The sequence below is a fragment of the Zonotrichia leucophrys genome, chromosome 3 (genome assembly GCF_028769735.1).
Source record: "Zonotrichia leucophrys gambelii isolate GWCS_2022_RI chromosome 3, RI_Zleu_2.0, whole genome shotgun sequence".
NCBI lineage: Eukaryota > Metazoa > Chordata > Aves > Passeriformes > Passerellidae > Zonotrichia > Zonotrichia leucophrys.
Genome location: NC_088172.1, coordinates 103825229 through 103947124, shown reverse-complemented (window position 1 = coordinate 103947124; position 121896 = coordinate 103825229). Strand labels below are relative to the sequence as shown.

Genomic DNA, 121896 nt, shown 5'->3' with positions numbered 1-121896 from the left:
TCCAAGCACACATTTTGCTCTCTGAAACAGAAAAATCCCGTGCCACAAAAACAGGAGCTGCTCTTTGATTGCGCCTTGTCGCGTTTTTCCACATGTGAGACACGACATGCTCTGTCAGGCCACCGTATTCAAACTTCCCCGAATATATTTCATTTTTATTAGCAGCAGAGGACAGGTGAGTGGAATCCTAATCCTGGGGGTGATATGTGTGTGAGGTGTAGCACACCTGGGCGTGTGCTGTGGTGCAGCTATTGCAGCCAGCTCACATGCTTTGCATTTCAATCTCGAGGCTTTTGCTGTGCCCAGCTCTTCTTGGGGCATTTGGTGGAAATTAAACTGTGAGGGCTGCAGGCCACTTTACACCATTACATTTCCCTTCCCTGTTGTTAAGTTTTGGATTCCTCTTCTCCCTTACTGCGTATTTCTGCTCCTGCCAAGTTCCAAGGGAGCAGAAAAGCTGCTCCTTGTATTATTATTATTAAGTGATGCTTTCGACAAGTCAGGCTTTCAGAGAGGAGAAAGCATCAGGCAGGCAGGTGAAGACAATTTCTGCATTGCCGAGTTACTGTCTTACATGTGCTCCTCCTTTGGGACGGAACTTAACAATTCGCAGCTCTCTTGTCCTCATGCTCCTTGGGAAACTCACTCCAAGGCAAGATCTTCCAGCCTGCCTCCCTTGGGTTGGAGTGGCTCAGACCTCAGGCTGGCCCTGTATCAGGGCAGAGGCATCAAACTTTTAATCCCTACATTTAAAAATGCCTTCTTAACTAACAGGGGGAAAAAAATACCTTGGGACATGTTGCAGGGAGTGAAAAGAAACAGCGTGTAACAGTGTGGACAAAGTCCTGACCTGAAGCACAATGAACTGCACCAACGCCTTCGGTGCAGCTACAAGTTTATAGTGTTCTGGAGTGTTGTTTATGTTACTATAAAAAAAGGTGAGAAAATATATTCAGTTACTTTCTGTTTCTCCCCATTGAGCAGATGGCAATTCATAGCTCAAACTGTTTTTTAAGCCATTTCACATTTTACTAATAAGTACAATATGCTTTTCAACAACAAGCCGTGCTCAGGCGCTTCTGCAGAGGTTATGTGGGTGCTCAGGTAGCTCAGAAATCAGAGACTTTAGGAATCCTGTTGCATTGTAGGGGCAAAAATTTTCCAGTCACGTCTCACGTGGTGGAAAACACAAACTGAAACCTCTCCTACTTCTTGTTTTAAATTATTTCTAATTTTGCAGGCCACAAATAATAAAAATAGCCTGCTCAACTGAACCGCCTCGGTCTGAGATTGTTTGTACCAACTATGTTCTTGGTGGAACAAACCAGACTTTTTAAGGAGCTGAATAGTCTTTGCATTTTAGGTGTATAATAATAGGTGGAGATGGCCATTGGGAAAGGTGAGAAAACACTGAGCAGTTCTGTTCCAGGAAGTTTTGGTGCTTTAGAATGAAAGCTGTTAATATTGCACACGCTGGAAAATTCTCACCATTATATCCGTGGTTTTCTCAAAGCCTGTTAAATTATATGCGTGCAGGAATAAGGAAGAGTGGGTTTTATTATTAATTGACACTCATTTTTAGCTGGCATGTGGCGGCAGGTCCTCCAAAGAAACCCGAGGCACAGATTAGAGCTGAAAGTTTTGGAAATGTTCTAAATCTTTGTAGTATTGCAGAGAGGAAGTGTAATATTAAACTGACAAATTGAATATATCTATTTTTTTTCAATGTAATTCACAGTTTCTTCCTATTATTTTTTACTACCCGTGGAGATAAAGCAAAACAAATTCCTCAAAACAGAGAGGAATACATTTCCAGATACCTTTTCCTATTAAGTAATGTATCTCCCTCATACATATGTACTGTCAAATATCCATCCATTCCTTTTCCACACCGCGTCTCCAGCCAGAAGTGTTGGCTATGCAAATATTGCAGAACCGACTCTTAACATATGTGCTGTGCGCCTGGCTACAGCTACACGGGAAACTCTAGGTAATAATTAGAGTCTGCATACATTATCCCGCAATTATAATTTTACATAATCGGTTATGTAATCTCGGGGCTGGTATGCGGTGAGAAACTGGGGTTACGTCAGAATTCTTGGGAAGAAAAATAAAATTATTGATCGTAAGTGCGGGGAAGAGGAGCAGGGGGAGGAGGGATGGAGCAGCTCGGAGCATCCCGGCGGTGTGAGAGCCTCGCTGGCTCTGCTGGGAGGGACTCGGGAGCGAGCAGGGCACCCCGGCGGCTCCGGGGGCACCGGGAAAGCGGCGAGAGAACGGAGCAGGAGTGGGAAGGTGACAAAGTGGCGGGCGCTGGTTTATCGCGGGAGCCCGTGCTCGTTCCCGGCTCCTGAGGCGCTCCCGGAGAGCAGCGGGATGCGGGGCTGGAGCCGAGCCCGTCCGCCCCTTCCTTCCCATCCGCCAGCCCGGTCCGACCCGCTGCCGCCGCCCGAAGGGGCCGGGGGAGAGCGGGCAAAGCCCCCGGAAAGAAATAAAATACCCCGGGCACGCAGGGAAAACAACGGAGTGATAATAAATAAACCACCGAGTGAATCGGATGAAATTGCCAGGCGTTCGCTCCCGATAAACAGCAAGCTTTGTAATATCCAGGTGTTGGGGAAAGCTGTTGTCTTATAGTTTATAAATCCCTGCTGGTGGGAGGGAGGGTGAGAATCTTTGGAGGTGAATGAAATATCAAATCACGAGGCTGTATGTAGATTTATGATTGCATAAGAGGCTCGATCATTTCCATATATTGAAATGTGCTGTCCTTTCCACGACTGCCCAGCCCTTGGAGGGAGAGAGAGACGCTCGATTCCGCCTTGATCAATGCTGACTGTGAAGCAAGGAGGAGGAGAAGGGGGGGACCAGGCTGGCACCAGATGGAGCAGGGTCTAGGGAAAGGTCAAGGTTAGCTCAGGCTGCTATTGAATCGGTTGCAGCCTCACAGATAGATCTCTGCCTCCGAGGCACCCACTGGGGCTTCTCAGAATCAAATCTAATAGAAAAGGCAGTCACAGAATGAAATCGCTTCATCTGAATGCTAAAATTGTTATTAGGCTACATTAGAGAGATACCGGGCACATGATTACCAAAAAAGGAAGCATGCCTAGCAGTTTGCGACTGAAATAAAAGCTGTGAATATGTTGATACCATCGTGGATGTGCAAAGATAATAGATAACAGGAGAGCAGGGCAGGGAGAGACGCGTGTGTGTAACGAACAGATTAACATATTGATGCGGATGGATGTGTCCCTATGAAATTGCCGTGCGCGCTGCCGGGCTGGGTCTGTCCATGCGCGGGCAGGAACGCGCGCATTCCCGCCTGTCCTGCCCTGGCCGTGCTCCTCACACTCCCGGGACATTTGTTCATTGCTTGGGACAGCAGCTACGAGAAGTGGGAGAGCTTTGGTGGCAGCTCCTCACAGGACCCACCCTCAGCTGGTGCTGCGGTGTTGCCGTCACTCTGATTTTTGATTTTAAGTTCTCCTGCAGGCACAGGCCTCAAACATTGTTTGAGGCCGCTCATTTTGTGGCTCATCTCAGGCAAAACTCCCAGGTAATGCCAATAGGTCCACACACATGTGCAGCTCCCCCATGCCGGACACGGGAGCACGACATGAGCACACACATTCGTGTTTGGAGCAGCAGTGCTGGCAGCTGGCTTCCAGAGATCAAAGTGGGGCTGTTCCCACTTACCAGCTCCGCCACGTTACCAATTCCTTAACCTACAGCACAGCCATGTCCTAAAGAAGGATTTGGTCTTGTAAAATAAATGCTGGCTACACTAGATTAAATATGATAGCTGCACTCTAAGGGTTAATAAATTTAGAATTAACAGATCATCCCAGCTTGATACAGCTACTATAGATGATTTAATATGCAGCCTAAGCAGGTTGACAGTCAGCTCACAGATGCAGATAAGATCAAACAGTCTCTTGATTCAATAGATTGAATGGTTGTACTGAGTGTCTGGAAGGTGAGTGACAGTACGTATATGGCAGGGGTTCTGGTAAAGAAGGGCTTCGATTCCCCACTGCTGTGCACTGCACTGGTTTTCCTTTTCTAGCAGTCAACCTTTTTCAGCAATCAAACCCGGAGTTAACATGAAAAAAAAATGTCTCAAATATAGTTCAGGAGAGTTATTTGAAGTTTTCAGTAATGAAAAGCTCCACGCTTTCATGGTAATCACCATTACTATCGCCAGTCTGCACTTCAGATTCCTTTTTCACGGACAAGGCCATTGCCACCCACTCCATCCCACGGGGAGTCTCGGCTGTCCACAGGCTCTGTCTGTCTGTCCACATCAGTCCCCTTCCCTGGCAGACCTGAATCCACAGGAAGGAGCTATTTTGGAGGCCAAACAAGGACACCTTGCCCCAGACAGCCGCTGGGACTTAGTGAGTGCAGCCTTATCCTCATTCGCCGACCAGAGGCTTTGGCTGCAGGAAACCTCGGTGGATGCAGAGTGACAAAGACAATTCCCCCGGAATGGAGCTTCTTTCTCAGCTCTTTTGCTTTTCTGGCTTAAAAGTTAATGTCTGTAGTAACTCTTCTGTGGTTTATGTTTTCCTTTTTTGCTCTCCTGTCCTATTTAAACGGGAATGTAAAACAGTCCTCACGGAGGCTGGTGAGCAATGGGATGACAGAGTGGTCTCTAACAATTTTATTATTTGATCAAGAGTAAAAGCTCCACCTGAACCATTAGATTTTACAATATGAATATGTTTCCAGGCAATTTTAAAAACGCATATTATGCATTCAATAGACAGTCACAGGTCTGAATTGTGTCTTATTGTATTATATGGGGCCACCACCATACTGATAGGGATATTTGTGCTAGAGTTACTGCACATCTGAATGCTTATAAATTAGCTGTATGGTTTACTTTGGTGGGGTTTTAAAAATACTCCCATGGTTTTGATGAATGCCCTGCAGAAGGCTGGTGTGGTGAGCAGTGCTGCTTTGAATCTGCCAGCAGAGCAAACCCAGAACCCACCTGAGATCTGTTTCTTTGTGATTTTTAAAAACGGGCTCATGTACTTTTGCAAAGTGAATTATAGTTTCATTTTAGTTTAGAAACCAGTGGCTCCCTTCCCATCCCTGAGTTGGAAAAGAGAGGGCCTGGACGTGTGCTTTGGATGCAGACCCACATGGGAGCATCCACAGATCTTCCTGAGCAGGTCTGCCATGCCACTCAGGGCCGTGGGGCTGGGGATGCCGTGGGGCTGGGGATGCCGTGGGGTTTGGGATGCCGTGGTGTTTGGGATGCTGTGGGATTTAGGATGCCGTGGGGTTTGGGATGCCGTGGGGTTTGGGATGCCGTGGGATTTAGGATGCCGTGGGGTTTGGGATGCCGTGGGGTTTGGGATGCCATGGGGTTGGGGATGCCATGGGGTTGGGGATGCCGTGGGGTTTAGGATGCCGTGGGGCTGGGGATGCCGTGGGGTTTGGGATGCCGTGGGGTTTGGGATGCCATGGGGTTGGGGATGCCGTGGGGTTTAGGATGCCGTGGGGCTGGGGATGCCATGGGGTTTGGGATGCCGTGGGGTTTGGGATGCCGTGGGGTTGGGGATGCCATGGGGTTGGGGATGCCATGGGGTTTGGGATGCCGTGGGGCCGGGGATGCCGTGGGGTTTGGGATGCCGTGGGGTTTGGGATGCCGTGGGGTTGGGGATGCCGTGGGGTTTGGGATGCCGTGGGGCTGGGGATGCCGGTGCTGCCCCCGGTGCCCCCGCGGCGGCGGCGGAGCCGCTTCCCGAGGCGGAACCAGCGGATCCCGGGATCTGGCAGCAATCTGCATATTGATGGAGCCTCCTGCCGCTCTCCCTGATTGCTTCGCAGGAAGGAAAGGTAACAGGAAAATACCGAGCCCCCTCTCCAAAGTGGCAAAGAGGCTTCTACGTGCACGGGGGCTTTGATGGAAGAGTAAAGCCTGGTAAAGCCCGTGGCGGGGAATTTGTTTGCCAAACTGATTTTTGTGTTAGGATTTGAAAGCAGTTGTGTGTTTCTTTTCTGTTATTTTAAGTTCTGAGGCTGAAAATGTGAAGTCCGTGCTAGAGAAGAGCAGTGATCACTTCAGGGAAAAGTAATTAGCCTCGTCATATTCGCTGAATGCATGAGTCTAAGGAGGAGGCAATCCTTGGAGATTGGGAAAGGCATTGAACAGACACTTTAAAAGTACAGTGCCGTGGTACAGGTATTTCTTAGTCCCTCTCATAAGCAATGTACAGTATGGCATTGAATGTAAGAGCTAATAGAGAACAGTTTCACTTTTATTGGCTGAGTGCAGTGGCTGCCTAGGACACACCTATTGTGAGGCGCTTTCTGGGGACACACACGTATGGTGAGGCATTTTTGGCCTTCCCCTTGGGAATGACCATGGCTGTGTTCTTGTATGTCCCTAAGTGTTCAGATTATTTCATTTGTGGGCAGCACCAAGCAGGGTGCCAGGAGCCCCCAGCCCATCTCAGCCCCGTGCTGAGGGGATGCTCGGCACCGTTCAGCAGGAGATGGCCGTGGCTCCCCTCTGCTCTGTGCCAATGCTCCAGCCACACCTGGACCAAGCTTCTCCCCACAGCCTGGTGCTCTGTATGGCCTGGGTTTACCCCGTGGATATCCATAGCACCCACAGGTCTGAGGGAGGTGTGTGTGTCAGCACAGACAGTGCATGCAGCTCTCCCTCCTTGTGTTTACATCTGCTTGTCTCTCTCTCTCTGCAGGCTCTCAGATGCTGTGAAACTAAATAGGATAGGGCAAATTACAGTCTAAATTGTGAATACACTAATTTCAGTATGGTAATATCAAACATTGTACTTATTTCTGATTTCTGTATTTAATTTCCCCCGCTTTTTTAAATGCTGGGGAATAGTTGCTCAGTGAACAATAGCATTAGTACAATAACTCCCCCAACCCCAGCATTCATACTTAATGCACATCAGCTTTCTATGTAATGCCATACAATATACTTGCACGTTATTTTAATTGAGTGAAATCTTATTCACACTGGTGGGAGAAGGCATTCTTTTCACTGCAGCCAGGATTCACACTGCACTGACAGAATTATGTGTACTGACAATAACAAATGGTGGCAAAACTATCCAAACTGCTCAAAGAAGTGGGCTCTTATCACAGGTTATTCACCACCACTCCTGCTCCCCCTCGGTGCTGTGTCTTTGCAGCTTTGGGCTGTATAATAATTTATTCTTCTGACTACAGAGAGTTGCATTAAAATATTATTGTAAGCATTTTAACAATTAGGCTGAAATTTTGCGTAGAATAAATATGGCAAAGGAGAAAACCCACAGCAAAATTGTCCTTATTTTTAAGCACAGAGAAAGGACTCTGCTCTCTCAACTATTAATTATTTTTCATCTAGAAAAGATCCTCACACAAACTATGTCATGTTCTCCAAAGCAGGCACATTTCTTCTTGGCTGGAGCTAAAAGCTAAACCTAAATGTCACCTGAAATAGTCATATAAAATGAATATAGAGAATGATGATTGTGTATGTTAAATTTCAGTCCAATGCATTCTATGTGACTAAAAGTTGAAGCTCTAAAAAGCAATGTGAGTTATTTACAGAAGATGTTAAGGCACCAATCTAACAGCATGCTTGAGTACATGCTTACTTTGAGCATGTAAGTGCAGCTGATGTGCCCAAAGATAAATATGTGCTTAAGAATTTTGCAGTACCCAAGGCCAAGCAGGTTCCTCTGGCAGGGGCTACATCAAGAAGAGTTAGGGGAGGAAAATCCTTTTTTATTGCACTGTCCTTTCTACTGTCCCTCACACCAAGTGTGCTTAGGAAGGAGGGACTGTGTTCAGCAGCAGGTAAGTAAACAACTAAATCTTTCTTCATCTTGTGTAGCAAAATTAATTTCTCAATAGAAATAATTTCTTTTTGATTGCTGATGTCGGGTTTCTCAGATTAGTGAATTATTTTTGTTATTCTACTTTTGAAAACTGGTTTGAGGTATAGCTGGATTTATTTTTGAAGACAAAATGTTTGCCTTTCCCTGCTGCCACATGCAGAGTAGGGCTTTCCAGATTTCCTCATCGGGAGAGTTTGATCCCCTTGGATCTAAGCTTGCACAGAAGTGCACTTGGCAGCTCAAGTCAGAACAGGAATTTAAGAAGCTGTTTGTGTCAATGACCTGCCTTCCTACTGCTCACAGGCTTGGACACAGTGACCTGGCTTGGGATCTAAAAAGGACCAAGCTGTGCCATCATGGGGTCCTGAGAGGAACACAAGTGGGAGGATTTGGATGTGTGGGACATCTACCCCAGGAGCAGCTGGCTTCTCACTGAGCTCTGACACAGCCCTGCAGTGTGAGAGCCCCAGGCTGCAGCCAGGCTTGGTCAAAACTCTTCCTGAAACAGATGGAGTTGAACATTTGAGGAGTTCAGGTGTCCCTGCTCCTTAACTCTGTGGGGAAGGGGCATGGAAACTCTGGGACCCAGCTCTGGGAGAGCAATCCACCCACAGCTCCTGGCTCTTCTTTCTGGCCCTGGGCTGGGCTTTGTTTGCCGTAGGGTCAAGGCAGATCTCGAGTCTGCATCTAAACTAAACATGCACTCTTAGTGTGATTTGAGGTGATAAAAACTGACTTTTGCAAGTTTAAAGCTAGGGAAAAGTAGGGGGCATTTATCAGCAAAATCCTTTGTAACACAAACCAATATTTAAACTCGGACACAATATTCAAAGGTTGAGTGGTTCATCCCTTTGTAAGTGATGCCAGCACACAGGCAGGACTCATTTCCACACATTTCCGGATGAAAGATAAAGCCCAGGAAGATTAAAAGATTCCAAGAAACTGTTAGCAAAGATATTTATTTATGTTCTCTTTATCTTACACATTTAGGACCCTCTTTGGAGATAACTAAGGTGTCATTTCTTGTTCCTGGCCTCTTCCCAGTGTGTAGGAACAGGGAGGTGGGTCAGGGTGGCAGGTGTGCCCTGTGAAATCCTCAGGGTAGCTGTAGATTTACCTGGGGTATCCATACATATTCCATTGAGTAGGGAGCTTCACAAGAGCTAGAAGTACCAAATTCATACCCTAGATGTCAGTAAAAGAAAAAAACATTAAAACCCATTAAAAAATCCTTTTATGAAAGTCTGTGAATCAAGCGATGGGTTAGCCAATTATTCATAAGATAATTCCCTATATGGACTGACAGTTGGAGTCCCAAGTTTCAGCTCAATCAAATTTACACAGCCCAAGCTATAACCTCTTCGAGATGGGGATTGTAGCAGGAGCACTGACAGACCAGAACTCCTGTGCCTCTCCAGTAACAAAAGCTCAGCCACCTCACCCGTGCTGCAGCTGCTGGGGCTGCAATAATTAAGACTGTATGGATTTGCATTATAGGTCAGGTTCTGGGAGGTTTTAAATGCACATAGTTTAATCACGTTGGCCTGAAATGTAGCATAGAAACGCTCAGGGCAGGTCACGTGTTTACTTATAAAAAGACATAAATATTAAACCTACAATATGACAACTAAGTAAGTAGTGCAAACTAAACCCAGTTAGGCTGAAATCAAACATTTGATTAAAAATGAGATTTTTAGTAATGCCTTCCTCTGCCTGCCCACACATGAGCAAAACTCTTTGTGTGCTTCAAGGGAGGGTTTTTGCCACTTCAAAGTCTGTTCCCGGAGCAGTTGGTGCCATTTATTTCACAGTGATCCCCAGAAAGCGCAGTCAAGGTTCAGGGCTCCATCGTGCTAGGTGCAGTGCAAGCAGAGGCAGGATGAAATCCCAGGCCTCGCTGAACAACCCATGGAAAAAAAGTCTCCCCAAGTTGAGGGTTTTATTCCAGGTCCTGCCTAGGGCGAGCCGATAACGAAATCTTTCTGTCACCTGGCGCTCAGATGTCTGTGATCCTGCACGGACTCGCTGCTCTGCGTGCTGTGCCTGCTAGTAAGAGCTTGCAAAATCAGAGTTTATTTTGAGCCTTTATTAAAAAGGGGAAAGAGAAAAAAAAAAAAAAAAGAAAAAGGAGAGGAGAAAAGGAGGCAAAGCAGCGCGCCCAAGTTTCTCCTGCGGGAACACCAATGCACGCACTATTTCTAGAACGTGCTCTGCTCATTCAGGGGAGTCGGGCTGGTGTGATAAGAGTTCCACCCACGGTGCCTCCGCCCGGTGGAGGCTATCGAGGCGGTGTGGGAAAGCGCCCGTGCGATCTGCCGCCCTTACATAACGCAGCCCCGCGCCGGGAGCTGCCACAGCTCTGCAACCGCGCTTGGTCCTAATGTTCTGTGGCGTTTGCAAGTGAGATTCCTGCTCCGAGCGAGTGAGTGACAGCTGGAGCTTCGAAGCAGGAACATTTGCCCACCAAAGTTGCTGAACTCAGGCACTGCCAAGTCTGTCACTGAGGCAGCAGACAGGCAGGGACAGCAGAACGTGGTATGAGCTGTGCCACGCTCTTTGCACCTTCAGCTCCCAGCCCTGGGAGCCTGCCGGTGACATGGAGGAAGTCCACACTTCTCAGTGTTGGTTCTATGTCCCTTCCTACAGAATTGTCCCTCCCAACCTCTAAGAATCTCAGGTGCGTGGATGTAGGGAGCATCACGCTGTTTCTCAGGCAGAGAGCTGAGGTATGAGGAAAGGGACGGATACATTTTGTCAGATTTAAATCTTAGACTGATTCTTACAGCGTGAATGTTCTCACCTGGGCACTGTCCTGCTGCTGCAGGTTCCTGCCATTGCTGTGGGACAGGGTTGGGTGCCCAGCCCTGCTCTCAGCTGCTCCAGGACATGAGCTGGTGTCTCAGGGCTCTGGTTCATGTGGGACAGCCTGGGATGGGATGGGCACTCAGCAAGTGAGACAGACCCTTCTCTAAGGATAGCTTCCCCTTGGAGGCAGCCTGAGACCCACTGTGGCTCTGATTTCAGCGTGTACCTCAGAACTTGCTGAGGTGTAAGGGCCACATTTCCCCCAGCTGACTTTGCTCTGGGGCTGGGAGCCCATAGCAAGGAGCAGCGGGTAGCATGGCCAGGGTGGCAGCAGCTCCCCACGCTGCAGCACCTGCATGGACAAAGGGTGTGCAGGGCAGGAGGTGACACAGGTTTGTGTCAGTGCACAGAACATGATCACTGGGTCATCTCCTGTGCTGGCCTGGGTTTGTTTCACCTGCCCTTCCAATCTGCCAGGTGTTAGCAGCCAGCACTTGGGCATCTCTCTCTGTGTTCACCAGCCGCTTGCAGTGGGTTTGTTAGCACAGCCCAGCCAGGGGAGAGCGAGCAGGGGGTGCAGACAGGGCTGGAGATGCTCAGCGTGTCAGGGAGGTGCTGGGGGTGGAAGCAACGATGCAGGAGGTGCAGACAGGGCTGGAGATGCTTGGCATGTCAGGGGGGTACTGGGGGTGCAAGCAGCGATGCAGGAGGCGCAGACCGTGGGATGCAGCGATGGGATGCAGCGCCCTTGCTCCACAGCTCTCCAGCCCCGTCTATGCCCCCGGGGCTGGCCCTGCTGCCATCCCAGCCCCTCCGGAGCATCCCAGCCCCCTTCCCGCGGTGTCCCAGCCCAGGGCACCGGCGGGGTGCCGTGTCCTGGGGGATGCTCAGCCCGCATCCCTCCCCGCAGCGCCCGGCGCAGGCTGTAGCAAACTCCCTGGCTAGAGCTGTTTGTTGACCACATTCACGTTCAGAGCCCTGAAGCTAAAAGCACTTTACACCATAAAATAAAAGCACTGTCTTTTTTTCTAAAAGGTTACGTCTGGAGGCCACGCTGCTCATACTTCATACAGAAAACTACTGAAAGGGCTATGAAATCCTCTATGATTTACACTCCCTCTCAGTGCATTAGGATATAGATCTACTCGACTCTAAAAATACTGTGGAGTTTCTAACCGACGTGAATATATGTGCATTATTTCAGAAAGTCTGTTAGAAAACTTGTCAACACATTATAAAGCATAAACCAGGACTTGGCCATTAAATACAGAGATCAGAGACAAAATGTATATGGCAGGAAGTACCGGGAAAAGTCCCTCCATTCAAAAAAAAGTCTATTAGCTAAAAGTTTACACACAATATACACCAAAAGGTTTAGAGCGAGACCGTGGACCGCAATTACAAGGCATAAATGGAATCAGTAGGGGCTTTACGGTCCCCAGCGCAGTTAACTGGGCTGCCAGAAAATAATTTTAATATTGTCATAATTTATTACCCACCGAAAGCCACATCAAGGATTGTAAATACAGTCACTCTGTGTCCACGGCTGCTCGTTAAACAGCCTCGTTCCCTTCCCCTAAAAATACAATGAAATAAAAACCCACCTGCATTATTAATCTGCGGTCATGCCGTGTTAAAAATGTCTTCTCACTCCTTTTCTTTCTTGAGATTTGTTATCTCCCTCCAATCACATGACAATGCGAAGCGCTGTGGGGTGGGGTGGGGGGGTACAGGAACGAGGGGGAGCCAGCACTTTTGCGATCAAATGCTAATATTAATAATTATCCAGCCAGGATGAAATATTATTTTTAAGGCAGCGAGTTTCCATTTAAATCGAGGCATTTTTACGGTGCTGGAATTAAGGGCATGCTGATGGTAAGAACATCCTCGCTGCCATTCATGAAAGCATCTGTAAAATTAGCTCCTGACTGTAGGTTTTGAGATGCGATCTGGGAAGTCACCTCTGGAATCTCAAACACGGCACGATAATGAAACAGATTTAGTTGTCACCAAGTGCTTAATTTGCTATGATTTTTAGAAAAGAAAATCAATGAACGATGCCTGTGATTGGGAATAAGCACAGGTAGGTGTTCTGATGCAGGTTGGCTTTGGAGAGCGTAATGAATTGTAATTCAGAGGAGTGTTAACTGCGAACCGCAGAACCTTTCAGGGGTAATAAAGTCATTACTTTTTACATTGCAGCCACCTTCAAAAGCTTTATACGTGCCATTAGATATAAATCAAGCCCCATATATACATCTACATCTCCGGTTCAGGCACACACGCCCGTGTGCACGCCTGGCAGGGACATGTGCACGCCTGGCACGGCCAGCCCTGCCTGCGAGCGGCGTGAGCGCGGAGCGGCCGCTGGTGCCACCTGCGCCGGGTCCCGCAGCGCTCCCGCAGCCTCCCCGGGGCGCATCCCCGCGCGGGCGGACACCGGAGGGGAGCGGGGGCCGAGCGGCGGCGGGCGGGGCCGGGGGCGGCTGGCGGGAAGCTGAAACCATCGCACGGCGGAGCGGCTCGGCCCCGGCAGCTCCGCCAACAGGTCCCGCCGAGCCCCGGCCCCGCTGCCCCAAGGCCGAGTGTCCCTAAGGGCGGCGGGCAGCTCCTAGTCCCCCCGGGCTCCGCTCGGGCCGTCCGCCGCCGTGCCGGGCACGCTGCGCCCCTCGCACTCCCTTGGCAGCCGCACTTTGCTCCGCACACCCGCTCGCCTCCAGAGCTTATTTCTACCGCAACCTGATCCCTCCCGGCGCCGGCAGCGTCCGCCCCGCTCCGGGTCCTTTCGGCGAAGTTGCAGCCGCTGTCGCCGCCGCATCCTCCCAACTCCAGCCACTTCTCGGTGCCTGCCGCCGCCTCGCCTCCCCCCTCTCCCGCCCTCCCCCGTTGCCAGCCCGCTGCCCGCGCCGCCCCGCCGCCGGCAGCCCCGCGTTTCGCTTTCGTTCGGAGCCCGCGGCTGCGGGCAGGGCTCGGAGGGGGGCTCCGGGGCTGGCAGCCCGCGGGAAAGCCGCGAGGTCCCGCCGCCCTCCGCTCCCCCCGCACCCGGCTCCTGCGGCTTCTCCTCCCCTGCCCGCCAAACTCCGCTCGCCGCTCCCCGCCCGCCCCGGGGCAAGGGCCGCCGCTCGCCGCCGAAGTTTCCCGCGGCCCGGCCCGAGCCCCCGCCGCCCCCCGGCTCCCCGCGGGGCCGCCGCCGCCGCCGTCCCCCGGGGCCGGGCCGCAGCTCCCGGGAGGAGGGGACTCGGCGGCTTCGAGGAGGATGGGGGGGGGGGCGAGCGGGGAAGCCGGGAGCCGGATGCCCCCCCCCGCTTGCTTTTTGGGTGGTCTCCGGTCCTACCTGGCTTCCCCCAGCTCCCCCACCTCCTCGGCACAGCCCGCGGCCAGCCTGCCCCGCAGCCCTCTCTGCCCGGCTCTGCCTTCATCGATGTGTTTGCTTTTCCAGCGGGGGTGTGCGTGCGAGAGCTGCCGCTGCCTGCCTGCCTGCTCGCTTTCTCCCGCTCCTTTTCCTCCCTTCCCTCTCCCCGTGTGCGTGTTCAATTTCCCCCCCTCGCCCCTCTCCGGGGTCCCCTCTCGCTCCCGCGGCTCGGCGGCCACTCGCGGCCGCGGCCGCCGCCCCCTCCGCCCCCGGCCCCCCGGCTCCATTGGGCAGCGTGCGCCGGGCGGCCGGTGCGCCCCCCCCGCCGCGCCCCCTCCCCTCTCCCCCCTGCGATCACTGTCCATTGGCTTGTCCTGCTCTCTTTTTCATGTCCAGCCCCTGATGAGTGTCCATTGGTGTTGCCTTCGCCTTCCCTCCTCCCCTCTCCCCGGCTTGCCCTGCCCATGTTTTGTATGTCTCTGTCCATCCAGGCTCCTGACGTTCAAGTTCGCAGGGACGTCACGTCCGCACTTGAACTTGCAGCTCAGGGGGGCTTTTGCCATTTTTTTCATCTCTCTCTCTCCTTCTCTCTCTCCCTCTCTCTCTCTCCCTCTCCCTCTCTCTCTTTTTTTTCCTTGCACAAAAAAAAAAAAAAAAAAAAAAAAAAAGCCATGACTGCTATCCCACAATTCATCTTCCCTGCGCCATCTTTGTATTATTTCTAATTTATTTTGGATGTCAAAAGACATTGATGAAGATATTTTCTCTGGAGTCTCCTTCCTCTCTAACCCGTCTCTCCCGATGTGAACCGAGCGACTCACAAGCCACCGAAGCCACCAACCCACCATGTCGCGCCGCAAGCAAGGCAAACCCCAGCACTTAAGCAAACGGGAATTTTCACGTAAGTAACCCGGAGAGCAATTTATTTAATTTCCTCTTCACGGATTTAATTTTTAATTCGAGCGAGAGCAGGGGAAAAAAAAAATTAAAAGTGAGAGGGAGTGAGCGAGTCGGGGAAAAAATGAACTCAGCGCCGGCTCGGGATTCTCGGCATTCCGGGTAATTTCTCCCTCTCTAATTTAATCACCTTGATGACTTTTCTTCTCTTTCTGCCCGTGCCCCTCGCCCTCCGGCGCGCACTCCGCTGCCCCGCTCCGCGCTCGCCTCTCGCCTCCCGCTCTCCGCGCTCTTTGGCGGCAAGAGCGGCAGCTCTCGCCCGGCACCGGGAGAGGCGCGGGCGAGGTGCAGGGCTGCCGGGGGCACAGCCGGCCGAAAGTGGGAAGAAATTCCTGCGGGAACGGCGGGCTGCACGCCGGACACGGCGGCGGCGGGGCGGGCGGGATGCGCGGGCGAGCGGAGCGCGGAGAAAGTCCGGCGGCCGGAGCCCCCCGCGCTGCCGGCGGGCTCGCCCCCTCGCCCCGCGGCGCCCTCCCGGGGGGGCCGCAGCCGAGCCCGGCCGGGCCGCCTCCCTTTTGTTTCCGCCGCGGGGCGCGGGGTGGCCGTCCCGCCGCTCCCCGCCGCCCCGGGCCGGCGCCGTGCGGGGCTCCGCCGCCCCGACCTCGCCCCGCGCCCGCCCCGCCGCCGCTCCGGCTGGGGCTGGGGCGGGGGACGGCACCGGGCGGCCAGGGAGCCGAGCTGAGCCGCGCCGCGCCGGCTGGGATTCCCTCCTCGCCCTCGCCTCGCGTTCTCCCGCTCGCTTACTATTTTTTGGAAGATTTTCAAAAAAAAAAAAAAAAGTGGAAGTGGATTTTGATTGGGAAAAATCTCGTGTCTGAATGTTTACAAGCACCGCGTGTGCGGGGAGCCTCCTGCCAACAAACACAGGCGAGAGCGAGCCCGGGCTGAGCACACACGCGCGCTCACACACACGCACACACACACACACAACACACACACAGACACACACACTCGCACCCTCACACCCGCGAACGGCCCTTCCTCGCCGCCGCATTTCAACCCCAAACCAAAGCCGCTCTCCCCGGGAGAGAAAAAACAAACCCCGAGCCCCACCACACCGTTCGCAACAAAAACTCTCCGGCTCCCTCCGTCCCTCCCTCCAGCCGCCACCACACACACCAGGGCTAGATGCAAGATAAGCGGGAGCGCTCTTTGCACAACAAAAGGCAACTCGAGCTGGAAAGGTTTGGGGCGAGGGGGGTGGGAAGGAAGGGAGGAAAAAAAAAATCCTCTTTTCCTCGGGGTGAGCCTGGGGGAAGGGGAAATGCTGCATGCTTTTCCTCACTCCTTTCCCCCCCTTTTCTTTATTTCTTCCTTTCTCTCTCTCCCATTACTCCCGGCGGGTTTTGTTCCCTCCCAGGGATGGCAGAAAACCCAGGGCCGTTTCTTCCTGCCAGCCATCCCCGGCTCCCTCGGCCCTTCGCAAAGCCCCCCAAACTTTGCGCTGCGATTTCTCTTCCCCCAGGGCCGCCCAGACACTGCGGTCAGGTTCGCACATGGAGCGAGGGAAGCGGCGCTGCCTCTTTGCAGGCGGCCGCGGGCAGGGCCGGCCGGGGGCTCTGCCTGCCCAAAGTTTGCCCTGAAACCCGGGCTGTGTCGGGGGCTCAGCCCCTCCCCCGCCGTCTCTTTCCCCTGATCCTTTTCGGGGAGCCTTTTATTTTTAAATTTTTTTTGTTTTTCATTTCCTGGCTAGGGATGGGGTGCAGCATCTCTGGCATATGGGGATGAACCCCCCCCGGAAATGGGGGGTGCACGGGGGTGCTATTCCCGGGCGGCCATGGAAGTGGGTGCAGGGAACGGGGATGGCGGCGGGAGCGGAGCAGGGCTGGGGGCTCCGGCCGGGCCCCGGGGCAGCGGCAGCGGGCGGGATCCCGCGGCGGCTCCCGGCCGAGCAGCGCGGAGCGCGCCCACGTGCGGGGCGGCAGCGGAGCCGGGCCGGGCCCGGGGTCCCCGCGGGCAGAGCCGGCCCGGCCATGGGGAGGGGGCGTGGGTGGGCAGGGGGCCGGCGGGGAAAGGGAGGCCGGGCCGGGGGAGCGGCGCGCCGGGGATGCGGCGGCGGGGCCGGGGCCGGGGCGGCGGAGGCGGCGGGCGGGATCCGTGCCCGCTTCGGTCGCTAGGAGGCACAGCGAGATCAAACAACCGGGCAGCCCCGCGAACTTGAACCTGGCCGGCTCCTCCGCTGCCGCCCGGCCGGCGGGAGGGGGAGGGCGCCCAGCTCCCTCCCCTCCACCCCCCCACGCCCCCCTCCCTCTTCTTCTTTGTTCTTAATTTTGCGCGGAGTTTGCTTGCTCCGGGAGGCGGCGGGGGATGCTCGCCTTCCCCCTGCCCGGGTTTCCCCTCCCTCCCCGTAACGTGTTGGCGGCTCCCATTGTACCCCCAAGTCCCCCTTTCCTCGCACCGCACGATCCGAGGACGCAAACTTGGGATTAAAGAACCCTTCTCCATCCTTCCCACGGTGCGGTGCGGGAAAATGCCCCGGCAGCGCATCCCGCATTGCCCCGCGGGCATTTCCCCTCACCGCACTGTGGCACCCCCCTGCCCGCCCCATCGCCCCCAGTACCTCCTTTCTCCCGGCACTCCAAAATCCATCCCTCCTTTGCCGGTGCGCTTGTTTTGGTGGCTGGGAACAGGGGGAAAAAGGGGGGAGTAGGAGGGCGAAGGGGGAAAGCTGAAAAGACATGTTGGTGGAAGGGCAATTTGCATGAAAAATAGAGACGGATGATTAGGGACCCAGGCAGGGAATTTTGATTGCCCCAGAATTAAAAGATGCATCCTGCAAATCGGAGGCAAGACCAGGTGAAATGTATTCTGGTGTTTTCTTTGTAATCCCGGTATTTTATATTATGTTCTAAAAGTAGCAGTAATAATAAAAAACATATTTTTTTTTGCTGGCTCTGCCTCCATCAGGAGCCAAATGTTTTGCAGCTAACACAGTGCCAGCCGTATTTCATACATTAGTATATAATTCTTGTTAATTAGCAATAATTTACGTTAAGAGCATAGAAAATGTTGAGGTTACAGGTTTTATATCTGTACATTTGATCATCTTGTTATTTTCAAGAACTTTGCCTCCTATAAAATTAATTAGGTGAAATGTGGAGGTGTAATCAGCAACCTCTGAATTACCACTTCATTTCCTGGTTTTGATTGTAAATCAGCCCAGTCCGTACAGACTTTTAGCAAAGTCTATTTTTGTTCCGTGCCACTTTTAACTGTCTGGTGTCGAAGCAGCGGGTTACCTTCCCCTGCTAAATAATAGTGACAGCGTCAGAAAGGAATCAGGCCGCGGGAAAACATTATAATTGAGTGATGATTATGCAGAGCTCCTCGCTCAGCCAGTTGCGAGGGGAGCACGGGTGGTTTTGTGTCTCTTTGCTGCGGAGGGTCGGTGAGCTCGAAGTTGGGTTCGCAAAAATACCTTTGTCTGCCGAGCTGCCGGCGGGATTAGTCTCCTGCAATAATTTACTCCCTGGGTCCGAACGCCGAGGAGCGGCTCGGGGAGGAAAAGCGCCGTGCCCGGCAATCCCGCAGAAACAGAGCCCGCTCCTCCTCACGGCTTCCCAAGAGGAGCAGCGTGAGGCGCACGCTGTGTGTGCCTCCTCTCCTGCCGCTCTGCAAGTTTAGCAGAAAGCCCCAGCGATTAAGACATTGTTTTTATTAATACGAATGTAACCTTCATATTCCTGTGGTTGACCTTACGTTAAATTAGAAGTAGTACTAGAGGCAAGAAATGATGGGCTGGATCCCCGTGTCCTAGTTGGAGCTGAGGTACGGCGAGGTAGTGTGCTCTTTCAATATTATTTTACGCAGCACAACTGGGAGCTACTCCAGATCTTCCTCCTCAATATTCAGCCTAGGTAGGGTTGAAATAAATTTAACCTGAGTTCACTGGATTTTTGCACTTTATCAAAATCAGTTCCAATATTGTGCAGTCAAATTAAAATCTATTTTTTGATTCTCTGTGGCTTTAAGTTCATTAAATGTGAAATTGGCAGCCAGCTAAAGAAGGTCAGGCTGATTAACTGTTTAGGAGTTGTATTCTGTGTCTCCTGCGTTACCTGGCAGTGTTTTGGGGTGGGCTGTGTTTGTAGTACCCTCTCCTCCTGCTCGCTGCTCTTAGCGTGTGTGTTGTGTTGCGCAGACAGACGAACACCAACACGCTGCTGCTCGTATTTATTTTTTTCCCCCCTCGTGAACGGCGATGGCGGTGGAGGCTGCACAGAGATTGCCAAGGTATTTTTCTGCAAATGTAACGTAAAAAAAAAAAAAAGCCAACAGAAAAGAGAGCCGAGTCTGCCTCGTTAAAGCATCCACTGACGATTCTGTGAGCAGAAATAGCCTCATAATGAAGCTTTTTGGAGCTCATTCAGAAAATTTGTCAACTTTGACAACATTAGGCAAGGTATTTTGAGTTTAAAGAAGGCGCTTCTCACTGTTGCGAGGAAATGTGGCAGTTGCTTGGCCAGGCTGATTTTTAGATGCTGAAGGCCATGGGTGCTAACATGTTTGAGATAATTTAGGTATTCCCTTATTTCAGGATTAAAAAACGCTAAATGACTGATCTCCTTATTTCCCTAAGTACTAAAAAATACCCCATCCAGCTAATATCTCTGAGTGGGCTGGGTGGTGAATTTGCTGTTTATTTGGATCCTGAGGAGTAGCTCAGAAGTGAGCGGTGCCTCCCCCCACCCCGCAGGCATTTCTGCTGCACTTGCTTTTTATCATTTAGGTTTTCTGCCACAGATACTTATTTATTTATTTGCCTCATACCCTCCCCCTTCCCCCATTGCCCCCCCACTTGGTGTATAACCACTGCCTGTAGGATTTTTTCAAACTGGAAGCCGCAGACGGGCCGACGGGGACAGTGACACAAATCCATGCGTTTACGTGTGCACGTGTATGTGCCCTGCGTGTCGGTGCCTGGCAGTGTGTGCCCGTGCAGGCTGGCTCTCCCCCTTCTCTTTCACACACATGCACACGTTACCTGCACGGCCTGTACAGGGAGTCTGCCGTGTCTGTGTGTGTGTTGAAACACCTTCTGTCTGCGCTGTATTTCTGAATTTTAGAAACTGGGTCTTGTCTGGCTGGTGGAAGATACACACCCATGTGTGTGAGAGTGTGTGCAGTGCTTTTAGCCTTGAATTCATGTACATAAATAATACATCCAGCAATAAAACACCACATTCCCTTCTTGTCGTAGTACCACAGGAGTTTCCCAGTGTGTTCTCTCAGCCTGTCCATTCAATTTTAGCACTGAATCGTTCAAGGAGTCAGAAATGTGCCCCCGTGTAGGAGCACGGAGACAGTTGCGGTGCTCTCCCTCTGAGTTGTGCGTGCTAGGGCTGCTCCTGCAGAATCTCTTCCCTGTAACTGTTGAATCCCTGTCCCCGGTGCCGTGCTGTGGTGCCTGGTTTGGCTGGGGGAGCGGGCGGGCTCCATCCAGAGCGGGGTGTAATATTCATGAAGAGGGGGCTCGGTGCGTTCCTCCCCCCGCGCCCGCTGCCTTTCCCGACAGCTCTAACCATTCTCCTTTTGTTTCTCAAACTGCAGCCGAACCTCTTGAAGCCATTCTCACTGATGACGAACCTGAACATGGCACATTGGGAGCTCCGGAAGGGGACCACGACCTCCTCACTTGTGGCCAGTGTCAGATGAACTTTCCGTTGGGGGACATTCTTATTTTTATTGAGCACAAACGGAAACAATGCAATGGCAGTCTCTGCCTAGAGAAGGCTGTGGATAAGCCACCTTCACCCTCACCAAGTGAGCTGAAAAAAGCATCCAATCCCGTGGAGGTTGGCATCCAGGTTACGCCAGAGGATGACGATTGTTTATCAACGTCATCTAGAGGAATTTGCCCTAAACAGGAACATATAGCAGGTAAATTAAAGCAAGGGGAAGTGTTTGCGAGTGTATTTCCGTGTCAGTCGCACCGTAGCGCGTTGGCAGTGTGTGCTGTGAGGGCCGGGTGCCCGTGCCCTCCCTGCTGGGTTAGTGGCGTGTCCCGGTGCCCGCGCGGTGGCGGGAGCAACAGGCACGTGCCGTGCCAGCCGGTGTTCCTGCCGCATTGTTCCAGCCACTCCGGTGATTTGCCTGCATTGTAGTCACCGTCTCCTGCTGTCTGCCCGCGGGAGGAGGGTTGCGAGGCTGCTTTTTGAGTCTTGGGCAAAGTCAGGGGTGAAAGAGTTAACCGAGCATCCGCCAGCCTTGGTTCCATATTGGCTGTCAGCGTATGGACTGTAATTAAACACAGCCCCATGGCAAAGTGACACCACCGACCTTGACTTTAAGATGCCATTTTCGACTGGCCAGGCCAGAGTAGAGAGGGCAGTTGCTGAAGCGCACAGACATGCTTATTCGAAAAGTTTAAGGGCATGTTGGAAATTTCAAAAGGTTGGTTTGACAGGAAAGGCTGCTCTCTGCAGCCTGCCTCCTCAGCCAAATGATAAATGCTTCACTGTGCTCTCCCTTGTCTCTGATGTGGTTTTGACAGATGTATCTTGATTTTGTTTGCGGTTTACACAACCACATGTCAGCCGTACAAATGTCCAAGGCAGAGTTCTGTTTTGTGCAACAAACAATATGAAATGTAATTTAAAAAAAGAAAAAAGGGTAAATAATTCTATTTCATAGCATAATTTTTTTTTCCTTTTTATAAAATCAGAAAGCCATTGGCCATGCAGATACTTTCATAAATGAGGTTAAAAAAATAAAAGTGTAGCATGTGAAAGAAAATCCCAGAGACCTGGGAGTGTAACAAGGCACGCTCTGCTTTTAAAACCCTACTAGTAAACAAAAGTACTGCCCATTTGCAGCGAGCATTTCAGATCCCTTCAAATCACGCCAATGCTGCCAGTCGAAAAGGGCAAGACCGCAGCCTATCAACCCCAAAGAGTGCCTGGACCAGCTGCAAACTCCCCCTCCAGTGATGTTGGGGATGTGGCACTGCCTGTGCCTCTCCTTGGGGAGCCCACAGGAGCGCTTGGGGTTGTCGGAGGCGCAGTACATCATCACATGATGTGCTGGAGCTTGTCTGGGGCTCGCTTTGGCCACAAAGTTAAACCATAATAGGGCAGTAGGCGCTGGGAGGTTCAGCAGGATCCTCCCGCAGCCTTCCCTGGCCTCCAAGACGGCCGCCAAACTGTGCTGGGGAGCTGCAGCTCTGGAGGTTTTGTGGTGGCAGCAGATCCTGCCGGTGCATGGATGTCTGTCTGCGCACGTGTCTGTGTGCAGAGACATGTGCGTGCACACGCAGACGTCATGTGAACAAGTGTGTGCTGTTTCTGCAGAGTAATCGGTCTTCCCCTGAAACGTGAATATCTCTACATGTAAGGGGAAAGAAACACAGCTACTGCTAAGCTGTATTTTGAGTGAGACTTGAAACCCCCTCCCAGTAATTCCCCATATTGCACTTCCCAGACACTTCCCAGATACTAAAGGTGAGGTTTCTTTCCCAGAGTGGTGGAGGGCAGTGCCCATTTCCATGTGCTGCCTGCCATCTGACGGAAGGCGAGCAGAAGTGTAGGGTGTGATTAATGAAGCAGGAGCCTGGCGGAAGGGATTTGTAGTCTTCCAAGCTCTGGAGCAATACTAAATCACCAAATATGGAGGAGCGGTGGTATGATGTAACGCTGTATTTACGTACGGCGCCGCTCCGCTCAAAAGACAAAACACAGTATCTGTCAAGCAAGAATTAAACATGCTGTCGTCCCCGTGGTCCCAGCTCGGTCCCTGGGCTGGAGGGATGGCCTTGCTGAGGAGTTGTGCAGAGGGGAACCTCCTGTGCTGAGGGTTTGCTCTGGCGCTCGCTGGGTGCGGGAGGCTCAGCGAGCCAAGCGTGGCTTTGGTGTGGCGCAGGTGACGCCAAGCGAGGAGGATTTGGGCCGGCGCGCCGTCACAGGGCTGTTCAGTCAGAAAGGGCTGTGGTTTCACCTGGCTGTAAACGCTACTCTGAGAACAGGCAGTGGCTGAGGAGGGGGCACAGTGGCAGGGCCTGATCCTGCTCGCTGTACACGTAGGTGGACTTGGCTGGGAGCAGGCTTGGTGCCGTGCGGGAGGGTCCACGGAGCGAGCCGTGAGTGTGTCCTGGGTAGGGATGGAGTTGTGGCTGTCAGGACTCTTCTGCCCCAAGGTTTCTGGCTCTGGTGCTCAGCCATAGCCATATGGATGGGAGGTCCAAGATTGCAGGTTCTCTGCGCCTCCCTGGCTGGGTTGGAACTGAGCAACGCTGAGGTTCCTTGGTTCTTCCTGTTGGTTGGAAATGCAGCCTGGCTTTGGGAAGGGGAAAAGGTGCACCAGGAGTTATGGGGTCTTGTGCTGTTCCTCCCCTTCTTGTTTTCATCTCCCTTTTCAGGTGGAGTTCAGCTCCCTTGTGTCACAAAGAAGTGTGGTGATAGCTGGAGTGACCCATTGCTCGTAGCCAATAGTTTGAGGACTGCAGCAGTACAATTTCCAGTGAAGGTCTTGGAGCCTGAACCATTAAGTTCAGGCTTCAGGAAGGCCCCTGCAAAGAACCTCAAACTCTTCCAATTCAGCTATTTATATCTGATTTCTGTGCAAGAATGCAAAATGCAAGATTTGAGTGTGTAATTAAGGGGAAAAAAAAAGATAGAGCCTGCCTTTGGAAAAATACACAGAAGTTGGGGAAGTGATTCTTTCTGCTAAGAGACCATAAAATACATATTTTGTAGCAATATAAAAATTCTCCCAATTAGTTTTGAGGATGGAAGAAGTGTTCCAGGTTAGGCCTGGATGCAGAGGTGCTGTGGGTGAGCTCTGGGTGCAGTTTTTTCCCTGCCTGCAGTTTTCTGGTCAGTAAGTTGGGGTGTTACAGTAAAAGAGAATCGTAAGTAACGGTTAAAGATCTACGGAGCGGCAAGGAGGCAGCAACTCATTCAGATGCAGGGAGAAATGTCTGTTTTAACTGTCCTTAAGCTGCTCTTTATCTTGCCATTTTCCAGCGACAGGGATGAGGACAGGAGCTTGTATGTGTGTGTGTGCAACCTGTGCAGCAGCTGTGGGATCCATTCAGGTGCAGGCATGTGTCCATACCTGGCTCCTCCATGTGGGTGTCTGCCTGTGCACGGCTCTGCCTTGCTATAAAAATTTGAGTGATGCTGATCCAGCGCCGGAGCTGAAATGCCATAAATTTAACTGAAAATTAATAGGATATGTTGTGTGGGTCCAACGAGGCAGCTTTCATCAATATGTATGTCAAAGCCTCACCACCAGATACCGGCAGCCCGTGATTTGCAGTGAGGGCGACGGCAGGGCTTTAGTTATCCGCTCTCGTATTTTACAATAGAGGGAAATATTAACTGAAGTATCTGGAGATCAGTGAATGTAAAATCGCTGCTCACTTATTGAAAAGGCTGAGGAAATATTTATCGCCCGCCCGTGTCAGGTTTTGGCGGTTTGTTTGTTGGATGTGTGAATCCGAGGGAATTAATGAAAGGTTGGGGCTGGGGTGAAGGAGGATCTCAAATGTTACTTGGATGCAGTTGGGGGAGCACTTTGGAGTCGGTATGATGCCGAGCGTGGATCCGTGGATGCTCTATTTACTGTACAAAGAAGGGGGGAGGAGGGGAGGTCATTTTTACCGCTCGAATCCGATATTCTCAAGCTGCTTGTGACATTCAAATTAAACACGTGGGAAAATAATGTAAGAAATCCCTCTGTCTGCTGCAGTTGGGGGAAGGTGAACGTCATTTGGTACTAAATTTGAGACTGAGTATTATTTGATTATTACAGTTCTTGGGAAGTAATGTCTTTAAGCAGAATTTTTTTGGGGCTGTTGTTAGTAGTTGCCATTGTAACTCTGTAGGTTGTGATTGTCGATTCCTTGTTTTGTTTTGTTCTGGAGACAAAAAAATACTGCTGTCTGCACGGAATAGTTGGCATTGTAACTGGACAATAAGATGAAAGCTTAAAAATAGAGAGGGGGGGAACAGGGAATATGGGAAGATTTTGAAGTCAAATTCTATCTGCTTTCCCCATACAAAGAAAGAGAGAGAGCAGGCTGGGTGAAATATTGCAGACAGGAAAAAATAGTGAGGGTGCTACCCAAAGGCTCCCGCTCCCGAGGTTTGGAGCGCTGCGTACAAGCTGTATTTGTAAATAAGGCAGAGAAAGGTTGTGAACCGGCAGCTTGGCTGTTTTGTCAAAGTACAATGTCAGAGAAACTCTTTCTAAGACAAATTGTAAATAGAAGTGTCACGATGATTGCATGATTGAGCTCTAGAAGTGTCTTGCAATTGTTGGCATTGTCAGAAGACTTTTGAAAGCTTAATTAAAGGCGGTGGCCTGTGCGGCTGTGAAATTTACTTCTCGGGGGGGGGAAAAAATGTAAAAAATGTAGGGGATCAAAAAGTTGCTGTAATGCTGCTCGAGCAGGGATAGAGAGAAGAGTCAATAGTTTCCCTGCTTTCCCCGTTGCCTTTTATAAATAACGTTTTTTGAAGAAGCAAGCACGTGACACCAGTATCATCCTTTGTACGAGGTAAAGATTGTGTTAGTTTTCCTATTCCCTGCTGTTCCAGACAGTTAATGTAAAAATGGCTCTTTATTGGAAACACAAATATGAGTTCACTCGAAGCACAGAAGCAGGGTAGAAAGTTTTCCTCTGCCTTCCAGGGGAGCATCACAGTGTTGTGGTGCCCTGAATATTTCTGCTGGGCTTTTTTGTTTCCTGCAAACCAGATCTTCTGAGGGGATGAGAAACATATTTTGTGATCATTCTCCTATTGCGTGAGACACTGAATTGTGGAGCTGTCCATGAGCAGAGGCATCACCGTATCCAAAATGCTGGTGGTTCAAGAGGCAGCCTGGCACATGTTAAGCTCCATATAGATCTTGAAAGGTGCACGTTGGCACCACGTGCTGAAAGCTTTGGAAATCATGCGCGTAATGAACACAAGGCTCTGCGCCGACAGTCCCGGCAACGAATGCTGGGCCATGGAAACTGAGGCAGGGAGTGAATTAAACAATTTCTAATTAGCCCAATGGGAGAAGGGAAGTCTTCCCTAAACATTCCCATAATTTGGTAATGCCTCTTTTAAAGAGGAGGAGGCCTATTAGCATCACCCCGTTTTGTATATGCAACCCTCAGCCCACGAGCTCGCTCCTGTTTCATTCAAATAATAAAAACAATTAAAGAGGCTTGTGAGGCACTGTCAGGCAACGGGATCCTCCAGTTGTTTGCCTGCGTGCATCCTCATTTGGACTAAATTTTTTTTGGACAAAATTCCCTTCAGGCTTCAGTCTGTTTTTATACCCACTAGTACCACCTTTGTGCAGTAAAAGGCATTTAGCATCAAGCTGGACATGGCCTGGCACAGTGCCACTTGTATTTTGTTGTGGTTTTTTTTTGGAGCTAATCGCTGCGGATCTCTCGTTACCTTTCTGCTTGTTGTGATTTTGTTCGGGTCACGGTGCTGCCAGGGTTGTTGTGAGTCCAAGGAAGTTGTCTTGTCCCAGTGGCAGGCATTTGAACGCAGCTTCCATCCGGGAGCGCTTGGTTTTTGTGTCAGCTACTGGGGTACTGCACCAGTCCATAAAACACATCAGGTCTGTGTATTTCAGTGTGTTAAGTCTTACATATTTGTGTGTTCATACTGGTAGCATGGCCCTAAAATAAACCATTGGGTGGATTTTTTCTTTGTTTTTCCCTTGGGCTAATGAACATAACTTTGTCTCTCTGTGTACATAGACAGCAGCTCCAGCCTGACGCCTGGTGACGTCGGGCATAGCAGGTTTGGGCCCATGTAGGTAGACACCAGTACATGGATTGCTGTGATTTATGGCATGCTTTTAAGAACAACAGGCACATTAATGGACCCACAAACCACCCAAGCGGTTGGGATGATCTGATAATGAAGTTCCATGAAACACAGTTGGCTCTGGAGGGGCCCCCATCTTGGGTGTGCTTTGCTCCGCCAGATGTGGCTCAAACTCTTGCAGGAGCTGGACTGGTGGCTGTGGACCCCTATGGATGAGCAGACCAAGTGCTCACATTATTCAAACCTTCCCGTGTTGGTGCCAAACGCATTTTAAAGCCCATAAACATCCTTCCCGTCTCTCTAATCGGGTTTAGTATGCAACGCATCCCACACGGGGTTCAGCCAGTTTGTTTTCCAACCTTTATTGGCCAGCTGCACTCGCTGTGCATCTTTAAAATATTTCAGCGAGGCTTTTTTTTCTGCTCTTCCATCGCCGAGGCTGGTAACTTGGTGTCTCATTCTTCATTCGGAGGTGGCATTGCCTGGGGTTGGCGAGGGAAAGGTTTGCGGTGTGGGGTGTGGCGAGGTCAGCCCCGATCCCAGCAGGGAATTTGTGTTCTTCATTTGCCTTTACAATCGGAGCACAGCTACTGTACCTTGGAGCAGCTCTCAGGTGTGAGCTCAGATGGGCGCATGTAAATGTCCTGTCAGATGCAACACAGGAATATTAATGTTTCCTCAGCACCACGCTATAATAAAGCTGTACACAGCCAGCTTAATATGCAGCCGGGCTGGGGAATTGTATAAAACTTCGATAGCCCAGTGTGAATGACAGCGGTGGAAAAAAAAATTCAATATGCCACAGTTTGCATTCTTGTTTGCCTTTGATCTAAAGCAAAATGAAAACATCCTCTCCTCTCCCTCCTCGTTCTGAATAGGTGTCCTTCCTCTGCAAAATTGGATAGTAAGTAAGAAAAGAAGACAAAGTCCGGGGCACGGTGCTGAATTATTTGAAGCACATTAACTTCAGCCTGCTGGGGGATGTAATTTTTTCAAGTATTAGCAAACATTTATTTTTTATACTTGGGATTGTTGGCATTGCTTTTCATGCTTTTTTTAGCATCTGGGTCTAGTTGAAACAAAGAAAACAGAGCCACCACAAACAGGGGCTGGAGCCCCTTTTGCCCTCTGGCTTGGGCACGGCTCAGGCTGTGCACCCTCCTTGCAGAGGTTTCATTTGCATCTTTTTGTGTGTTTGAATCTTCAGCTCCATCCGAAGGTGTCTGCTTTTCAGTGCGGTTGTGTTCGAGAATTTTTAATAATGTGCTCATTTAACTGAATCAACAGCTGTCAGGAGCGGTTGTAGTAAATCCACAAAATGCACAAAGAAAAATACATACGTTCCCTGAAACAAAACACTTGAAACAAATTGGCTGCCAAAAAAAGCTGCTGAATTCTGGGTTTGCAGACAGTGCACCAAAGTGTTTCTTCTCTCTGCTTTCCCCGGAGACCTCTCCCCGCTTGTCTGCTGCAATTCTACTGGAACTTTTTACCTGAACAGGTTGCTTTTAAAGAAAAAATCCTATCACTTCCCCATCTGGCGGGTACAGAACTCAGCTACAGCTCGGATTTTTTGTTTTTTCACACAAAATAGCTGAGACACCAAGAGTGGGGCAAGAGCAAAAGCCAAATAACTGCATTGCCGGCAAGGCAGGAGTATCCCTGGGAAATAGCTGCCAGGAGAAGCTGTTCCTCCCTCCCTGCCCTTCCAGGTAGGCGTTGTCAGGGTGCTGCAGAGGGTGCAGGGTTCCCCCTGGCGTGGGTGTGCTGCTGGAGGGAAACGTGGGGAGCTTTGGTCAGTCAGAACCAAGGGCTTTCTGCTACCACCCTCCCCTGCTTTGCCTAAATGCTGCACAATTACACCTACAATTTGATCTTAGCTGCAGATAGAGAAACCTCTGCCTAAATAAACAATGGAATTACTGCTGAGCAACAAAGGCTCAAAGAACAGCCCTGCCTTTAGTGGTGTTATTATTGTTGTTGTGGATAATAATATTATTATTACTATTGTTATTATTACTGCTATTACTACAGCTATTACCTCTTTAAAATTATGCATCACAGTTCCTTGTTCCTTTAGGAAGTGAGGAGTTTAATTTTGCATTAATTGCTTGCTTAATTGATTTATCAGGTAGGGAAATAGAAAACGCAAAAATACAAATGTGTTGTGTTGTTCTGTACACCCCCCCCCAATATTCGCAACAATTAATTTGTCACCCAGCATTACTTTGCTTCAGCGTCACAGCTGGGGATTTTTTTCAGATATTGAATGAATCATCTGGGTTTTGTTGCATTTTAGCTACTGAGTTTGTTCTTTGTGGAGTAAGAGAATAGATGAGCAGAACTGTGGTTCTTCGGGCAGGGCATGGCGGGCGCACGGGGCATTTACTGAGTGAGGGTGGCCGGGGGCTTCTCCCCGTGTTTCTCTGTTACTGGTGCTGATTTTCATGTTTAGGGAAGAGTTGTTGTGCACTGAGAAACAGCAGTCCAGAAGCCTTGTTCTCTTTGAGGAGCTGGAACACAGTGGGATGTATTTGGAAAAAGAGATAGAGGCTGTATTATTTTGTAATAAACTATAAACTGTCCTATGTTAAATTTGTGTTACGTTAGAAAAAATCAATAAGGAAAAATTAAATTCTGATAAAGATACTCTTGGATCTTAGAAAATAACTGCTGTCCTTTTAACTAAAACATTTGAGGAGCTTCAAAGAGTATGTATTTCTTCTGATCTTAGAGCTGTGTGACTGGTAGCAGGGAAAAAAAAATCTTATTCTACATACAAGTGGATTGCTTAACAAGTCAGCACAGACACATACTTGTTTGTACCATAGAGATAAAAATTCCTGTATAAAAATAATTCAGTTGCTGACAGCAGGCATTGTGCTGGGGCTGCCTCTTTTGTGTTGGCCGGGGGTCAGGGACCACGGCTCCCACTTTCTGCCGGGGGGGAGGCTGTCACCATCGCTTGCTGGAGCCTGGAAATAAGTTAATTGCTTTATTTTAGGGAATGCTCAGAGCCCAGCAGTGTGGTTTTTATGTCTCTGGAAATACAGAAAAAAGTGAGGGGGAAAAAATCTCCTAATGGGGGGACATGGCTTGAAGGCAGTTTGGGAGACCGTGGCCTTCAACAGCTCAGCGGCCCGGCAGTAGTTTCTAAACTTTTGTTTTGAATCTAATTCTGATTTATGCTGTCACATCCCATACTGGCCTTCCCTGGACTCTTTTTGTGTGAAGTAATGTTGGTGTTGGGGGGGAATTGCTGAAAACTGGGGACTCGTGGCCCATCCAGATGTTTGCTGTTGCACGGCGCCGGGTCCTGTTGTGCCCAATAAATGTAAAAAAAGCGGGGCATTATTAGCACAGCTCCGGGCATCATCTGGTTTGCTCTGCAGGGCTGCAGGTAGCGAGGTCGGGGAAGGCTGGTGAGGTGGGAATAGGAATTATTTGACCATTCACCCACCCTTCCAATGGGAATTGTTTGACCATTCACCCGCCCTTCCAAGCCGGGGTGCCGGGGAGGCAGCCAGCGCTTCCCCCCCTGCCCAGCTGCTGGCGGGCTGGCTGGCAGCGGTGCGTGCCCTGCTCTGTGCCCTGCTGTGTGCCCTGTGGCACGGCTGGATCAGGCTGCAAGCGGAGCCAGGCTGGGAGCGGCGAGCGCTGCCCCCGCAGGCTCCGCGGGCTCGGCGGCCGCAGCCCCGCTCCGGAGCTCCGCGACTTCGCTGTGCCACGCTCCGGTGCGAGCTCTCTGCAGCCCTCCCTGTAAACGCAGCCCGTCCCTAAAATTAATGCTGCTGCACTTTGATGAAAATAACGTTTTTATAATACGTTTGCTGTTTACATGGAAGATGTGACTTGAGGGGAAAAAGGCTTTTTTGGAGGGTGGTGGAAATCTTGTTAATCTGCTCTCGGAGAGCGGCACACAATACTGCCTATGAGCAAGTCTGTGCTGCTTTTGATAAATTACCATGTTTAGAGATAGGTTTGGCTCTTAAGGGCTTAGTTTTCTGAACAAAGTCCATAACAATGTTTTCTGCCTCTGTTTGTCTCCAGCCCCTTTGGCTTGACTCGGAGCCCTGTGTTTAGCTGAAGCTCCGTCTGGAAGATATAACAATTTTGCATTAAAAAAATAAGGAAATCACAGGAAGAAAAACCCTTTTGCTTTTTGGATGAATCTTACTGATAATTTGCTAAAGCTCATTTGAATTTTAAGCACTTCTTTAATCTTCAAAGGCTAAATTGCTTTATGAATATGCATGGTGTGGGCAGACTTTAGTTCATTACCTAGTTGTAAATTCTAATGACCATTAGGTCCTTGCAGTAATTGCGAATTGTTTTGCATTTTTGATTGGCCTATTAACATGTGCATTCGGCACACATCAGGCCAGCCTGTCAGGCTGCTGAAGGAGAAAAAAAAAAGGTGAAAATTGTTTTATAGCACCAAGATTCTTAGATTTTCAATCTTGGAAAATTGATGATGTAAAAAAATTAAAGCGGTGTTTTTTCTTCTCAAGATTGAAAGTTCACCAAGAGATTTGACATATTTAATTTACATGATGACTTTGCACTCCTTCATTAATGCAATTTGCATATGAAGCTGTTGTTAATCACTTTTGATCATGTTTTGTGTATTAGCTGCCTCAGTGGCTCTTCTCCCTCAGATGCTCCAGTAGAAAGCAGCAAAATGATGCATCTTCTTGCCAAGTTTCCTTTAGTGAATTGAGGAATTAGGAGTCTAACCTTGAGTAATTAAATATGTTCTATCAGTTCTCTTTTAATGTTAAGTACACTTGGTTGGAAGTGTAGAAGGAAATTGTTCCCATTTGGGGGAGACATTCCTTTAAAAAATAATCCTACATGTGTAGATAGAAAAGAATTATTTTCTGTGCACTGGAGATGCCAGGGCCGGAGGCAGAGGTGACAGCAGGGCAGGATGTGGTGGTGCCTGGTCCCCTCTCTGCTGTGACCAGTGGTGGAAGCAGGGCCCCAGGGCCCATCCTGGGGCTGCAGAGCTGCTGCTGGCACTGGGGTGGTGGCCCTGCCTTTGGGGACACGGGGCTGCAGAGCTGCTGCCATTGGGGTGGTGGCCCTGCCTTTGGGGACACGGGGCTGCAGAGCTGCTGCTGGCACCGGGGTGGTGGCCCTGCCTTTGGGGACGCTGCACAAAGGGCAGGGAGCGCCCTGTTTGTGGCACAAGTTGTGCTGCTGGCGCTGCTCCTCTGCCACTGCAGCCTCCCAGTTGCCTCATCACAAGGAAGGGTCTTTTTCTGCTGCCTGTCCGGGCAAGGTGTTAATCATGCAGCCCTGGCAGGGGAAACTGGGAGCAGCCTGGCTGGGAGCCTGCTCAGCTCTCATAACCTGCCCGGGCATCCGTGCCCAGGCAGTGCCAGAGGCCGTCTGCCATCCCTCCTGCCTGGCTGGGGCTTGGCCTGGCCCCTGTCCCGGTCCCTGTCCCTGTCCCTGTCCCTGTCCCTCACGCAGGCAGCCCCTCAATTCCTGGCTGTGGGATCGGGCCCTTGCCGGTGCTTCATCCCTTTTGCTGTCCAGCCTTGGTAATTGATGCTCAGCTTTGGTTGGAGAGTTTATCACTGGTAAGGAGATGAATCAGAGGGGTGAAACAGATACCCTGATTAAAGGAACTGCCTAATGAAAGAAAATAAACGGAGAGGGAAAAGGACCATTCTGGAAGGAACAGAAGTATAATTTTAACCTCAGAGGAGACCTGCTGCTGCCCTCCATGACTTCCACCCATACCACGCTAAAAGCGTGGTGCAGTTCAAAGTTGTTAATATTCAGCTGGGAAACAGTATCCAGAACACAAATAAATTATTAAGTGCATGAACTTTTTCGGCAGTAAGATGAACTGATGGGGTCCATCTGCGAGATCCAGGGGCTTTTTATTTGTGTGTGTTGAACGATTCTGCCCTCTCCGACTTCATAGCCTTTGGTCCCTGGCCAAGTGCATGCATAATTGATTCCACACGCGCTATCATTTTCTGGATGTAATTGCTTTAGTAAGATATGTTGAAATCTAATGGATAATTTACTATATGAAAATGACAAAAAAGTAAACGTTCGTGTTTTGCGCGGAGAGGAGAGCGCCCAGGTGACCTGCGTGGTCACCCACATGAAACCCACGTGGACCATCTGCCACGGGCAAAGATGGAGGTAAATTGCTGCAGGAGTTCAGAGCAAACTCTGGAATTAATTGGAGTTTTACAACACAGGTGAAAGCAAAACAGTGGCGTTGTTTGGAAACTTTTATTTTTTCTGGAGCGATGACTTATTTGTTTTTCTGATTGCCAGAATGAGAACTCAGGAAAAAGTTCTCTGCAGAAGGTAAGGGGGTAGTATTTTAAAAATCAGTGTGTCCTGAACTTGCGGTCCAGTGCTGCAGAAGGTCCTGGCGCTGGTGTCTTGCCTGGCAAAAAGATCTACTCTTCTGGCTGCTTAAATAGTACACCAAATTAAAATCAATGTATCAGTTGGGCTGGGTTTAATTTTAGAGATTTCGGAAGTGTAAAAATATCAAACCCACCAATAATTCCATCCCCATCCAAAGGAAAATATTCCACTTGAAAATCTGACATCACATTGGTCTTTAAGAAATTATTTGTTAATCTTACTTCCTTTCCCCCTTGCTTCCCAGTCCTGAAATACTTTGTATTCCTTTCCACAGTTTTTTAAAATACACTTTTGAGGTGGTGTAGACACAAAAACATTTTCTCATTTGCTTTTCCCCCCCTGCCATGATGTTTTCAATGTACTGAAAGAGGAAAAAAATATCCAAGGCAAACCCACATAACTGTAGCAAAACTGTTTCTGAGCAAGTCATAATAATGAACAACACATGATCTGAAATGTGATCAGCAAACATATACTTATGCCAAGGAATTTTTGCCATTCACATAGCAAGGTTCTGTAAATCAGTAAACCGCGGCAGAGGAGCCCCCTGCGCGGCGAGGGGAGGAGCAGGAACAGGAGCAGGAGCAGGAGCAGGAGCAGGAGCAGGATGGGCTGCCCTGCAGAGCTGTCTTGGTGCAGAGCAGGGAATGGGAACAAGTTTTCTCTCTTCCACCTCGTCTCCCTCTCAATCCACGCACCAGTTTAAAGAGGGAAAGTGCAGTCTGAGCTGTCCTCAAAAGCAAAAGCAGACAAATAAGTAGCAGAGGAATGAAATTTCATCACAACGTGTTTTATGGGATTTTTTTTTTCCTTCCCCCACCTCCCCATCTTACACAGAACCAAAATGTAAATTACTTTCTGGTCCTAATTGGATTTAATTATTTCTTTAGGAGAGGATGGGTGGGAGGGGGTGGGAATGGCACACAGCTGTCCTACCAAAACAAAGGAGGCAGAAAGCCCTCACTTTCCCCCATGTTGGCTAATGAGCGGTGCCGAGGATCCTAGTGCTGGCGAGCAAATGGAGCGCTCTGTAACCTGGGCAAGGAAGGGGTAAGCGCTGTTGGAGCCGGGAGCATTCGGAGCAGGCCAGCCTAGCTGTTGGGAAGTGCACTTCAGTGGTGATTTGTGGTTTCCTATTAATTTCTGTAAGTGCCCTGTGTTTTAGAGCACCCAGCCCGGGTGCTCCCGGCCCTTCCCTTCACGCAGGCCTCAGCCCTGTGGTGAGAGCCGCCCTCAGTGTTGGGCTGTGAATCCCTCGGGCCCGCTCACCTGGGAAGCTGCAGCTCCCTGTGGCACTGCAGGCAGGGACTGGGAGGGATTTGGGTGCCCTGCACTTGGTGGGGTGCTCTCTGTGCCCCCCAGCTGGGCTCTGGGCGAGCCCATGCTGCCACACTGCGCCCGTGGATCTCCAAGAGCTTTGCAAGCTTTAATGAATGTGACCACTAACGTGATTTATAGTGCGATTCATTATTGGTATTGGAGGGACTGTATTCTTATTTTGTCATTTGCTGTTAAAATTAATACACTCCATGCTGGCTATAAAAGTGTATTTGCATTTAATTGCAAGTCAGAATGAATTAGTGGATATGATTTAAACCTGAACTCACTCCCTAAAAAGAAGTCTTTGGTGAGGAAGGAAAAATCAAGCTCTGTGCTGGATTTCTTTGGTGGACACAGGGATGGAGACAGGAGTCGGGGAGAGGAGGGGGCAGGCGGGGGCTTGCTTCTTTTTTGTTTTTTAATTCTTGAGGTTGCTTTCAGCAAAAAATGCCTTTGCCAGGAGGGGCTTAGGCAAAGTGGTCAAGCACATCTGCTCCTGGGAAGGTAGGGAAGAAAAGAGGTTACTAGTAATAGGGCAGCAGCACAAAGGGAAAATTGTACACTGGAAGCATTAGTCTCCTCGGCGGTGGTGTGGCCAGACTGGTTTAGCAGACAGGATGATAGATTGCTTTGTCAAGGGTCCCAGGGTGTGCCCTGAACTTGAAGCACTTTGTTTATCTTGAATAGAAAGGGAAAAGCACAGACATAATCGATGTCTAGTTTTTTAGGAGGGAGGAAGAGGTAGAGGAGGGAGCGAGGGGGTGGTGGCGGGGGGAGGCCCTGGCTGTGGCTCTCCATTAACAGATGAACTTGGCTGAAGTCCAGAGTTTGATGAGAGAGTGTCACAGCTCCGGGGCCGGCCAGCCTTTTCAATAATTTTCTTTTTTTTTAATACCTGCTGACTGCACATCAAATGCTCCCAGGTCTTTTGGCTAAAGGCAAGAAGAGGGAGAGGGGAGGGGGGGAAAGACACAGCTCCATTTTTTCCCTCTGAACCAGTTGAGACCAGTCCCTTGGCCACGCACGCAGGTTCTATCATCTTTCCTGGCTCGCTGTTGGGAAAAAAAAAGAGTTGTCGCCGTGCCAGTAACCTGAGGGCCCAGGACAGGAAAAAAAAAAATAGGGGGTTGCTGTTCTGAGAGGCAAACTAAGCTAAAGGAGTGTGAGAGCAGGAGGGGCGTGTGTGTGTCTGGGAGATTTCAGAGATAGCAGGAGTTAAATTGGGGGGTGAGAAGCATCTGCCTGGCTGGGGACAGCACACCCTGGGAGCAGACCCCAGTGCAGGTCCACAGCTTGTGCATGACAGCAACCTTTTCATGGTGGCTCCCACCCATTCAAATTACTATGGGAAACACAATCAAAGTGATCCCCTAGTGCAGAGCTGCGCTGGGTGTGAGGGTGGCTGCACTTCCAGCCTTTATGCAGCCCTCACAGAACATTGCTGGGCCGTGCCCGACGTCGAGGTGCTTAGTCAGGAGGTGAGAATATAGACAAAATGCCTTGGTGGTGAGAATAAAGACAAAATCCGAGATCTTTACTGGGTTCCCGTTGTTTTTACTTAAAGTTCCTTGCTTTGCAAGAGGTGAATGTGGAAAGTTCCTTGCTTTGCAAGAGGTGGATGTGGTGGGCATGTAGTACATGAGGCTGCAGAGATGCTCAGGTTGGAGCTTCTTCCCAAGGATTCCTGGCTGGGCGTCTGGTTGGCCCCAGAGTGCCTGTGACTTGGAAACACAATGTGAATTTGTGGCTGTTTTGGGTGTTTTTATTTTTTTGTTGTTTCCGATTATGCCGTTTCTGACAGTTGTTCAGCTACTTACCAGTCTTGGCAGGAGGCTGAGCCTGTAACATCCTGACATTTTTGCTTTTTAACAGGCCAGTCTCATCGTGCTGGAACAAACAGCAGCTTAACTGCGTTTCACTCTGGCTGATTTGAATAACGTGTACTCTGGTCAAACAAGAAACTCCTCAAAGGAAGAGCTCGACGCCTTGTTTCCCGTCATGCTGATGGACGGTGGATTTCAAAGTGCTCGGGAAGGGCATAGCTGGGAAACTCCCCCCGCTGCAAAGGGCAGCGTTTTCAGAGGTGTGAAGGGTAGGTCGGAGTGGGTTGGGTCACCTCCTGTCCTCTGTCCCTTCGATGTGCTCCCAGCACTATGCCTTGCTGGAATGATGAGGTTTGCTTGGCACTAGAGGCTTTATGTCACGTAGCTGTCCCTCTTGGAAAGTGGGCACGTGTAGGGATGGTTTTTGTTAGTCAAAGCTTTGCCTGTCCACTTTCTTCCATGCGGGCATCCAGGTCTGTGAGCCATAGTTTTCAAGGAGGCTGGCAATGTCAAAGACTGCCATGGTTCCAGCCTTGTCTCCTCTCGTTCCCCTTCAGTTCTTAGCTAGCAGCTGGTGATGTGCAGTGCACTGAGCTCTGCTTGTGGGAGGAAAGTACAAAGGCTGGGAAGAGGCTGTAGGATACGGCTCCAGTGCCACAGCTCTGGGTCTGCAACTCTTCCTTACACTGGTTCTTCCCTTGCTCCTCGTGTTTTGTGTCAGACTGTAACTGGTTTGATGGTGAGCTTCCCAGCGACTTGGCACCCCTGTGTTTTTTCCCAGGAGTTTGCCTGTGCACATGCCCAGCTCTTGTGTGTGTAATGCCTGCACAGGACTCCCTGTTATCTGCTGATCGAGGTGTTTACCTCTGCAGCAGCATCCATTACTGGGGACCTGATGTTAATGAGCACACCCTGGCGCTGCCAGGGTGAGAGGGGCAAGTGGTGAGGCACAGGGCGGGTGGCTCGCTCAGGGTAAGGCCCGAGAGCTGCAGCACAGCGGGTATGAGAGCCCAGCCTCACTGCTCTTCCTCTCTGCCCGTGCTGAGCAAAGCTGGGAAGAGAAAAAGGATGTGGTTGCATCTCCAAACCGCCCTGCTCTTTACCAAGACCTTGGTAAGGAGTCCCCACCTGGCTTTATCTCTGTCCCCGGACAGATGCAGCCGTGTGGTCTGGGGGGCGCGTGCTTGCCTGTGGCCGTGCAGTGCCACATCCCCTGGGTGACATTCACCTGTACATCTGTGGGGAGGCAGCAGGACCTGCAGGGGCTCCCTGTGTTTGGAGCAAAGGTGGGCTGTATGTCCAGGAGATGTGGTGGTGACCTCTGGGTCAAGTATCCATGTGTGGAGAGCCCGGCATAGATATTGTACAGTGGGGGGAACAATGGGGCTGTAACAGAGCTGCATGGAAGAGGCTCCGGCTGAGCAGCCGCTGCCTGAGGAGCGGTGTAGTGTTTCTACTTCAAACTGATTGAAGCACTGACTCCAAATCAATGCTGTGGGTTGGGGTAATTCACATTTCCTCGGTGCGGGATGAGCGCGAGCGGGCCGGGCGCGGTGCGGAATCAGATGCATCAGGGGTCAGCTCTTTATTTGTTCCATCACGACTTTTGCTCAGTTGTCGTGTAATTTATGGCTGCTTTCACGTTGTCAAACATTTTCATTGCGGCTGCTTCCTAACGCGCTCCTGACACAAACACGGCTGCCTAAAAGACACTGTATTGTTTCATAATCTGAGAGGAGGACTATAAAACATCAAATTACACTATCTTCAGGCTAATCTAAATGCACTACAGATTGAAATCAGAGCTCATTTGTCCCTGATGCAAATTATTAAGTTCTAATTATAAATATCCATTTAATTACCCCATACATTTTTATTCTGCAGACCTTCTCAGCAATTCTGTCTGAGATACAGTAGATGTATAGGAGAAAATCTGCAGTAATTAATGTGCATTTCCTAAATAATAAAGAACAAACATGAGCCACTTTGTTCATGGATGACATATCCGCACACACATTTTTAGCTATCCGTGTCACGGCGGCAGACGCTGAATGCTAATTCAAAAATAAATGGAAAAGACAAAAATTAAAAGTTTGGGGGTTTATTTCCCTTCTTTTCCTTCCTGTTGTGGAAAGAGCTGGGTCTTTCAGTGCCTTGTGCCCTCCTGGGGGAGGGATGAAGATGGCTCTGGAAGCACAGCATCGTGTCCCTGGCCTCTGTCTCATGGAGGTGCTGATCCTGAAGCTGCCTTGTACTGGAAGCCCCAGAAATCCAGAAGCATCTTACAGAACAAACTGAGGGAGCCTCTCTCTGCTGCTCCAGCCTCTCCAAATTCTCATTTTTGTGCCCAACAGCAGCTGGGCAGGTTACAGAAGCTCTTCTTGGGCAGCAGTAGGGATGTTTGTGATCCCCTCCCTGCTTCTGTGCACTTGCAAAAGCCAAGGGCAGAACCAGACCCAGAGAAAGTGTTTGTGGGGCAGATCCTGCTCAGAGCTACCCCAGGGGTAAATCCTTTGTGACTTCCCTGCAGCCAGGAGAGTCACTGGGTAGGCACAGCAGTGTGAAGGAGCCTGGGCTCAACCCCTTATGGTTATTTATGCTCACATTAACAGAGGGCTTTGTCTACCAGCCACTGGAGTCCAGGATAAAAACTTGGAGAAGGTGGCAGAGTCGAGCCTGAATACAAGTGGTGCCTGTCAGAAGTCACCAAAGGAGCACATGTGTGAGTGTGTGTGCCCAAAAACATATCTGGGGTGGCAGTCTGACTGCATGGCAGCTAATGTGAGCAGTGCCACAGGCTGCATTCCATTGCACTCCCTGTTTATACCCATATTTGCATCTGCTCTCTGGGTGATAGAGGAGGCTTTCTGGAAAGGATACTCGTGTGCTGTCAGTAATTACAAACAGAAATTAGCTTTGTATTTTCTCAGACATATATTCCACTAAAGCTCCATTCATCTAATCAGTTAAGATGATGAGGCGCTGCAGCACTGTCCTTAATTCCCAAATAACTTTGTCCTTATTTATTACAATAGTTTTATCTCAAACTTTGTCCTAGAGTCACAGGGCTCTAAGAAGAAAATCGTAAAAGTGTTGGTAGGAGCCTAAGGACCTTTATATAAAGAAACCAAACAGAACCCAAGCCTGATTTCTTAAATAGAAAAATAATTACCTTGGCTTTTCTAGCAGCAGTATGTTTTTTGGAAAGATCAGCTTGTCTTTTTTTGTTGTTGTTTTCTTTTTTTTCCAGAATCACAGTTACTGTACTGCTTTGAAACATGTTTTTTATTATGATTCCTCTGCAGCACAGTCACTGTACAGATAATACTGCTTGAGATTTTACATCTTGCCATCTCTATTATGCAGAAACTTAAACTGCAGCCTAACCTGGCAGTGGGATGGAGAGTGAGCCACGCTGCAGACTTGTGCGTGCTTTAATTCCCACATGATCTGCTTTTACCTGAGCAGCTGAATGTGTATCTCTGCTCATGGTGTTATTGTCTGGAGCAGAAAGTAAACTACTTGTCCCACACTAGCTTTTCACAGATTGGTAGTATTTACCTGTAGTTATTATTTTTATTTTTATTATTATTATATCCTGCAAATGCATCAGGGGTTATATGGCTGATGTCTGGTGGGGTGCTCTGTCTGGGGCTCACTGATGGGGTCACCCATGTCAGGGTGTGATGAATGGATTATGTTTACTGTGGCATATTTGCTTTGTGAGTGAGGCTGTGGCAGTGGGGCAGGTGGTGAATGAAGATACTCCACGGTTTCATGGTCGTCCCTGTGGTTCCAAGCCTCCAATACAATAAAGAACCTTTTGTGATACAGAGGGATTTATGTGCCCGTAGTGGACTTGGAGCTGAACTTGAGGGTGTGATAGTCCAGTGCTTTGTGGTATTTTTGGTTAAGTTTTGGTTTATCTGTGACCTGGATAAACACTGGGAATTTGTTGTGAAAACCTTGGAGATGGGTGAATCATCCAGTTAAATAATTTGCCTGGCTGAAATACTGGTCTGTTTTTCATCTTTGGGCCTCCACGAGTCAGCGGAGTGAAATTCATTGCCAAAACACAAATGGCCAGAGAGAATCACAGAATGGTTTGGGTTGGAAAGGACTTCAAAACTCATCTGGTTCCACACCCCTGCCACTGGCAGGGTCACCTTCGACTAGACCAGGTTGCTCAGAGCCTGATTCAACCTGGCCTTGAAAACTTCCAGGGGATGGTGAATGTGCATGTGCTGTCAGGGACCCCAGTGATTTATGCCTTCAGAGGCTTCCTTACCTTCCAAGATGCAAGTAAAGCATTAATTCTCTTACAAGTCAGGTTTGCCTTTACACCTGGGCTGTAAGATTGGAGTCAGGGCACAGGAAGGAGGGCCTTCACCCTTGGGGCAGCTGGCTTGTCACTATGGCAGAAGGATGCTCGGAGCTTCCCGCTGTTCTCTCCCATAGGTCTCACTTTCCCCTTTTCCCCCCACTGTGCATCCACTTAAATGGACAACTGTGGTCTGTACGCCGGTTCTTCTTAGTTATTTTATCTCCTGAAAGACTCCAACAAGCTTTTACCCACCGAGTCTATAGAGAAAACGGGCAGGCAATTTTTGTTTCAATTTAGGCGTCTCTCCGGAGCGCTAGTTCCAGAGACTGATCAATAGGTTTTATTGTAGACCTCACTGTCTCTAAAAGCACCGTGACCTTATCCTGTCTAAAAATAGCATTTGCTCTTGCTGCCTGCAGAACCTTGACCTGTGACAACCCATTTGGAGCATAACTGACACGTGCAGTCAGCTGTGCATCCAAGACCCTTGCATACCCCAGGAGAAAGCTCCCCGTGCTCCTTGTAGCCCTTGTTGAGAAGAAGGAGAGAGGGAGGGGTGTGGGGGCGGATGAGGTGTCCTACTCCCTCAGGAATCCCAAAGTGGATGAGGGTTGGTCTTTTCCAGGTCCTGAGCGAGCCCTGCTCCAGCCTGTGGGCAGTGGGAAGTGAGCATCTCTGAGTATGCACTCTCTTCTTTTGGGAAGAGCCTTGCATGCAAACCCAAATACACAATCACACCAGCACCTTGTGCCACATCCCTGGGAGAGTTCCTGAGTGCTGCTCTGGAAAATATGCTCTGCTTTGTTTCTAAGCTGCTCTTCTTAAATTTGGACAAAAGAAGGTCACCTGAGTTACACAGTTTCCTGGTCAATGGGTGTGTTCAAGGCAGTTCTCAAGGGCAGAGTGAGGACGGAGAGCTCAGCATGGATTTTGGTGACCTCTTGGTGCAGCTCAGAGGCTTGAAGTGGCCTGCAGGTACTTCCTGCCAATGGCAGTTGTCAGGCCGAGAGGAGCCCTGTTGCACACCTGCATCCTTCACCAGAAAGGGCTTTTGTTTGGTGTTTTCCTTGCAAATGGAGGGATGTGAGAGAAGAGGAGCCTGCAGGGACCCTGGCACCCGTCTGCTGCCCAGCAAGGGTTAACCATCCTCCCCGGTGAGCAGGTCTGGTGCAGAGCCCCTGGGAGATGAAAAGGGAAGAGCTATGCTTATAAAAGGTGCCATTCTGTTCTCCCCTGTGACTGTTGTTGCCTCGGAGCTGGAAAGAGAGGTCAGGGTGGTGTTAGTGCAGCTGATCATAGGAGAGCAGGGTGGGCCCGGACCAGCCAGCCCGGGCCGTTCCCAGGCGCGGGTTCCTCTTTGCTCACACAAAATGGCTGCTCCCGCTCCCCTCATGGCAGCCTATTATTAGCCCGTGTCGCCCGCTTATCTGAGAGTGCTGCTTTTAGCTGCCATCTAAGTGCTTGACACTTGGGTTTACAGCAGATTAAATTAATTTTTAGGCTGGTTTGGCTTTACTGGGTGTAGACAAAGGGAGCAGCTGCTGTGGAAATGTAATCTGGCAGTGGTGAGGGTGGACAGGCCTAGCTGGTCCTCCTCTCTGCCTGCGCTTGGAGGGTCTCAATGTGCAGGGGACAATTTTGGTACCTAAAACACCATCCCTTGGAGCATGGGCACCTGAATTCCCAGCTCAGTGCTGGGCCATGTCCCTATTAGTCAAAGCATGTTGAGATGGAGAGTGTTTGGATGTGACCAGCTGGCAAGCACAGGCACCAAACTGGTGCTCATCTTGTGTCTGTCCAAATGCTGTAGTGCAGAGCTCATGATAAATATTATTTACTTATTGATGAGTCTGTTGGTGCAATCCATTCCTTTTGCTCCTGGGCATGTTTTTGTGTTACTCATTTCTGGCTAAAAAGCAGCAGGCCTTCGAGAAGATTCTGCACAAGTTTTTTCTGCCCTAAAAGCAGATCAGGTCAAGAAATCAGTCAGAGATGGAACTGACTTAATCACCTTAATCATTAGTTGTTGCTGTGGGTGAGTGGCACAAGGGACGGTCATTTCAAGTGGAGGTGGTGGGGGGAAAGGAGTTTAAAACAGGGTCAGTGTCAGAGACTGAGTTTTCTGAACCAGCTCTGAATGGAAAAGTCTGGTCGAAGCCCTCTCCCCGAGGTCTTCATCTGCTGCTTGAAGGGCATTCTTAGACATTGGATCTAATACCACTCTGTCTTTAAAGTTAGATTGAGAGGGATCAAAGACACCTCTCAAGATCAAGACACAGCTGGCCCCGCTCCAGAACTGCTTCCTCAATAACTTTCCTCAAGAAGAGAAGGGTAGCGGCAGGCCAGGAGTCACCAAGGTTGTTTGTGTCAGGAGGCATTTTTCTCTTTAGCTGGCTGATGAGGTTCCGGGGCAGCTGGTGCCTTGTTCTCCTGATGTGAGGCATCACACCAGCCATCACCCCAAAAACCTGAGGGGGTAGGATTTGTGGGGCAGGGCAGCAAGGTTAGCCCGGAGCTGGGGTGAGCAGCCGCTCCACAAAGAAATAGCAGATGTTAAAAAAAGTAATGGCTGGTTTAAAACTCAGCCTCTGTCCTCGATTCATTGGTGCCTTTTCTTGTGGCTCTGGGGTCAATGACTGGCCTAAGCAAGTTCCATTTTCCCTGTGGTAGCTCAGCGTTGCCTGGTGTGCAGCTCTGGCAGGCTGGCCTGCTTTCCCTTGAGTCCTCATCACCCTCCTTCCCATTTATTTGCCTCCTGGCGTGGGAGAGTCTCTGTGGCTGTGGTTTGTGTGCAGGGTGCATTTCAGGGGAGCATGCACAGGTGCTCTATGGGCGTCACTATGCAAGGAGGTGTGGGCTCAGAGGCTCCAGAGGTTTTCACGGGTAAAGGGCAAAGCACAAACACCTCTGGGGTTTCTCTGCCCAGCCTGGCTTTTGGCTTTGATCCATACCAGACTGATAATCACATTACATTGGCCACCTTCCAGAATGAGCTTGGGAACAGGAGAAGGTGCAGAGCCGTGGTGAGGGTGCTGTGCAAGCCTTGGTGTGGGAGGCTGCTTGCCCCTTGCAGCCCTTGGCATGTTAAAACCTCCTTGAGCAGCCTGGAGCCACATACAGCGAGTCCAGCCAAGTTTTGGTCCTGCTGCTTTCCCTCATTCCCTGGGGGCTTTGGGAGAGTCACAAATAATTCAACTTAGGGTGGTGCATGGTGAGGATTCTGTCTTGATTTCAGCACGTAGTGGTGTGTTCACCTGAAAAATGACAGCCTTTTTTGGGCAGGTAAAATATTTGCTGGAAAGTGTGACTGGGTGAATTTAGGTACAGCTTTGGCTGGCAAAAAGAAAAAAAAAAGGAAACTTTTGGTCATTTAACCAAATCTAAAACTTTTTTTTTCTTTTATTTAATTTCCATTCTGTTTTCCCCTCTGAATTTTCTCTTTGGAAATCAAATGGAAAATCTTGTTTACATCTTGCACTTATTAGGAAAATGAAGCTCCTGTGAAGGGGATTAAGTTTAATTTACCAATGACTGCACAACGATTTTACAGCCTCCACTGAAAGAGAGTTGCCTGCTTATCTTGTCTTATTTAGAGTTTTTTTCAGTGTTATGGCAAGGTGGAGGTTTCATATGGATTTCTGGGCACATCTAGAGGTACACTTCACCTAAATGCCTCGCCAGTAAAAGTTTTGCAACAAGTAGATAATGTGTTTTAATCATCCCAGCAGAGCAGCCAGCAGGTAGCATTGCTTTGAAATGTGTGTTGTTGGGATGGAAATTCCTCCTTGTCCGTGGTATTTCGGGAGTTAGGAGGTGGATTTTATGGAGTGCTGACTGTGCTGCTTTCCATCTTGATGGGGATGTCCATCCTGATGGGTGTTGGCCTTGGCCCTAGGGAAGGTGGTGGCTGCTGCTTTTGCTAAGAAGCTCCTGGAAACCTGGCTTTCCATTCCACAACTCTCAAATTTAAATTTGTTGTTGGGGCTGCAGTATGTCAACCCAGTCAAATTCAAATCATGCTTGCATAATTCACACCTCACGTCTGATGGGAGAAAAAGTGTTTCCTTAAATTAACAAAAGCCTGTAATTATTTTCTTCTACATGTTGAAAATCGGAGAGAGAGGCATCTCCTTGAATTTTATTCTTTCTCTAATTTGTTTTTGCTGTTGTTTCAGAATAATTTAGTCATATATTTATTAGGAACCGGCAGCATCTGCTAATTTTCAGAGCCATCACAATGATGGCAACATAAAAACTTGAGGCCAGAAGTGGGGCCAACACCTTATTTGCAAGCAGTCACATTTATTTTGGTGCTAAGGCTGCTCTGTTAGCAGAGGAATATGGTGTTCAGCATAATAAAGAGTATGAAAATTTGGCCCTGAGCAATCGCTTCTGCTGCGCTGGGGTCAGATTGCGGAGCCTTTACTCATCATGGTAAGTATTTATTAACCTTTGGAGAACAATGGCTGTAATGAGATTACCTGGGTAAGTGCTTATCCAGCGGGGAAGGAAGTTCTGGAGCCTGGGCCCAGTGGTATTTTAAGAGAGATAAGGATAAGGAGGGCTCTTTGCTCTGCAGGTCGCTTTCCTACCTGTGCCTGGCAGGGCTGGAGGGCAGCCCGGACTGGCCAGGAGTTAATGCCTTTTGAAGTGCTGGTTTCACTCTGGCTTGTCTTTCCCGGATTAGCCGTGCTGAGAGGGAGAAAAAGCAGAAAAAAGTCGGTGTTTGAGTGACGTGGACAAAGTAATTGACTATCAGTATCAGGAATTACTGCACAACCATGCAGGGGACAAGTCAGAACATACCTTGACAAAACCCTTGCAACAAAGGGCTGCTCAAACACACCCTTCAGTCTCGGGAGCTGTAAATTGAGCTTCAATTCCAGGAAAATACTTTTGGGCTTTATGTACGTTTTTGTATCTGCTTGCAGTGCTTCAGTGCCACTCAGGAGGTGACTGAAGTCCCCCCAAAGAAGCAGCAAGCGCCGCGCTCAGCCGAGCACCAACATCAGTTGTTCATGTTGGTTCGTGGCAAAGAGGCTTTATTCTTCACAAATCACACGGGATTTCTCTGATTCCCACCTCATTTTTCCATCTGGCTCTGTGCACTTCTGAAAAAAATTTGGGGAGGTGAGACAGCTCCTCAGTCATGTTTCAGTTGCTGTTTCTCTACAAGGGAGAAACAAGAGGGGGACCTTGTGCCCTGCTGGAGAGCGCGATGATCGCTCCCTGAGCGGCTCCACACCCATTTCTTCCTACAGGTTACAGACACATTTTTGGCACTGGACATGGTAAGCGTTCCAACATGTTTTAATCTGCGGCTCTCCCATCTTTAAAGGTCTGCTGTTGTGGCTCTGGGTGCGTGCACGTATTTCAAGGTATCTGAGTAGTGCAAAATGTGGGTAAAATACCGTGACATGAATTTAATCTGTTGGTAGGAGTTTGCTCTGTGTTTTTTCTGCCTGTCCTGTGGTGACACTTGATGTCCTCAGCGTTTTGCCTGTGACTTTAGATGATTCTTCTGGATTTCCTGGTGTCTGGCAAAAGGCTAGTGACAACACACTGTTGAGACTTTCTGCGTTTATGCCTAAATGCTGAAACCTGTCGACTGCTTTTGCTGGGCATGCAAAGTGAAAAGGCTTGGATTGTTCATTTTCTACCCAGCCTGCACCTAGGTGTTGAAACACAGTGCCAAAATCGTGGAATTTTGTTGAATTGGGTTTTTGATCAGACTCCAGATTCTGATTTAATTCTTTCCCCATTTGCCCGAAATGCAGACTGTGCCAGTTGATTTTCCCCCTTCTTTTCTGAATGGCATTGCTGCTGTCTGAACACAACCAGCCTTGTGATTTCTCAGATGTTTTTTCTTAGAGGCAGAGCCGCAGGAGCAAATGTCTGGGGAGGACCTTCCAGGTCACTGGGTACAGTCTGTGGCCTTCGACATCCAGAGGTGCTGAAATGGCCTCGTTTTTTGTTCTACTCCAACACGCTGAGATGAGAACAGTGCCGGGGTGGAGGGAAGAGGAGATGGATGATCCCTCTCTTGTTGTGGGAAGATTCAGCAGTTGCCCTTGGTCCTTTCACCTCGGCGGGGCCGTGCGAGGGTTACAGCATTTGAGACGTTTCCCAAAGTGTCAGCGTTCAGAGCACCATTAGGAAAAGATGAGATGAATGACCAAAATGTAGGGGCAAAACAAATTAGGCAGTTCAAAAGCTGCAAACAAGTCATTTGTGGGGAATAACGAAGGCTTGCGGTTGGGAGGCCGTCCCTTCTCCAGCCCATTGCCACTGTGTTTATAAATCAGGGCAACAGAACAGGAGCCCTGTTAGGCCTGGGTGACATTAAGGGTGCATTTAGCTACAGAGTGCTGTAAAATCAGATGGATGCTCGAGCTGTGCTGCAGCTTGTCTGGAGATGACAGCAAGGCTGTGCCTTTGGGACTGGGTCAGGCCTTGCTCGTGTATCGCATTTCCCATTCCTCAGAGAGGGACTCTTCGGCTCCATAGGTCCAAACCAGGTTTTCCCCATTTGTGGCTCTCCAGTTCTGCCTCTTGAGACACATCTCCAGCAATTCCTAATATCCACCGACCTCTGCTCCCTCAGGGATAGACCCGACACGTTCCCTTTAGGCAGTGGTGCCTCCTGTGCCCTGTAACTCCATCTGTAGGGTCCCTGGACATGCTGAAACCCTCCTGGTTATCCTTGCACACACCAGGAAACAACTGGCTGGTGTAGGTGCTCCTAAGTGAGCAGTATTATATTACCCCACATAAATGTCACATTAATGGAGCATTATAACCAAAAGGTGCTCGTAGATCACTCAAACCATTTTAGGCATCTGTTCTGCTTCTGTCATCTGCTCCTCACCATTTATTTGTGTTTGGGATGGGAAGGACGCTGCCAGGAGAGCCTGGAGGGGACCTGGGGGGAAGTGAGGGTGGGCTGGAATGATGAGCAAGCCCACCTTGTGTCTGGAAGCTGCTCTGGGGCGAATCCCAGTTCCACCAGACTGTTGGCCATGCTGGAAGAGGCATCACGAACTGGGGCTTGGCTTTGCAGGGGTGTTGATAGAAAGTGCTGACTTATCTGAGCTGGCTCAACACCTCCTGAAAGTCCGGTGCAGGCACGGGGAGCCCACGGTGCCTCGTCTGTGACGGCTTTCTAGATCACACCATGCAACACAGCCCAACAAAGGGCTTTTAAATCCTAGTCAAGAAGACAGACAATAGAAGGTCAGAGTTTAAAAGAGAAAGTGTGCCTCAGACTGATGTAATTCCCCTTCTCCCCCCTTTTCTTAGTGTGAATCCTTTGATATTTGAGCAGGGAAATCCTCTTTATCGGGAAACTCCACCTCCTCTTATCTCATACTCCCTCGAAAATACTATCTGCTCTCCTGCCTTTCAGCCTCCCAGCCCAGTTTGTCCTGGAAGCCTCCCTGTGTGGGCAGCACTGCCCTCCCATCCCTCTTGCCAGGTGTGCACAGCAAGGCTTGGGGCTCCACACTGGGATTTGCTGTAAGTGAACACCCTCTAGCTAATGATTCCTGTGGGCATCCATGCTTGCCTGTCCTCGTCAGGATCCTGGGAGCATACGGGGTCTGCAGATGAGGCAACCTCAACCTGTTGTGACACTGCCCTCGCAGCAATCAGCTGGCAAGGCTTAGGTGGGGAAGCCTGCCCATGTTTACCCTTCAGCCCAGCAAATAAAGGTCTCCCTCACCTCCTTGTACTGTGGAGTAGTTTTTCTCAAAAAAGATAGAAATCTGGCCATCTCGAGTCAGGCCGGAGATCTGGTGTGCTTTTCCTGGCCTGTGCAGAGTGGGAGCCCTTGGAAGCAGCAGAAAACACAAAGCAGGCAAGGAATTTCCTATTCCCTGCTGTGCTGTCTTGTCTTCCCTCTCCAGCATTGTGGGTTGGGCTGGAGCATCCCCAGCTCTTCCCTCAAGGTTGTGCCCATCCCTTCTGGTTACTTGCATGTATTTTGCCTGAACTGGGACTTGGGAGGTTGCATTATATTGCTGATTGCATCAAATAAATTGTGTTTCTTCACCTCCTTGCAGTGGCTTCCAGTAAGTCTTGTTAGGACTCTTAATTTGCTCTAACAAACAATTGCAAAGCTGGGGAAAGGAAACGTCCCTGTGTGTGCACTCAAAAACCACTGGGGATCTCAGCAGGGCTGCCACAGCTCTGGGGACCACAGAGCTTCTGTCCCTCTCCAGCCCCGTGGAAAATCAGATTGTGGCTCTGCCCTGAGCTGTTGGTAATCAGAGGACCAGGCTCTTCTTTCACTCCAGCAGATTTTCACCTGCTGTGGGTGTCAGTGGGTGTATTCTCAATGTGTGCTCACCTGAGGCAGACAAAGGTGCCCAGCACGTCTTTGTGTGTGGAGGACACCAGGTACCTGTGCTTATGTCCAGTGGTGTCAGTGACTGCTGGGGTGATGATAACTGAGGAGTTTTGTTCTTTCCACATGCAGAAGAGTCAGTGGATCACCTGTAGTCACACTTGAGGTGTAAATCAGGTGGGACCTGCCAGGCCAATTTACACCAGCAACTGTTCTAATCCCAAAGATTCATCCCTAAAATCAGACAGGATTGTCCACTTAATTTTTTCTCTGCTAGACATTTAATGTGACTTTTCCAGTACATTGGATTTTGGTATTCACACTGCTCCCTCCCATTGGCCCTAAACCACACCAGGGGTGGGAGGAGAATTCACAGGACTTCTCAGCAACATTTTACAATCTTCCCAGTCAACTGTGCTCCTGCATTTCCAACTTCTTACAGTCTGGAAAAGAGCTTGGCTGCAAGAAAACTGTGTCCATGAAATGGTGCAGACTGGAGGGAAATGATGTCAGTAACTGTGCAGTTGATGTAGATTGTAATTCTTGCAGCCTTCAGTTCCAGCCCAGATTAGCACTCCCTTAGCTTAAAATAACAAAAAGGGAACTGTCAAAATCAGAGCAAAAATGTTGGCGTGATGAAACATGTTAACAGGTAGCCATTAGCACTTTATGTCTGCATGAATAGTGGCTGTAAGTGTTTTTTATTGGTAACAAAGCAGGGAGGATGGGCAGAAAATGGCATTTTTTTAAACTGGTTTGTTGCTTTAATTGCAGTTTTTTATTGTCGTTACTTTGTGCTCATGGTATGCTCTGGGCTGGGGAGGTGACCTTGGGACACAGCTGGGTTTCAGTTTTTTTGCCAGAGAAAGAGGAAAGGACCAGACAGTCTGGAGAGGACCTGTTGTTATTCTGATTTTGCTCTTACAATGTGTTTGAGATACCCAGCTCTGGAAGAAGAGTGAGGGGATAGCTGTGGTATGGACTGAAACAGGAGTGTAGCATTGAGGGCTGGTCAGTCCAGGTGTGTGGGACGTTCCTGCTGCTGGATCGTGGAAAAGTCACAACACTAAGAGCAGCTCTGGGCTGTGCTGGTGCTTTGGCTGGGTGACATTTGACTGATCCTTCATGGTCATTCCTGGGTGCCAGCATCTGGATGTTGCTTAAGGGAATGGTGGACATTTATGGGAAGAACTAAACAACAACAACAACAACAACAACAACAACAAAAAAAAAAAAAAAAAAAAAAAAGGAAGAAAACAGGGGAAAAAAAAAAGGAGGGTCACCAGAAATATTTGCCCCAGAAATCCTTTTGGGTTTTTTCATAGTGTTGAGGACTGTGCAGGAGAGGTCATTGGCTCCATCCCACCAAGCAGCAGCATGTGCCAAGTGTGATGGCTGGAAGTGATTTAAGCTGTTTGGTCTTCCTGACTCGCCCTTTAGACCCATCACAGCCATTCTTGTCTCCCTCTTTGACCATCCCAGTTGGTGTTGTCTTGACAAACATGAGTTGCCTCCTCTCGTTTATCTGTACAGGATTTTTTGGGGAGACAGCCTGACGGCAGTCGATGTCTTAGGTTGGTTCTCCATGGATGAGCTCAGTAGTTGCTCAGCTACTTCTGCTGTTGATTTTGGATTTGTTGGAGGTTTTGCCCATGTGGGCTTGGGTTCTGCTATGGGGAGAGTCATTGGTGCCCTCTGTGTAGCCTGAAAGCCTTGAAAATCTCGGCCCTGGGTGCGAAATGTGCCTTTTGAGTATCAGCACTTCCTTCCTCCTTCCTTCCAGGAGAAAACAGAGTAGTGCTGGAAGTTGCAGCACAGTGCCTTGTTCTTTTCTTACGGGAGCTCTGGATTAATGGCAAAAACATGGTCTGGACGCTGCTGTGCAGCCTTCAGAAAATGTTTGTTTGTTTTTCCCCCTCGGCTGCGGTGCGGCAGACGCGAGGGCGCTCCCACCTTTCTGCCACATGTTCTTGGGTTCTTGCAAGGCAGTAGCAGGGTTTGCACCTGCACAGCTGAAGGCCATGGGTGGCTCTGTGGGACCCACACTGCCCTCCCTCCCACGCAGGCTAAAACGGTGTTTCCCTCCCACTGAACCTTACAAGGCTCTCCTCCATATGCACTGCAGTAGGTTTGAACTTTTTTGTCTTGAGTCCAAGCAGCTTTAATCAACATAAACGCTTGCGGTGGGTATAGGTTGCTGCATTTAATAAAGGGTGAGCTCCCCGCCTCCCAGCTTTTTCTTTCTTCTCTTCTTTCTTTTCATCCCTTATTTTGCATTCTGCCGCGTGCGATGAGCATTTAATCCCTGCCCTTCTGTCTGTTGAGATATTATGTTTTTTTAATAGTGCTTGTTTATGACTAAGGTCAAAGACAGTATTTCAGAACAAAAATTAGAGTTAGTTCATAATTGAGTACATATGTATGTTACTGTTTATTTTTATAGTTTGCTAATTTATTTTTAAACAGCTCGGTTGAGCCAACATGTTTATAGGTCTGTTTATCACATGTCTTGCCAGTCGGAGTGCTAAAAGACACATGCTTTTCAATAGCACAGATCCGAAGTGAAATTAGATAATACCACCAGGTAGCAATTTAATTACATTAATTGAATGTTTAGGTTGAAATGTAGTTTTGTAAAGGCTATAATGGAATACATTTATAAGTGTCTGCATATAAATCTTGGCATTTAAAATGTTATTCAAGCCTGCTGGCAGGGAAATGAAACTCCATTGAGTGTTTTTGAGGGAGAAGTGGGGTACTTCAGTATGAGTACTGTGCTTGCCATTGCTTGGGATTTGGGCCCCATCCTGGCTGCTGGGAACCTCTGTGGGGAGTTACCTGGTTAGGAGGATGCCTGGCCTGATCCAGGGTGATGGGATCAGGATACACCATCCCCTCTGAGTCCTGATGGGGAGATGAAGGAGTGAGTGCCAATGGAGAGATGAGGGGTGAGCCCTGTGTTGGCCACCGTGGCTGGAGAAGGTGTTTGTCCAGTGAAACCCTGTGGTCGTGCACGGAGCAATTTCCCAAGCTTGCCAGCTGCTGTGCTGGATTGTGCCTGTGGGTTCTGGCCCTGGGCTGCCTTCCCTGTGCAGGGAGCTGCCGAGGAGCCCTGGAAAGGCAGCTCAGGGGAGGCTCCATTGAAGAGCAGAAGCTGTGAATGAGCCACGCTCTCCAGCCCGGATGAGGATTTAATCCTCAGCGTAAACATGTACAAATAACGCATTGTCAGGAGAGGGAAAGGGAAGATTCCTTTGGTTTGACGGTGAACAAGAATAGCAGTGGTTGGGAGGTGATGGGAGGAACTGCTCTGGCACTCTTTGGTTTTCCTTACACCATTGCTTTTTGCACCCATTTCCAAGCAAAATGCTGAAATCATGGCATTTCTAGTGGGAGTGGGGCTGGGCTTTTTGCACATCTCTTCTAGAGTCTTGAGAGCTGAGCGAGGTTTCAAAAGCAAAAAGTAATCTAAATAAGAAGGAGCAGGAGGTCATAGGTGGATTTTTATCAGGGTTCAGGAATAGATAAGGGGTAACCAGAGGAGAGTCACAGCTGGTGCAGCATTCATGGTGGGTGATCTCCTTTTGGGTGCCTGCATGCCAGGAGAGATGGAGGAGGAAGAGAGGGGATATGCAAGGCCTAAACACCCAGGCAGTGGGAAGTGTTTGGAATTATGCTGGTGGCAAGCAGGCCCCTGGCATTTCTCAGGCTCTTGTGTCCCATACAAGCCAGGAAAAATGCTTCAGCCTCAGCACAGGGATCTTTCCACACTTGTGTGTGGGAGCTTGAAGCCTCTCTTTCCCGGTGTTTATCTGGGTTGGGGTGGTCAACTGAGGTGTGGGTTTTTCCCCCTGGTCTTCAAGGGTTGACATGTGTTTTCAGCCCCTTGCCAAAGCATGAGTAATATTGAAATGTGGGTTCCTCAAGCTGAGGTGCCTCCAGTGAATCTGGCAATTCTCACAGTCATGGCTGGTGTTTTGGCAAAAGCTCCAGTTTCTTCTCCATTTTTTTTTCTTCTCCATCTCCCTGCATGTCTTGATGGACCCTCGTGGGTCAGGTTCTGCTGAAAAAGCACAGCACAAAGCTATTGCTGGACAGGCTTTGATGCATGTACTAAAATATTTAACTGTGTTAATAGCATTTGCTTTCTTTCCTCCTTTCTTTCCCCATCAGGCTATAAAGTGATAATTCTTTAAGGGACTGATCTGCGCTTGAATATGGGGTGGCTGTTTGTCCCCTTCTTTGGTAACTTGTGACTGTCTAAAAGCTCTTACCAGTGGGGTTTTCTCATCTCCTCTCCTTTTAGCTGAAAATAAGTGACTGATTTCTATATTTTCATCTTACAAAGGCTCATCTCTGGCTTAAGACCAACTAGGTCTGTTTGTTCTGCAAAAAAAGTGTATATACTCCAAATCAGAGGACTTTAAATGAAAGTCACAACATAAAACTGAAGTTAGAGGAGGCTCCACCAGGTGATTACTGTAATTCTGAGTGCTTATTGCTGGGCTCAAGGTTTCTGAATGCTTGGGAATGATTCCAGCTTGTTTGGGCTTGGGAACAAAACCTCTCCGTGATGCTGCAGCCAGGGTGGAAGGGATCCAGGGAAGCAGCACAGCACCATCCCCGTGCTGAAGGCTTGTTTTAATGACTAAAGCTAACAGAGCATCCCATGGCATTGCAGTGGGAGTGTTTGCAGGCTCAGTTCAAAATGCTTATTTAAAAATAATCAGTCACGGCCTAAAAGCTGCCTTGTTTTAGGAAGGAGACCAAGATGTCAGACTGCTGTATTAAGGATGCTGAAGTGGTACCTGCTTTAGGATCAGATTGCAGTCTTTTTGGGTTGGAGGGCATCTTTCTCAGCCCTGATTCTGCTGCTGTCCTTGCAAACAAAACCAGAGTTGGTTTTGTCTGAGCTTTTGTCTCAGGTGTCAGAGTTGGTGTGCTAGGGAACAGCTGCAAACACTCTTTTGGGGTTTTATGTAGCCCAGGCTTTGAGACTTGAGCACAGGAGTCGATAAAGTAGCTCTGTTGATGATCTTCTGTTACATTTGCAGTGGGATCTGTGTTTTTAAGATCTTTTTTCCCCGAGTCTTTGAGGGTAGGCCACTTAAAGGACTCACAGAGCTGTATTTTCTTTACAGTAATGAGGCATCATGACATACCAGTTGTGGGAAATCTGATAGACTTGGGAGACCCTAGGAGGGTGGAAAATTACTTAATTTACTTCGTGTGCAATAGTCTTAATTTTCAACTATTTGAACAACTGATTGCTGGGGCAATCATCAGATCTTCAGAGTTAAGATGTTTCCTGCTGGAGCCGAGCATTAGCTAAATCAGCAATGGCAAAACGGAGCGATTGCACGCGTCCATCGAGGGTGAAGAGGAGAAATTAAATCCCTGAACCCGAGCTCCAGTGCTTTCTTCTTTTGAGGGCAGGGTGAGGCAGGTGAGGCTCACCTGCTCTGGTGGCTGGCTCCCAGGTGGGGAGCTGGGGCTGCCTGCCTGTGGCCGTGGCTCTGGTTGGCTCCGGCAGGAAGGAGCTGGGTCTGGTTTCCTTCTGAGCTCTCTGCTCAGTGATTCCCCTGCTATTTGCTCATTGTGAGTAAGAGCGATAAAATCTGCTGGTGGAATTACATTATGTCTTGGGTGCTTTCTTTCCAAATTAGTAGTAATCCTACGTGTCTTTGACCCATTTCACCGAGACAGAGGGCTGGATTCTGCTGCCTGTTTTCCCTGAGCAGCTGGCTGGAGCAAACAGACCTTGAGTAAAGGGATTAGAAACCAGCCTTTCACTTACTTGGGTGAGGTGTTGCAGTCCTTGTGCTGTGGAGAGTCCTTTCTTGAATGAGTTTTCCTCACAAGCCTTGCATAGGTACCTGCTCATAAAGAGAGTGATGGTTTAGCTCACAGGGATGGGAAGAGCAGCAGCAGAAGTGCAGAGCGAGGCACCCACAGTGATGGGCCCCATTTTATTCACCAAGATTGAGCTTGTCCTGGAGCAAAAAGGACAGAGGACTTTTCATTTTGAAAACTCTGTGCCACTGAAAAAAAGTATTTGAAATTGTTCAGAAAGGCAAATGGGCATGGATGTTCAGAGACCTTCTTCTGCCTTCCCGTGCCAGCAGAAAATGAAAAATTCAGTGTGAAAGTATTTTCTTATTAAAAGAACCCCGAACTGGACTATAAAATGCAATACTAATTTCTGAAGGCTGAGAGCTGCATGAGTGAGAATATTTAATTACGGTGGCAAAGTACAAACATTTCCTAGCGAGCACTCATTGTATTAATAATAATGAATTAATTCCTTGGCTAAAACATACATCCTGCTCCTGTTCTTTTTTAGTGGGCTGGGAATCCGATCCCACTTTTTATTTTGCTGAAAACCGCCCAGCAAGTAGGGAGGGTAGGGGCTGGAGACTATTTATATAAACAGAGGCTTTATGTTCCGCTGTGGGGATGGCGATGCCGGGTTTTGGTTCAGCAGAGGCGGCAAGGACTTTAAGCCGATCAGCTGATGCAGGGGGCCCGAGTATCTGACTGCTCCAGCGATAAGTGTCTGTACAAATATTTATACAATCCCGATAGTCTTTTGGATTGCATTATTACAGCGCAAAAAGCTGTCAGGTTTCCAGGCTTTCCGAGGCGCGCTTCTTACGAGGCTGCCGTTGGTTTTGCCAGCGGACACGGGCGAGCTGCGCTGCCTCGCGGAGCCGCTGGAGCCGCGCCACGGCCCCGACGGGAGCAGGGAAGGTGCTGAGCCCCTGAGCGCCAGCTGAGAGCCTGCTCTGGCCGTTCAGGCTTAGCACTGGATTCATGCAGTTCTGTGGCACAGGGCTGATTGAGGCTGTGGGCTGAAGGAGCTCAGAGCAAAGGGTGATGGAGACCGACCCCTCTGTTTGAGAGAGGTATTTCCGTGCCAGTCTGCAAACTCCCACCTTGTCCTGGAATGCTGCTCCTCCCCAGGGTTGCTCAAAGAGGGTCTGCTCCCAAGTCTGCAGCTGATGGTTGGAGGCTTCCTGTTGATGCAAATGTCACGTCAGGCCCCATATAGGAAAATGACAGTTGTCACCCAAAAGGAGAGGTTAAGAGGCTTTAGTAGCTAATGTGCAGATGTAGATGGATTTGGATAGGTGTGGAGGAAAACTCACCTTGTGCCTTTTCTGCTGGAAATTAGTCCAAACATCCACACAGGTAGATATCCAGGCATTGCTGATGTTTTGATCGAGTTTTGCACTGGATTTGTGTTTTTTTCTTACAGCTTTCTTGGAGCCACAGGATTTCAGGATCCTACTGGCGCTCTGGAATAGAATTTGACAACGAGATTCAATTCCACTTCAGATCGGATATATGCAGGCAGGGTTCACACTGCTTGCTGCCATGAGGCCAAAAGGATTATTCCAGATCTACAAAACCAGCAAGAGTTTGAGTCAGTGGTAGGGAAAGCTGGAGGCTTCGCCAAAGTGACGGGAATAAATTGAACGCTGTCAGTGGAGAGCAGTGGCTGTCCTGGAGCAGGGTTCAAATACATCAGTAGCTGCCCCAGCCCTGGCAGAGAAAGCCCTGTGTTTTCACATGCTGATAGTGATTGCCTGTCCTGTTCCACTTAATGGTAAGATTAGGAGTTAGGAAAATATTTGCAAGGTTGTGAAACCACAGTCTGGGGTTGCCGAGGGCCTCCTGGTGTCCTTCAGCATCACAGTTTGGGATAGCCTTGGTTTTTGGGGATGAGTGTGTGTCTTCTAACAGCTCTAAGTGTCTCTCCAGAGGTTTCAAAGGAGTGGGCTCTTTGCTTCCAGTGCAGCATTTGTTTGTTTTTAGGGCATGTTTTTCCCCAAGGAAAGAAGAGTAGCAATCCCATGATCAAAGGCACAAAGCAAATTGCTGCGGAATTTCTGCTCGACAGTATTTGAATACAAAAAGAAGTAGTATATAATTTTAGTATATAATTTATAAATGAGTCATGTGTGCCTCAGCTCTGGCCTCCTGGAGCAGTGTCAGAGCAGTGTCAGGCTCAGCAGCCTGTGTCAGCCCATCACCTGGGATGTGGTGCTGTGCGGGGAGAGCAGAGCCATGGGGCTGCTCCCTGCACATCCCTCTGCTGCTGCAGTGCTCTGGCTTGGATAGGTGAGCTGCATGCAGGAAAAGGATCAAGTGACTTGGGGAGGAAAAATTCACCTCCTGATGCTTGTGGTAAGGAGTAAAGCCAGGTTTTTCCATGGTGGCTGGTTAATTCACTGGGACTGCTGTGTGCCCCAGTGCTGCAGCATCCCTTGGCCAGTATCACTGGGCAGGCCATGCCCAGCACAGCAATGTGCTTAGCCAGATAACAGGGGCATTAACCCCGGTTTTCTGCCCATGTTCTAAAAGGAGTAGCCCCATTCCTGAGCTTGTACCTGCAAACCTTGTGTCTGAGTGCTCTCACTTGGCTGCTGCATTGCTGCTGAGCCCGGCTGCAGCAGGTGCAATGGGGCATACCCCTCCCACGCTGTTATTTGAGCTCTTGTGGGGCAGTGCTGTGCTCAGAGAGGCTTCATCAGGATAAGAACAATTAGGGCTGGTTTTCTGAAAGTAGTAGGCATTAAAAATGCCTGTTGGGCTTGGAAGGGCTGCATGTGCTTCCCTGGCAGCCTCTCCTTTAGTTTCCAGCAGGGATGTGCTCTGCCACTGCAGCATCCCAGCTTCAGAGGAGGCAGGTGGAAACAGTAAGTGCTCAGGGCAACTTTAAGGCAGCATTATTAATGTCACAACCCCAAAAAGGAGTCTGTGTAGTGTATTGCTCAGTGTATAGCTGGAGAGTCTGTTTGGTGTCTCAGGCAGCATAGCTGGATCAGGCAGGTTCTGTAGTGGTCACCTGTCCCCCTTGCTGTTTCCTCCAGTGCCAGTAGCTCTCTGGATGGACACAATGGCATGGGACATCCTCACCATGAGTCCAGAAGTGCCTGTAGGGACACACCACTTTGGAGGGCTTTTAAAAGCTCAGCTTTAGAGGAGATGGGAAAATAAGTGCAGAGTTGCTTCAAACAGCTTAAAAATGTGGGATGTGTGGTAGAAGGGGCCCATGCGCTGCAGCTGTTTGTGGCCTGATCTGATCCTGATCACCCATGAGTCCTACTGAAGGGGGTAAGGAGCTGCATCAAGGGGATGGATGGCTTCCATGTGTCCCTTTTTGGTGTCATCCAAGGCTGTGGAAGCTCAGTGGTGGCAGGATCTCTGTGAAGCTGAGAGCTTAAGCAGCAGCAAAGCTGGAAGGTAGGCAGGGTCCTGATGTGCGCACCCCACTCCGAAAATGAGGGCCCAGCAGTTTGTCTCAGGGTTGGGGCTGTAAATTTGGCACTCTCTAAAGAGTACCAGGGTCAGCCCTCAGCTCTGTGGCTGGTCCCTGCAGACTGTCCCACAGATGGCATCTTACAGCACCCGCACTTTTGAGGGGCAGAAATCAAAGCTGTGTGCACCTGCCTGCAAACATCCAGGAGCCGACCGAACGCTGAGAGCGGCCTCAGCGCTGAATGGCAAACCTGCTTTAGAAGATGGCCTTCAATCACAGCAAAAGCTTTCCTTCTGCATGGGTGCTGACTGGAGTGCAGGTGCAGGGGAAGGGCTGGAGCTGCATCCATTGGTTTCTCAATCTCAGGGGGTGCTGAGGTGTTCTCTGGGGACAGCTGGGTGACCAGCAGTCTGGAACGTGCCATTCAAGGGCTGATGATTACAACTTGGTGAAGATTTTTAACGTATCTCTCTTCACTCTGAGCATCTTGTAGCAGTGACACGTGCCCGAGTGGACAGACAGACAGACAGACAGACAGGTGGTGGGATGCTGCCCCACAAAAGCCCACGGGGAGCCCGCAGCAAAGCCCGCAGAGCCAGCTGCTGCCCCAGGCGTTGCCTCAGCGGGCAGATGTCGGCATTGCTCAACGCCAGCAGGACCCCAGTGTCTGTTTATTAACGGATAAGATGGTCGGGCCGGCACGCGGCTCCTGCGCCGGCCTGTGCAACTCCTGTGGTTTCCAACCGTACTTATCAAGGGAGGGGGCAGCCTGCCCAGCCAGGGTGTTTCCTCTAATCAGCATTTTCACATGCCAGTGGCAGGCAGATGTGCAGGGGGCAAAGGCTCGGCCATCTCTCAACAGCTGCTCAGGGGAAGGAGTCACCTAAGGCAAGGCTGGGCAGATGAGAAGAAACAAGAGCAAGCCAATATTCCCCAATGCAGGGTAACACAGGGGGAATTCAGACACACCCTTGGCCATGAACTTTCACCGTCCCATCTAGAAGCAACCAACTCCTTGCAGCATTGCCTAGCAATGAGTTCAGTTCCAGAAACGCTTCTCCAAGTCCCCTTGGAGGCTTGTGCTATTGTGTGCCCCGTGTCCCCAAGCCGCTGCGGGCAGCGCGAGAGTGTCGTGGGCTCAATTTAACGGCATCTCCCCTGCTTATCAGACTATATAATAAACATGGCTTTTAGGGGGGACTTCTTGGGGAGGGGTGCGAGGCAGGCGGTGAATGGAGAGGCCAGACACCATTGTCTGGCAAGAATGTGAGTCGCCCTGGGCTCGCCTTCCAAATTGTCCCAGCATCAATCCCCCCTCCTTTGCGGGATTTCCTTCTCCAGCCGGGGTTTTGTTTCGGAACAAGCGTTGGTCAAACAAGCTTTTGTTTGCGGTCAGTTGCTTGGCACACATACACCACTTCTGGTGGGGGACAATGAGGAAGCTGTTTCGGGGGCAGCTGCGGTGGGACTGAAAGGGAATACTGATGGAAAAAAGGGCGCGGGGAGGAAATGGCTGGGTGGAAATTAATTGGGAGGATCCTATGAAGTCTGGGTGCTCTGCGGCAGGGTCGGCAGTGTGGAGGGGAGCCCTTCGATCTTGCTGCCTCATCCTGCTTGTGCTGCTTTGTGACTTCTTCCCCCCAGGGTGCCCCACCTTAGAGCAGAAAGTTGGACAAAATATTTGTGACTATGCATCTAAAAAGCTTTCTTTCAGGAAGAAGTAAACTTATTTACAGCAATAATAGAGTTTAAAGGAATTGTATAAGTGAGACCGACTTCTTTGTCAGCAAAAATTGCAGCAAAACTGTTCATAGATGACATTACCTAAATGACATTACGTACGTATGTCCTTTCTTTCACATTTCCTGTAATCCTGTTATGGCATTGTCCCATTACCTCAGGCACTGTCATCTTTAAATGCTGTCAGATCTTAACTGGGTGGCCAAGGACATCAGAAAGGGATCGAGGTGAAGCTGATGGCAATTTCAGACCTGTTGTGTATATGGCCATCTCCCAGCCTGCCCCCGGATGGGGTGTTTTCTGATAACATGTTCAGGTAAAGTGATGACTCAGGGACTTGCACATCTTCTGTGGAGCTGCTGCCCATCCCCACCACATCCAGCCCTCTTTTTTGGGAAGTGCAGGGTGTCAGGCACAGACAGAGGTGGCAAGTATGAGCTGTGTGCTTGTTGGAAAGTGCTCCCATCCTCAGGAAAACGAGCACCCAGAGGTCAGTGGATGGAATGAGCAACTTCTACTCCCTGTACAGCCTTCATGGCATTAATGACCATTGCAAAGCATGTGGGGTTCCTCGGACTTAAATGCAACGTCTTGCTGTTAATACTTTTAATATTATTATTGCTTACTGCTAAAAAATTACATTACGCCAATTTCTTTTACTCCAACCACGAATGGGCCTCTGTGGCTTTTCAGAAGTGCTCTGAGGTGTGGCAGCAGATGGGAGGATTGCTACTTCTGCTGCTCACCTGCTGAAATATTCAGCACTCAAGCCCGAGGAGCGGGGAGCGTTGGCGTGGGGGCAGTGCCTGTTTAAACTGGCAGCCCCCCTCACCAGGTTACAGTAGTGATGGTGATAGCTGCCAGCTCCGGGGGCAGGAACTGTCATTTTGTTATCTCTGGGTGCAGTGCTGTGCTCTCGAGGGGTTCTGGTCCCCCGTGGTGGCTGCTGGACCTGGCAAACAGCACCAGCCCTGAACTTGAAGCTCTAAATGCAGATAAGAGTCTGTGGTCAGCCATGTATGATGGATGTGGTTGTCCATCTTTGGCCCTGTGGGCTGCCCTGTGTGCTGGCAGCAAGGGAAGTGATGCCAGCATGTGGCTCCCATGTCCTGGCTGTGTGGATGTAGAGGTGCTGCTGGCAGGTCACCGTGTCCTCCTGTGCACTTGAAAGTACAGCAGCACCTGTGGGCTGCCTGTGGTGGCATCAGCAGATGGGTGATGGGGATCCCACCCTCCTTGTGAAGAGTCAGAAGAGGAAGGCTCACAGATGAGGAGCAGGAGAGTAGCTCGTTGAGCCACATTCATTTGGCCCAGTGCAAGGTTAGACAGCACCAAGGCTCTGTTTAGTCCCAGGGATGCTAAAGACCATGGCCTGGGTCCACTGAAACATTTTTCTACTGAATTTTTCTGCTGAAAAATAACAGTGGAACAGTCCCTGGAATAAGGAAGGACATTGTCATATGACCATGTAACCTGCATGGGAGGTTGTTTGCTTGATCAGGTGAGGGTATGGGGCTTTTTTAAAGGCTGTATTGGTGTCTGAGTGCTGGCAGTTAAAACATTTAATTGTATTTTCCTGTAAGAAAATGCTTTTGTTGCCGAAAACTAGGGTTCTCTACAATCTGTTTTGTATGTTTAAAACAAACATGGCTTGTGTTTAAAAACTCTGGCTTTCATTTAGTTCTTTACCATCAATGCCATCTTAATGCACGTTCCAAGGCCAGTCCCCAGGTCTCCGCTAGTCTGAGGCAAAAATGTCTATGCCAGGACTTCCCCCATGGGTGCAACAGCTCTGCCCCCTCTTCCTGCAGGATATGCTGGAGCCATCTCATCCCTCCATGCCTCCCACAGGCCCAAGAAGGCTCTCCCTGGAAAGGTCTCAATCCAGTGCTTCTTAGCTGGACATGGTCTGTGAATTGTTGCCCATCTGGCTACAAAATTGATGGCTTTTTGGATGCTGCAGGACAATTTTTCTCTCCTTTCCAAATCTCTTAATAACTGAAGATTTGGGTGTGAAAGCACTAACTGCACACAGTTCACTGGCTTTTTTCAGTCATAGCTTGGATTTTTTCCCCCTATGGGCACAGGAACCATTTATAGCCGAGGTGGGCCGAGTTTGCAACTTATTAATCTCTCCCTTGCATGTGGGTTGAAAAGAGACACCATGCCTTTATCAAATGCCAGGCTAGCACAAAAGCCTATGCAAAATCATCATCAAATCCTATTAGAGGTGGAAAATATCTCTTAGATCATCTCATTCATTTCCCTGCCAATGCTAGACAGTTCCTGAGAGTTAATTTTCTAGCGTCTGCCGCCAACTCCCCGTGTGACTGCGGGTCTGTCATCTTGCCTTTGGGTTGTCACTGTAACTTCCACGCGTTTCTATGCATTTCCAAACAAGCCTTGTTTTGTTCAGTCATTGCCTGTGTTGCTGTTTGCCCTGCATGAGGTGTTGTCAGTGGTTTCCACTCTGGAGAGCATCACCAGACCTTGCATGTGGCTGGGAAAGGCGTCCCCATGGAACAGGGCGTGCTGGGTGCCAAGGGAAGCTCGGGATGTGCCGTCCCCTGGGCAGGGGCTCCATCCTCTGCAGCCACAGGCATTGGGGAAATGAAATCTCATAAAGGAGGTTTCTCTCCTGCAGTTGTGGATGGATGCAAGCATATTGTCCCCCAAAAGCAATTCCCTTCTCCCAAACCATGCTGGTGCCACCTTTGATAAACTCCCACCCTGAAGTTCTGGACTGGCTGTGACATCCACTCGCCAGGGAGGAAAAATACTAATAATTCAACACTGGAGCTATTTATAGCATTAAGCAGATGCAGATTTCAGCAGGGCTTGTTTCAGAGAAGGAAATGACATCTAGGAGCAGGATAACCTTACTTGTAACTTCCCGGTAGCGCCGGCGGCCGTGATTGAATTCCCCGGCGTGGCAAGGGTCTGGGCAGCCCTGCCAGCCCTGGAAAGGTCAGTCCGGCAGCTGTCACCCAGAAAGCATCAAAAGCACGGGCTGTCGATAGCGACCTGCATTTGCAGAAAATCTGAGGGCTTTCTAATTAACTGAGGATCTCTAAATTAGAGCCAAGCCACTCGACAAGCCCCCTCATACGCCTTAAGTGTCAGGGCTCAGCTGATCGGCGCATCTAACAAGCGGCTGATTTTTAACAGTAGCTCTGAGACTCAATCAGCTCCTAATGGCTCCGTTTCAAAACGTTTCAGTGCATTTTTCATCTCTTACTCTGGAATTTATGCTCTTTGTTCCCTGCTCAAATATTCTGGCGCTCTTCCTTAATTTCAGGCTTCTGCCTTGCGACAGCTCCTCTAGCCTAACTAGGCAGCTCATTGCCTGCCTTTCCCCGCGTGCGAGTCTCTGCTGTGGCCACTCGCTCTGCTTTCTAATCAGTAAGTTTCAGAAATTCCCCCTCTCTCTCCCCCCTGATGTATAGGTAGTGCTGCAGGGTCTGGAATTTCCTAATTAGAAGGAAGCCCATGTTTAAGCAGGCCCGGTGTAACAGCAGCTGAAAAGTGGTTTTATTTCAGCTTTAAGATAGGCAGCCAGTTTGGAAATGCCCCTGGTTTTGACTTTCCCCGTGCTGCTGTTCCATGGTACCACAGATTTGGGTGGTGATGCTTCTGATTTACACTATGGACAATGAGATTGAGCCCTCCTTTCAGTTGCATTCACACCAGAGTTAGGTTATGCACATTTAAACTGAGGGCTTCGAGCTGCTGGGAAAACGAGTGGGGGATCTTTTCTGACACGTAACTCCTGCTGCTGGTAATGAGACCCGTTGATGCATCCTTGGCAAGGCAGCAGGATAAACTCCCACCTAAGCAGTGATTGGGAACAGATAAATTCCATTCAGGAAGGTACAGAGTTAATCAGCAACTCTTATAGACGCCTCCACGTGTGTTTATGTTCCAACGGCTTATCCATATCTTGGCAATTATTCATGTGAAATAGAATATAAATCCCACAGCCTAATTTTTCTTTGAAAAAATTTCCTCAGGTAATCAAATCCTGAAGTGCATCTTCTATTCCGGTGGTTTTATCAGTAAATCAAATTTTTATCATTTATCAGCAAAAGTTAGATTTAAGCATCTTCACTGTAATGTTTGAAAGATGAACATTTGTTTCAGCGGGTACTGTGCCAATCAATAATCTTCCAGCTTGACTCAGCTATCAATTATTGCTGCAATTATTTGTCTAGTTGGATATTTAAAATGTCATCAGAAAGAGATGATTACATATTCCAGAAAGCAAGGCACTGTATAATCAGATGAACTGAATTCAGTTAAATGTAGTGTGGTACTAACCTGTCCTTCAAAGCTGAATTCTGCAGCTACGACTGAAACAACAGCTTTCTGCATTATTGTAAGGAAACGGATCTTAACCTTGGAACGGCGCGTGTTATTGGGGTCGGGTAATACTCAGCGAGAGGAGACCTTGCAAGCCTGAAATTGAATCAGCCTTACTGACATAAAAGAGGGAGGTGGGGTTGGTTGGGGTTTTTTTGTGGTTTTTGGCTTTCTTTTTTTTTTGTTTTTTTTTGGGTTTTTTTTTTTTTTTGGAGGGGGGAGGGCTGGTTTTGTTGGATTTCATCTGCAAATCTATAAATAAGGAAATCCACTCTGTATCTGCCTTCCTGGGAGTTTCAGCTCCTGAGCTCGGAGCACCAAATTTCTGCGTGCCCTTTTTGCATTCCTTGACTTGATGTATGTGTGGTAAATACTCTCTGTGCCCCGGGAATGCAATAAAGCTGTAGCAATTCTTGCAAGTCTTACATCCTTCCAAACTCCAGATATTCGGAGTATTATATCATTTTCAACTTCAAGGATATCTCAGCGATGGAGAGGAGGCAGGATAAACCGGAGAAGACCCGACAACTTTACGACACCTTTTGGTCCTATTTGCAAAGCAGAGAGGGGAAAAAAATATATATAATTTATTGATTCTACTAATACTTGCTTGTGCAAGTTATGAAACTAAACGTTGTAGGATCTGGTTCAGCACTTGCTGTGCTTGCAACTCCATGGCGACATTGAACTTGCTCAGGGACAGAATAAACCTTTGCCTTCCTGGCAGATGATTTGCAGATGGAGGTGTCATTTGGGGGAACCTGCAGTTCCCCTGACCCACTTTGTCAGGATGGTTTGCTGCTGGCTAAATATCATTCATTTGGAAGTGAGAGGAAAGCGAGCCAAAGGAGAAGGCTGGGAAAGACAGGAGTCTGAAGAAGATCTGTTTTGGGAAGGAGTTGGTGGAATAAAGCTTCCAGGGAGGTCCTCAGCCACTGACTTGGCTTGGGGCTGGGGATTTTCAGCTCCACCGACACCCTTCCAGAGGCATGGGTGGGAGCTGGGTGCTGTGGGCTGGGGAAGGAGACATTGGTGATGTCTGGCTCATGACAAGGGCCAGGAGGGGCTGTCAGGGACCACCGTATCTCTTCAAGGTGATGGGGTAAATACACGTGGCTTTGCAGAGCCGGGTGCATCAAATAGAGACGGGAAAAAACTGCAAAAATACAGCAAGGCCATGGGTGATGAGGGGACTTGATGGCCCAGCCGTGGCAGCAGTGTCCCTGCTGGTGAGCAGCCGTGGGAGGGTGCCAGCCCCACTTTGTCCCTGGGATGGGGCTCAGCCGTTTGGAAGCACATTGCAGCTCTCCAGGAGTGCCCTGTGTGACAGAGCTGCTGCAGCCTCCAGCAAGTCCTGCAGCACTAATCAGGTCAGCAGGCATGAGCAGTGTTCCCAGGAAAGCAGTGTCCTGGTGTTGGCCTGAGAGTCTCTGTGTAAGAGATACTGAGTGCACGATGAGCATTGCAGAGCAGCATCCAGCGCTCACCCTCGCCTGTGCTGGGTGCTGGCTGCATCACTGAGCAGTGCCAAAAACCAGTGCAGACAGGGAGAAACACCCCACACCAACAGGGGTGACCCCAGATGTTGTGCTAGAGCATCTCCTTCCCCTCCTGGGCAAGAAACTTTGTGAAGTGTGCTCTGCCTTTCACTCGGATGCTGCCGGCCAGGGAGAAAGGGGAACAATTCGTTGCGTAGGTGTATGAGTGAATGAAATTATTTGGAAGCTCTTTGTAGCTGTATAATTACAACACTGCATTTAAAAAGTGAATTATTGACTTGATTGTCCCCAGCAGCCACTGGGTAAATGCATAATTATGGACTGTTGGAGCCAGGTACCGTTTGCTGGGTAATCAGGTGAGGCTGTGGAAAGGCTTTGCTGCCCTTTTTGTGGCAGGGCTTAGATGAGGCTCAGTCCTTGGTGGGTCCAGGGGGACCTTCCAGCAGGGCACACACCTGGTGCCAGCTAAGTCCAGAGGAGCTGATTTAGCACATGTCACTCCAGTGATGCCACTCCTGTTTAAATCTTTCACAATCCCTATACTGGTGCGTGGAAGAGGCAGTCAGGGACAGGCATGTGGGGAAGGTTGTGCATCACAGAAACATGGATGGTTTGGTTTGAAGGGACCCCGAGGGCCATCCAGTTCCAAGCCCTCTGCCATGGGCAGAATCACTTTCCACTGGACCAGGTTGCTCAATGCCTATCTAAGCAGGCCTTGAACGCTGCCAAGAATGGCATCTGGGATGTTGCTTACTTCACTAAGGGGTTTTTTAGAGATGTGTGGTGGTATCAGTGGAGAGTTCCTCCTGCAGGGCTGAAAACACTGTGTACTTCACCCTTTAGGTCCCAGCACTGGTGTTTGTAGTTACTGGAGCTGCTTCCCATGTGGTGCTGAGGGCTGCTTTGCCTCTCTTTCTCCACCGCACAGCATTAATGCATGGGGTGCATGTGTGTATGTGACCAGCTCCTCTTTGCTTGAGGGCTCTCTTCGAGAACTCCCTCAGAGCTGAATTTCAGGCACAGCATTGTTCTCCCGTGGCAGGTTTCTTCTGTTCCTCGCTAATCAAGGCGCGACAGATTTCCACCCCCCTTAGGTTTTAAAAAAGCACAAAATCAGTTGCAGGCTGATACCTTACTTGCCAAGTTGGAGCTGGAAGCAGGTTTTCTTGGTGTCCAAATCATCATTGCCTTGAAAACGGTGACAGACGCTGAGGTCAGGCCACGGGACCCCAGCACCCCATTGAGGCTCCGACAGACCATGTGTTTTGTTGCTTGTTGCTAATGAACAGCATTTTTTGGGGTGGGAATCTAAGTGTGTGGACTTTGGTTCTGGTAAGAAGAATGAGTAATGTTGAGGCTACAACCAAACTGGTTAGCCATGAAATACCCATTTCTTCTCCAGGCAGGAACTGGTCTCCTTGGCCCCACCCGCTCTTTCCTCAGGCCCAAAAAGCTTCTGCGTTATGGGAACTTGAGCAGTGCTGTAAAACCCAAGGAAAGTTGGGCTTTGAGAGAAAAGGGGGAATTCTTGGAGTTCCTAACTCCTGTCTAAATCTTTGACTGGCAAAGCAATGCCAGCTGCTGTTTGATTATTGCTGGGGCTTGGGTTTCTTTTTGAAGTTTGAGGAGTCATGGCATTAATGTTTGGCCTGGGTCTTAAAGAGGTTTTTTGAAGGAAGGTGTAATGACAAATGGTGTTACTCATACTTGGTTTGGAAAGTGTTTTCCCAGTTTTATTAATGTGGTTTCAGGAAGTCTGAATTTGCAGGCAGAATAAATATTTTCAGGAATATAAACAGCAATATTGATATATCAGTATTGAATATCAATTGCAGGAATACCTTTTATCAATGAGTTACAGTAAAGAAAATCCGGTAGAGATGGCAGATGGGGCATTGAGAGTCCTGCAGAGCAAAATTTCTCCTGGATTTTTCAACTTTTTCATGACCAAGCTGGTCCCAAGACTCCCCCAGGCCTTTGCATAAATGCGTGGACTCAGTTTGCAGAATTTTATTTTCAAAGGCAGAACAGCCATGGTATTGCTTGTTTTACAAGCAACACTACATCACTTCCTTCAGATTTTTGGGGATATTTTCCTCTTTCAGTGTTTCTGAATCTGGTTCCTCTCATGATAAAGCGAAAAGGTTAGAGAGGTAGTACCCTGTTGTACACAACTGCAGCTCCTGCTGTTATTTAGTGTTATCCAGGTATTATGAGAGCAGCAGTGACAGTGCTGATGCTCCCAGTGCCAGCAGCTGCTTGGGACTGGTTAATGACAGACCAGGTTAATCATGGGCCTTTTGCAATCCAGAGGATCAGGAGGAGGAATTAGTGCAAGAAGGAAAAAATACGTTTGGACAGTTGTTGCAGCTTCCCTTGTGAGCCGGTGCCACCAGGAAAAGGTGAGTCATGCCAGAGCAGCTCTTCCTCACTGAGGGAGAAGTGGCTGCTGCAGGAATGGAGCAGGACCCGCTTATCTCCCTTCCTCTGTCCCAACTGTTTCACCTCAGGAGCTTGCAGTTGAAAGGAAATTCAGCAGTGTGGATTTCCAAATGAGAGAGAGAGGAGGGAAAAAAAAAAGAAGAGATATTTGACAAGCCAGATGGAGAACTGAATCAAGTACAAGTGGTAACAATTAACTCAATTTTTTTTCCTTCCCCCCCTTTAAATACCATAACAACTCCGAATTTATCAGTCCAAAAATCAAGCAGTCAGTTGACATTAAAGCTGAATAAAGAAGTTCCTGGGTTTGACTCGGGCTGTTCCTCCCACGATTGTTTGGTGGTGAGCAGAAGAGAGGGGGATGCTTTAACTTCTGTCCTTGCTGTTGGATAGAGGAAGGTGTTTATGTGCCCTGGGGTGCAGATATCCTTGGCTTTGCAGGTGTCTTGGGAAGGTCAGGGAGAACACAGGAGCAGAGCCACCAGGGAGGGATGCTGTGGAGAACAGGGGCTGGGCCAGACAGCCAGGGCCACATCCAGGTCTGCTTGGAAATTCCTCTGGCACGGGGATTTCTCTGAGGGAGCAAATCTGCCGCTGTGAATGGAATCCTTGCACCCACCATTGGCATGGGCACAGCCCCTGCTGATGGTTTGTTTGGGAAAACACTGGGAAAACTGGGGTGCCTCTAATGCTCCGTGTTTGTGTGCAGCTCCTGCAGAACACACCTTGTGTTTAATATCCTGCCCCTGAAGCAGGGGCTCCTTCCCCACACAGCATCCTGTGCCGTGGGCCTGGTTAGGTGCACCCAGTGTGTCCAGCGAGCAGCTTTCCTGGATCCAGCCCTGACTTTTGAGAAACTAAGGAAGCTCTTCCAAAGCACATTGGCACACACATGCAGATTATTCCATTACTCACTTGGCAGTGCCTGAACTTGCATGCCTAGCTCCAGAAAGGCTTTTTTCATTTTTTTTTTTTTCCCTCCCAGCAGTGGCATCTAGCTGACAGCTTCTCCTCCCAGCTGGTCTTCTCCCCAGCATCTTGTCTGGCTTTGCTGCTGGTGGCTGTGGGGATGGCTGTGGTTCCTGCTCTGAGCCAGCTCTATTGTGCCTGGAGGTGTTGGCTTGCTCAGGCTCGGACTCTCGGAGCGTGCCGGGTGTATCTGTGAGCACAGCACAGAAGCACCAGCTTTTCCTTAATGTAAAAAAAGCCCCTTAATGCTGAAAGCAGCCATCTCTTCATATTTTACTGAGTAATTGTGCCAACTGCCCTTAAAGGCACTCAAATGCCAATATCCATCCCGCTCATTTGTTAACATTTTGCGGATCAGAAGCTAAATCTGTCACTCGTGTGTCACTGGTTAAGTCACTTCTTCTGGGGGCATGGCAGGCAAGAGCTGTTCTGCTGCCTTTTTTGGGCTTTTTTGAGCCAATAACTTGAGAAACACTGGACATTTGTACTGTAGTGAAATGCTGTGCCTCATCACTGGTCTTTTGCCATGCGGGATGTAGGGAAGGAATAAAAACGTAATGGTGGTTGATGCCTCAGTGAGTGAGGCCAGTCAGGTGTCATCTTGGCCCCAGTTCTGTATTTGGGTCATGGTATCCCGATGTAATTCTCCTACAGGGGTAATTTCCAAAGTAGGAAGAAAATGAGCAGTAAAATTGACTGGGAGGAAAATGTACACACAAAAATGCGAATGGTAATTGGAAGCTATTTGTAAAGAGTTGATGAGCTGTCCAGGAAGGAGAGGGCAACTTTGGCCCCAGTCCAAAACCCACTTCACTCGCTTCAGTGGTGAGATGAGAACAGCAATTAGATATTAGAAAAATCAATATACGACAATTAAAAAAAATGGAAAATGGATAGGAATCAATGGCAGTGAGAAACCATGGCGGGTAGAGAACGGGTCAGGAGAGCTGGAGAGGCTGAGGAAAACTTGTGCCTGGCACCAGTGGGGAGAGGAGGAGAGAGGGAGCTTCTCAGGATCCTGGAGAACAAGGAAGGGGTAAATGGAAGAAGCAGTAAAGTAGAAATTTTTGATAAATATTTCTGTTGTAGACCTGGAGAGTGGCCATGTTACGTTTCTGTATCATAAGGTGGGTGATGATATTTTTTCCTAGCTCATTGGTAGCCAGGGAGGATATGAGCAGAAATAACAAATTTCTCCTTCAAGGAGAGAAGTATTTTCAAATAAAAAGGCCCTGAAAAGTTGCACCCAAGGAACCCTGAAAAGTTAACCTGTGATGCTGGTTTTAAGAAAGCTTATGAACTGGGAAAACGCTGTCAAGAGCTGGTCAGGGTAAAGTGGGAGACTTGGCAACACTTTGCTTATCTCTTCTGGGCAAAATAACAGAAGAACCAACATAAGATTCAATTGATAAAGAATTAAAGGATAGAAATATAATTCGTGCCACTCAGTCTAGATTTATGGAATATGGATCTTGTCAAATAAACCTAATTTCATTCTTCTAGATGACAACTTTGGTTGATAAATGTGGATGAAATAGACTGCACTGTGATATTACTTATGGGAAGACAGAGCAGAGCCCTGGGTGGTTCTGCTGGCACAGGTGATGGTGATGCAGAGCTGGCCAGCACACTGGGGGACGTGGGGCTTTGGCTGGGGAGCCCAGCAGGTGCTGGTGGGGACCTCAGTGGTGCTTAGTGCTTGTTGGTGATTAGAAATGAATATGCAGCTCTGGTTGATTGGCTTTGTGGGTAAAACAAAGGCAGGTGCAGAGCAAGAAGGATGGGGTAATGGGCTGGTCTGGAAACTGTCAGGAAGGATGTGTTGAGAAGGCACCGGGCCCAGCCTCGTGTGGCCCTGGGCTGGGAGAGTGGAATCAGGGCTGTGCTTACAGAGCTGGCTGCAGTACCCTGGAAGGTATCAGCCCTGTGGAAGCTCAGAGGAAAATCAGGTCCTGCCCAGCGTGATGCCAGGTTGAGGAGGGCTAGGCTGGTTCTTGGGTAGTGGAGGGGTGGGTGGCTCAGGACAGATAAGCATCTAGATGTTGAAGTGTGCCTCAATTTCACAAAGAACACCGTGGTATGTGTGAGGAGGCCATTGTGTACCAAGAGCTTTTCAGTGTTTCAACCACAAAAGAACTCAAAATACAAAGAGAACAGGTAGAGGTTAGAGCCAGAGAAGTTCAGGTGGATCCCAGTGTCCCTCTGTGACTGTGGTGGGAAGCAGTGGGTGCTCTCCCTGTCTGCTGGGCTGGTTTGAGTAGATCTCACTGGGGTTTTGTGCTCTGCCCTGTGCTTTGCAGGGCTGGAGGGAGTTGTGCTTTACTGAAAGACCTTCTGTTGGTCACAGTGACATGCACTGCAGGGAGGGTCAGAGGGTGACAGCTGGGGGTCCCTTTCAGCCTCAAATTCCTGAATTGAGAGGTAGCCAAGGATGTGAGCTCCAGCCCCACTGTTGGTGGCCAAGGGCTGGTTCAGCAGTGACTCCTGACTGCTGGAAATCAGCTGAAAGCCCCAGTGGCATCCCAATGCATGACAAGCCCCATCACATTGTCCTGGTGGATGGTGAGGCACAAAGAGCTCTGTCCTTGGCCAGCAGCAGCTCCTGCATCTCCCTGCGGTGAGACCCGCCTCGCTTGCCCGTGGTCATGCCCAGGTGTGTTAGCTGGGAAGACTTTGTGGACTCAGGGCCTGGCCCACAGAGGAAGGAGACATCCGTGCACATGGCCTTTGGGTCTGACTCTTGAGGGGACCCAGATGGTGCCCCAAAAAGCCCATGGTGGTGGTGGGATGGCAGCGAGGGAGGGCGAGTCCCTTCCCAGCCCGGGGATTGCCGCGGCGGTCTAAGGACCCGTCTTGTTGCTGTGGATTAGTGCCATAATTTTTGCAGTTTGGCAAGGCTGCATCAGACTGGAACGTATCTCTAGGTGGTGATATGGTCAGTCAATAGCCTTCATAATTAATCAAGCACTAATAGACAAATTAGAAATCATGTCTCTTCAGAGCAGGAGGTGGAGACAAATGGCTGGTGGATTTTAACTGTTTCGCTCCGTTGTTTTTTTTGCCTCCCTTGAAAATGGTGGGTTATTTAGGGAAATTTTGTACATAAACATGATTTAAAATGTAAATTATTATCTTGATTACCAAATATGGACAGTGAATTGAAAACTTGTTTTTCAGGCAAGCACATGAAGAATAATCTTACATTTTACACTCCACTAAGTCAATGTAGCCCTAATTTTGCCACGCAGGAAATCAATTCCAGTCTTTATAACAGTCGAAGATGTTATGAACAAAGTAATTTTGCAAATTATGGCAAGTAACACATTTATTGATGACTGTAGCTTAGGAATTTAGAATTTGTGAGCACTGTAATATAATAAGGCCGCACTGGCAGGAGCTGAGTGAAATACAGATTATACGGTGAAACTGTAATGCATCATTTGCTATTAGTGGACTGGTAATAATTACCAGTTTCAAAGCAGCTTTTTCCATGTAATCTTTAGTCTCAGTCGTAACAGCCCTTCTCATTGACATTATGATTACACGAGCTGCCCTTATGATCTAGAATATCTAGTTGATGGGAATACTAAAATGTGGTAGCAAACACTCGATGTTGTATCCTCATTATAAGATAAAATGCTGTTTTCTCTGACCTGATCCATAAGGTAGAGAGGCAAGGTAGTGTTTCGTTGTTAGCTCCTACCGTGGTGTTAAAAACATCCACTTCAATACAATGAAGCAAGATAATTTTTTTTCTCCCCCCAAGCTCACAAATGAGCATGGGAATGTGAAAGTCCAATTGAATTTCACTCTAATTTCAGCAGATTTAAGTATTTATCTGTGCTCACATGCCTGGCACATACTAAACACAACAGTGCATTTTATTCCAGTGCAGGCTTCAGAATGAAACATTAAATATTATTCCAAGGGCTTTTAAAGTGATTAAAGTGTTAAATGCCTGCTGTAGATGATTGAGGCTCTTTGCTTGCCTGATTCAGCTTCTCAGGCCAAACGTGGAATAGCGGCAGAGCCGGGAGGCAGGGAGGGAAGCTGAGATGGAGCAGTACAGCCAGTGCTGGATCTCAGGATCACGGAATGGTTTGGGTTGAAAGGGACCTTAAAGATGCCTGGTTCTGTCCTGTATCCTCAGGTCACTGAGGAGGAAAATGCTCGCATATGACACTTTCCTCCCCTCCTCCCTGTGAGATGGGAAAAAAAGATGGGTGCACATAAAGTGATGTTCCCTTTCCTAATTCACCTTATTTGGTTTTTTTAAATCTTCCTTTTCTTTGCATTAGGCAAATAGGGGAAATTAAATGAGGGAAACTGTCAGTGCAGCCTGTTTACCCAAGAGAGATGCCTAAGGAGCAGATTCCTTGGGATGTATATGTTGAGTCAGGGCAGGAATATGTGATGAAGGCCAGTACCACCCCAAGTGCTGATGCCCTTGGAAGGCTTCTTGTTTATCTCTCAGCTAACCTCAACGTTATTTTTATTTGCTAAAATATCACTAAACAACAGCTCCGTGAGAAGTGCTGAACAAGGCTGGAAATGAATTTATATGCTTCTCTTAGCTCCAGCTTCGGTTTACCGGGATTTAGCAAAAAGCATCCATATGGGGGTGGAAGTGAATTATTTGCAAAATCCCAGTAATCAATAAAGGCACCCTCACCTTCACCATATCTCACGCCGCTCTTCCCTCACGGGCGGCCCTCAAAAAGTTATTCATCCCCCTTGTTTTGCCGTATATTAGAAGGGGCTGCTTTCTGCTGTCATTATTAGCCGGCTTTTTGTTTAGTTATTTATTAGTTGGTTGCTCTTTTATAATGTCCGTGTTATCTCCAAAAATAAATTATCATGAAATAGAGTTAGCTCACTACTTGCCAAAGTGGCATTTACCATCCTCAGCTTCTTTTCAGCGCGAGAGAAATAATGCGGCTCCGGCAGGGCGCTCGGCCAGGCCTCCTGGCCGGCCTCCAGCTCTTTCCCTGGCGGAGCTGCCGCTCTCTCTGTCTTCTTTCCCTGTCCTGTGCTCGATTTTTTTTTTTTCCTTCCCCCTTCCCTTTTTATTTTTATTTCTTTCCTTGCCCCAGAGGTGAGTCTCTGCTAAGGAGCAGAAGTTGATTCTAAATTTTGTACACATTGTTAGCCTCGAAATAAGGAGGAGAATAAAAACGTGCTGGATGCCCAGTTTGCTGGCAGTTGTGATGCTTTGAACTGATCTGTGTGGAGTGCTTTTCAGAAAGGAATTTCTTTATTTTGTATTTATTTATATATTTATTTACATATTTATTTATGAATACTCTAAGTGCCTATAGCCTCAGTCAACTGAGTTGGAGCTGGCGTTGATTGACTTTACCATCTCTTGCTTTTCTTGGCCTGTTTTATTCTCTGGTTGCCCAAGACGGTTCGGTTTTGAGCCCAGAGCTGGGCGTGGTGGGAGGAGGTGGATGTGCTTGCTGTGGGTGCCCCTCACCTCTTCCCATTCATGTCCCCTGCCTGTCCCTGGGCTGGGATGTCCCTTGCCCAGCTCCCAGCTGAGCGTCCCAGAGGAGGAGAGGAGGTTAGGCGGGGAGGCGAGCGCTCGCCCGCCACTGGACGGCCGGAGATTGACGCTGCTTGTTGTGTTATTTTGCAGGTAAAGATGAGCCCAGCAGCTACACGTGTACGACTTGTAAACAGCCTTTCAACAGCGCCTGGTTCCTCTTGCAGCACGCACAGAACACACACGGCTTACGGATCTACCTAGAAAGCGAGCACGGCAGCCCCCTGACGCCACGGGTTGGTATCCCAACAGGACTAGGTGCAGAGTGCCCTTCCCAGCCACCTCTCCACGGGATTCACATTGCAGACAATAACCCTTTTAACCTGCTCAGAATACCCGGCTCGGTCTCGAGGGAGGCGTCGGGGCTGGGAGAAGGGCGTTTCCCACCCACGCCGCCCCTCTTTAGCCCTCCCCCGAGGCACCATTTGGATCCGCATCGCATTGAGCGCCTGGGTGCGGAAGAAATGGCTCTGGCCACCCATCACCCTAGTGCCTTTGACAGGGTGCTGCGACTGAACCCCATGGCGATGGAGCCCCCCGCTATGGATTTCTCCCGGAGGCTGCGGGAGCTGGCCGGCAACACCTCCAGCCCACCCTTGTCCCCGAGCCGGCCCAGCCCTATGCAAAGGTTGCTGCAGCCCTTCCAGCCCGGCAGCAAGCCCCCGTTCCTGGCCACGCCGCCCCTCCCTCCTCTGCAGTCTGCTCCTCCTCCCTCCCAGCCCCCCATGAAGTCCAAGTCCTGCGAGTTCTGTGGGAAGACCTTCAAGTTTCAGAGCAACCTGGTGGTGCACCGCCGGAGCCACACGGGGGAGAAGCCCTACAAGTGCAACCTCTGCGACCACGCCTGCACGCAGGCCAGCAAGCTGAAGCGCCACATGAAGACCCACATGCACAAGTCCTCCCCCATGACGGTGAAGTCGGACGACGGGCTCTCCACCGCCAGCTCCCCTGAGCCGGGCACCAGCGACCTGGTGGGCAGCGCCAGCAGCGCCCTCAAGTCCGTGGTGGCCAAGTTCAAGAGCGAGAACGACCCCAACATGATCCCTGAGAACGGGGATGAGGAAGAGGAGGAGGAGGAGGAGGAAGAGGAGGAGGAGGAGGAGGAAGAGGAGGAGGACTTGAACGAGAGCGACAGGCCGGACTATGGCTTCGGGATGAGCCTGGAGGCGGCCCGTCACCATGAGAACAACTCGCGGGCTGGCGAGGAGGGCCGGGCGATGCCGGACGTCATGCAGGGCATGGTCTTGAGCTCCATGCAGCACTTCAGCGAGGCCTTCCACCAGGTCCTGGGGGAGAAACACAAGCGGGGCCACCTCCCCGAGCCCGAGGTGCACAGGGACACTTGCGACGAAGACTCGGTGGCCGGCGAGTCCGACCGCATCGACGAGGGGGCCGTCAACGGCCGGGGCTGCTCCCCGGGGGAGTCTGCCTCGGGAGGCCTGTCCAAAAAGCTGCTGCTGGGTAGCCCCAGCTCCCTGAGCCCCTTCTCCAAACGCATCAAGCTGGAGAAGGAGTTCGACCTGCCGGCCGCCGCCATGCCCAACACCGAGAACGTTTACTCCCAGTGGCTGGCGGGCTACGCCGCCTCCCGGCAGCTGAAGGACCCCTTCCTCAGCTTCGGCGACTCCCGACAATCGCCCTTCGCCTCCTCCTCCGAGCACTCCTCGGAGAACGGCAGCCTGCGCTTCTCCACGCCGCCGGGCGAGCTGGACGGAGGGATCTCAGGCCGCAGCGGCACGGGAAGCGGAGGGAGCACCCCCCATATTAGTGGCCCGGGCCCTGGCAGGCCCAGCTCAAAAGAGGGCAGACGCAGCGACACTTGTGAGTACTGTGGGAAGGTCTTCAAGAACTGTAGTAATCTCACCGTCCACAGACGGAGCCACACGGGCGAGAGGCCGTATAAGTGTGAGCTTTGCAACTACGCCTGCGCCCAGAGTAGCAAGCTCACCCGGCACATGAAAACACACGGGCAGGTGGGAAAGGACGTTTACAAATGCGAGATTTGTAAGATGCCTTTTAGCGTGTACAGTACCCTGGAGAAACACATGAAAAAATGGCACAGTGATCGAGTCTTGAATAACGAGATAAAAACTGAATAGAGGTATATTCGTACCCCCCCACCCCCATCCACACCGCCCCCCCCACCCCACCCCCCGCCCCGCATCCCCGTAGAGATTTTCTAGTCCCTTGTGATGGAAGTCATGGAAGCTAAGGATATTTGGAAAGTGCTTGTCACCAGCACACCCTGTTTATTTTCTTTTTGTTCTCACCGTTTGAATGCATGATCTGTATCGGGGCAATACTATTGCATTTTACGCAAACTTTGAGCCTTTCTCTTGTGCAATAATTTACATGTTGTGTATGTTGGGGTTTTTTTTTTTTGGGTTGTTTTTTATTTTGGTTGGTTTTATTTTTTTAATTTCTTTTTCTTTTTTAATTTTTGGATTAGACAGCATGTATGGTATGTTATGGCTGTTTTTAAATTGTCCCTGATTAGTTGCTGAGCAAACACGTCGCTGTTTCCAATTCCGTTCGGGAAAAAAAAAAAAAAAGGAAAAGAAAAAAAAAAAGAGGAAAAGAGGAAAAAAGAGGAGAGGAGGAGCAGGAGGAAAAAAAAAAACAAAAAAAAGAAAAGTGAAACAAAACCAAACCCGAGAGCAAACAAAACCGACCATGCTGCATACATCCTGTAATACATATCATGTACAGTTTTGTTTTGTGACGTGCAAAGGAAAGCTCGCTGTGGGTGACCCTCTGCGGACAGGACCGATAGCACCGAAGAAGCGTTGTGTTAGCCTAGATCGCTGTCTTAAACCAATAAACCCACGATTGGAGACAGAGTTCCCCTCGGGAGCACTAAAAATGGCCTTTAATTGGGAATAACCGACCGCCACCAGTCAGGAAGAGGTAGATTTCTCTCTTAGCTTTTGATTTCAAACACACCCACCCACAAAAATAATAATATTAATGATAATAATAATGATGATAATAATAATAAGTAATCCGAGTGCCTTGGGTCAGCCACGGCCGATGGCAGTGGCTCCTTTCTGCTCGTCACCAGCTGGGCCGCGCTGGAGCCGCCTCGTGCCTCTCACACCGCCGGCCACCTAGGAGCGAAGAGGGAAGAGGAAACTAAGGAAGAGAAAGACATGGCCCGCTCAGTCCTAGTTAATCATCATTCTCCTCTGCCTTTTATTGTTATTATTAATTATTATTATTATTACAGTTATTTTTTTAAAACTGATCCTACCAGTCTAAAGCCCTGCTTGGCTCGTGGAGAGAGCTTAAAACGAGATGTAGAACCTGCCCCCCACCCGCCCTGCCCCAAACTTTTGTTCCCCCTCCCCATCCATGATTAAATAGAATGTGAAACGCGCAGAGGCCCTTCAACACCATTAAACACACAATAAAGGAAATCCGTTTTATGAAGATATTTACTTTTAATAATATCTTTTATTGATTCTGGCACCAAAACAAATAAATCCGGAGCCACTTGGTTGTCAAGCTGACAATCAAATTATAAACTTTAAGACCTCGTGTATACCGTATAAAAAATAAAATAAAGACTGGCAATAATATTTTACCGAGTGTAACAGATAGAGGAGCAAAACAATAAATAAATTGTGATTTATTAGCACAATGTGGTACTGTTTGCCATTTAAAACTAGAACAGGTGTATAAGCTAATATCGACGCAGTGGTGATTAACTGTGAACTCTTATAAGACTTGCCTTTAATGTGATGCTTTGGAAGAAGTAACAGGAAATTAAAAAAAAAAAAAAAAGAAAGAAAAAAAGCAAAAGAGTAGCAGTATCTGTTTGTGCTCCCTAAAAGTTGTCCTTCATTTTTTTTTTTTCCCATCCTCTGTGTGCTATTTGTGTTGACGTGGAAGAGGATTCCTTGTTTTATTCCTAAGCTAGCGCCCGCCCCGGTTGGTGTTCAAATAGCACTTGACTCTGCCTGTGATGTCTGTATCTTTTCTTTAATCAAAGGTACAGAGGTTGAGTATAAAATAAGACTGCTCAGATAGGACAATTAAGTGCACTGTACAATTTTCCCAGTTTACAGGTCTATACTTTTAAGGGAAAAGTTGCAAGAAAGCCGAAAAGAGAAAAAAATTTAAAAAAAATGAAAATTCAACACACATTTGATGAGCATAAAAAAAACAAACAAACAAACCCACAAAACCCCACAAACTTTGCCAGCCATTTACTTGACTAATGAGCTTATCTTCTCGGACGCGACATTACAGCGCTGTGAATGGAAACAGACTCTACACTCACATAAAATGAATGATTGCTTTCACTCCTACAGTGCAAGGATTTTTTTTTTTTGTACAAAAAGAAAAGGATTTAAAAAAAAAAAAACACCACAAAACCTTTTTTTAAATATAAATGTTAAGAAAATTTTTTTAAGGAAGAAAAAGAAAAAAAAAACCACAACACTTCATTATGTTTAGGGGGAAACTGTATTTTAGGGTTCATTGTCTTGGTGGTGTACAAGACTTGTTACTCATTTTAAAATGGTAGTGGAAATTCTATGCCTTGGATATACACAGCTCTTCAGGTTGTATAAAAACATGCATTGGGGAAAGGTTTTAAGATTATATAGTACTTAAATATAGGAAAATGCACACTCATGTTGATTCCTATGCTAAAACACATTTATGGTCTCTTTTTTCTGTATTTCTAGAATGGTATTTGAATTAAATGTTCATCTAGTGTAGGCACTATAGTATTTATATTGAAGCTTGTATTTTTAACTGTTGCTTGTTCTCTCAAAAGGTATCGATGTACCTTTTTTGGTAGTGGAAAAAAAAAAAACCACAGGCTGCCACAGTATATTTTTTTAATTTGGCAGGATAATATAGTGCAAATTATTTGTATGTTTCAAAAAAAAGAAAAAAGACAAAAAAGGTGTGACATTGTACAGATCCGAGGCCATATAATGGCCCTTTGGGGGAAACCTGTTCCGATGTCACGCTGCTGGCCGTCACAGAGGGGTGTACATATCTTTTTTCGTTCTTTTTTCCTGCTGCCATACTGTATGCAGTACTGCAAGCTAATAACGTTGGTTTGTTATGTAGTGTGCTTTATGTCCCTTTCCTTCTATCACCCGACATTCCAGCATCTTAACTTCATATGCAGTAAAAGAAAGAAAAGAAAGAAAAGAAAAGAAAAGAAAGAAAAAAAAAGCTAAAAAAAAAGGAAAAAAAAAAAAGAAAAGAAAAAACCGTTTTGCAGTTTTTTTCATTGCCAAAAACTAAATGGTGCTTTATATTTAGATTGGAAAGAATTTCATATGCAAAGCATATTAAAGAGAAAGCCCGCTTGAGTCAATACTTTTTTGTAAATGGCAATGCAGAATATTTTGTTATTGGCCTTTTCTATTCCTGTAATGAAAGCTGTTTGTCGTAACTTGAAATTTTATCTTTTACTATGGGAGTCACTATTTATTATTGCTTATGTGCTCTGTTCAAAACAGAGGCACTTAATTTGATCTTTTATTTTTCTTTGGGGTTTTTTTGGGGGGGGGAGTTTTTTAAAATTTTTTTTTAATTTTTTTTTTTTTTTTTTTTTATTATTTGGATGACCAAAGGTCATTACAACCTGGCTTTTTATTGTATTTGTTTCTGGTCTTTGTTAAGTTCTATTGGAAAAACCACTGTCTGTGTTTTTTTGGCAGTTGTCTGCATTATCCTGTTCATACACCCATTTTGTCCCTTTATTGAAAAAATAAAAAAAAAACCTTAAAGTACACAGTGTCAGCTTCTGGTGTCCTCATTTGACACACGCTGTAGGTGGCTCCAGCAGCAGGCTCTAGGGGAAGGCCCCGCGCAGGCGCCTTTGGGGGCCCCGCTCCAGCGCCCACCGCCCAGCTTGGCCTTACCTAGACCAGCCCCTGTGCCCAGCAAGGGGATTTTTGGGCTAAGGAGGTCACTGCCCACCAGTGGAAGGTGTTTGCAGTCTGGACATGTAGCTTTGGGATTTCCCTCTCTAGATCAGGAGTGACTGTGAGCCCTCACCGCGATAGCCCTGCGGCATCCTGGCCTTCACCCGCTCTGCAGCAGGGACCTGCCCGTGGGGCAGATTGTGCCACAAGAGGTGAGCAAACCACAGCTCTGCAGCCCCCAGGGCTGCCCCGTCCCCTGCTGCTTTTGGGGACGGGGTGAAGTCGCCCCTGGCACCTGTGGGCTGATTTCTCTGGGGGGCCGAGGTCTCTGGGGTCGCACCGAGCCCAGCCCAAAGCTCCCAGCCCCACTCCCAAGCTGGAGCTGGGAGCTCCCTGCTTTTCTCCCCGGGCTTTGATTTTTTTCTTGGCTTTCTGGTGGGAATTGCAGGTTTCTGTGCATTGTCTCTAAAATCCAGAGCTCAGGTCCCCCCTGTCCCCCCTTAGGGGTCTGTATATGTTGTCAGTTTGACAAATACTGCATGTTGCAGCATCTCTTTACTTTATTAAAGCACATACCGCTGTGATATTGTCTCTTGCTGTTCCTAGTGTAATGGATTTAATACTATTTTTTTCTTTTCCTTTTTTTTGATTTCTGTAAAACCTTCCAGTTGTTCTGTTGTCTTCTTGTGATGGCATCATTTGTTGCCTGTATTTTGCCCAGTGCCTTCTGAAGGGGGAGGTTTGGAATTTTAAAAAAAGACAGAAATACCTATCTAAAGAAGAAAAATATATTCTTTTTCTGAGAGAGTTTTGAAAAGAACGTAGTAAAGAATGTTTTAGTCCTGGAAGAGGAGGAGGGAAGGTTTTGTTGTCTGGGCTACTGGGATGGGAGTGCGGGAGGGCTGGAAAGGTGCTGGCAGTGCCCCCCGAGCTGCTGTCCCCTTCTGCAGGGTGGTACCCCCTGGCTGGGGCTGCAGTGGTGCCAGAGGGATCCCTGGCAGAGGGGAGGCACAGCCCCACCCCTGCAGGGGAGCTCGAGGTGGCAGGCATGGACACGGGCTGTTCCCTGCAGGGGCAGTGCCCGCAGGGATGTGCTTTGCAGCTGCCTTGATGATGCTGTGCCGGGAAATACCTGTACAGAGTCCGGTCTCTCCCTCTCTGTCCCTGTTTTTATGGCTGGTTGTTGTGAGGCCACGGTGGAGGTGTTTCCTAGAGGACTGGGGTTAGCTGTGCCCGGGGTTGAGCATAGCCTGGATGTGTTGTGGAGCGGGTGCTGTACCCTGGGTTTGTCCTACGGTGGTCGTTGTCCCACTGCCTTTCCCTACACTGTGTTTTACTTATGGAGTAATCTCATATGGAAGCACATAGGCGGGCATCTGCATGTATCCATAGGCAGGCATCGCTAGGCAGACCTGTGCTGCTACAGTGGAAAGCAAACTATTGACTTCTCTGTGGAGCAGGTGATTCCCAGGTCTCCCAGAGCTGAATTTTCCAGGTTTCCCAGAGAGGAAGGAGCCCGGTGGGTGCCGTGTGGCTCTGTGCACAGGGCAGGGGCAGTGGTGTGCAGGAAGGAGCGGTGGGAGAAGCAGCTCCCGCTGTAGGAGGAGTTGTCTGAGCAGAGGCTGGCGTGAGTGGCAATGGCCTGGCACCCCACGCCAAAGCAGGAGTGCATGGATGTGGCGTTTTCCTGCCAGGGCAGTAAGTCAGGGGTGTGATGAACCCACAGGAGTTTGTTGGGTTGGGGTGTGGATGTGCCAGGCCCCACCACGAGCTCTCGAGCTGCTTTGGCATCCCGTGCACGCATGATCTGAGCTCCCCAGAACCTTCCCTGTTTCTGTGCAAAAAGGTGTCTCTAGGAATGAGTGATAGTTGGGCAACAGCATCTATCATTAAAATCTCAAGCTCTGTTTTGAGGGGGACCGTGGGTTTATGGTATGGACCCTTTAGTGTCTAATCTCCTCCAAATGGAATGATTTTTGTAATGAAGGCGCTGAAACAGTATCCAGAATTTAGGCTACAGATGTTTCATATTACTCTGTTTCCAAGGGCTGAGATAATACAGGAATAAGCGATACCATGTCTTTGCTTGACATTCAGGAGGCTGTGGCGTATCTGATGAGATACAGTTTTGGGGTTTATCTAAGCGCAGAGTTTGTACCCAACAGAAAAATGATACCAGCTGCTCTCTTAGATCCCTCCTTCTCTTTTTCCCTCCAATAAAGGTTGAAACTCACTTCTGGCGGATGCATGGACAAATTGTAGTATTGACTAGGAGAGAGTGATACTGCCCGGAGGGCTCTTTGCCAGAGCTGCTGAAGAGATGCTGCTCCTCGAGCCCAGATGCTCGGCTGCTGCTTTCCAACGAGCCCCAGGGATGCAGGAGGGCCAGGAGGCGTGGGGGAAAGAACCCCAAGGTTTTGTGCCCCTCAGCAGGACTTAAGCTTTGCATTGGTGGTGGCGTGCTAGTGGCTGGGATGGCTGTGCTGCTCTTGGCTGCCTTGGAAGTCCCAGCCAGCTTTAACATTAGCCTGGAAACTTGGGCTCAGACAGGAGCAGCAGCTATCCCTCCCTGGAGGGAAACCGTGCACGGTGCTCCTGACTTCACAGGAGACATTCCAGTTAATACCCGCTGAAGAGCTGGCCTAGGAAGGACCTGGTTACTGAGTCCTGATGGCAGCTCACGTGTAGTAGCCTTTTAACCACTCTTTTAAGTATGAACGAAGTAAATTCCACGGAAAGCAGCTCTCCATTGGGCGTCCAAGGTGGATTTTGAGGAGTGTGTTGACGATGTGCCGGCCTTACCACCGTGTAGCCCTCAGCCTGTCGTGTGGGTAGGGCAGTGCTGGGTGACCAGCCTGGAGCTGGGAATGGCTGCTGGGAATGTCTGCTTTCCGGTGCCCCTGCCATGCTTTGCTGGGTGTGGGCTGGGGCAGTGCAGCTGGAGCTTTGCTGCCGTGTGATATCCACGTGCTGGGAGCTGGGAAAAGCCCTCGGTGATCCACCCGCCGTGTGCCGTGTAACCAGTCCCAATGGCTTCATCAGGGCCTTCAGCACCTGGGGGAAGCCCACGAGGGCTTGGCAAGGACTAGGAGGAGGTTTGCAAGACAGGCTGGCTTGGTCCTGGCCCAGTAAAGCCCAGAAGTTTTTCCTCCTAAACGATCCCTGTGGTGCCGAGGATGCCGGATGCAGGAGCGTGGCCTGAGAGAGCAAGGGCTCCGTGCTGCCGTGTCCCTCTGTGGCAGCTGGGTGTCCCAGATGTTAGAGACAGAAAAGGGACAGACAGAAGTAGGGTGAGGGGATGACTCGCACCGTGGGCCATGTCACAGCTGTTCTCTCCTCTGTCCCATGCTCTCTGTAGGTTCGGCGTACCCCCCCAGCTGGCGCGGCACCCAGGGAGCCCCGGATGTCTGGCAGTTTTCGGATGGAAGTTCCAGAGCACTTAAATTCTGAGAGGAGGTGAAGCTGGGGCGAGCGGCCGGCGGCGTCTGGGCGTGCAGAGGTGCCTCTGTCCTGTGGCTCATCCATCCCTCCATCCATCCCGGGAGAGCCTGAGGAGTCACCCGCCGACAGCAGCTCCCCGGGCTCCTCCTGCCTGCAAGACTATCGTATTTATATTTTGTAATAGAGTACAACACTTCTTTGGGGCTGGGTTTCTCGGTTTTTTGGGGGTTTCTTTTTGTTCATTGTTTTTTTTTTTTCATTTTCTAAAAACAAACAAATGAAAAAAACCCCACCCACCAAGGTCAAGGGCTTAATGATGGCTCCGACTGGCTCCTTTCCCCATGGAAAAGACTGTCTTGCTCTCGTGGACAACTCAGCCTCTTGGCTATCCCCGCAACGTGCCATTCCTCGGGAGGCACATCTGATGTGATGAATTAAAAATAAAGCAAAACACAGTGTAGGTCTGTGGGTGGGTGGGAAATTGCCATAATAAATGTTGGAGCTTTAGGTTTTGTTTGCTCTGTCTTTAATTTTTAATGCTAACAAGGGCCAGACGGCTGGTGTGACTCTGTGTTCCCGTACCGGCTGCTGCAGAAGAGCGAGTGCTGGGTTTTCACTGGTGATGGTGCTGCCACTGGGGGCTGCCTGGCCCTGGTGGACAGGACAGACCTTTCCCACAGAGCTAGGCCAGGAGCTGGGCTTAGGGCTGGGCACTCTGAGTGCTGCTGAGCCACCTCTGGCTTTTGGTGATGCCGAAGGGGGGGTTTCCTTGGTGAATTCCAGCTGTGGTGTTGCATGGGCTCTGTGGTGTCTGCTCGAGGAGAAGCGAGGCCAGCACAGGTGTGGGAAGGGTGACAGCCATGCTGAGAGTCAGAGCAGGGATGCAGAGCCTGCCCTGAGCTGGGGCAGCTGCTGCTGCCAGGTTGTCCTGGTGTTTCCCAGGCTTTGTGTCCCTTGCTCGGCGCTGAGCACCACCAAGGAGTGTCCTGTTGGGGGCCCAGGCTCTGTGCTGAGCAGAAGATGGGTTATGTGAGAGCTTTGTGCTGGCTCTGATGGACTGACAGGCTGTAGCTGCTGATGCCCGTGCTGGCTGGTGGGGATGGGCCTTATTTGGTGAAAGGAGCAGCGAGTGGAGAGGCTGGCTGGGATCAGCGGGATGGAGCCGTGGGGAAAGGGCCAGAGGATTGCTTGGCTTTGGGCATTAACCCAGCCCCACTCCTGTTCTGTTCATCCCTTGCTTACATCCTGAATGAGACCCTCACCTGGGTGACTCTGCTGGTGGAACAGCCCCAGGGAAAACGGTGTTGCCTTTCCCTGGACAGTGTTGCTCTTCTGTTTGTTGTTTAAAAGCCCGGGCTGTGATTTCCTCCTGGTGCCCTGGGCACAGCACAAGCACAGACACTTGAGTACCTTAAAATCTGCCTGGGGTGGGCAGCAGGAGCATCTCTGAGGGGTGCCACTCTGGAAGCCTGCAGGGATGGACACAAAGGGAGCTATTGCTGCTTCTCCTGAGGTGATTTGGTCCTTGAGGGCAAACTACCCAAAAATCTACGCACAGCCTCAGCTCCTTTTTTACCATGAGGGGACGTTTTTAAAGTTTCTTCCTAACCCAGCTCTGTGTCTGCTCCTAGGGGGGTTTTGAGCCTTGCAAGGGTGAGTCCTGTTGGATTAAGCACCTGATTGACTGTGAGTGCAAAAGCTGGTTGTGCTTTTGCTGCTCTGCCTGGTGGAACAAGTGATGGGATCTGCTTCCTCTGGCTGTGGCTTGTGTCTCCAGCAGGCAGCGTGAGGGCAAGGGCTTCTCCCAGAAATAACAAACTGGGGGTGGCTGAGAGTCTTCTGCCAAGCACAGAAGCGATACCCGAAATGCTGAAGATGTAGTCAAACAGTCTTTAAAATGTCTATTTTTTAATACAGTTGTTAAAAACTCTCCCCCAACTCTTAGGGCTTTGAAACACCTTCAGAATTCGTGTTGCCTTAACGGGTGCCATGTCTGTGCTGAGAGCCCCCTGTGAGCCATGGGGCTCCTGCTCCTGCCCCTTCTCCTGCTCCAGACCCCGCTGTGGCTCCTGCAGAGCCCCAGCACAGCCTCAGCACCGCGGCTGGTGGAGATCCCAAAGGATTTCCACTGCCCTGGGTGACCTGGGGGGCTGTGTGTTTAATTCAGGGTGTCATCAGGGCCCTCCTTTTGTCTGAGCAGAGCTTGGCTGAGTCCCCTTGCTGTGTCTGGCTTGGGATCACCAGCAGCTTAATGAGCTTCTGCCAATTAACAGGAGTCCAAGGTTTGCTGTGAGGGGAGGGCTGGGAAGTTGTTAGAGGGGCAATATTCCCAGGGATTTTGTATTTTGGCATATTCTCCAGGTGCTGGTCTGCACATCCAAATTGGAAATAAGGTGTCGTTGGCCTTTATTAAGAAAACAAAGCTCATAAAGTTTTGGGGTTCTTAATAAAGAAAAGAATAATGTTCTTCCCAGTCCTGGGGGATGAGATGAACAAGATTCCTGGGAATCACCTGGCTTAACTTTGAGGGTTTGGGTTTAAAAAGCTGCTTTCAGGCTTGGAGATGATGTGCCTATGCTGTGTTTGATTCTAAGCACACTTTTCCTGACACTAAAATGCAGCAAAGGTCAAGCCTTTTGTGAAGTCTAGCTTAAATTTTGCTTTCAAAATAATGTATGTTTTGGATTCGTGGTGCATCTGGGCTGTGGACTTTTATGGGATGCAAGACCTCTCCCCAGAAGGGATCTGAAAACAGATTTTGTGAGTGAGTTTCCAAGCAAAACTGCCAAGCTCCTTGTGGTTTTTTCCAGCTTTGTGTTGGGTCCCACTGCGTGACTGTGTTCAAGCAGCACCGTGGTGTCGGTGGGTGACAGCACAGCTGAGGGCTCTGGGGGAAGGTGCAGGGAAGCTCCATCCTCCTTGGGGTATTTTAGCATCTTTAGCCTTTCCTTTGGGTTTGCATCTCCTTTCCTGTGTGTGTTTGAGCTGCCTGGGTGCTGGTGAGGCCTGGGGTGAGCCTTTACCTGTGGAATTTTGGCAGTGAGGGGGGAAGGACCTACTGTGGTTTTACCTGACCCCACTGAAAAGTCTCACTGGGGAGTGAGCTGGACCCCCCAGCCCCCAAAAACAGGAGTGGTGCCTCATTTCCTTCTGCTCTGCTTCTCCTCCCACCCAGCTCTCCCATTCCAGGCTCCATCATTCCACTGTGTGCTGTACCTGCTGCAGGTCAAACATTGCCCCTCCATCCCAGTTCTCTCCCCCAAAAATCATCCTTTTAGGGTTCCTCTTCTGCAGGGGTCCCAACAATCAGCTATTCCCAAGGCAAGGTGGAGTTGCAGAACAGGGACAGAATGAAACCCCCAAACCCCCAACACGGCCCTTCCTCCTTAATCTCCCTGGATAGAGTTACACATCTGGTGGAGGCTTGCTGGTTGTTGCCATGATTTTATTGCATCTTTAGCAGTGATGAGGTTCAGATGGCAGGACCAGGGGGCCCCGGTTCCATTTCTCCTGCTGGCCTCCCGTAGTGAGTGTGGTGCAATCCCGGGAACGCCGGCTCCGAGGGCGGGAGCGGGGGGAAATCCTGGCCCTGGGCATGGCAGCAGCTGGGTGGAGGTGCCTGTGCTGGGTGAGCACCACATTCTGCACGGAGGGGGACGATGGGCAGGTGGTTTCTCCTGACAAAACCCATTTGGTGCATTCCCACCTTTGGTGCATTCCCACCTTTCCTGCGCCCGGGGTGTGTGCGCTGCGCCGCTTCCCGAGCTCGGTCCATCCCCGGTGGCTCTTCCCTGGCCCTTTCCATGACCCTCTGGGCTCCCAGTGGTGATGTACAGAAGCTCCCCCCAATGTCTGCATGTGTCTAAGGGCTATTCAGGACTCCCTGGCGGGCCCCCGTGGGCGGGATTTGTGCATGCAAAATGAAGGTTGTGTTTGGCTTCTCATACTCGGGTCTATATTCCATATTGTGTTGACCAAGAAAAACACCTCAGCCCCTGTGCTGAAGAATGTGATGGACTGATGGCTTTCAGAAACGTACTGTAAATCAAGGAGGCTAATAAATACTTGCTATTGATAAAACAGGGCTACTGCCTTTCAAGTTATTTGCATGTTTTGCAGCATCCTGGTTTAAATGGCACGGAGAAAGTGGCACCTTTGGGCCTCTCCTCCTCCCCCTGCACTCTGTGGCTCAGCTGAACCCCCAAAGGCTTGGGCAGGAGCTTTTCCTCAGTGAGGAGGTTTGGATGGAGCAGCCCAAGCCCACGGAGCTGATAGGGGTGACCCCAGAGGTGCAGGGTGCCCTTGGCAGAGGGTGGCCTCTGGAGCCCTTGCTCCATGGCTTGTGTCCATGAAATCCCCCACTGGTGGGCATCCCCAAACACCCCCTGTGCCCCTAATTCCACTATATGGATAAAACTTATTTTTCATGTTCTCCTTCCAACAGACCTGCTCCTTGCTCCCTGCCTGGCACGCTCCCCTGGGCTTTGGCTTTTCCATGTGGAGGCTTCAGGGAGGAACATCCCTTTGGGAGCTGCTCTGCACCTGGCTGCTCCAGTTGGCTTTTTTTTTTGTTTTTTGTTGCCTGAAATCCCCCTTTAGCTGTTTTCCTTACTTTCTTCCCTCTCTCTCTCCTGCGCCTTCTGCAGCTGTAGTGATTAAAGGGGAGGGGAAAAAGGAAAAAAAAAAAAAGCTTATTTAAAGCAGAGCCTGGCAATATAAAACAAGGTGTGGAGGTGATGAATGATCCCGGGGTACATTAAAGCAGGGGCTGGCACTCTGGTGTTCCAGCGCTCCCAGAGCTGTTTGGGAATGCCGAGCATCCGCCCCGGGGCAGGATTCGGGCAAGTTCCAAAACGTCCCCTGGGATTCGGGCAAGTCCTGGCTGCTTTCCCTCTTCCCGAGACCCGGGTGCTGCTGCTCAGAGGCAGGGCTGGGAGGCCACAGAAGGACAGAAGGACAGAAGGACAGAAGGACAGAAGGACAGATCCCCCTGGCCCTGCTCCAGCTCCTGGGGCGACGGGAGCAGAGGATGGATGGATGGATGGATGGATGGATGGATGGATGGATGGATGGATGGATGGATGGATGGGCACCCCTGCAAGGTGCAGGGATGGGGAAAGCCTCCCTGGCTTCCAAATGCTTTTTGGAAGTGCATTCCCAGCACTGCAGTCAGGAGAGAGGGAGGAAAAGAGCAGAGCTCATTGCATGCGAGGAGCGAGGGCAGGTGCAGGGAAATTATGCATTTTTCCAGACTGGCTTATTCCCTTCTGTGTATTAAACATTATTTTAATATTCGAGTGACAATGTTTCATAATTAAGCCAAGTGTAAGAGCTGGAGCACGCTGGAGAGCTGGGCTGGGTGTGGGGAGGTGAGCAAGGCTCCCAGCCCCTGCCCAGGATTAACCCAGGCTGCAGCATCCTCTCTGGAACCCCAACACACCCCGTGCCCGGGCAAGGAAAACCTTTCACTCATAAAGGTTGTAATGTTAATACAGAAGAAAAGCCTTTTAAAAAATTACATTAGTTCACAGCCATCTATTGAACTCATGAGGGGAAATCTAGCCCCTGAGAGATAGAAACTAAAGAGCTGAGCCATAAACCAGTACGATAACATCCTTATTATAAGATGCAAATTAAGGGGCCCAATTCACTTTAAAAAAGCATTATGAGTATTTAATTTTTCTAGTGGGAATCTCCGAAGTTGGCCTGTGGGTGGTTTTTTGTGCTGTGCACTTAAAATAAAAAAGGAGAAAGTCGGTGAGGCCATGAAGGAGAGGTGAGGGTGCTGAGGGTGCTGAGGGTGTGGGAGGAAGGAGCTGGTGCTGAGGGGGGCAGCAGGAGATGTGTTCACTCTGGGTTGGGATGAGGAGCTCCTGGTGCAGGCCTGCAGCTCTGCAGTGGGGTTTCAGTGGGGTAAAAAGGGTCAGGGCCTGCCCTGGGCGTGCTTTAGGGTTCCATCTCCAGAGCAGCGGGCTGGCTCCCTGTGCAGCTCTGACCCTTTTTCTGTGTTCTGGGTTTCTCTGCCTGCCCTGGGCCTGGCACCTCCTCCTGGGCTGCCAGGACGCTGCCACCAGCGCTGCTGTCACAGCAAACTCTCAGTGCCAGAGGGACCTCGAGGCTTTGGGTGCTTTGCTTGTGGCTATTTTCACAATGGGAGTGATTTGAGGCTTAACCCTATCTGCCTAGCTGGGTTTTCCTGGCCATTTCTTGCTTCCTGGAGATTTTAAAAGTTATTTTATTCTTTTCCCTCCCCTCTGAGGTTGGAAGATGGTGCAATTGCTGCCCTTGGCCCTGTCCTTGCTGTTTGTCACATGCTGGAGGTTAAAGCCTCGAGCCAGGAGAAGGACTTGACGTGCAAGGTGGGGACAGCTGGGACAAATAAAAAAGAGATACACCAAGTACTCCATCCAGCTTTAGAGTTGGAATGTCAGGAAAAGCACAGAAAATGTGGTACCCTCACTTCACACCCTCCAAGACAAAAGAGCTGGTTCAGCCCCCAGAGCCATCCAGAGTCTGGAATTGTCCTTCCAAATGTAGGAAATAAAACAAGGAGCCCTACCCTGGCAGATTGCTTTTCAGAGGGGCATTGCACTGCTCTCCTATATAATGTGCAGAGGTCACAGGCTGAGCAAAACAGCCAGACCAGGTAAATGCATTAATTTGAAACCTGGAGATTTTATATATTTTGTGGCACTGTAGAGCATCTCTCCAGTTCTGGGAGTGAAAGTGGGATGGGATGGGATGGGATGGGATGGGATGGGATGGGATGGGATGGGATGGGGGCTCTGCAGCCTGACTTTGGGGTCAGGCTCTGCTCCCCCACCTCAGCTGCTGCCTGGGGCTCAGGCCATGGAATAACCGGGTTCTCGATGTGCAGGGGAAAACCCTGGTCTGCAGCTGGTCCCCAGCAGCTGAGCCTGCACAGGGTCTCTGCCGTGCTCGGAAACTTCTCATCCCAAGGCTGCCTCCTTATCCCTCCTTCTGACAATCAAATTCTTCTTTCCAAACCCCTGTTTGCAAGGAATATTGCTGCTTTTTAAAGCAGCACTGGTGCCCCCAGCCAGCAAGGACCATAAAGCAGTGCTGGGCAATGCCTGTGGCAGGCACTGTGCCCCGAGTAAAACGCTCCTTGCTTTGAGGGATTTTTTTTTAAAGAAAGAAAATAAATCCTGTGTACCTTTTCCTTTTGTTTAAGAATCATAAATTCAGCAGCTAACAGGGCTAGTGGTCCATGTGGGCAGCAGCATGGGGCCATAGGTTAGTTAGCCTGGGAATATTTATGGGACTTTGCTGGCCAGGCATGCTGAGGGGGCTCAGGTATTAAACACCCATTAAAAACCTCTCTAAAAAACAACACCAGACGAACCTTTCCTGATGGACCAGGGCATAGCACGATCCACAGACCTACAAAAAGAGCTGTTTCAGGGGTGCTTTCCCCCCACCTCCTCCTGAATCTGCACAGGAGCACCTGGAGCACCGTGTGGCCAAAAAATCACCTGGACCAGACTTTCACTTGTGGCTTCCAAAGCGAACTTTGTGGGAAGTCAAAGGATAAATATCCCAACAATAAAATAAATATATATAGATATATTATATCAATATATTGCATATATTTATTATATATAAAATATATTTTACACGTTATAGAAAAAAATATTTATTTATATATTATATCAATAGAATAAATTATATTAATATATATAACATATTTATTATATGTAGTAAATATACATTATATATTATATATTAGGTATTATATATGATATATTATTTATTATTTATTATATATTATGTATTATATATTATATATTACATATTATATATTATATATTATATATTTATTTACTATATCAATATACTAAAATATAGCAATATATTCTATATATTTATTATATATAATACATATATTATATAAAATAAATATATCAATATACTACATCAATATAATAAATAATATCAACATATTATATATTATATATATAATGAATATATTATATATTATATACATAATATATATCAATATACTAAATTTGATCAATACATAACATATTTATTATATATAAAATATATTATGTATTATATATTATATAAAATAAATATATATCAATATACTGTACCAATATTCTAAATTATACCAATATATATTATATATTTATTATATATAATACATATATTATATATATCATATAAAATAAACATATCTCAATATATCAACAACAAATATCCAACAATACAAAGCCCGTGGACAAACCCCGGGTGATAACTTCCCACAACCATTTCCAGCTCGTGTTGCACCCCCTAACTCCCCTTTCCTGTGGATCTGGAGCAGCAGCCCCATAAATCCTGGGCACCCGGTGCTTTATCGGCTGTCCCGGCTGTCCCCGCCAACCGCGGCGGGCCGAACATCTGCAGGGAGGGAAATCCTCCCCATCCCGCCCGCGGCTGCGGTTCCGCAGCCCGAGCTGAGAAATGGGGAAGGATGTCCCTCCCTCCCTGGGGCTGGCACTGACTGAGGGCAGGGTGACAGCCGCGTTCCTGCACCCCCGAGCCCTGCCTTGTCACTCGAATATTAAAATAATGTTCAATACACAGGCAAGGGGCGGGATGCTGAGAGCAGAGCTGGGGATGGGCTGGGAAGGGATCGGGAAACCTCACAGGGGGGGTTAAAGGCAGCTCTGTGCCCGTTTGTGGCCCTTGGGAAGAGCATTCCACACCACACAGCACCTTGGTTTAAAAAAATTATTTAAAAAAATTATTAATAAAAATTAAATAAAAACAAGAAAAAAACCCTTTAGTGTCCCTTTGTAGTTGTGTTTTGTCCCTTTAGGAAAGCCTTTGGCTTTTGGGAGCCGATGATGTGTTTGTGTCTCACTGAGGTCTGCATCACCTTTCAAGGCCCAGGGACCCGTGGAAAGCTGAACTCTCCCAGGAGCTGGGAATGCTCTGGGAATGCTCTGCAGAGGCTGCAGGAGGTTCATCCAGGATGGAGTGATGCCCATTGTCCCTCCAGGAAGGCTCCTGTGTGGCTGGACTGCAGCTCCCTGGGACGTTCCATGGGGCTGGATGCAGCTGGAACGCTGTGTGTGATGGGTGGCTGGGGATGGGAGCTGGCAAACAGGGAATTGTGGATTTGCAGCAGCACAGGTGCTGCCTGTACCTGGGTGCAGGTGCTGCCTGCAGTCCCTGCAGTGCATCTGGGGGCTCCTGGTACACCCAGCCACAGCCAGACCCCCCCCAGGTATGGTTTTTGTCTGCTTTGTTGGTTTGGGCTGTTTTTAAGGCTGTGGCAGAGGTGCTGCTTGGTGCCAGAAGTCTTTCCAGAGCTGCTTCTCCTCACACCTCCCTGACACCTTTCCTCCACCACACTGCAGCCTCAAGTGCATCTCTAACTCCTGGGCTCCTCTGACCCCCTCAAACATTTTGGGAGTCTTTTTTTTACACCTCCTTCCTTTCCTCTGACACATCCAAATCATCTCATGCCTTCCTCAGTAGTGACACAAAAATGCAGCTGAGAAAACACTGAAGCTGCTTCAACAACTGCTGTGCTCAGAATAAAGCAAACCAGAAAGTTTAGGTTACTGCACTGAGAGCTTCCTCTCTAAACCAGCTTGGGGCAGGGGGAAGAAGTGAGAGTCCTTGGTAATTAGATTCTCTCCCTCATCCTAATTGCATTAACAAGTCAGCTCCAAAGATCTGTTTCTTTTTAAGTTTTCCTGAATTTATCCGTTGTCTGAGAAGCTTGGAACAGAGGGCTGCAGTAAATATGATTAACCTGCAGTCAGTGCTGGGGTGTTTTGGCTGTGGCCTGTGGATGCTCAGCCTGATGTGGAGAACCACTGGGCTCTGGGAAAGCAGCCCCTGCCAAATCAGGGAGTGGAGCAGCCAGAGGGGTGAGCTGCTCCCTCCTGACCAGGGAGGCTTTGTCTTAAGGGATAATTTGGTAGGAAAAAGCTACCTTTTCCTCCCCATCTCTTTCCATGGTTGCTAAAAGACCCTGGAGTTTTAGATTGGCAATGCCTTGTCAATATCTTCTACAATTCCAGAGAGCCAAATTTAAACTCTGACTAAATCATATATATATATATATATATATATATATATATAGTGTATTTTCTCTTTTAGAAGAAGAGAGAATGTTTAGTTAATGTATAATTAGGTGCTGGGTCTGTGGGCTGCACAGACCATGGAGGGAAACCCAGGGACAGGGAGGATGAAGGAAAAGCCTCCCACACAAATGTGGGATGTCCCCTGTCCCTTATCTGGGGTCAGGACAGGTCTTGTTCAATCAGAGGTGAGCACTGAGGGCATCCTGGTGACCTTGCACTGGAATTCTGTGCTGTTGGGAGCTGGTGGCTGCACAGGAGGTGGGCAGTGATGCACCTCGGGACTCCCGTGAGCTCCTGACACACCACAGCCCCCCATTCATTAGGGAAAACCAGTGCTGATGGTTCAAAAATATTAATTGTTGGAGATCTCTGTAAATTCTGGATTGAAGGAGTCTGCCCTCCCTACTGTTTAACTCAAGCAAAGCTTTTCTGCAAGAGTTTCTGCTGGGTATGAAGACAAGGAATGGTGTGCTGATAATGCAGTGACCTTCAGCAGGAAAAGAGAGCTCATGTCCCCAAACCACAACTGGATGATATTACAGAGAAATGATGATATTAACTGGGAAACCTGTGGAGAAGGGGCACTGCAGCATGCTGTCCCCATCAGGAGCACATCAGTGTGACTGGAGCTGTGATGGGGACAAGCCAGGGGTGACACCATTGCTGGGACTGCACTGTTCCATGGGGGCAGAGCTGGGAGGGCAGGGCTGGCTGCAGGCCGTGGGCTCCTCTGACAGCTCCAGGAGCCACCCAGGGAGCTGGAGAGGAGCAGCTGAGGAATGGGGACAGGGACAGAGAGGATGGGAGGGACAAGGTCACATCCTGCAGAGCTGTCCCACCAACCATTGTGTGCTCAGAGCCCTGGGGCTGCCCTGCCTGGCCAGGGATGTTCATGTTAATGTGTTAATGACTCTCAGCTGTGCTGCCCATCACTGATTGCCCTCAGGTGGGCCCTGCCCCGCTCCAGGTGTTCCTCGTTACCCTGGTTGCAGCCCCCTCACAAAAGCAGGACCATCAACTGAGCTTGGGCTCCATTTTGGTGTAGTCTGGCTGTCCTCAGGGATCCCTGCAGCTCACAAAGGCACAGCTAACAGCGAGTTTGGGGTTTTTTGGTGCTACCTGTGTGTCCTGCGTGGGGTGAGCTCTGTCACCCCCTCTGCTCTGCCCTGCTTGCACCTCACTGCCTTTGCTTCATGGACTGGGCCTGGGAGGCCTGTGCTCCTCCTTTGCAATTTGTCTGCCTCACAAAAGGACATTTTTGGGCTCAAATTCCCTCTGGGACTGTGCAAGGTTGGTGCTTAGAATTGCCTAGAATGACTGTGAGTGTCCAGCAGGCTCTGGCTGTGGGGAAGGGAAGCTGTGCTGCTACGGGAGAAAGGAGAGGAGGATGTGCTCACAGAGCACAGAGACTTTTGTGGGGTGTTTCCAGCTGGATTTTGCTCATGCACTGTGCTGACAGTTCATCTTTGTGACCACTTGGATTTTTCCTGCTGGGAAGGACAGGGAGCTGCTCTCCACGAGGCAGGTGAGTGGTTCCTGTACTTGCTGCTCTTTAAAGAAGGTTTATCTATTGTCACTCCTGTCCTTGGGTTCCAGTCTCTGTAGATGGCTGTTCTGTATCTCTGGAGGCTCTCCCTGTGCCCATGGAGTGGTACCTGCTGTGTCACAGCCCCTCTCCCACCTCTGCCAGAGGGGAGAGCTCCCTGTGGGCTGGGCAGGAGGATTTTGGAATGCCTCTCTCTGCTCTGAGAGCTCAGCTGAGCCGTTCAGCTGGGCAAGAGAAATATTTTGGGTGTTGTGAATGTGCAGGGCTGCTCTGGAGCTGCAGGAATGCTCTGTGCTGGGCTGCTCATTGTGAGAACTTGTGTTGCTCTGTTTTTCTGGGCAGAAACGCTTGTTTAAAAATTTCTTTCTTTTTAAGAAATTTCTTTCTTGTACCTGCGATTCCTAGTTTTGGGAAAGGCTGTACTTCAGTGCTGCAGTGGGCAGAATATTTTAAAGCGGTTTTAAGTTTGAAGTTTATTGCTGGTTGTTAAGTGTTGATAAACTGAAAAAGAAATCACCAAACCATATTGCTTGGAGACATCAGTGCCTGTTGTAAGTGCTGAGGGAGGGAATGCCCATCCTGCAGAGACTCCAGGTGAACTTGGTGGTGTTACCACGCAGGAATTTGAGGGAATCCAGAATAGCTTCCTTGATAATAATAGATAATATAGAAATTATTTTGGCCATTCCTTCCTCTGCCGATCCATCTGAGGCACCAGGCTTTGGCTCCAGGGTGGGAAGAGGAAGGTTTATCCATTAAAGCAGCATCCCTGACTCCTGTGGACCTGGACAGTCCTCATTGGAGCAATTAAGGGCTGTGCCATTAGTCTGCTGCTTAATGAATATTGAAATAACGCTGCCTGGAAATGAAAAGGCATCTCCTTTTCTGCAGCACAAGCGGAGCAGGGGTGTTTCCCACTCAGAGGGATGGTCCCTAAGTGTTGGTGTCACCCCTCTGGAGCTGCAGTGATGAAGGGAGAAGTGGGAATCTTGTGGCTGGTAATAGCCAGGCCATTGTTTTAAGGATAAAAATGTTTAATGTGCAATAACGAGTCACATAATGAATGTCCAAATGAGTGATGTTTTCCTCAGTTTTGCATTCCCGGAGGAGCAGAAAGTATTGGTCACTTTGACATGGGAAGCAGTCAGGCAATTACACTGGTGTGCTCTGAAAAGAGGGGATTTTATTTCATAACCATTTCATAACAAGAAACTTGAGGAGAGGCCCAGAACACTCTGTGCTTCCTGGTCACTGCTTTAATTCAATTTGCCTCTGCTCCAGGTTAAAAAGGGATGTGGGTTTTGGGGTGTTTGGAAGGGAGGAGCTGGGAAGGAGAGCAGGAAGGCATCTCTAAAGGGTTTCTTCTTTCCATAGAAAGGCAAATGAGAATTCATGAGTCCTGGTTACCCCTTGTAGCGAGGGGTTGTGGCTGCTCTGGGTTGGACATGTGCTTGCCATGTGCCCATGGATGTGCTGGACTGGGTGCTGGTCTGCTCTCACCCCACTGCAGCATCACCAGAACTCTGTGGCTTCAAGGGGTTTGCCCAGGAGCTTTCAGTACCCTCTTTTTTCTTTTTTTTTTTTTTTTAAGCTTTTTCATAAGTGAGTTAATGAGAGAAGTTGTATGAAATATTTTGAGACCTAAGACTCATTTTCTTCCCATACTGAAATTTTGGGGAAAACTGTACCTTTGTCATTTTAGCTGAGCAGCACCACCTAAATATTCATTGTGGTTCAGAAAGCAATGAAACCTGGGTGATTTCAGTGAAACCTGGGGGATTTCAGTGATGCTGGAAAATCAGTCTCACTCATGCCATGTGCAGGAGAGGTCTCAGACATTGCCTTAGAAAGCAAAGTTTTAGTGCTCAGAAAAAGAAAACAATCCCAGGTTTTATCTATTTTACTGAAGGCTAGAATGAGTTCTTATGTATATTTTATAAGAATATTTGCTTTGTGTTTAGCCCAGCATTAAGGACACTTTTTCCCCTAATAAGCTCACGCCGTTGCTCCCGTCACCGCAGCCCGGAGGCCGCGTTTGGTGGGGATGAAAAATGAACATATTATTTCCCTATCAATAGCAGGCCAGGCTGATCAATGCCAGGCAGCACTGCCCCAGCGTGCTGGCAGGAGGGCTGCCCTGTCTGAGCAGGGCTGGGGCTTCATCTCTAATGTGGAGCTTTCAACCACGGGGCCGACAAAATGCCTCAGTGACAGCCAAGCCATTAATTACCATCATCTGAGCCTAATTCATTCATGCCTTTCCCTCTCATGCAGAGGGACAGGGAGGGCCGAGGGCACTTGGGGAAACACAGGCATGATTCCATGTTCGTTATGCGAGCGCTGTGTTGGTTGCAGTGGCTTTAATTGAATTGGCTTGCCAATAAAGCTGTTGTCATTCAGTAAGTGAATTTGTTGTACTACTCGCACCACAGCTGCTGCATACAACCAGGCGTTTCCTGAAGGCAAGCCAACCTTGTGCTACCCTGGCTGGAGGGTTTTTCTTGCAGCCTTCCCCCAAAACTCATCTGTAGCACGTTCTAAAATATCCTCGAGGTGTTGCTCCCCACCTGGCAGCAGCAGAGCATCGCCTGCCTGAGCCCCTCTTGCAGGGGCATGTTACCACTCGGTGTTATTTGAGTTATAACTCATGAAGAGAAGCCTAAAAATTGCTTGATAATGGTGAAACTTTGATTTCAGTACCAATGGAGGCAGCTGGTAATGGGGACCTGTTGCCCTCAGTGCTTGTACGAATCCATGGAAATGGCTTTGGCCAAGGCTGTGGTGCCTATTTCCAGCCCAAAAAAGGGTGGCTGTGAGTGGGGTGCTGGTTATCCCTCGTGGTCTGGAGCTGGCTGGTCAGACCATGTGTTTTTGCAATTAACAGGCTCTGACCTCCGTTACCCTGGGCTGGTGCTGATAGAGCATCATTGTTCCCTGCAGGAAAAGTAAATACAGAATATGACAGACAATATATTTTGTTAGTCAGGAGCTTAGAGTGCCATTAAGAAGTCTGGCAATATTGATAAAATAAAGCAACATTAGGAGAGGCATTTATTATGGTGCATGTAGGCTGTTGGGCCAAAAAATACTCCAACTTTCTGCAGTTTATAAAACATTGGGGAAGGAGAGGGGGCGGATTGCCTGATTTATGGCGTCTGTAAGTGATGCTGAGATGAAGTAAAACATCCAGAGGTCTGAGAAAGTGTTACTTTTGTGTTTTAATGCCTGGTGTGAGTGTGCACGAGGCAGCTCAGGGATGGCTGAGCACCAGCACAAACTCCCTGCACAAACACCTCGTCCTCCTCGTGGGCACTGAGGTGCAGCCCCACATCTAAGCCACCTCTGCCCCTCTTCTCTGCTGGGTCAGAGCAAAACCCCAAATTCTTCACCCCCAACAAAGGGGGAACAAATCTGGATCCGTTTGTTGTGGCTGGGTCCCAACTCCAATTGGGATTAATTACTATTTCTTGGTGCTGTGCTGAGCTGGGACAATTACCCCAAGAGAGAAGTTTTAGTCAGAATTTTTTGTTTTGGGGTTTTTATTGTTTATTTTTATTTTGTTTTTTAATAACAACCTCATAAAGCCTCACATTGAAATCCAAATTAATCCCGTCCAATTTATGCTTACTGTAGATTATTTTTAGCACACCTAAAAAAAAGGGTAGGTCAGGCTTTTCCAGCCCTCTGCTGAAACTGGATCATGCTCACCTGTGTGCAGGAGCTGAAATAATATTTTGAGTGTTGATCTCACTTGAGGTAAATCCTCAATTTGAAGGGAGAAGCTGGATGTTAGATGGTGGAACTTAGCACATGAATGCCTGTTTCTAGGCAGCCCATAGAAACCCTAAATTTTACCCATTGTAGATCCATGTTATTTGAGTTGCAACTCACGAAGAGAAGCCTAAAAATTACTTGATAATGGTAAAACTTTGATTTCAGTACCAATGGAGGCAGCTGGTAATGGGGGCCTGCTGCCCTCAGTGCTGAGAGCCTGCTTGTGTGAATCCATGGAAATGGTTTTGGCCAAGGCTGTGGTGCCTATTTCCAGCCCAGGAAAAGCCACTTTTCCTGGTGCATTGGGAAGAGAAATAGATCAGGCATAAAGCTTGAGGACCTTCAGGTAGCTGGCCTGCCTCCTCTTTGTGGGGCACCAACTCCAGGAGTAGAAATATTCTGGGAATGTCCCACTGAGGCCTGTAAGACCATGGCCTTCTTCCCCCCCTCTGTTTCTTAGGATTTTTCCTAGAAATCAGGACCTACAACTCTAGGAAATGACCATGTGGTCAACAGAGATCCCTCAGCCATAATGTCTGGAATGAGGCAGCACATCTGGAATCAGGGGTGGTTCAGGTGTGTCAGAGGGCAAAGCCTGGGGTTCTAGGGTTGGGGTCCACAGCAGCAACCCCTCCTGATGGTTTAGGGTGATGCTGGGTTCCAGCAGGTCTGTCTGGCAAATCTTCCTGCTGCACCAAACCTTGTGAATTTGGGTGTTTGTGGCATGGGACAGCCCCTTGGGCTGCAGCTTCAGGGAGCCACGAGGGTGGGGAAATCTCCATGGGGAACCCAAAGCTGTGCTTGGGGTTACTCCAAGTAACCCAGTTTGCTGGGAACACTCCCTGGGAGGCTGTGTCAGTCAATTATAGACTCAGGCTGGCCAACAGCCTCTTCTGCTATCATCCCTTCCCACCACTCCCCAAGCCTCTGCCAGAGAGGACAAGCCCAGTGGCAGCAAGCACACATCAGCCTCGGGATGCCATGGCAGGGAGCCAAGACAAAAGTTCTGCATAGCTTCATCTTGTCTTTTCTTGGGTATAATATTAATGTTTGTGGAATGCAACTGTGCTACTATTTAAAAAAAAAAAGCTGACAAGGGCTTCTGTATGTCTGTATCCCCCATGCTATTAGAAATAAATTTTCTTTAGTAGGAGCCATGTACTTCTCAATTAGTATCTAATCAAGTAGGCCCTTCTTTATTTAGAAGGTTTATATTTTTCTTATTCTTCCATGCCCCCCCCCATTCACAGTATAAGAAAATTGTGCAGGCATGCTGGCCTTTCTTTAGAATGAGATTTCTGTACAGAAAAAAACAAAGCCTAATTTTTCAGAGATTGGGTTAATGATTGGGAGAGCAATGACTTGGAGAAGGAGGACTTGAGTGAAAGGAAACTGCTCACTGAAACCAGACCCTAGAAATGCCATAAATTTAGGTTTGTAGCAGGCCAATGCTTATTTTTCTTTCTCTATGCCAAGCACTGCTTTTGCCTTCAAACCAAGTGGGGTTGAGAAAGAAAAAATTCCATTCTTCCATCTGGAAGAATCTTGGGAAGGGAAGAGGAATTTGGTGAATGTTCAGATCACAAAACCTGGTTACAGCTTTCTGAATGGTTCTCATTGAAGCGACTTTCTCAGAGTTGTGGAGTGGTTTGGATTGGAAAGGACCTTAAAGACCATCCAGTTCCAGCCCCCCTGACATTCAGCTCTTTGACAACACAAGCTTGAAAGCCTCCTGTGCCAAGTTTGCTTCAAAGTAATCTATGCAAAAAAAAAGCACAATCTGTGTGTGTGTGTGAGAGCTCTGGAGCTGGAGAAAAAACCCAGGGAATTCCTTTAAGGCTTGTGAACACCCAGTCTGTAAAATTTAACTCGTGTCTCACCCAGCGTGTGATGCAGGCGCTGGTGGGGCCGGTGCCACCCGGCCTTCCTTCGTGTCTCTGCGGGCCACAGGAGGGCCTGGATCCTCTGCACCCAGCCCTGAGCTGGCTGGCAGGGCTGTAATTACCTGTGTGGGTGGCAGAATGGCCCAGGGCTCCCCGTTTGCATTTTGTGCAACCAGAACGAGCCCTCCTTGCTGGGCTAAGGTGGCAAATAAAACCCGAGCAGGGCCGCGCTGGGTGTTGGTGGGGAGTTGTGTAATAGCATGAGAATGGGTTTTATGGCAGTGTATCACTTGCTGAGACTGCAGGGCTGGTGCAAATCACGCGTTGGGAGAAGGCTTTTGTGCAGCTCCATGGCTTTTTTTGGGAAGTTTATGGCTTGCCCAGCAATCGGGTGCTGTGTGAAAGGCGTGAGGCTGCGGGGCCGCGTTGGCAGCGCGGCCATGTCGCAATGCACGCAGAGATGCACGCAGAGGCACCCACATTTGGGGCTGTGGAGAGAGATGCCAGCCCTGCCTGCATGCCTGGCCTTCCCCAGGGCTGCTCTGACCCAAACCCTGCCCCTGCCCTGGGTCCATACCTCCTTTGCCTTTCTACACCACCTGCACCTGGGCCTGTGCTCTCAGCACCCTGTTAGATGTGTGCACCCCGGCTTTGTGCTAAATCACACACCCTCTGTGTCCAGGATGAGCTCCTGAGCCTTCTCGCTCACCTTGGGGTGTTGCTTAAAATCTTCTTGGGGTGAGAAGGTTTGGCTGTGTCAGGGGTCCTGAGTGTTGCAACTCTGCTTGTGTCACAAGGAAGGAGCTGGGGTTAGACCTTCTCTAAGCTGCCTGTGCGACCCAAAATGCAGCCTGAGCTTCAGTGGTCCAAAGCTTTGGCTCTGAAGGGTGAAGCTGAAAGCCAGGAACAGGTGGGAGGGGATGAGGTGACTCAGACTCCCAAACAGGTCCATGTTCTTTGCAGCATCTCTGTGGATTTGACTGGATTTGGTTTCAAGTCTCTGTGTGCAGTTTTATGTGCTGTCCTTGGGTTGTCTCTCAAGGGCAACTCCTCTTTTTCCTGGGCAGTGCAAGGAGCCTCTCCCTGTGTGTCAGCAGGCAGAAATTATCAGAGATTGCTCTGTGCAGGGCAGAAGATGCTGAGTTCCACAGCTGGGACTGGGAGGGCATCTGGCATTCACCCCAGGGGTGATCTGAGCCTGTTGTCCCCACAGCTCAGTTTGGGACAGCCCCTTTTGGAGTGCGTGTTTGCCTTTCTCCAGGTCTTTTTGGGGGGACTTGTAGGTCTGGTGGGAGCCTTCTCATGGCTGTGCCTGGTGGCAGTAGCTCTCTGTTTGTATTTCTATAAAGATTGTGCACTGAGGTCAAAAACCCCACGATGCTGAGGAAAACCTTTCTGTTGGCTTTATTGGCTGTTGCTCCACCTCTGCAATGAAATCAGAAGTCAGAGCCTGCAAAAATGTGCAAGTGAGATGCAGAAAGTCTTAAATTAGCTCTAAAAGAAAGGAGGGGAGAAAATAACAGCCCCAAACCCAATAAAATGTGACACAGGTGCCTTTCTGAAACTTTCTCTTCTGTTCATTTCAAAGTACTGTTTGAATGGTGTTTCAGTATTACTGGGCTTCTCATAGAGGCAACACTTGCTCTGAACAGTCAATTTCCAGGTGATCCACTTTAATTTGTTTGTGCTCACAGGGAAGGGGGCATATCCACTTTGAAGCAGCTGTCCTGAGAGAAATTCACAATGATGAGAAACACTCTGGAGCTGAGACCAAGGCAGATCACTGTGTTTTCCTGCAAACCTCTGTACGAGCTGGGTGCTGCCTTTCCCAGTCCACCAGCTGGAATTCCTAATACAGTTTCTTGGCTGGGGCTAGGTTGGTGTGCAGTGGAAGCTGCTGAAGTTGAGAGAGATGCTCTGGGTTTATTGTGAAATGGCCAAAATCCAGCCATAGGCCTGAGAAGGTTCCTCAGGACACAGAGATTGTCGACAATTGTTGTCCTGCTGCTGTGGGGGAGAGCAGAGCATGAGAGGGTAGGAATGGGAATTGGGAATTGCTCCATGGTCCTCCCTGGAGCCTGAGCATCCCAAATCCAGCAGAGCTCCAGTGGCACTCTCCCTGCTCCCTCCCATGGCTGCAGGGCTGAGCAAGTGTGGACAAACCCAGCCTGGAGCTGCTGCCAAGCTTCTCCAGCTTTTCCCACTGCTCTGCCCCAGTGCTCAGGAGATAAGGTTCCTCCTGCCCTGCTTTCCAAAGGGATTTGGGATTGCAAAACGTGCCATGTTGTTGACTGGAAGTTGTTACCATCTGCTGGCTGTTTCCATGCTCTGGCACTAATGAGGGGGTAATCTCAGTCGGGTTTCCTAGGGGATGGCTGTGCCCTCTCACTTTCTTCCTCACAATCACAGTCATCATCACTGCGCTGGGCACTAACTAGAATTCTCAGTTACAAGAGGCTGTGGATGCACTTTGCACAAGAAACAGGGCAATAGGAGGGAGAAGTGCCTTTTCAGCAGCTGGGTGGTGTTTTCTGTGCAGAAAGGATCTGGGGTGTTTGGCCATGCTGTACAAGCCTTAAACATTCTCTAAAGGGGGAATCAAAGGACACGAGCTACAGTAGGTGAAGTAACAGGAATAAAAACACACTGCTATCCCTTTGCATGATTTCCTAACCCTCCCACCAGGCAATAGGTGCCTGCTCCAAAGTGCCCTGTCTTGTAAATGCTTGCCCAGAAAATGCAGCTAAAAAAAAAAAAAAAAAAAATCTAGCGCATATTCAGAGTTGGGATCAGGTGGAAGCATTCATGGTTCTCACTGGTCTGATGACATTTGAAATGTTATTCAAAATCATGCAAAGCTGGGCTCTGCACTGGGAGCCGTGGAGGTGGAAATTGGTGCTGCAGGGGATGTTCCCAGGGAAGGGAGAGGGCTGGAAGTTATGTGGGATAGTAAATGCAGCTCAGATAGAGCCTGACAAGTGTCATGGTCTTCTGCCTCAGAAGTGACCTTTCAATGCTGCTCTGATCCCCCTTGTCCTGCTTTTCCTCTCTGGTCCCTGTCCCAGCATCACCTATTCACAAGCCCTTGGTTTTAGTGGAGATGCCTCCTACTCGTTTGGAGGTGTCCAAAGGACTTGTTTTCTGAAAGCCAAGGCACATTCTGAGTGCAGAGGTTACCAAAGCTTGTTTGGGCATCCCTGGAGACCTCAGCTTAGAGTGGTTTGGGGTCAGCCCCTTTTGCTGTGCCCTGTCTGAGGCTGGAGCAGCCTGGCTTGGGTTTCTCCAATGGCAGTGCCCTGTGGTGATTGCAGGTGGTTTCTCACTGAGAGTGTGGTTCCCCTATCACCCTCCTTATCTCAGCTCTCTGCCTGGCTTCAGGCTGCCCTGAAATCTGTGAGGAGCTGTGGTGATGGTGTGGTGGGAGCTTGGTTTGGGCTCGAGTCAGCAAGGAGCAATGTCTCAGCCTGCTGGTAGCTGGATATTGATGTGTGCTTCCATTGCTACCTGAAATACAATTATACCTGTGTAAAGACTTGCTGAGGGGGGGAAATTGAAGGCTTTTTTTGTTCAATTGTAGAGCAGTTGGGGCGTTTAGAGGCCAGAGAGGAAGGTGGGCTCCCTGCTCATGATGGACCACATGCCCTGCTGGCACCCTGGCTCCATCCATCAGGAGCCTTGGGCACAGATGTGAGCGTGGAGCAGCAGCACTGCATCACCTGCCATCCCCACGGCTGGGGTGAAAGGGGAAGCTATTTACATAAATTATTGGAGAGCAGTAAATATTATTTCATGATATCACATCGAGATTAACTTAATCAAACCTGGTATTAAGAGGAAGGATGATTTGCTTTTAGCCGAAGATACAATTAAAGGAGGTGCTTGAGGGTAAAGGAGAGTGCCTACTTAGGAAGATGTTTATCACACAATGGGTGATAATGGGTTGGGAAGCTCATAACCGAGATCTTAACTCCTTTGTGGATTTTGTAGCTACAACTCTTCTAATTTTAGCAGCTGTTGCAGTCTCAGGAAGGAGGATGTGAATGAAATTTTGTTGTGGGGTTTTCTTGTGGGCTTTGGCTGGAAGAGAGAGATACCTTAATATTTTAAATGCCTGTTTTTCATTTCAAAGGTTTCTGGGAGATTGTCTTGGCAAATATCACCCAAACTAAAGGCAAGACATTGAACTTTTCCCAGCTGGGCTGGGAATCTGCCTGGCCTCAGCTGTGCTGTGGGTCAAGGCTGTGCTTTGGGTGTCCTGCAGTCTGTAGAGGGTTAAAGCCATTGCAACCTCCCCTTCTCAGTGCTGCTTTTCTCTTGGTGAGTGAAAAAGCAATGGAATGTAGAATATCCTGGGCTGGAATGTTATTTGTTTCCTAGATTCATCTTCTAGAACCCTGGAAGGCACTGCCTTGAGTTTCCCAACGTGTCCATAGCATATGAGTCATGTGTGGCCCTTTCCAGTGGTTTAATGGAAGCTCAGTGTGTGTTAGTGTCTGAGACAGCAGATCCCATGTGGGTTTGTTGCCTCCAGAGCTGGCTGCAAGGGCATTACTCTTACACAACTTCTTAAGCATTTTTTTTTGCGTGATTTTTACAGAAAAGCCAAAGCTGACCCATTTGGGCAGCTCCTACATGAATTTTTTCTCCCTTTATTCTTGAGGAAGGCTGAGCTTTCCCTCAGTCTCATATTTTTCAGTCAAAACCCAAATTATCGGTTGAGGGGGTGGGAGCTTGAAGAGTCTTGGACAAGCCTGAACTGTGTCTCCCCTTTGTGTGGAGTGCATCCTCCTCAATCCCAGACAGCTCCAACAGCAGCTGCAGAGCTGGGAAAAGCACAAGATGTACTCAGTGCATTCCAGGATTAGACCCATTGTTTGAGTAATGACACTCAATCTCACAAGCCCATCTTAATTTCTTTTTTCCATGCACTCTTCCCACATGAAAGGTGTAAGGGATTTCTTTTTCCCTCAGCTTTCCCCTGTCCTTGCATTCCTGGTGCTTTCACCATACCCCCTGTGCAGGTTGTGTGGCTCCCATCCCTGAGCTCTCAGAGAGCAGAATTTGGCCCAGGGTAGTAGCAAACTACTAAAAAAAATCCCCCCAAAACTGCATGTTAATTACTTCATGTTTATTTAACTGAAGTGATACATATCTGGTTCCTCAGCAGCCGCCTGTGGGATGCTCAGCCCTTGTCAATGCATCCATCCATCCATCCCTGCTTTCAGTGCCTGAGCAACACAAGCATCTGCTGCCACTCCACCAGTGATGCTCTGCTGACCATTTCTAACAGCTCCACCTGCTCATGTGTGCCAAGGCAGGTTTGAAATGCCTGGCCACGGGGAGAACAGCCCCAGCACTGCTCTGTAGCCACAGCTTTTCCCTCTGTGGATCACAGACTTCAGAGAACTGCAGAATGGTTTGGGTTGGATGGGATTTTAAAGATCATCCAGCTCAATCCTCCTGTTTATTGAGGACAGCATCTCTTTTTGAGGGCTGGTCACCTCTTAGATATTGCACATTTCAGCTTGACTTTGCCAGCTCTAAAAGCTGTGGGATTTAATTTTAAAAGATAACAATAGTTGCTCATTTCCTTTTCCCAGCCTTAATTGTGAAGGTGTTTGTAGGTAGAGCTGTTAAATCTTCCTATGATGATATTGAGCCAGCTTGGATACTGAGGAGATGGGGGTGGAACTGAGACTTGTGGTGTCCCTGCCAGGGCAAGGGCTGGGCTGCCCTCTGCCCTGGGGACAGTCTGGATCTCAGAGGGGCTGGGCCCCTGTTTTGGGATGTCCTTCCCTGCTCTGACAGACTGAGGGGCTGGGCCCCTGTTTTGGGAGGTCCTTCCCTGCTCTGACAGACTCTGTGCCCCTGCCTTGGTGCTTGGATATCCCTGCTCCATCTGGCAAGCTGTTCAAGCTTCCACTGGTGTTTTAATGCTACACCAACACTGTTTTTGTGTTTCTGGATCAGCCCTTGCTCCCATAATTGTCTGATTTGATGCTGTAGGACCTCTGATCCCAGCAAGTCAACCTGCTGTGGAAAGGAACTTTTCCTTGTGTTGCTGCTTCTTTCCTACTGTGGGAGACCTTTTCTGTCTCAGCTGTGTGAATTCTGCCCAAAACTGCAGCTCCTGGAGGTGCCCCTTTCTGGCTGAGGGGGAAGTGGGGTGACAGCCACATTTTCCTCACCAAGCTGAACTTTATTCTCTGCAGCATTTGGTTGTACTTGCTTTGCTTGGACAACTTCTGCCAGTGGCAGGAGAGGTGGGATTTGGGCTCAGACTATGGTGAACCATGTGGCTTGATCACAGCATTGGAGTTTGAATTAATTATTGCAAACCTTGATAGTCTTGCTTAGGTTCTATTCTCTTTTCATGAGGAACAGCCTTAGCAGTAGCTTCAGCCGTGGTCAAAACCTGATTTGCCATGGAAGCACAAAATGAGGCAGCCACTATTTTCCTTTGCATCTCAGTGCTTTTGGGCCCAGGAGCATCTCAGTGACCATTTTAAGGAAAAGATTTTTGGTGAGATGTTTTTTGGAGGTCTTACACAGGTAAGACCTTAGAGACTTCAACTGCTGCTGTGAGAAGTCAGCCAGGTTAACCCAAACCTGGGGCTGTGTGTGCAGAGCCCTCGGGAGCCAGGGAGGAAATTCCTCCTTGGGGATGGCTGAGGAGGCAGGTATGGGGGTGAAATTAAATGGGTGCTGCTGGTGCAATATTGCTCAATATTTCTGCTTTGGAATCTCATTTGTGGAGACCTCAGCCAGTGAGATAAATGTGGGCATGCTGAGGTCTCACCTGGGGAAAGTCAGGCAGTTTAAACCTTGTCTCTGGCTTAGCTCAGCCCACTTTACGTGTGGGTGAGGCTTTGGTTGGAGACTTGGGCTTAATTCCTGCCTCTTTGTGACATCTGGAAGTTTTAATCTGGAGTTTTAACCCACGGATATAGCTCCATCCATGAGAGGATTGTGCAGATAAACTCATTAATGTTTGCAGAATACTTAGGAGCCACTTAGGCATATCAATAAGTTTAGAGTGTTATTGCTGCGTGGACTTTGATTAAATCCCTTAGTGTCAGATCTCCTCCTAAACATTTTCATCAGAAGCCTGTTCTTTTTTAAAGAGTTTTTTTTAAAAAATTTGTTTTGTTTGTTGAATTTGTTTGTTTGTTCTTCAAGTTTGGAGAATCTGAGGCAGTCCTGGAGCTGCTTGGAAATGTTCAAAGATTTTCCAGACTTATTTATTTAGTCAGTAATATTGCAGTGAATTGGAAGCTTGAGCTGTAGAGAGTTAAGCAAATCTTAATTCTGCCTGCCACAGCTCCTGATGGGGTCAGATCCAGCCTCCTCCCCACAGGGACGTGGGAATGATCTGATGGGTATTTCAAGGCAGGAGTTGGGCAATCCCACGTGGAAACGCTGCTGTGGCTGGGCTGAAAGTGGGAAGTGCTTGCCTGATGCTCAGGACAGATGAACGTTGAGCATTTGATGTAATCCTAGACCTCAGGCATGAAACTCAGCTTGACCTTTCCTGTGGGGAGCTTTTGTGCAATCCTAGTGGACATTTAGCAACGGGAGAGGAAGCGCAGGAAGGATATCGGTTCAGCCATGTGTCAGAGCAGTGACAGCCAGAGGAAGGGCTGAGACCTGTGTGGGGACACTGCTTCAAACAGGAGCTGGGGGCTCAGGGGAATGATGCTCTGGCTGGAGGGCACCAGGTCAGTCCCAGCTTGTGGAAGTAGTGACCAAAAACTGTAATTAATGAGTGAAGTTCTCTCTGTCCCCGCTGAGCATCCCTCTGCTGTGCCTCTCCCCCAGCCTGATCACGGGCCATAAAGCTTTGTGCCACAAGCTGTCCCTTTTGGCAGATTAATGAAGGGTTTAATGGCTCTGCTGGGGGTGGTAAGAGGTTTGTCCTGTCCCTAGAAGCCAGCTCTCAGGGAAGGTTGTTCTGCCTTTAGAAACTGTGGGTTTGGAGCTGCAAACTGGGATGTGCACGGGCGGATCACAGCTAAGCGAGCAAAGCCAGGCTGGCAGGGTGAGGGTGGCATTGTCCCTGGTGCAGTCACAGCTCTCACCCTGTTTCTCAGGGTGGTTCTCCTTGTGTTTCCTCAGCAAAGCCAGGGCACAGAGCTGCTGTGAGTGCCAGGGGCTGAGCTGGGTCCCAGCAGCTCCTTCTGGCCAGGCATGTGGACCTTGGGATTGAAAAGATTTGCGCTGCAGATCTGTTCTCTTGCCAGAAACCAGAACTTCTGGCTCTGGGCTCATTTGCTTCAGACTTGCATTAACTTTGGAGTTTGATGGCTCTGGCACCGAGCTGGAGCTCACAAAATGCACCAACAGCGTGACATTAATTCTCTTTCAGCAGCGTAAGAAGCGTGTCTGAAAATAGATGCCAATTTAAAAATAATATTTCAGGGCTTGCTTGGTGCCAGATCAGACCTTTGGCCATTTATAGTATCTGTCTTTCTGGCAGAGATTGGATTCTGATGCTTCACATCAAGATCTGGTGTTCAGTCAAGTAGGGTATAAGGAAATGTATTGCTGAAAAGGATGGAAAAGATGAAAAAAAAAGACCCCAAATGATCCCCCAGACAACAATTGTCCCCCATCCTGCAGAGCAACAGAGCATTGGAGATGTTCTTGCAGATCTTTGCCAGTGAATACTGTAAGTTTGTTTGTGGAGACTTGTGAACCAGGAGCAGCTCAATTTGCAAGGAAAACCTTAAGTTTCAGTAATTTATAACAGGACTTGTTATAACTTCAAGCCAATTTAGCAGCTGCCTGTGGTGTTTTTTGGGAGGCTGGATGCAGAGTGAGACCCTACATCAGCTTTCCTCCCCCCTCCTTTTCTTCCTCCCCCTTTTTTCCCCCCTTTTTTACAAGACTTGATGCTCCACGTGGCATTTCTGTGGCCTGAGCAATGAGTGTGTGCATTGATCTCCTCTCCCTGCACTCATGTTTAGGCAGGTTGACACATCCCCTTGCATGAATCACCCAGTGCAAGCAGATCCCAGGATGCTCAGGGTCTCCAAAGGGACATCTCTTTCTTGGCATGTGGAAAGATGTCCTTGAATATTTTGTTTCAAAAATCACTTAAAAAATAATTTAAATTACTGCAGCACACGATACTTTACATTATTGTTGTGCTGGACAAAACAGCAGCATGAAAGAGTGTGAAAATCTTCAAGCAGGATCTCTGGACAAAAGGGTAGATTTGGATCAAAGGCAACTTGCAAATGTTAATTTTTATGTGGTTTAATTTTTGTGGTGTTATGAGGGTGAAGAGCTGTTACTGGCCCTGCTGGGGAGAAGGGAAACTGAGGAACAGAGCAGTGGGGTGATGAATCCAAAACCTTGATTTGCTGCCTAAAACTAAGGCTGAGTTGTTTTGGTAACTGGCCCCAGTCTGGGAAACCAACCCATGCAGGAACTACATGTGAAGACCAACCTGTGCCAGCAAAACCTGCATTTCTGTGCAGTGCAATCAGGGTGGGGCTGATGTGCATGGAAGCCCAAGCAGAGCTTCCCTTCCTGTTCTGGGGAGCCCCAGAGCGGCTGCAGGGGGTCTGCACCCTGACAAGGCCCCTGGGGCTGTGGGATGGCAGCACGAGAGAGCAGGACCCAGCAGTTCCTGTTTCTTAGCACGGGGCCACAACTGAGATGAGGCAGGCACTCTCCCTTCCCAAATTTTCTTTCTAAATTCAGGTTGGAGTCACGTGGGAATTTCTAAATTTTATTTTATTTTTTCAAACTGGCAGCAGAAGTAAGGGATATCAGGCAAATAATTATTATGGGGGTTTATGGATTTCCTTGGAGTTGTTTGCCCAAGAAAGGGAAAGCTGGGTCATGTGGGTCACTGGTGAGGGTGCAGGGAGCTGGCTTGTTGTTAAAAGCAATATTGATCTGTGAAGAGGGGACTTTCAGGTGCTGTTTCATTCTGAATCAAATGCTACCGAAACTGTGAAGTTCTGGGCTCACAACCATGGGAACTGGTGTGGCTCTCCTTCCAGGAGATTCACACTTGGGCATGCTGACTGAATTTTGGGGATTTTAAAGGAAAAACCCTTTGAACCTGATGCCCCTTCTATAATTTGTGCAGTTGGGTGGATTTTATGGGATGAAGTTGGCTTAATCCTTTCCCCTGCAGCCATTGTGGGCAGATTTAGGGGAGTGGGAAATGGGGGGAGGCTTTGTGTCAGGAAGAACCTTTGCTGTTCCAAATAGCTCCACTCTGCTCTTTCTGGGGCTTTGGGCTGGCTCTGGACATTGGTTTGTCCTCAGGAGCTCTGGGATGCTCAGGCACCCTGAGTGATGCTCTCTGTGAGGTTTGGGTGGTTCTGAGATGTCCCAGGAGTGAAAACTTCCACTCCTGCTTTGGGACAATCCTTGTCTGAGGCCACCAGATGCTAAAAGGTCTCCTCAGTAGGAGAAACAGCATTCTTATGGACCCTTCCTGAGCTTGGAAACATCCTGGGAATCAGGAACAGGCTTTTCAGGAGATGGAACGATGCCCTAATTCTTGTGACAAACCAAGTGAAGCTAAGTTAAAAACCAAACCAAAACAACAACAATAACCCACAAACCCCTTCAAACAAAACCAAACAGAACAGCTGAAAAACCTACCAAAAAACCCTTCTACCTCACTGGCAGGTAGGTCCTCATTGCTCTTTCTCTCACCTGCAATTTTTTGAGGTCCATTTTGATGCTAAATAGCCAATTTTGGGGATGCTGCCACAAAGCTCCTGGTTTTTTTCCCTGCATGTTTGGGCACCCCTTGTATTTTCCTCTGAATTTCACAGCTGCATTAACCCCCTCCAAAGGCAGGTATGGGTGGCAGAGAATTTGGGTTTAAGGCACCCTCCAAAACCCTGTGCCAAGGCAGGTTCTGTAGGAATGGTGGTCCTGAGTGCCCCCACTCCATTCCTGGGAGGAGAATTGGGAAGCAGGAGCAGATAACTTATTATTATTATTATTATTATTATTCCTAACCCCCTCAGCAGCACCTTGATGTCAGTGGGATGAGGGGTGGCACCGGTTTTTTTTTTATACATACACCAAAAAAAACCCCACCCTATAAACGCTTTTAAAAAACACCTATTTATAAGATGACCAAACCCTGTGTGTTTAGTGACCTTTGAAAATAACTTTTTTTTTTTTTTTTGGTTGAAACCCAGCCCCTGGGTTCATCTGTGTCAGAGTTTCACTTCTACCTCCTCTGTCTCATTTCCCCTTTACCTCCCCCCTTGGTGCTGTTCCTGGGCACCCCAGTGAGGGTCTGGCTGGACTGATGCCAGCTGATGGAATTTTGGAAGTTGTCACTTCTGAGGGCACTGCAGAGCAGCTCCTCACCCTTTACAATTCTCCCCTTGGCAAAGTGAAACCCAACAGACAAAGGGATCAAAGTATTTATACAAATATTGGTGCTGGCCATGCAAAATAGTTCACATCTTACTTGCCATACTTGAAAGAAATATTTTGTTGTTTGTTTTGGGGTGTTGTGGTAAGCCTGGGATGTTTTCTCTGTTGCATGGTTATATTTTACAAACTTTTTAAGCAAAAAAAAGTATTGTGCTTTTGATAGGTTGAAAATATATTATTATGGAGCAAAATGGAAATCCAAAGCACTGTGTGCTTTGCTTCCTAGGTGAAATTCACTTATTTTTTTATTTTTCCAGTTTTTGTGGAAATTAATTTGGCATCTTCATTAAAACTGGCTCAACTATTAACTCAGCAAAGAGTTTCAAAATTTTTATTTTTATGAGTAAAAATATTTATCATGGGGGGTTGTACGTGTGAAATAGGAATTATTATTTTACTTTCAATGCATTTGCATAAGGAAATATAATACAGATATGTCTGGGAGGGGAAAAAAGCTTTCTGGTTTTAATCACTGTATGTCTCATTGTGATATATGATTGCAGAACTTGGTAAAAAAAAAAAAAACAGCAAAAGCTGTTTAATAGTATCATTTTGTATTTTTTCTATAGCTTTCATGGTATGTTTGTAATAATGCATTGCATAGAGATGAGTTAAAACAAAAAGCTCCCAGCAGCAGCCCAAAACCTCTGAGCAAGGCACCAAAGCAGAGCCAGCATCCAAACAAAATCAGAGGGGGAAAAACCACATGGGAAGGTAAACCCTATGGCAGGGAGGAAAAACAAAAGTGATTAGTTAAAGTCCTGCCTTGCCACTGTTTGCCTTGCAAAGAGGGAGGCTGATTTAAAGGAGGGAGGGAGGGGAGGGGGGAGAGAAAAAAAGGTGGATTAATGTGAACTTTAATACTGAAGCACTGTGTGTTTACTGCTGGTGACCACAAGACATAAATCTTGCGAGCACAATGTACAATGCGAGGCAGCCCCCAGGTTTTTTTTTTTTTCTTCCCTCTCCCTCCTTTTTTTTTTTTTTTCTTCTCCAGCCTCAATTTGTGTGCAAGTGTGTGTTAAGTGCCGTTGAAAAATAGTGACCTTTAATAAAGGATCGTATCCTGAGACTATTTTCCCAGACACACAGTGACCTTTCAAACCAGACTGGGGTGAGGGGGTGTGGGCTCTGGACTTTGAACCGGCCAGTTCCCGCTGCGTGCCTCTGTTTGCCAGGCTACTTTTTATTGTGTGGCCGGGGAGCGCTGCCTATGCAAAGCAGGCTGAGCTGCCAGCCTCACCCTTTGCAAATCAATTTGTCTGCACCCGAGTGAAAGATGCTGCTGCTGTGGCGGGGACAGACTGCGGTGCTTTGTGCCACCGGCGCTTGGGGCACTCATGGAGAGACAACTCCAAACACCACCCCCCCCCCCCCCAAAAAAAAAAACCCCAAATCATGTGCCTCTGTTTTTATTTCTTGTTTATATTTCTAAAACTTATTTTCTCCCCCTGAAATCCTAGAGGGGAAAAAAATGTGGGTTGCTCTCCATAGACTGCAGCGCTTTGTGCCACCGGTGCTTGGGGCACTCATGGAGAGACACCCCCAAACACCCCCCCAAAAAAAATCATGTGCCTCTCTTTCTATTTCTTATTTATATTTTTGAAATTTATTTTCTCCCCCTGAAATCCTAGAGGGGGAAAAAAATGTGGATTGTTCTCCCAAGACATCCCCCAAAAGTGAAGGGATGGCGTTAGGAGACCTCTCCAACTTTCCATCCTGCTTGGAGAGGGTGAATCCCAGCCCATCACGCATGCAGAGTCCTCTGCATAAATGCAAACAGTTCCCAAGGGTTAATGTTATTGATTTCCCTGGGCTCTGCATTAATCAGTACCTAAAAATGCCAGGAAAAGACAGAGAAGCGCAATTACTTCAGGTCCTCTGGATTTCAGCTTCTACAGGTGGCCCCTCCCAAAGAAATGGCAGCCCCGTGGTTTTTGTGCAGCTGGATCGATTCCTGCACGAGCCATTCATCACTGCACAGCGCCCAGAGGTGGGAGCAAAGGACGGGGTCCCTCCATGGGGATGTCATCAGGGCTCTCCTCCCTTCTGTCTTTATCTCATGGAGCCAACCTGTGACATTGGTAGTTGGGCTCCTTTGGCTTCTCTATTGGTCATCAAATAATTCTGTGCTTTTTCTGTGTGCTTTGTGAGCTTCCCTTCCTAGAGCAGCTCCAAGGTGTCAGGTGTGCTCCCAAAGTTTTAGCCTCTTGAGCTCTGTGTTTTAGTCCTCCCTGGATGCTTTTTGGTCCTGGTTTGCCTTGGATTCCTTGTGGAGTCACAGCCAGGCTGCCAAGGGTCCTCCTTGCTCAGTCTGGGTTTTGACATCAGGCTTTAGTTTATTTATTTATTTATTTATCGATTTGGAATAGTTTGCTCTAATTTTGTCATTCTTATTTCCCTTAGCATTTGGGGAGTGCTGAGGGACCTGACTGCTACAGCCAAGGGTCCAAGGCCATGAGTGTGTGGGGAATGGAGCCACATCTTCCCCCCACACCTCCAGCTCCTACAGAAGCTCTTATTCCCTGGAAGGTGGAGCAGCTCCATCCTTATCCAGTGGGGAGAACTCATCCCACCCTCATGGAACTCTGGCAGGGCTGTGAAGGCCCCTCCTGGAGAGGTGAGAGGAGCAGGGACCTGGATTACTTACATTTAGAGAGGCCATAAACACAAAAGAGGAGGAAAGAATTTACTGGAGTCAGGATGGGAAGTAATTATGGTCTGGATAGAGATTTTGGCAGCAGTGGGGTCAAGGTGAGGATGGGCTCTGTCAGGGAACCAGAGGTGGTGACAGTGGATTTATGGGACACAGGAGGGAAAGAAAGCTGGAGTGCCAAGGATGGCTCCAAGGCTCCTGGCCTTGAGAGAAGGTTGGAGTCAGGAGAAAGACCCAACAGGGTTCTGGCATGGGACATTTTATGTTTCTTTTCAGTAATTATCAATAACGTGGGTTGAAGTAAAGGCCATTTTGCTGCAGTGCTGGAGTGGAGGCAGTTTATAAGCTTGTGGAGGACTGGGTGTGTCCCGGGAGGAATTACTGAGATGGACACAGTTTGATATTTCATCTAGGCTACATAAAGTGTCTACTCTAAGGTTTTCAGCAGGTGAGCAGGAGGTGGGAGGCAGTGACCCCCCAACACCCCTGGTGTGTGTTTGCTGGGCAGGGCCATCCCTGCTCCTGGGCCACCCTTGGCTGTGGCTGAGGCTCTGCCAGGCCTCTCCTGCTGTCCCTTTATCCTGCCTGTGCTGGGAGCCTTTGGGGTGGCTCTGGGCTTCTGAGCTCCTGCTCCAAGACCTTATTCATAGCGAGAATTCATACTTTATTCATAGTGAGTTTATTCATAGCCCTCTGTCTCGTTAGGCCTGTGATTCAAGGCATACACAGGGCTGTGAAAGGGGGCTGAGTGAGGGGCCGTGTGCTCAGAATGCTAATGGCAGCTGCTTTATTTTGGTGTCCTTCCCAAAGGGAGCAGGGTGGATCAGCGTGCCCAGGTCTCGTGTGGGAGTGGGCCATGCATGAATGGCAGCTTTGATCCAGGCCAGCCTGATGAGCCACCACAAACTCTGCCTCTGGGCACACAGTGTCTTGCTAGAGTTGGGATTAATTTTTTTTTTTGTCCTTTTTGCAGTGAAAAATGTTTCCATGAGTGAGGGAAGAAATTAATTTGTTAAAATTTTATGTGTAAACCACTGGCTTTTGGGGTTAAAGAAAAAACCTGAGAGCAAAGCTGAGCATTTTTTTGTCTTCAACCTTCCCTTCTCGCTCTTGTGTGAGGGACTTGCTTCTCCTGTGAAGCACCTTAATTCTCTTTACCAAACACCTTAATGCTCTTTACCTGTGTGAGTAACATGAATCAGTACTGCTGGAACATCCAGATACGTTCACAAACCTCTCAAATCTCACCTGCATTTGTGCAAACACTTTAACTCTTGTTTAAAACCAAGCCTTTGTGTCTACCTGGACATTTTCCTGGCCACTGAAGAGCAGCTCCTGTGTCCTCACCCCCAGGCCTGGCAGAAGTGTGGATGGAAGAGGCTGGGTTGGTGCCAGGAGATGCCCTCACTGGGAATCTGCTGCTCCCAGGCTTCTGCATCTCCTGCACACTCTCAGCCAGGGATGGTTTTGGTGTAATCACAGGTTTTTTCCAGCTTCAGTAAATGAAGCCTTATTTGGGTAAGTGGAATGAAGGTGGTTTTCTGGCAAAGGGGGTTTGGAGGAGCTGGAAAAGCTTTGGAGGCAGGGAAGGGTCTCTGGTCTGGCAGCTGAGCTGGGACAGGTGTCTGAGGGAAAAATGCTTTTAATAGATACAGGGTCTAATTTGTCTGGCTAAACTGAATGTCTCAGAGAAAGCTGGTGGAAAGTGGTGATGAGAACACTTAATGGTGAAAAATAAGAAATCTGTACCCTTTTCAGAACTTGCTCAAGAGCATCTCATCCCTGTGAATATTTGGACATAACCTTCAATGCCACTGAGTTCCCTTGAATGCTTTGTCTTGTTCTTAGGGTAGGACACTTAAAAATATTTAAAACTAGTCTTTATCAGTACCATTCTTTTCATATGTTAACCTAGACATCTTCCTTTTTCTCCATCCTTTCACCTGTCTTGAACAGGTTTCTTGCCTTCCTGGCATTTCTGGAGAGCCTCCCCTCTGTGTGTGTGTAGGCAAGAACAAAAGTTCTTGGGGATATCAGTTTACTTGGTTCAACATGAGCCACACAGTATTTTTCCAGAGTCTGCTTTTTTTTTTTCCTCCTTTTTAATTTAGATTAAGTCAGCTGTGGATGGGTGGGGAGGCTACATGTCTATCTAAATAATTACAGTTCCTTTTTATAAGCATCAAAAATTTTTAGAACTCAACTTCTAGGATAATTTTGAACACCCTCAAAAAGAGGATTATATATATTTTTTTTTTAATTCTGGGAGGATTTGAAGCAACTTTGCTTAGATGAAGGTGGCAGGGGAAGTGGAATTAGAAGATCTTGAAGGTGTCTTTCAACCAAACCCATCCCAGGATTCTTGGGTTGGTACTTCAGGTTATCTGCCTGAAAATTAGTTGAATTTACCCTCAGGAAGGGGAGTTTTATTGGTTCTCATCATGTTAGTGATGGGTGCTGAGGATGGAAACTCTGAGTTTTCCCTTGTTGCCACCTAGCTGGGGATGCTCGGAGCCCCTTGCGCTCTCTGCTTGGACGCCATGGACCCAAGTGTCCCCCCAGGGCCACAGGGGTGAGAGAGAGCAGCGTGTGCACCCTGAGACTTCCCCTGTGCACACTTGGCTGCCTCTGCAGGTGTGTCCCCAGCTGTGAAATGGCCTTGAACGCTCCCCACGCTGGGTGAGCGTGGCGTGGGCAGTGGGGCAGAGCAAAGGGGCTGAGTGACCCTGCCCTTCCTCCCCTGTCCCTTCAGCGACCTTTCCCCCTCCTCCTCCTCACCATGGCAGCAGATCTCTCTGCAAGCCCAGTCAGGTCTCCTGCGTCTCTGAGCCCAGTGAAATCTGTGTTTCCTAAATGCTTTTAAATTATATTTCTCCCCCAAGCCCAAAGCCAGGAGGAGAGGTTGGACACCTCACTTCAAACTCTGGGTAAATCTATTAAATGTGTGCTGTGTGAAACTCGGTCTGCTTTTTTCTTTTTAAAGAAAAAGTTGCCTAAATGCCCCTTTTCTTCCCAGCTCAGTCCTGGGGGAACACAAGGAGTTAACGCTGGTATTTATAGCAGCAAGCCCAGCTAATAACCACTGCGGAGCTGGGAGGGTGCTGGGGAGGTTATCAGCAAACACGGGGCTGGAAAAATAGTTGAGTTTTGGAGAATTCAAGAGCTCTGGTCCCCCTTCCCTGGCAGCCCCAAGTGTGGGACCGCTGGGGTTGTTGGTGCAGAAATGAAAGGTATTACAGGAGAGTCATTGTGTTACTGGGCTGGGGAAATGGCTCTGCCTGCCTCTTTTTTTTTTTTTTTTTTTGTGTTTTTTTTTTTTTTTGGTTTTTTTTTTTTTTTTTTTTTTTTTGGTTTTTTTCTCTCTCTCTTAAACTTCCTGGTCGGTCAGGCCGGGGCTGACAAAGGGGAACCAGTCGTGTCCAGACACATTGCAGACTTCTGGCAAAATAGCCCAGGCTCACGAAAATTTACACATTTCCTGGCGCCCGGCCAGGCGGTGCTTGTGGGGCTTGGCATGGCTTTTCCTTCAGTTAAAAAAATGGCTTTTTCCCTCCTCTTTTTTTTCTTTACACCCCCTCCCTCTTTCTTCAGCGGGCCAGGAGATGGAAAGCTCCTGTGTGCTGGGTCAGGACAGTGGAAAAAGTCAAAGTTTAGGCATGGGGAGCAGTTCTCTGACTTAACAGCATGTGTGTGTGGCTTTCCTCATCCTTGATCCCAGTGGACACAACCTGCCTGGTTCCCAGCCTCCTTTGGCCAGAATAATGCAGATAACCACTGCTGAGCACCTTTTAAGGGTGGCCTCAAGTGTTTGGATGGGCAGGAAGGATGTGCATGGGTGGTATCTCAGCCTAAAAATAAGAATTTGGGGGCAAAAATGGGTGAGCTCCTGCAGTAGAAGCTCCTTGCCTGGCTGTGGGCCCCTGGCTGGCTCTGACAGCCTGTCTGGGTTTCTCTGGGGGGGATGGAGAGCAGGCTCCTGCCGGTCAGCAAGCCCTGTGTCACTTCCTTCCCTCCACCAGCCTCACTCTTTCCACAGAGCAGGCTCTCAAATGAACGTTTTCGGTTCATTAAAGGTGGTTTTGGAGACACATGTAGTCCTGTGAGAGGAAAAAGCAAACCAAACAAGCAGGGAACCCTCATGTGGTGCAGGCTAAAAAGGAGGGGTGGGAGAAGCCCTCTCCACCTGGGGAGAAGATTGATGTTCAAACATTCCTATGACTTTTGGGCAGCTCTCCATAGTTGTACCTCTTTGTCCCAGCATGGCTCATCCTTCTTGCAGGCTCCTCCAAGGCATCTTCTCCTCTCAATCACCATGTGCATCCTCCTGAATTGGGCTGTGGGACATCACAGCCTCTCCCTGACATGCAGGAGCCTCGGGCAGGGAGGGCACAGCAAGGTGTGAGCCTGTGAGGAACCCATCCAAAGCAGGGAGAAGAGGGGAACCCTTGGATTGTTGTGGGGTTGGGGTTGCTGAGGTCTGGTAATTCATGGTACTCAGAACAGAAAGGGGAACCTCGGGTTTTGGTTAAAATTTCAAAGCAAAGAAGTGGGTCCTGGCCCTTGGCTTATGAACATACATCCTTTTTTCCACAAAGCTTTAAAGCACTGAAGGGTTTTGTCATTGCAGAGGACTTCTCTGCTTTTCCTTGTTGCAGATCTCGGACATTTTTGGGCAATTTATGAGCAGATTTACATTTTAATCCCAAAGGATCCTGCCCAAGCTGGGCCAGCTGTGTCTGTGCAATCCCTGCCCTGCCTGGCCTGGGGCTCTGGGTCTGCTCGAGTGGCAGAGGGAAATTGCAGAGCCCAGGCTTGGCTGCAGGCTCCCCTGCAGCAGTAGGGTGAAGGAAAGGGGTTTGGGATTCAGGAGCAGAGCCAGGACTGGCTGTCCTGGCTGGGAGCAGAGGGTGGTGCCTGCAGCCAGGGCAGCAGAGGACACCTCGTGTGGGTGGCAGGTAATCCCCTGGAATCCAGGCAGCATTGAGACCGTGTCTCTTGTGAAACACAGCCCAGGATCCTTCATGTGCACTCTGACTCTACCAGCTGTGCTGGGGCTGGAGATTTCCCTTTCTGGGAGCACCTGGAGCCTGGACCTGCTGTTGATGTCAAGGGCAGGGGGTGCTTGTTTCCATCCGTGTGCCCTCACAAGTCAGTTTGCTGAGGAATGGATCCTGGGCTTTGACCACTTTAATCTGACCTGAGATCAGAAAGTGATTTTTATGGGGGCAGGGGTTTCAGGCTGGTAAAGCTTATTGAATGTGTGTGTTTGACTTTGATTCACCTGCTCGGGGTGGCAGGGCAGGGAGATACAGCCCTGCTGCTGATTTGCTCTGTGTAATCACCTGAGTGATAAGTTCTGTCACTAAATCCCAATTTCTTCCAGGCAAGAGCCCTGTTGTACACAGGCACTTGCAGCAGTGAGCACAGTGGCTCTGCAGCTGTATCATAGATCATTTCACTGCCTGCTTCTGTTTGCTCAGAGCTGCTCTGGCTCTGCAGTGCCTCACTCCTGAACAAGGTTTATTCACCTTAGGGGCAGCTGAGTCCTGCACCCCTGAGAGCATTTGGGTGCAGCTGAGGGAGCTACCTGTGCAAATAGGGATCCAGAAAGTGAAGCTTTTCTGGGATTGTATCCTCAGGGGCAGGGGAGCACAAACCCTTTGGGCTTTGGGTGGTGATGGAGGTGCTCTCTGACTGCTCCCTGCCTGCTGAGGGAGCAGGGATGGGGGATGCTGGTGCCAGCCAGGTGCCCTCTCCACTTCCCAACACACCCTCAGGCAGCAAACAAACAGCTGGGAAGGAAAACCCACAGAGGGAGCTGCTCTCTCAGATTTGGGTGGACAAAGGAGGGGAAGTTAAAACTTAGAACAAGATGAGACTATTTTAAGAGTTTTTCAGCTTGCAACCTTGTTTTTTTCCCTACATATGTGTGCAGGGACCCGTGAAGACACAAATGCAGGCTTCTCCCTCCTCTTGTCCTGAGGGATTCTGGATGTTCACACATCCAGGGATGGGCAGAGCAGGTGGATCATGGCAGGCAGCACAGGGCAGAGCTGTGCTCTAGAGCACTCCTGTGCCCTGCTGGGGCTCCCCAGCACCTCTCGGTTGGCATTTTCCTAATATCTATTCAATAGGGGAAAACTTCTTCACTGGGAGGGCGTTCAGCTGTTGGAATAGGCTGCCCAGGGAACATGGAAGGGTTTAAAAGGGGTGTGTGTGGCAGTGCTGGGTTAATGGTTGGACTGGGGGATCTTCTTCAGCCCTAATGATTCTAGGATTGACTTGTCCGTGGGAAAGGCTCCATGGTTTGCCATAAACCTGTCCTAGGAGAGAGGTGGCTGCTGGTACCTGAGAGAGGTCTCAGGCAGCTGATCTTCCTGC

The 121896-nt window shown here is 49.0% G+C and overlaps 1 protein-coding gene and 2 long non-coding RNA genes across 8 annotated transcripts in view; 2 read left to right on the top strand and 1 right to left on the bottom strand.

Annotated features, from left to right (window-relative positions):
- Window positions 1-8815: 8815 nt before the first annotated feature.
- Window positions 8816-13459, bottom strand: LOC135446164 (uncharacterized). Its single transcript, XR_010439683.1, has 2 exons — window positions 12284-13459; window positions 8816-9059 (listed from the first exon to the last, which is right to left on the bottom strand). It is a non-coding gene; the product is annotated as an uncharacterized LOC135446164 (long non-coding RNA).
- Window positions 13460-13961: 502 nt separating this feature from the next.
- Window positions 13962-88214, top strand: BCL11A (BCL11 transcription factor A). Of its 5 annotated transcripts, none has more exons than XM_064709754.1 (4): window positions 13962-14932; window positions 20539-20868; window positions 74891-76770; window positions 84047-88214. In XM_064709754.1, the coding sequence occupies exons 1-4, from the start codon at window positions 14878-14880 to the stop codon at window positions 84146-84148; spliced, it is 2367 nt and encodes a 788-aa protein (XP_064565824.1). In that variant the 5' UTR covers window positions 13962-14877; the 3' UTR covers window positions 84149-88214. The 5 variants fall into 5 exon arrangements, with proteins under 5 accessions (XP_064565824.1, XP_064565823.1, XP_064565825.1 ...); XM_064709755.1 differs by having other exon boundaries at window positions 13964-14932; window positions 74891-76618; XM_064709758.1 differs by having other exon boundaries at window positions 14415-14932; window positions 74891-75033.
- A 7081-nt stretch (window positions 88215-95295) lies between these two features.
- LOC135445055 (uncharacterized) overlaps window positions 95296-121896 on the top strand; it is a 198079-nt gene continuing 171478 nt past the window's right edge. For both annotated transcript variants that reach the window (XR_010439448.1, XR_010439447.1), the window contains exon 1: window positions 95296-95760. This is a non-coding gene — a long non-coding RNA (uncharacterized LOC135445055). The remainder of the gene's footprint in view (window positions 95761-121896) is intronic.

Bases quoted from the DNA above. Each gene is read 5' to 3' on its own strand.
- BCL11A (XM_064709753.1), top strand. From the start codon at position 14,878: ATGTCGCGCCGCAAGCAAGGCAAACCCCAGCACTTAAGCAAACGGGAA. The intron at 14,933-20,538 runs GTAAGTAACCCG...CTCAAACTGCAG, and splicing joins AAGCAAACGGGAATTTTCAC to CCGAACCTCTTGAAGCCATT. The intron at 20,869-74,890 runs GTAAATTAAAGC...GTTATTTTGCAG, and splicing joins TAAACAGGAACATATAGCAG to GTAAAGATGAGCCCAGCAGC.